The sequence below is a fragment of the Lepidochelys kempii genome, chromosome 25 (assembly GCF_965140285.1).
Source record: "Lepidochelys kempii isolate rLepKem1 chromosome 25, rLepKem1.hap1, whole genome shotgun sequence".
Taxonomy (NCBI): domain Eukaryota; kingdom Metazoa; phylum Chordata; order Testudines; family Cheloniidae; genus Lepidochelys; species Lepidochelys kempii.
Genome location: NC_136404.1, coordinates 13,193,165 through 13,332,445, shown reverse-complemented (window position 1 = coordinate 13,332,445; position 139,281 = coordinate 13,193,165). Strand labels below are relative to the sequence as shown.

The window sequence follows — 139,281 nt, the reverse complement described above, 5'->3', positions numbered from 1 at the left end:
TGGCTGGGAACAAGCAGGCATGGGTGCTAACACAGCCGCAGGCAAAGGCTTGGAACAGCTGCTCAACTGCTGCTGGGCTTCAGAGCCGGCTTGCTGGGCCGTCCAACTGCTCAAGTGGCGTGGGCAGCCGACTGCAGGCCGGCAGTGCTCGGTAGCTTGCCAGAGACTGGCTCTGCGACAGGCCCTGCTTCCTGGCAGCGACCCCGTGGCAGCTGTGTTAGAGACCCTCACTTTTCTTTAATCCTTTGGGTCTTTTCACAGAACTCAGGCGATCCCGGTTCAATTCCCAGCTCTGACGCTGACTCTGTGTGAGGACGGACAAGCTGCTGCAGCTCTCTGGCCTCCATTCCCCACCTGTAAAATGGGGGGAGTGCTATCCCCACAGCCTCACCTACTTATACTGCAGGCTCTTTGGGGCAGGGGGCTTGGCTCTCGCACTGTGTCTTTGCGGTGCCTGGGCCCCAGTCTCGGCTGAGGCTTCTAGCTCCTCGTGTCATACACGTAACACGGTGCCCCTTGCACAGAGTGTTCCCAGCTGGTTTCCTGTCCAGCCCCGCACTCCCTCTGCGATTAGCTGGGTCGATTTCTAGTTTCCCTTTGCGACTGTGTCACTCTGGTAATTACAGCCAGCCTGATTCCGCAGAGTTATTCTTGCTTGGGAATACCAGTGGGCTGGGCCCTGCTTTTAATGTCCTTTTGGGAGCTGAAATCCGGGACTAACTCTTCTGGCTGATCAGCTAGCTGCTAATTCCCTTTCAGAGTCCCTCACCCCTGCGATCAGCTGGGAGGCGGATGCCTGGCCCGGCTCCTCAGCTGGTGTCAATCGGCCTAGATCCCTGAAAATCAATGAAGCGACGCTGATTGCCGCCAGCTGAGGATCTGGCCCATTCTGTTCCCTTGCGGAGGGGAGATGTGGGGGGTTGTTTTTTGTTGCTCTCGGTAACTTGCAGAGGGCGAAATGCCGGGGAGTCGCGATTGAAGGTGGATCGGTGGGATTTAAGACAAGCGAACCACTCGTGCCCCAAGGCCTGGTGAGAGGGTCCGTGGACAGGCCAGAGCGGGAGAAAAGGGAGGGCGGCTCAGTGGCCCACGCCGGGCAATCTGGAGCCGCATAGGAAGACCAACGGTGAGCAGGTGCCCGAGCCAGCCCTGGTGTGCCTGCAAAGGGCTGAGATGGGCAGGAGGGGGCAGCACCAGAGCAGATTTCACCCAGCCTAGGATGGAGAGGAGGAGGAGGAGCGACCAGCATGTTGATCATCCCTGCAGCCCCTTCCGCTTCCTGTGGCTGGCTGGGAGCCCTGGGGCTCTCTGTGTCTGCACCTGATCTGGGGCGGGGCAGGGCTGCCCCTGCGGCTCAGACTCCGCCTGGCATCAGTCGCTCCCCCCAAAGGGCTCTGCTTTCTTTTGGCAGCTGGGGGAGCCCAACTGGCATGGGGCTGGGATTGAACTGAGCTCCCCATTGGCCTCCTTGAACTGAGCTTCTTCCAGGGTGGGACAGGCACTGAACAGGCATTCGCCAAGGGGACTGGCTGGCTGCTCTCTGAGGAGCTTTGCCAGCTCCCACCTAATGGATTCTACTTGGCGTCCCTGTGCCTGGCTGGTTAGGACCTCGTGTGCCGTGAACTTCCTCCCAGCAGTGCCCTGTCTTAGAACCCCATTGGCGGGCACTTCCTCCCCCATGTGCTGTGAGCTTCCTCCCAGTAGTGCCCCCCTGTCCCAGCCCCTGTGTGCTGTGAGCTTCCTCCTGACTGTGCCCTGCCTGGCGCCGGCTCTGCCTCTAATGCTCGTTTCCTCCAATCGCAATCTGCTTGTCAGAGCCAGAGCAAATTCAAACCCTGGCAGTTCCCTCCCACCACTCACCTTGGACATGCCAGTCAGTGCCGCCAGCGGTGGGAGCTTGCTGCCCGCCGTGCCTTGCTGCCCGCGTGCGCTCGAGAGATGCCCCTCGGGACACGGCAGCATCTCATCCCTTCTTGTCATTTTTTTTTTTTTTTGGCCTGGCCATGAGGTAGAAAATAAATAAATAACTAGCCCCGTGAATCCATTTGGAATTGCTGCCCCACGCTGCCGTCTCCTCTGGGGACAAAGTGTTACACAGATGCTTCCTTGCTCAACAGGAAGTTCTCCTTAGCTGCACGGGCTCCCACGTCCCCCCGATTAAAGCAAGATGCTCTCTGAAAGATGCCGTCAGCCGCGCAGGCCTCCTGGAGCTCAGGCCTGGCAGCCGCAATACTGGAAAATCAAGGAGGCTTGTTAGAAAAAGCAGGTAGGAAATAAGGAGGAACCCCCCCGTCCTGGGGGTCTTTTCGTTATTATTATGCAGTATTATTACAGCAGAGTCAAGAAGGCCCAGCTGAGCTCCAATCCCTATTGTGCCAGGTGCTGCCCAGACACAAGGGAAGGACAGTCCCTGCCCCCCAAAGTGGCCAATCTAACTAGAGAAGGCAGCCAAAGGGTGGGAGAAAGGAAGGATTATTAACCCTATTTTACAGATGGGGAGTTGAGGCGCAGAGACACAAAGGGCCAGATTTTAACGCAATCTCTTGATATGGCAGGCAGGGCACTTTTGAAAATGTGGCCTTTTCTGACTTGCCCATGGTCAGCCTGTGATAAAGCCAGTTTAGATCTAGACCTCTTAAGCCGAGCCCAGTGCTCTAACTGCCAGATCTCCCCTCCCGGCCGCATCATGAACTTCGCACCAGACGGGCCCTGGGCAGAGAAGCAGTTTGAAACAGATTGCATGTGACAGACAACAGGAAGGGCCACCAGACCATTCGGCCTCTCCAGTGCGGAAAGCGTGGGAAACAGTCCTTTGGGCATCAGCAGGTGTGTGGCTGGGGCTGTGTTTCGACAGAAGGGAGCTGGAGACGGAAACAAGAAAAGACCCACTTCAAAGCCTCATGTACGAAAAGCTGCCCCTGGGGTTCACCCTCACCTGCTAGCATCTATTTCCCTAGCCTAGATTTGCCCCGTGAATGGTCTGACATTTATTAAACCGGGGTCTGCAGCCCAAACGTCGACTGACAGCTATGGATGTAAACAGGATGCTACGAGAGAACATTCCAGTAGGTGGCGCTCCAGAACATACAGCATGATGCCTGGGCTTGGTAGGGCCAATAAAACTTGTAGTGGCCTGCAAATGGCTTCCGCTTGTAATGGCAGCAACCTGCTTTGAGCACATCGCAGGCCGGCCTCCGGGGCAAGCCACAGCAAGGCCATGCAACAGCGGCGGGGAGGACGTGGAGGAGAAACACGGTACCCCATTGAAATGGCCAGGGTGGGCTTTAGGGGGGATTTATTGACCTCACTGCTGTTCACATCTCTGCTCTTGCCAGGGCCGCCCAGGCTCTAATGATCAGAAGCGGTCAGGCGCTCAGAGACACCTGGGATCTAAGCAACCTTAGCATCCCTCCGTGTTGGAGCCCTGGCTCCGAGGAAAGAGTGTCCCCCAGCTGAGGTACCCACCGCAGTCCCTCTTACCATGCTGGGGCACACTGGGCTCAGGACTGATTCAAAGGGGGAGGATCGCCCCGTAGTGGTCACCCCCAGCTTCTTGTCGCACAGCCATCCCTAACTCACTGGGATATTAGGGTGGGTCCTGACACAGAGGAGAGAGTGCCCCCTGTTTACCAACTCCTGCATCTGAATCGAAGGCCTCCCATCCAGACTTAGCAAGCCAGCAATGACCAGGTCACAGCTGCAGGCATGGCTTGGGGATGTTTTTATTTAACCTGGTACACATTCTGCTTGCGATGCAGTGAGCCCCAGCTGTTCCCTGCTTGCTGCCCGGGCTCTCTTCCTCCCCTCTGGCTCTGGGTTTACTGATTCAAGCGTCAACCCTCCAGCAGTGCCATAAGGTTTCTTCGGGCCACCCTCTCTTGAGCCAGGATGACATCAGGCAGCCAGGTGGAAGCAGAAAGCGGTTCCACCATGATGAATAACACTGTCGGCGCTGAAGTCTGTGTGCTCTTTTCCAGAAGGATGCAATTGGCGGGGGGGAGGGGGGTGTCAGAGGTCTGAGCTGGGATTAGACAGACATATTATGGGCACTTCTTTTCGTCATTGCTTTAACCCTTTGGATATTACTATGGCAAGATGAGTGACTTTCCAGAGGTAGCACTCTCGCCTGGGAGTCCGAACACCTGTGTGGCCTTGGGCAAGTCACTTTGCCGCTCTGTGCCTCTGTTTCCCCACCCTTTGTCTCTCTTGTAGATGGGAAACTGTTGGCGGGCTGGGTCTTGCTATGTGTGCACAGCACCTAGCACAAGAAGGCCTTAATCTCAGTAAGGGCCTCTAGGAGCTGTCATGATAATGTGTCACATCGAGATTTCCCTGTAACTGAGCCACTTCTCCAGCGCTGACTCTGTTCAACACCAACAGAGTAAACATCCAAACACTACAGTTTGCCATTCAAGCATTGTAGGGTTTACAAAAGGCTATTATTGCAGATGCTGTAATTTCTTGGTGTGTGTGTGGCGGGGGAAGAATTGATTAAGGAAAAGAGGGGTAAAATTTAGGTCTAGAGTTTTTGATTCGCAGATTCCATGTCCACACACTCGCACTCTCTCTCTCACACACATATATATCATGAATTTGATGGCATGAATAAAGCCTAACCCAGCCTCAAACCATCCTGGTCCAGGTTTTGTAAACCCAATCATATAACTCACAAGGTTTTGCCAAAACCGCAAACCCAGGTTCCCTGGTCCATTTCTGAATATTTATTTGCATCTCAGAATATGCAGCAAAAGGCATCAGAAAGGGAGTGCAGTCTAGTAGCCAGTGCAGGACCTTGGAGTCAGGACGCCTGGGTTCTCTTAGTTCTGGGAGGAAAGGGTTGCCTAGCGGTTAGTGCAAAGACCTGCTTGTCAGAGCTGCTCACATCTTTTCCGCCACTCTGTCAATGAATGATTCGCTGTGACCTTGGGCAAGTAATTTCATCTCTCTGTGCCTTGAGATTTATGGCCCAACTCCAGAAATTATCAGCACCATCTACAAAAATAGAAACATCTCCATTATTACATTTTAAAATATCATAAGGGCAGCTGAGTCGCACAATGGGAGGTGCTGGCTCAGCTATACACACCCACCTTCCCACATATTAGCAAAAATATAGACACCTACGGTGGATGGGGAGAGAGTGAATCTTTCCCTTGAGTAGGGGGAGCTGCATGCGGTCTGTGCATGGATTGTCAAGGTACTAGAGCTGGGCTCGCTGTGGTGGATTAAGTAATCCCCTTAGCACACTGGGAGAGCGGTGTTGTGAGGAGTCATGCTTGGCTGGCATAAAGAAGTACGGCCATTGCCCTGGCTGAGGTTAGAGCCCCGGCTGTGGGGAGCCTTTCTGAACTTCTGTTTGAAATCCTCTGATGTGTGGGAAGATTTGGTTGGTTCATTTTGAGTTTCCAGCTCCTAAGGTAGTTCTCCCTGAGAATAACTCTCCTGGCCTGGCCCAGCTAGCCAGAGCGCCTTGAACGGGCCTTGCCGAGTGACGGTAATAAACAAAATAAAATCAAACTGCCGCTTTTGGTTTCCCTTTTGCATTTTATTCAGCATGATAAGCCATTAGTCAATTTCCCCTTTGTGTCTAGTCAATGTCACTTTCTTGGTCCCCTGCTCTCACACAAGGCTGCCATCTCTGGGCTGCAAATGCTGTAGGGGAGTGTTTATTCAAATGTTCTGTTGCTCTTACGGTTTGTAATTTTTTTAAACTCCCATTTAGGCCTGAATTTGATCTGCTGGCGTTGCCGTGAAACCCTCTCTGCTTTCACAAAAGAACAGGAGGACTTGTGGCACCTTGGAGACTAACCAATTTATTTGAGCATGAGCTTTCATGAGCTACAGCTCACTTCATCGGATGCATTATCAAGGGTAGGCCACCTATGGCCCGCGTGCCAAAAGCGGCCCGCGAACTGATTGTCAGCAGCACTCACACTGCCCGGGTCCTGGCCACAGGTCCGGGGAGGGGGGGCTCTGCATTTTCATTTAATTTTCAATGAAGCTCTTAAACGTTTTAAAAACCTTATTTACTTTACATCCAACACTTGTTGGGTTATATATTAAAGACTTCTAGAAAAAGACCTTCTAAAAACGTTAAAATGTATCACTGGAACGCAAAACCCTAGATTAGAGTGAATACATGAAGACTCGGCACACTGCTTCTGAAAGGTTGCCGACCCCTGGTCATTCATCTGACGTAATGCTTACATTATGCTCGTGCCTGGAAACCAGCTGGGTTGGGACCCTGTTAAGCTAGGTGCAGTACAAACATGGTAAATGACCAGCTCCAAACCTACAGAAAGGATTCATGCACTTAGAGAACGTGCGTTCTCCCACAGACGCCATTGGAACGACCCAAGCACTCAAAGCTGACTGTTTGTGTCAGTGTTCGAAGGACTGGAGCCATATTTAGTCATTTTTACAAACACAGTTCAAATGAGATTTTCAAAGGGGCCTGAAGGGGTTAATTCTTTCAGAAACTGGCTCCTTACTCCCTTGGGCTGTTTTTCTAAGGCCTGGTCTACACGAGGAAATTAGGTCAGTCTAACTACGTTGCTCAGGGGTGTGAAAAATCCATGCCCCCTGCGTGACGCTGTCTTCTTAGCATCTGCGCAATGTGCCTCAAGTGGCATGTGACCAGGATTCATCACTGCTGATTGGATTGGTCCATTGATTGGATCATTAGCTTCTCCAGCCTGGCCCGGGTGCTGACAGGGAGCGTGATGCGGACACTGATCCACGCCCCGCAGCGACGCAGTTAAACTGACCTCCCCGCCGCCCGCTGCAGACAGCGCTAGGTGGATGGGAGACTTCTCCTGTTGACCTAGCTACCGCTTCTCGGGGAGGTGGATTATCTATGCCAACGGGAGGACCTGCCTCTTAGGCAGCATCTTCACTGGAGTGCCGCAGTTGCGGCATTTTAAGTGTAGACAAGCCCTAAGTCTGAGCCTTTAATGGATCAGCCACACTATGGTTCCTCCATTAGAGACCGTAGCTAAAAAAGCAGTTTAATTGTCTATCTAGCTCTTCCTTCCTGGGTCTTGTCTATGCTGCGCCAGAGACTTTCAACAGTGGCTATTGATTTTGGAGGTCTGGTCTGAAACCCCTTAAAGGGGCCTGATGTTCAAAATGTTGATCTGTGTACGTTACTATAGGGGAGGCAGAATGCAAAGGTTTCGTTGAGTTGTTACTTGACTTGCGGTGGCTGGAAACGCAATTTGGACTTCACACACAGATCTGGGACCGTGTGCAAAGTTATAAAGAAAGGGCTAAGCCCAGAGACTCGGAGGATTCTCTCATCCTTCGGTTGTGGCTATTAGCGTAATAGGAGTACAGGGCCATGGCCGCTCAGAAGATACAGAACTGGCATAGCTACCGTTGTTGAAATGTCTTATTCCTCACTCTGTGACCCTGGATTGACCTGCAGCCATTGTAAAATGTTGAACCAACTAGCTAACATACAAAAGAAGACAAAATCAGTGGATCTTGTCAATCACAGCTGGGGAAATGTCTGGATGGAAAAGCTCATTCAGGTAGGGGGTGAGTCACAGGAGAAGGGGGTTGGGGAGAGAGAACCGTTTGGCCTAGTTTAGGAAAAGAGTAAAAGGAAATGGGGCAGGGGTGGAAGAGTAGTGGGAAGAAATGTACAAAGAAGAGCAGTAGCGTAGATTGGGCCCTGCCACTCGCTGCACTAGTGATCGAAACAGTGGTTGGAGAAGGGGACTACCAGCCACAAGACCTGCATTCTATTCCCAGCTGTGCCACAAACCCCGCTTGCCCTTCCCTGTGCCTCAGTTTCCCCAGGCATAGCGAGAGGCACCTACCTCACAGGAATGGGTGTGAGCACTTAGAGTGGGGCAAAAGGGTATAATGAAACCAGTCTGTGCGACACCCCCCCCCCCCCGCCCTGCCCCACTGCCACAGGACGGGTGAGGGGATCGTGGCCTCCAGGTTGAAAATCCATTCTCTAGTGCCACTCTGACCCTATTTCCCTTCCCCAGAGATCCTGCAGCAAGACAAGCTGATACAGCTCCAGGGTCCTTTTACACAAAGGTCTTTCTTCAGCCTCTCCCGCTCCTGCGAACATTTGGGCGAGGGAAGAGAGGGAGCATGGCAGGCCGTGCCCACGTTGCAGGGGGAGCGGCGCCTTCCGAACTGGCGTCTGGCACAGGGATCCTGCGGGGGAACCCGGCTGTCCAAGCAGCGACTGAAAGGGGACCGTGGAAGACAGAGGGAAGGGTGCCCCGAGGTAGGGCGACCAGACAGCAAATGTGAAAAATCGGGACAGGGGGTGGGGGGAAATAGGAGCCTATATAAGAAAAAGACCCCAAAATCGAGCCTGTCCCTATAAAATCAAGACATCTGGTTACCCTACTCCAAGGGGAGGGGGCTAGAGAGAAGCAGCCGGGTGCAACTGCCCAGACTCCCTGCTCCTGCCTCTGGGTGTTTGTCTGCAAGGAAGAAGGGGACCAGACGTGCACTGAAAGCCAAGAGCAGGGAGATGTAGCTGGAGCCTCTGGATTAGGGAGGAAGAATGAAAGAGAGCAACCCTCCCCCCATCAGGATTGCTGCCTTGCTGGAAGAGACTCGGTTCTTTGCAACGCGTTGACACACAAAACCTGCTCCTTGGAGATCCCTACCCACTGGTCCCAGATACTCAAAACCCTTCCCTGCTGGTCGAACCAGATTGCGCTTTGTTAGGTCCAGGCCTGATCACTGCTCAGACCTGGCCCCAGCCCAGTGGAATACTAACTGGGAGCCTGGCCTTTTCTCATCAGGCCTGGGGGTGTGGGAGGGGGCACTGGGGTGGGGTGGGGGACGAGATGGCCTAGCTGGAAGCAGACCCACTAATTCAACAGTAAACTCAGGCTCTCCTTCCACCTCCCCTGCCTATTACGTGATTCTTTCCACTGCATGATGTTGTGTCCAGGAGGAACTGAAGATTCATACAGGTTGGGGGGGGGCGGGAATTGTCAGCTCCATCCACCCCCCTTCCCTAAATTTAAACAGGAAAAGCTTTTAAAACACACCTGCCTGTATGCCTGCAATACACTTCTCTTCCCTTTGCCACGGTGTGGGGAGCGGGCGCTGCACAAAGTGAGGAAGGGATTCGAGCAGGGGACTCGATGCAGGATGCCTGGGTTCTACTTCTGCCTTGAGGGGCAACTGATTTCACCTCCCTGAGCTTGCGTCTCCAGCTGTAAAATGAGGCTTGCATAATTCCCTGAAGTGGCCTGGAGGTTTGTTAGCAAAGAGCTTTGAGATCCTTGCATTGCTCATACCTAGCATGTCTCAAACCAGGGCCTTCTTTAAAAGAACAAAAGGATTGTAATCAAGATGAAAACACCAGACATCATCGCTCCTTACACAGAGAACCGGGGAGGCTGGCTCCGTTAGTCTTAAACTTCAGGCATGAAATATGTCCGTGGATCAAAGCTCGGCTGTCCCAGTTCAACCTTCTGTGGAAGTCAAATTTAATTTCATGCCGTTTCTCCTGTGTGTGTGTGTGTGTTTCGATTCCATCGGCTCTGTATGGCCTGTTCATAAGAAGCTAGGCTTACTCTGATGCCCTTGACCAAAATTTCACACTCTTCACCCCTCCCCCTGCCATTATTTGGTTGCTGTGTGCCGGTGGTTTGTCACCGTCAAGCATAGAGGTGCCCGCTGAGTGAGGCAGGCAGGGATCCTTTGGGGTATAAATGTTGTTCATCAGCTTCCATATGAGGAGAGATTAATAAGACGGGGACTTCTCAGCTTGGAAAAGAGACGACTAAGGGGGAATATGATGGAGGTCTATAAAATCATGAGTGGGGTGGAGAAAGTGAACAAGGAAGTGTTATTTACCCCTTCACATAACACAAGAACCTGGGGTCATCCAAAGACATTAATAGGCAGCAGGTTTAAAACAACCAAAAGGAAGTATTTCTTCACACAATGCACAGCCAACCTGTGGAACTCCTTGCCAGGGGATGTTGTGATGGCCAAAAGTAGAACTGGATTCAAAAAAGGACTGGATAAGTTCACGGACGATAGGTCCGTCAATGGCTATTAGCCAAGCTGGTCAGGGGCACAGCCATGTGCTCTGAGTATCCGTAAACTTCTGATTGCCAGGAGTTGGGACTAGAAGATGACAGGAGATGGATCACTCAATAATTGCGCTGTTCTGTTCATTCCCTCTGAAGCGTCTGGCACCAGCCACTATCAGAGAACAGGATACTGGGCTAGACAGACCATTGGTCTGACCCAGTATGGCTGTTCTTATGTTTTTCATGTTCATTTAAAAGCTGAAGGAAAGAAAATGACTTAATGGAGAATTGATGTCTAAGGCCCCGATCCTACAACTGGATCCTTTTGGGTGGACCCCTTTAGGCCAGCAGATGGACTAGTGTTGCAGGACCTGTACCTAAAAATGCAACCATCTTTTCAAGGATCTGTGGGATCCCTGTCTTATTTTAATCCTCTCCCTAAAATTTGGTACTATCAATTCCTCCCCCCTACTCTGTACATACTCACAACACACCAGGGAGTGTTACCAGCCCTTACAATCTTATTGCAAGAGTCTTAAGCGATGGTCTAAACCCTGGAGTCCCGTGGAGTGAATTTCAGCTGTCTAGGCCAGGTGCTGGAATGAGGGTTTCTGGGAGTCCTGCCGGACCCCCTGGCTTAAAGTAGTGATAACAACCCGAATAGATGGTTTCAGTCTTTAGCACCTGGCCCTACTATAGAAATTGTTCCAGCACCACTAGATTCTAGTTCTTGTGGTTACGGAGAAAAGCCTGAACGCGTGACCTATGGGCTCAGAAACGAGAAGGCAAAAGAAAAAAAATAAAAATGATTTCTCCCGCTCTCGACTTTTAAGCCAGTCTCGTGATTTTTGGAGGGCCTGATTGAGAGCTTGGGGTTGGTAATACTGTATCGCCTCCCACACAGCGAAGCAGCCTGAGCTGCAGTACACTCGCCTTCACCCTTCGACTCAGCGCGCCTCCCCCGTGCTCATCGCTCACTCAGAGATAAGACCCATGGGCACACAATACATCTGTGTTGTGACATTTACCAACCGTGCGGCCAAAATGCAGCCACCACCCCATGCAGCTCCAAAAATCCCCTCCACGTGGATCCTCATGGTCATTCTCTCATCTTTGTCTGTCTTGTGCGTTCATACAGCCCAAACGCTTGCACCCGGCGCCAATTACTAGCATATGCACAACGCACTTACACAACCCCTTCACACAACCCAAATGAGTCACTTGACATGTTAGCTTATACACAGCACATGCCAGATCCCGTCTGTACACAACTCCCTTCCACAGCATGCTGCCATTCATCCAACCAATAACTTTTGCACACGCTATCTTGCCCACGTGCTCTTGTGCACACAATCTCGCCTGCATGCCCTTGCACATGGAACCTCACTTGCACGCTCTTGCACACGCACACCTCCCCCGTGGGCTCTTGTGCACACACTCTCGCCTGCATGCCCTTGCACAGGGAACCCCACCTGCACGCTCTTGCACACGCAAGCTCACCTGTGCGCTCTTGCGCTTTACGCTTTCAGTGTCTCTTGCACACTCAGTCTCTCATCTTTCCACACGCACTCTCATTCTCGTGCATGTTACGTTTTCTCGCGCGCACACGCACACACACACACTCTCTCTCTCTCACTTTCTCTTTCTCTCCCTATCTGGGCGCTCCTGCCCCTTTAAGGGTTAACCTTCCTCTCCGCGACATCGCGTTCCACAGATTGACACATCCTCCCGGCGGCAGGTCCCGGCCGCCCAATCGGCGGCAGCCAAGCCGTGCCCCACGTGGGGGCGGGCCGCTCCCGCCGCGCTCCCATTGGCCAGCCGGCTCGGCGATTGCCCGCACGAGCCAGGCCCCACGTGGAGCTGGCGCTAGTTCATTGATCGCGCTCTCCCCCCCCCCCCCCAGCCAAGCTGCTGCTGCTGCTGCTGCCGCTGTGGCGGGGCGGGCGGGCGGGCGGGGGCCGAGGCCGGCCGGGAGCGAGCGCGCGGGCAGCCCCCGACTCCGGCCGCCCCCTCCGCGCTGGGCGCAGCCGCCCAGGGCCAGCGGCGCGGTGAGTCCCCCCGGGGGCGGGGGCCGGGCGGCGGGGGCCGCTTCCTGCCCGCCGGGCTCTACCTGTGGCGGAGGGGCAGGGCCCATTGTTTGCATGGGGGGCGGGGGGCACTTGCTGGGGGCACGTGGGGCACATTCTCTAGGGGGGCAGGAGAAAGGGTGGGGGGGGCTGATTAGCAGGAGGAAGAGTTGGGGGCAGGGAGGGGGGGCCCTCTTTGGAGTTGCAAGGGAGGGGCTGCTTGCTGGATCGCCGGGGGGGGTGCAGGTGGGAGGGGGTGCTTTCTGGGGTGCAAGGAATAGCAGGATGTTTGGTGGGGCGCTTCTTCTGGGGTGGCCGTAAGTGGGAATATTGTCTAGGGGAGCCGTGGAGGGGGCACTAGGGGGAGGATGCCAGGGGCATCACTGGATGGGGCGGGCGGGGGGGGGGTTGCTGGGTTTTTCCTTTAGGAGCAAGGGAGCCTGCAAGGATGGGGGCGGGGCGGGGGGGGGCTGTATTTACTTGCCTGCTCGTGGCTGTGCATGGACATATATGCTCGTGGTGGTGTTGGGTGGGTCTGGGCTAGGGAGAGGCAATGCTGGGGAGTGCCCTGCTGTCTGTGTCGAGGGCCTTACCCACATAAAGAGGGCTGAGTTCCTCCCCCAGGGAGGGCTGGCAGAGGTGCTTGCAGGCTAGGTGCATAGCTGGGACATAGGCACTTATGGGATGCGTAGGGAACTACATGAGTCAAGCCTGGTGGGCCTTGCTGTTTTAGTGATGGGGGCCAGCCAGGTGCTTGTAATGAACGGGCTGCAGGGTGGGATCTTAATGACCGAGCTGGGCGAGGAGCGGTCTGGGTCGGTGGTGTTGGAATTTAGAGCAGAGTGAGCTGGATCCTGACAGTTTGTGGCTAAATGAGCGCAGGCTTGTTGAGTATGTGGGGTCTTGATTCAAACTATGGGTGAGATTATTGTGGGGTGGGGAAGGGACCTCTGGGTATGTACAATGGCTGAGGGCACTGCTGTACTGGGATGATGGAGAAGGGGTGTACGGCAGAGACCTTGCTATTGAAATGTAAGAAGCATTTCTTGTTTGGATCTCACCTTCTCGTCCCATGGGATGGTGGAAGATGAGAAGCAAGGGCTCTCTGGTTGGTTGTAGTAGGACGGGTGGTAGTTGGGATTTGGCGGGACAGGAGTGATGGGGATTCTCCTCCTTTGAGTTTCCTTGGCTGGAACGTGGCTGTCCCTGTCTCTTTCAGAGTCTGGAGCTGGCTGGCCTTGGGCCTGGGCCCTGAAAGAGGATCCCGTGACGGGAGTGGTGGCGTGAGATACGGCTGGGATTGCACTCCTGCTTTGCTCCAAAGATGTTCCCCCAAAACCGCCCCCCGGTGAGTGCCCCGGTTACACTCCGTTCCCACGGCCCTGTCTGGAGCAGCGTTGGGGCGTTCCTTATTTGCGCTAAATTGACCCCTTTCCCCACCGCATCCCTGCAGGCCGGTCTGTCTGGATTGCCCCGCCTAGGAGACGGAGGAAGCAGTTGTTGCAAGTATCTGTGCTTCTGCCTTTGCGTGAGAGTCCCACTTGAAGTGTGAATTTAAACCAGTGCCAAAGGCAGTGTGGACACCCTTATTCCGGTTTCTCTTAGGAAGAGGGTCCAAGATAAACTGAATGACCAGTGTTTACGCAGGGGGTTGCGCTGATTTAGCTAAATCAGCTTAAAACAGGTGCAAGTTGTGTGTACGCGCAAGGAATTAGAAGGAGTTTGGTTTAATACCCCTCCGACGGTCTGTCCTGCATTCACCTTAGTGCTGATGTTCTCCAGCTTAGCTGTTAAAACCTGGCTGTCAAGATGGGACCAAAGGTGGCAAAGGATCGCCCTTCGAGGAGCTGATTTCCTTTGTGTCCATTCTCCCTCAGCTGTTGCCTTCCCGTGGGTGCCTGCTCTCTGTCTCTCCCTTGTGACAGAGCCAGGTGTGGGGATGGTGGCCCCAGGAACTGGGACTGGGGATTCTGCAGTTGTGGTCCCCCTCCCAAAAGCCTGGTTCTTGCAGGCTCCGTGAATAGCATGGCCATGTTGTGGTGACTGCCCTCTTCCTTCCACGCCCTCTGCCGTAGGTTCATCTCCAGGCGCCCGCCGTGGCTTCGACAGCTGCCAGCACAGTTTCCACAACCCCTCAGTCCCTGAAACTGACCTACCCAGAGACCCTGGACCGGATCAAGGAGGAATTCCAATTCTTGCAAAACCAATACCACAGGTAACGCACTGCCAAGCCCCACCGCGACAGCGAGAAGCGGTGCCCCTTTAACTGGGCTGGCAACAAACCGCTCCTCTATCTCCACGCTGGGCATTAGGTCTCGGTGGGCGGGAAGTGGCATGCCACGCCGGCCCGGGTACTGAGCCATACGTGCCGCGAGAGTGTAAGAAGCCCCCTCAGTTCCTTGAAACGCTCTTCTTGGGCAGCGCTGCCCAGCCTGCCAAAGCCCGTCTAGGGTTCCCGTGCTTAGTCCCACGGGCTTTCCCCTGCGTGTCTGGTACTCCAGGTCTGGATTCCTGCCTGCTGCATTGCTGGTCTGAGCAATCCCTAAATGCACCCCTTGCCCCTGCTTTGTAGCTTGCTACATTTGGAAAACAGATGGAGCAACATTCAAACTTCCTGCAACCCGTTTCCTTGGAGCACGGAAGCCCATGACCTGCTCCTTCCTGTGTGCCTGACTGAATTCCCACCCCCTTTTCCCGTTCCCTACCTCTTGGCAGATGGGACTGAATGGATTCTGCCCAGTGGCTCTTTTCTCTGGGCTAGGGGTGGGCAGACCAAAGTTTTGCCTGAGTCTGTTCTGCTCAAGCGTCGTGCTTCTGTGCCACCAGCTAACCCTTGTTCTCGTGGTGGATGGGGGTCTCTCTCTTTATTTTTACAGCTTGAAGTTAGAATGTGAAAAACTGGCAACAGAGAAAACAGAAATCCAGCGACATTATGTCATGGTGAGCTGGGTGGCGCTCCCCTTTCCCAGAGTTCGGAGCGAGCGAAAGACCGACCGGGTTGGGTTTCCTTGGCTCCCAGTTTGCATTTGGGCTGCTACACCTGTCCCGGAGATCTGGCTGTGTGAGCTCACTCATGAGATGAGTGCGGCTGAGCTCTGCCTTGGTGGCTTTCAGCAGCGTGTTATTGCTGCCAGAGAGGGTGGGAGGGAGCGCTGGTCTTGTGATTTGACTGGGCCCCAAGCTGTGCGGGGAGGGGAGGGAATTGAGAGGCAAGTATAGCCCCATCTTTGCTCTTACTGCTGGAGTTGGGAGGGGAAGGGGTTGGAATCTGCTCGTTGGTTTCCCTTTTCCATCTCTCTCCTTTCTGCTGGAAGAGAAATGGAGCCAGACTGTGAGCTGCAGAGATCCCCTAGAATGTGGGGCCTGTGTCTGAAGAAGACAGTCTGGTTGCTGTATTGTTTCTCTGTTCCCGGGGGTGGGGTGCTGGGGTGCTGGGGAGAGCTCGCCCTGCTCTTGGCAGTGAGATTTGGGGCAGTATCTTCTGATCCCAGCAGGGCCCGATAATGCAGGAATTCGGGGTCAGGCCGACCTTGCACGCCTGTGCTGGAGAGGACTTAGCAGTGGGTGGTTTGCCCATTAGCCTTGCATCTCCCTTAGTGACGCCGTGTTCTTTCCCTTGCAGTACTATGAAATGTCCTACGGCCTGAACATCGAAATGCACAAACAGGTGAGTCTCTGACATGCCTGGTCTTCCCGCCAGCTGTCTGTGGGAACCCACGGTGGGCTCACCCTTGCTTCCCACTTTGTAGCCAATCCCCATCCCAGATAAACCCAACCCTCTCGCTTTTCTCCTTATGCAAAACGCAGCTTGGGCCATGGGTTTCCAAGATGGGGGCTGGGAAGGATGTCGAAAAGTCACACCCACCCTGCCTTTCCTATGTTGCGTGGGGTGGGGCCCAGCCCCCCACTATGGAAAAGGACAGGAGCCACTGTTGCAGAGTTAGAGTAGAGGATTCCATTTCCAGCTCTGCTACTGACTTGCTTAGTGCCCTTGGGACGGTCCCTCAGTGTTGCCTCCCCTCTGCGATATGAGGATAGTTGTGGCTGACAGAGGCGGTCTTCGTGCGCCCCTGTGAGCCTTTGCACAGTGCTGGGGAAGCTCGGCGAGAATGCAGGGAAGATGGGCTTCAGGCCTGTGCACTCAAGCGCTTGCGGGAGGTGGGTTTTGACATTCACCGCCGTCCCGCTTGTCCAGTCAGGGGACCTGGTGCCATGGGACCCCTGAGCTAAGCCAGGCAGCCCTTGGGCACTCAGCCAATGAATGGAAGATGGGTGAGAACTGGGCTCTGCGAGCCTTGGTGGAAGCTGTCAGATAATTAGTTACCAGCCTCTTGGTGAGCTTCATTCAGCGGCTACGCCGGGGCTGCCTGTGGGCCTGGCAAGTGTCCTGAGGCCCTGTGATGCCCAGGAAGAGCGAAGTGTTGGCTCTTCTCCCATTGCTGCCAGATCTGCCCTGCTACCCACAGTGGCCACACCGTGTCTGTATCAGGGAGTCCATGCGGGAGCAGAGGTGGGTGTGGGGAGGGGACTCTGAGGGCTCGGAAGCCGTTGGACTTTCCTTGCCTCCCCCTGCTGCACTGCACACTGGGTTACCAGCTGCTCTGAGACAGAAGGTTTCTTCTCATCTATTTTTAAAGAGGCTGCATAGGAGTCTGGCAGCGTGTGCCTTCGCCGGGCACATCCCTTCCCTTCAGCCCTGTGGACTCGCCCCCCGGCCCGGCCAGCTGTTGCACTGGTGTCTCTCTTGGGAGCATTTTGTTGACCGAGCTGCAGCCCAGACTGGGCTGTCCCCCCTCACCTCAGGAGCATTGGGGGTGCGTTGGGGGCATTCTACGCTCCAGGTTGCACAGATGGCTTTGCGGAGCTGGCCTGCTTCTCTGCTGCCTTCCCAGCAGAAGGAAAAGGCCACCTTGTAATGCCAGGGGCTAAGGGAAGCACGAACCACCCGCCCCCATGTAGGAGATAGAGAGCCGAAGGGAAACAGACCCAGCTCTGCTCCCCCCTCCCCTTCTCCCCCATTTCATCTGGCTGCTCGCTCGCTGTGCAGACAGCAGTATTTACTGCCGATTCCAGGTGCCGCTGGCCGCCTGCCAGCGTGCTGTCTGCACTTTTAACGAGGGCCCGTAAGTCTGCGCTCTGACAGCCAATGGCCCTCGTGTGAGAAATGGGAGCTGCCCGCGTAGAAGGCCGCAGGTTATCGGTGCTGCGGGGAGATGGAACCTCTCCTTTGCTCGGCTTGCTCGTCATCCCAGGTGGAGCCTTCCTTTCGTCTGGGTCTTGTCCCGTTCTCACCCCCCCACACCCCCCCGCAGCAGGCAACCTAATGCCCCGGGCCGGCTGCCTGCTCCCACCCCCCCTCGCCCGCTGCCTCTGCCAACCCGCACAAGCCCTGTTTTATTTTGCTTTATCGCACGCCGCTAGCTGCTGGCATAAAGAGCGCGTCGTTAACTTAATGCTCAATAAGGAGTCTCGTTAATAAAAAGGACGAGCGGCTGAACGGTCCAGCCAAGGAAGAGTCCACCCAATGCACGTCTTGCCGAGCCGGGTCTCCCGCCCTGCTCTCAGTAAGCTCCGAGAAGGATCCCAAAACCCCATTGTCTCAATGGGGAGCTATTATGGAATGGGCCGTGCTGCCTCCTAGCCAGATGGAGTCTTCAGGGGCTGGGGACCGAAGTCCTCTGAGCTGCAAGGGCCTGGTGCCGCACCGTCCTCAGCCCCTCCGCTGAGACCGCCAAGAAGCTGGGGGTAGCTGTGTTGGCTCCAGCCATCTGTTCGGAACGAGGCGAAGGCGATATGCTGCTTCTGGGGTCACCATCGCACGCTGGGCTTCTCTGCCACGGCTGCCCTCCGGCTGACTTCGAACCGGTGACCCGGTCAAAAGGTTCTGTATCCCACCAGCTCTCAACTGACCCTTCCAGTCCCTTTCAACCCTGGCCAATCATCAGTACTGGGCCGACGCACTAGTTAAGCTCTATACTTCTCCCCGGGCTGCCTGGTTTCTCCCTCGTGTCGCGTGACTCTGGAGCGCGCCGCTTTCTTGTGTCGGAGCTTTGAAGAGGCCGGTGGGTGAGCGGGCCAAGCTCTGTTGGAATGGCTTTCTTCTCTCTGGCCAGCTCCCGGGCTGGGAAGGAAGCCCTGGTCCCTAAGCGTTCAACAGGGGATTCATTGCACTGCGGCTGGAGGGTCTGGATTTTCTTTTAACGGCTGCTCCGTGTTGCACTATAAACCCTGCCGTGGTCCAGGTGGGAGAAGCTGCAGGCAGATCCCGGCGAGATGATATTTTTGGCGTGTTGTTTGTACCAGGGAAAAACCCTCAGATCTGCCTGGACTTGGACTTTTCCACCCAAAATAGTGAGCGAAGGGGAAGCGGGGGTGGGGGTGGAGAGAGAGAGAGAGAAAGCCCTGAAAACAGCATGATCATTTTTCATGCTGAGAGCGTTAAAGTGCCAGTAAATTGCACATTAACGAGCGTGAGCGAATCGGAGGCAGTGCTCCCCGAGGAGCTGGCTGCCCATCAGTGCATTAGGAAGGAGAATCCATCACTGCTGGCCCCAGGAGATGGCTAAATCCTTCCCAGAAACTACCTGCTGCCAATATTTTTTTTTTTTTCCTGGGGACTGGTGTGTGTTGGTGCAGAGGGGAATGGCTGTTTCCTTTTTGGTGCTGGGGCGGGGGAGAATGCAGAGAGCACATGGCTCTTGGCTTTGTTTTTCATGAGTGAGAAAGATCTAGGACAGGATCATTAGATTTGCAGGCTCCAGCTGAGATCAGGGCTTCACTGTGTTAGGTGCTAGACAGACGCACAATGTCCCTCCCCAGAAGAGCTTGCAATCTGGAGGCTCCAGAGAGGGGAGGTGACTTTCCCAGGTTGCCTGCCTGGCTCCCAGTTGTCCTGACTCCCAATCCGGTGCCCTGTCTGCTAGGCTGCACGGCCTCTGAATGATCTCCTCGGCATGTGGCTCTAATGAGGGTCACCCCATTAGATAGCGATAAAAGGGGAGGTACCGAGCATCTCTTCGGGCCCATAAGACTCCCTCCGGGGTGCATCCCATGTGCGATGGCTGCAGGATGTGGGGACCCTTTTCTGGCCACCCGTGGGTGGGTCTCATGCTCTCTTCTCTGTCTGACTGCTCGAATCCTGCCCGGGGCTGTGGTAGGTCATCCACCAGGGCCCTGCAAGTCTCTTGATTTGGGAGTCAAGCCCAGAGGCTGCTTGCCTTCCATCCTGCCCTGCCTGTGGTGGCTTCTTAGAAGCTGTTGCCTCCGCTCCAGCGTTGGGAAGAGCAGAGCTGCTTCAGGCCCGAAGCTGGTGAGAGTTGGGGCCCCAGGTCCCCCTCCCTTCCCCCGCAGCTGGGTCATGCTAGAGAGAGGCCTTGGGGCAGTGTGAATGAACTAGCCCTAGGACGGGAAGGGGGTTCCTCAGTTGGAATTCCCTCCCCCCAGCTGATTCATGGGGTGGGGGCTGTGAGGGTCACCCCAGCCTGGCTTTCCCCCATATGTTTGAGGGGATCCCTGTCCCTTTAATTCACGACTTTCTGCAGCTGCTTGAAGCTGGAACCAGTGGAGGGCAGGGGGGTGGGGGGGAGTCTTTGTCTGGCCTTGCCCAGCTTGGTAGCTCGGGGCACTGATTGAAGTGCTGTGCTGTCCTCTCTCCACCTCCTTTCCTTTTCCTGCGTTCAGGCCTTCTGATTGCTTGTGGCACTCAAGTGTTGCAGAAAAACAGCAGCTGTAAGGAGAGCACCTCTCCAGGGCTTCCTGGCAAACCACCGAGCGCATCAATTAGCACTCGGCAGGGCTGGAGAACTATTTCTGGTGGGAAGAGGAGACATTTGGGGGTGGGCATCTTGACAGGACATGGGGGGGTGTGTGTTGGGGGGGGGGGGGCTGGGGGGACAGGATGCTATCACCGAAACTTGGTGTTGCATGGCTCATTAGGTGTCAGCCATGGGGAGATGGTTGCACTGAGAGTCTGGGGGAAGCTTTCTCAGGGGTGGGGCATAGCAGGCATGTCAGCACTTGGTCTGGATGCTAGGATCTGGCTTCTGAGATGCTGTGGGCTTCTCACCCCCGTGCACCGAGAGCTGCCAGGGCCGGAGGAGTGTTGAGTTGGCAGGGACTGGCTTGCCGGTGCTTGGATCAGCCTTGGGGTGCAGGGGGCTCTGTTCCTCACCTGTCTAGGGGAGATTGTTACTTGGTTTCCCAGGGAAGCTGAGTGGTGTCCCCTGCAGTAAGTACCCCCCCCCCCCCGTCCCCTCCAGGTGCTCTCTGGATCACACAGCGGTTCCACTGCCTTCTCCCCTTCATTGTAGCCGGGCGGCGGGACTCCGGTTGGGTCTGGAGGGCCTGGGTTGGAAGGAGCCCACAGGATGGAGAGTGGTTGTCAAGGGAGGGGGCAGAGCTGGGTATTAAGCAGATAAGTGTGTCTATTGGGCTGGGGGGAGATAGAGCAATGAATGAAAAGCTCGCTTGAAGATGGGCTTTGACGTATCAGTGGCTTCTGGGAAGTGGCGGTATCTGCTACCAGGGGACAGGGGGTGCATGGGAACAGGGGAACATTAGTCCTCTTTCCGCTGTGGGTGGAAACTAGTGTGTATTTGGCTTGCAGCAGCGCCCAGGAGTCCTGGTTCTGGAGCAGTGCCCCTGTGCGCCAGGCATTGCATAAACAACAAAACAACTGGCCCTGCTCCAGAGAGCTGACAACCTGCCTCCCCCAAGACTCCCCTTTTCCCAGGGAGCTCTTCGAGGAGGAAACAAGCCCCGGCAGCCTGCACGCTTGTCCGGCGCATGGCTCTCCGCTCGCTCCACTGAGCGGGAGAATCCACACATGGCACTGGTTTCTGCTGCACCGTAATGCTAAAGGGGGAGTGTGGGGCATCACGCGTGCACATTGAAGCAGAAGAAGCCATGGAGGGCAAAGCAGCCTGGTGCACTGGTTAGAATAGGGACTTGGGGGGGCTAGGACTCCGGGGTTCTATTCGCAGCTCTGCCCTGCTCTGCACTCTCTGCTTTGCCCTCAGTAAACGTAGGTAGGTATCCCCCCTCTCTCCAGCGAGGAGAGAGACGAGCTAGCTTCTGGGAGCCGTGGATGGGTGGGTGTGTGTGTGTGTGTGAGGGGGAGAGAGAGAGATCTCATAGATGGGTTCTCCCAGCACCAGTGTATAATTTGGTTTGAAATGCAGCAAAATCTGGGCTGGGACATGGTAACCGCTTAGCCCCAGCCGTGCTGCATTGGCAACAAGGGGATCTACACGTGCCACACTCGAAGCTTTCAATGGTGCACAACAGGGCTTAAGTGTGGTGGATGTACTGGGATTCTAGAGGCAGAAGGTAACCCGTGTGTTTGAATAGGGTCAGGACATGGGGGGCTTGTGCTGCTCCTCACGGGCTGTCTGACGGGCACAGTGTCTCCTAGCTCCAGATCGCTCTTGGCTTGGAGGCTAGGCCAACGGGCAGCCCTTGGCAGGAAAGGGAGGGGGTGTTTCTCGGAGCCCTGCCCAGGGGCCTGGGCCTGCGGTGGGACAGACGTGCCACAAGAGCAGCTCAAAGGCGCCGCTGACGTTCCTGTATTTTCTCCTTCCAGACGGAGATCGCCAAGCGGCTCAACGTGATCTGCGCCCAGCTCGTCCCATTCCTGTCCCAGGAGGTGAGGTGAACCTGTTGCATCTGCGGGCAGGGGGGGTGCGTGGGCTCGTACAGGCTGGCTGGGCGTTCATGGCTCCAGCCAGGGCTTGGAACGTCCCAGGCTGCCACAGGCTGTATTCGCAACCTCTTGGCAAGCAGGCACCTCCGCCTGTGGGTGGGGAAGGATCAGGTCATGCCATTTCCTTTGCCTGCCTTTTTAAAGGTGACCGGAGGGTTGGGTGTGTGTTTTGTTTTTAATTATTTTGTCTCCTCCCAGCATCAGCAGCAAGTGGTCCAGGCAGTGGAGCGAGCCAAGCAGGTGACTATGGCAGAGTTGAACACGGCAATTGGGGTATGTGGATCCCCCCCCCCGCCCCCCCCGCTGCTGACCACAGTGTGTACTGCCCCTCCCGGGGTTTAACTTGGTCTCCTGCACCTGGGGCTGAGGGAAAAAGAAAAGGAGTACTTGTGGCACCTTAGAGACTAACCAATTTATTTGAGCACAAATAAATTGGTTAGTCTCTAAGGTGCCACAAGTACTCCTTTTCTTTTTGCGAATACAGACTAACACGGCTGTTCCTCTGAAACCTGGGGCTGAGGGAGGGGCTCTTGGCCTGTCCGAGGCGGGCTCCACGTGCCCCTCTAGTGGGCTCTCTTGGCACCAGGTTATGCCTCTCCCACAGCTCGGTGCATCCGAAAGGGGATTGTCCTACTTTAGCCGGGGCGGCTGCTGTCTGGGACCTTGGCTGCTGCGTTTCTTAGGGCTTCTATCCCGTAATGAGATCAGTGGGAGGCTGGGGGAGGGGAGCACTCCACCAGCTCTGGCATCTAACAGCAAGGTGGGAAGCAGCTTCCCCACCTTTCCCTCCCCCCACCCATTGCAGGGGGTAGAATCCTAAGCAGCTTTATTGACGTTCCTGGCCCTTTAAAATTGGCCCCGCAACCTGAGGAGTGGAGTCTCCAAGTTCTAGGGAACCTTGTGCAGGGCAGATGGGGTTTTGTTTTTTAAAGGGCCGGTGCTGTAGGTACCCCTTAGGTCCTCCACACCTGTGTTCTGCCAGCGAGATGCACCATCCACGGGGGATGGGGCGTGGTCGGCTCCGTTCACTGGAGGGCAGTGACCTTTCTCTTCCTCTTCCTGAGATGCCAGCGAAAACGCGTGCCTCCAAAGATTCCCTGGAAATGCCCTCTGAGCATGAACCCCCCCGCACTCTCCAGTGCAGATGGGCTAGTCTGTTAACCCAACCCCATTCAGTCCCCACTGAGCGTGGCCCCTAGAATGGTCTTTAAGGTTGGGCTGCCCCTTTCTTGGCCTTGGGGGACTGTGTGGGTTTCAAAGGCCAGAGAAGAGCTATTGGTCAGGGACGTGGGGAGACGAGCGCCCTTGAAAGTTGGCGAATGTGCATTAGGGGAGCTGGGATGGCTGTCTCTGTGTCAGGCCAGTTGCCAGCCAGGTGGATGGATGGGGGCGCGCAGCCAGCCCTCTTGGGGACTTTGTACTGAGTGGTGGGAGGATAAGGGAAGCGTAATCCCACCCTGGGGCTGAGAGCGGAGGGGAAGCATGTGAGATGCTGGCAGAAATAAAACGGGGAAGGAAGCGGAGGCCCAATAAAGGAGCGGTGACAACTTGCTCCATAGCCGCACTTAATGAGCAGATTATGAGAGCCTTTAAACGGAGGGATGTGAAAATGATAATGGAACAGGGTAATTGGATTTGGCACGGCGTGCCAAGGATTGGGGACATGAGACGCCGAGCAGAGCGCCTGGAAGAAACCAAGACGAGGCAGTGTTATGGATCCTTGCGGCGGGGAGGATTGGCAGCTCGGCTCGTCCAAGCTGTGATGGGGAAAGCTGAACGCAGCTGAGAGTTGGAGGCTTAGAGACCTGGATGTGACAGAAGCAGAACAAATGGTGCAGGAGAGAAGAGGCTCCCCCAAATGTGGGTTGAAGAGCATTAGCGCTTGCCTACCTTGGTGAGGCAGAGGAGCACTGCTTAGGAGGCATAAATTAAAAATGATGGAGCTGGATCATGGCAGGGCTGGACAATTGATGTGTGACGCTATCCTGCTGCTGTTGCTCAACAGATGTGGGTGCTGAGGGTTCTGGGGGCTGGTATGTCGGGGGTTATGTACCCACAGGCATCACCCCTTTTAGCAAGGCTTGGCCGAATTCACTATTTTTATATGTAATTTTGATGAATAATATCGATTCTTTTAAAGCATTTTCCCCGTATGTTTCCATTTTCACCATTGTGGGAAATTATGGGTGGATCAGCCAATTATTTATTGGCAGTCGATGCTGAGAATCAAGAAGTTAAAACTTTATAACCATTAAAACACAAACTGCCAACATCACCTCAAGTGTCAATATACACAAATTAAAAACTCTTAAATCAAACACTTTACAAGGAGTATTTTTCTTACTTGGCCTGTTTGTAAGTTTCGGTTAGTGTTGCTGGAAACAATGTGTGTGTATATGGTGAAAATGACATTTACCAACAAACATCGGATCCTTCTATGCCTATTTTTAGTTGAAAGGTCACAATCAAGCTCTGTTGTGACTCCAGATTCATCCTCTGTATTGATTGTAAAAAGAAAAAAATCAAATGCCCCCACAAGGTTCTTATTAAAAAATGAACGCCAGGCAAGGTGCTTCTCTGACCAGCTTTCTGTCGCATTGTAAACAGAGGCTTTTCCCTGCTGTAGTTTGCCACCTGAGTGTTTGAGCCCTAAAAATGCAAATGAAACAGGACTCTGAACAAGAGTGAAACAGGCTCTCTCTGGCCCCACGGAGAGAAATGTGGAAAGTAAAGTGTGCAGAATGCAAAGTGGATTGTAATTGACTTTTATTAAAGGGGTGTTAGGGACTCAGATGGAGAAAGGGATGGGCTTGGGGTTTATTTTTTTTTGGTTTGCAAGTGAAATTGACAAGTGGCCCTATTGGGAAGAGAGGTTGTTTTTTTTTTGCCACCATCTTCCCAGCGTTAGCCATCCAAAACTCACGAAGGAAGGGGGAAAGTGGTGGCCGGCCGAAGCAGAGGATTGTTGCGTGTGGTGAATTACGCTGCTAGCCCAGCCTGGCTCCTGGCTTGTGATATCTCAGGTGGCCAGGGGGAAGCCAAGACCGCTGCGGCGGAGGCAAGAGGGTTATTTTGGCCGCCGTTATCCTGTCTGGGATGGTACCTGGGAGCCCTCTTCAGGGAAGGCCCAGACTCGTGTCCTCCCGCCGCTGTAGTTCTGACCTCTCCCTTTATTTCTTAAAGCGGATGTAGCACCGGTGGCAGGGGCTGGACTGAGAGCTCTGGAGACTGACGTCCTGTGTCCATAGTGCAGGTACCACATGGGCTGCAGTGGCCAGGCCAGCTTCCTCTGGGCCCCGGCCAGCTTGCCGTCTGACTGCTGTCGGGCAGCGACCTCTGCTTCCTTCACGGCTGGAGTGAGGCTCTGTCCATCTCGCTGCCGGCAGCTTTTTGGCGATCCTGGCTTGCAAGGGTTCTCAGCCTTGAGTCAGCGAGGCTGGCCTGGCTCTTGAGGGCAGGGTGGGGAAAAGCAGATGCCCCCTCTCAGGCGCTGGCGTCTCATCTGCCCGGTCTTCCGCTCTCTCTCTCTCTCCGCAGCATCAGCTCCAGGCGCAGCACCTGTCCCACCACGCCCCTCCCATCCCGCTGACCTCTCACTCCTCCGGCATGCAGCCCGCCAGCATCGGTGGAGCCTCTGGGCTGCTGGCTCTGTCCGGGGCCCTGGGAGCTCAGGCCCAGCTCCTCCCGAAGGACGACAGGGGACTTCACGACAGTGAGCACAGAGGTAGGGCTGTGGGCCGGGGTGTAGGGCGTTAGGAGAGCAGGGAAACTTGACCCTGACTTCCCAGCTGTCAAGAGGGTGAACTCCAGAGAGAGTAGGGAACCTGGGGTATGGCTGGCAAGGGGAAGCAGAGCCCTGGGGTTACACCCCGTCCCGGCCAGCCTCGGACGGCGCGTGAAGGCCGTTCTCAGTCTCTCTGGGCGCCCTCCTCTCTTGCAGTGAGGTTAGCGATTGGACGGGGCGAAGTGCTGCAGGTGGTGATTCGGCCTCACTCATCCCAGCCGGGCACGGGGCGGGGTATCGGTGGATCGGGCCCTCTGGGTGGGGAGGGGGTTTGAGTTTCCCTCCAGACCTTGCCAGCAGGGGGTCGCTTACAGCCAGGGCCAATTTCAGGGAGCAGCCCAGCTCCTCCGCCCGGAGCCACATACTTGGTAGGGTGGGGGGAACTCCCCAGCCACTAGCGGGGGCTGGGGGGGTGCAATGCACTCTTGGAACGCTCGGGCTGGGCGCCGTGGTGCAGGATGGGACCCAGCCAGGGCGGCTGCCAGGGTTCCAAATCCTGGGAGCTGAACCCCCGCTCCAGGACCAGCCCCATCCTGTCCACAAGCTGCAGAGGTGGGTGGCCGCGCCCGGAGAGAGGAATAAGGGGGGGCGGGGGAGCATGTGCATGCGGGGGGGGGGGTCGCTCTGAGATGAAAGCAGCACCCTCTTCTCTCTTCCTTTCTTGCCCTGCTGCTGATCCGTGTTGCCATGGAGACAGAGCGAGACCTGGGTCCCGTAAGTACTCCTCCTCCTCCTCCTCCGCTTATTGTTTCCTTCCAGCTGCGAGAGGCTTTGGCCAGGGAGATTGGGTTGGGGGCAGGGCGGGGGGTGGTCTTTAAAAGCTTCCTTTTAGCTGTGTGGGGGGGAAGGTTCCCTCCCCTCGTCGGTGTGGGGGAGGAGGCGGTGGGTCTGGCGGAAGAGGGGTTGCAACCTTCAGCAGCATCCTAGCTGCTGCAGCTGGTAAGGAGCTGGCAGGCGGCCAAGGTCATGGTGGATTGAATCTCTTTCCTGGCGCGCGCTGCCCCATTTCTGTGTTGCACGGGGAGGGAGGCAGTGCATGGCACCTCCCTACGGGGGGAAGAGGGGGCTTCGCATGAACCCGGCCTCCAGCTCGCCATGGGGGCTGGAAGCTGCGCACCCCTTGGAATGCAGTTCTGGCGGGAGGGCTCCGCACCCCTTATGACTAGGGCTAGAGGTGGGCAAAGTCTTCCCACTCGGGCTGACGCGGCTGCAGCTTATGACCCTGGAAGCCCTCCCTCCGTGTCCACCCTGGCCCTCAATCCAGACTTTCCCCGTTGGGGGGGGTTGGATTCATCTCCCTCTTCCTTCGCCCGCCACCCCTGCTTCACCCCGACACACGCACTTCTGCAGCTCTCTCACTGTGCAAATAGTTGGGCCCTGTCTCAGACCCACAGGTGCAGTTCCCATTGGTCTGGCACCGCCCTTCCGGTGCCACGACTGTGTTGGATCCGCAGCAGCCCCTGGTGTGTGGGTGCTTGGCTGGTGATGCTTATACCTGGTTTAGGGATGGGGAAACTGAGGCAGAGAGGTGTCACACAAGGGTGGTAGCCAGGACTCCTAGCTCCTGCTAACATCGGAGTGGAGGAGCGGTCTCCTTTCTCTGCCAGCGGCATCTCTAGGTGTCCCCCTGGCTGCCACAGACCAGACAGGGACTTGCCAGTGCCTTACTAACCCCCTTGGGATCCCTTGCAGCCCAGATTTCCACTCCTGTATCTGCACCCGCTAGGCGCCTTGTAGGCCCAGGATGGAGCTGGGGTGGCAGGAGGAGCTGGCTGGCCAAGTGCAGGAGTCCGAGCGAGCCAAAGCCTGGGTCACTGTGACCTGGGGGTGAGGGCAGAGCTGTGATTCTAGCTGATGAACTCGAGCCATTCCTGCAGTGCAGCCTGTCCCCACCTGTCGGGGGGAGGGGGGGTTCCCGGAGACCTGCCAGTAGGGGAAAGAAGAAGGCAGTTGGTTCAGTAGGCTTGGGAGTGCCCACGTCTGGGGGTGGGAGGTATCTCCCAGATTGCAACTCTTGATGTGCACGCGGCCCCATGGCCAGCCTACTCTGCTGCCCTGCACAAACCTCTGGGCTAGTGGGAACCAGGCTGTGGGGGGGTGGGCAGGGCTGTGACCGCAAGCTGCCAGCAGAGCCCTGGGTGCCATGGAGCTCAGCTCACTCCTCTTTCCCCTGCCCCCACCCCCGCTTTCTGCCGGGACCTAAGCTGGTTCTGGAGGAGCCACGTCCCAGCCAGGGAAGGCCCGTCGACCGCCCGTCTGGCTGCGTGGCAACTGGGTCCAGAGGCAGGCGCACGCCCTGGAGCCAGGAGCTCACCTCCTGGCTGGATCCCACTTCCGGCTTTACGCTCTGCCCCCATCAGCCGGTCGCGTTGCTGCCCTGCGGGCTTGTCAGAGGGGTGAATGGAGCCTCCGTTCGTCCCGCACTGCTCGAGAGATGCAGCCAGGGGAGGGTTAAGTGGCTTAGGTGTCCCGTGGGCAGAGCAGAATCCAGCTGTCCTAAGGCAGTGGCCTTGTGGGAACATCGTGGGGTGGAGGGTGGGGGGCTCTGCCGTTATCCGTGTCCATCCTGCTCTGGTGGGGAGGGCAGAGGCCTCTTTGGGGCCAGCAATCCCTCTTTAAAAGAGGTGGGGGGGGTTAAGCCCGGGCCTGCTGTCTCAGCTTCGTAAGGCATCTGCTTCTCCTCTCGTTCCCTAGAGCTCCCTGGTGCTGCCCACCGGGGAGCGGGTGCGAGCCATCTCAGAGTACCTGAGCAACAGCAAGAAGAGGAAGGCCGAGGAGAAGGACTTTGTCACGGACTACGTGAGTGGTTCTTTGTAGCTGCTGGTGGTGGGGGCATGTCCCCGGGACAGGAGAGGGGGAGGCCTCTCCCCTCTACTAGCTCCTTGTCTAGGCTGGGTTGGCATGTGCCCAGCCGTAAGCAGTCCTCCATGGGAAGCTGCCTAAGTGGTGCCGTGACCCGTTGGGATAAAACCTGGTTGCCGTCTCCAGCTGGGCAGAGCTCTGTGCTTGGGGCCGCGCCGGCTGCTGGGTGTGAACGCTCCTCTCTCTGCGTTTCAGGGCAGCGATGCGGACAAGAGCGAGGACAACCTGGTGGTGGATGAGGTCAGTGCTGGGGAGCGTGCCCTGGCTCGGCTGGTTGGCGGTTAGATGGGCTGCAGTGCAGTCTGGTGGGCTTTAGACGCACCGTGAACCTCCTTTCCTTGTGGGAGGGCCTGGCCCTGTTACCAAAGACAAAACTGGCCCTCAGAGGTTAGGGTTGCACTACTAGGGTTTAGCAGAGGTTGGAGGTGGAACCCAGGAGTCCTGCTCGAATCACTAGACCCGGAGTGGTGGGAAGAGCACGCAGGAATCTGGACTAGTTCTCCCCTCTGCGCTAACCTGCGAGGCTCCACTCCTTCCCAGAGCTGGGAGCAGAACCCAGGAGATGAGAGGCCCAGTCTACCCACCCCTGCTCTAACCGCTAGCTCACCCTGCCTCTGGCTGTCGTATGGAGTTCCCTGCTGGTGTTGCGGGAGATGCCTGGCTCCTGTACCTGTCAGCAGCCGGAGCCCCCCGACCTGAGGCCGGTCGATCTCTCTCTCTCTCTTTCTCTTCTCCCCCCGCACCCCACAGGACCCCTCCTCACCGCACAGCGTCCACTCGTACTCCTCCCGCGAGAATGGGGTGGACAAAGTCCCGTTGCAGCGGAAGGAGGCCGTGCCACTCAGTCCCACCTCCATGGCCTCGTCCAGCAGCACCTCCCCATCCCGGAGCAAGGACCAGCCTACGGTATGTGGAGGTGATGGGGTTGGTTTGTTTCCTGCTATCCAGGGAGCAGTAGGGCGCGGGGAGGAAGCACAGTCCCCTTGTCACGCTGGTCCGGCTTTGCCCAGACTTCAGGGCTATGAAACTGGCTGCTTGTTCTCTCTGGGTGCGGCGGGAGAGGGCAGGGCCTTATGGTCAGGAAGCGACCATGTAAAACCAGCCCCACGTGGCCTCTGCACTGGTGGCCAAGCCCAGCGTTTGCTCCTGCTGGCCCGGAGGAGTTGCCTGCATCCTGCATCCTCGGCAGAACAAGCCGGGTCGCTCTGCCTAGTGCTAGTGGAGTGGTTCGTGCCCTTCCTGGTGTGAGTGGAGCTGTTCTGCCCCTGGGGGCAGCCCGCCAGAGCTGGGGGGCTCTGCTGGAGAGGAGTCCGCCCCACCAGCCACAGAGGCCATTGCAAGGGCAGATCCAGGCTGCCTGCTCCAGGGGGGGAGAGTAGGACCGTGTTTCCTGGGCTTCTCCTGCAGCCGGCCTCTGCCCTGGGTGGGGTGAGTTTGATGGCCTGTCGCAGGGTCCTTCTCCACTCTGCGCCAGGCTCCTGTGCTGACCCCTGTGCATCGGGGGCATGGACGTAGCTGGCCTGCTGCACAGCACGGGCTTGGCTTGCTGGGGTGCTGTGTGCCAGGGCAGTGTGGCTGTATCCTTGCCACTACACTGAGTTAAACCAACGCCAGGCTTCAGTCTAGACAAGCACCAGGGCAGTCACCCTCCAGAGTCCTCCGTTTCCCCCTTCTCGTGCCCACGGGAGCACCCCGATTTCACAGCGATGTTTGTCTGGGGCCTGGCCTCGGCCCCAGCACGACTCCTCCTGGGGGGGAAACCGGGCTGGGCTGTCTGCTCCCAACCGGTCAGTAAATCAGAGGCTTGGGTGGCTGCCCGTTCGGGGCTAGAGGGGCTGCAGCGCGGTGGCTGGGAGGGGGTTGCCAGAGCAGAGTGCAAGCTCTGGGGTGGGGTTTGGTGCCCCGAAAAGCCCTGGCTGGAGGCGGCGCCCGGGGGTGGGCAGGGCATTTCCAGGCCGCTGCTGCGGCGAGGTTTGAGTCGGACTCTCCGCTTTGCAGGCGGAGAAAGCCGCAGCTCCCGGTTTGAAGTCCAGCACCCCGACTTCCCCAGGGGACGCCACGGTGCCAGGGTCCAGCAGCACCGCCCAGCAGTTCCGCCCGGGGGCAGCGAAGCCCTCGGCGGATTTGTCAGGTAGTGGGAGGCTGGGGAGACCCCTGAGGTGGTGCTTGCTGGGGGGCAGCGAGACGCAGTCGCTCCGCACTTGGATGCAGAACAGCCTGTTGTGGTGACCCCGGAGACTGGGCTTTGGCTGCCCGGGCCGCTGGCTCTGGCGCTGCCCTGTGCGGGGGACTGGACCCCAGTCGGGTGCTTCCCATGTTTCAAGAGGTGGCACCATGGGCCATACCTGGCTAACCTGGAGCCTGGCCAGGCTGCTGGGACAGGGCACCCCAGCCAGGCTGGAGTGGTGTGATGGGGAAAGGATGCCCCAGCAGCCGCCTCCTCCACCTCTGTGATATCAAGTCCGGTGGCTCTAAGAGGCCTCGTCCTGGGAGAATGAGAACTTGGCTCCAGGTACCCAGCCATCAGCTCCCAAAGCCAGGGGGCAGCCCTAGAGCCGGGGCTGGAGCCTCGCTGAGCGCCAGGGCTGAATGGGGCGGGGGGCAGCCGAAGGCAGAGCCAGCTGCCCGACGGTCAGCAAGGCAGCTCCCCGTCCGTGCTCCTCGAGCACGTTGGCCAGCGGATGCTGCTCCCAGGGACAGCAGTGAGGTTGGACCTGTTCACACCATATCTTGGGTTGGCCCTAAGCTCTTCCCTCCCGCCCCCGGTCCTGGCCACTGCTGCTCCTCTATCTCTGTGACTTTCTCCTTTCCCAGCTCTGGGCCTGAGGAACCCGCTGGCCATGCAGAGCTCCTACCCGGCCACCTTCGGCATGGCGCACCCCGCCGTCAACGGCGACATGGCCGGGGCTGGCGCCTACGCGGGGCTGCACCTGGTGTCCTCTCAGCTCAACGGGGCAGCAGCGGCCGTGGGAGCCACCGGCTACGGCCGCTCGCCTCTGGTGAGTGCACCGGTGGGGTGGCGGGGAGGCGGCCGGCCGGCCTCCTCCTGCAGGTGACTGAAGGGAATTCTCTTCTCTGCTTGGCTAGATTGGCTACGACCCCCACTGCCACATGCGTGTCCCGGGGCTGGCGGCCGGCATGCAGGCGGGGACCTCGGGCAAACCGTAAGTGCTGCGCACACCAGGGCAGGGGAGACCCCTCTGGCAGGGGGCTGCGAGCTGAGCTGATGGGGTGGGGGGGCTGTGCCGGGGCGGTGGGGATTCCCCTTGTGTGCCCCCTTTCCATGTTGGGCGTAGCCCTGGCCAGGTGTGAGTCTGGGGCATTGGATGGCAAAGCAGATCCAGCTGCTGCTGCTGAGCTGCCTCCTTCCCTTTAAATCACCCCTGGCTTCGAGGAGGTGTTGGGTTTGATGCTGGGCTTTGATTAATGTGATGTGCCTTCCGGGAGTGGAGGGAGAACCGGACCCAGTTTGCTCAGGGGACTGGGTCTTGCTGATGCCTCCCTCCCCCTCCAGCGCCTACTCCTTCCACGTGAGCGCCGATGGGCAGATGCAGCCGGTCCCCTTCCCTCCCGACGCCCTTATCGGCACCGGCATCCCCCGGCACGCCCGCCAGCTCCACACCCTGACCCACGGCGAGGTGGTCTGTGCCGTCACCATCAGCAACTCCACCCGGCACGTCTACACGGGGGGCAAGGGCTGCGTGAAGGTGTGGGACGTGGGGCAGCCTGGGACCAAGACGCCCGTGGCGCAGCTGGACTGCCTGGTAAGGGGAAGGGTTGGAGGGCAGGACAAGAGAAGCAGAAATGGATTAGGGCTGGTCAGCTTAGAAAGGGGGTATGAGAGAGGTCTATAAAATCATGACTGGTATAGAGAAGGTGATTTGGAGAAGTGTTGTTCACCTCTTCACATAACGCACACAACCCAGGAGTCACCTGATGGAATTAGTAGGCAGCAGGTTTAATACAAGCGGAAGTATTTCTTCACACAACACACAATCAACCTGTGGAACTCACTGCCAGGGGATGTTGTTCTGGCCAAATATCTAGTTCTTTTTCGAACCCAGTTAAGTTCGTGGAGGTTAGGTCCATCAATGGCTGTTAGCTAAGGGATACAATGCCGTGCTTGGGTCAACCCTAAACCTCTGACGGCCAGGAGGGGAAGACTGGGGTGGATCACTCCAGCTGCCCTGTTCTGGACATACTCCTCTGACGCTCTGGTATTGGCTGCTGTCGGATACTGGGCTAAATGGACCATTGGTCTGACCCAGTATGGCAGCTCCTATGTTCTTTATGTCCTCGGAATTCCGGTGCAGCCTCGAGGGGGACAGACCCTGCTGGGCTGGATGCAGCCTCCGGTGTTTGTGGGTGCAGATGAGAGCACATGGATGTGTCCGGTTTAGGGAAGCATTTAGATGGGCATCTTGCATTTAAGCAGCTCTCCAAGAGGAGTAAGAGAGGTGCTCCCAGAGACTACCAGAGACCTGCAGGCGCAATGAGCGTCGGTGCAAAGTTCCCACCCAGAGAAACAAATGGGAGGTTGTCTGCAAATTAGCCTGAATATACCCCATCACTCCTGGCTGCCGCCTTTGAGGTGGGGCATGGCCACTGGGCTAATGTGACCGTTTAAGACAAGAAGTTAGTTCAGTAGAAACTCCACAAAGAGGATTTGGGCCTCTTGGTACTTCGATACGATGCTGGGTGCAAAGGATTTTGTGAGCATTGGTGGCCAGTAGCAGCCTGGGTTTCTCTGTCTAGGTGTGTCTCTGGCCCCCGTCATCAGAATATCTCAGTATCTCCCAGTCGGTGCATTTTATCCTCTGGCGGTAGCGTGTAGGCCTTTGTGTGTCACAGGGAGTCGTTAAAAAAAAGTAATGGACATAAATTTAAACCCTGCTCCGTGCCTCACCCCACCTCCAAATTTCACCTCCCTTTAAACCGTGCGCAAATTACTTGATGTTTGTGGCTTAGTTTACCCATCTGTAAATTTGGAGCTAATATAACTGAGCTACTTCCTTAGAGAGCCGGGCCTCGAATCAAGCAGTGTGGATTGGGACTCAGGGAGGGGGCTGGGTTCTGTTCCTTGCTTTGCCACTAGCCTGCTGGGTCACCACAGGCAAGTCAATCTGCCTTCGTATGTCTCGGTTTCCCCATCTAGAAAACAGGGGTGATGATACTGACCTCCTGTGTCAAGTGGTTTAAGATCTGTGGATGAAAGGGCTGGGTGGTGGTATAAAGCACTCTCAGATCCTTAGAGAAAAGGCCCTGTGCATATACAAAGGGCAAAAATCCTTCAGTAGCATGCACCCCAATTGAGGAACACACGCGTGCACACGAGCCCAGTGTTGTGTGAACGCACCCCCATGCACAGGGCTCGCATGGTTTTCAAAGCTCTGTCCACATTCGTCGTGATCTGGTGAGAATGAAAATGTAGCCGCGCTATTCCCTGGCTGATATGTTAGGAGGACACGGGGAGCGGATTACTATTGCGGACAGGAAATGAGTCTGTTGGTTTTGACAGTGATGTGCGTAACCAGTTTCACTGTTTTCCCCTGGATCTAGTCCTTGACGCCCTGGTCCTGCAAATACTTACACATGTGCTTAAAGCTAAGCACTTGCATAAGTGTTTGCAGGATTGGCCGTAGTCCGTTTCTGCTTTTGCTTATGGGGTCTGTGGTCCCTCGTTTAATGAGAGAGAGACATCCTGGAAAATGGGATTCTGGGGCCACTGAGGCAGGGACAGGACCTGGAACTCTTTTTTTAACATTGCCTGACCTAGATTTCAAGTATGTCCCTTTCTGACAACAAAATACAGAGCTATCTTCCTGCTGGCCTTAAAGCAGCAGTCTGGTAACAAATCTTCTTCCTGGAGTTGTGCTGACCTTGAAGATACTGATGCATAAACAAGGAAGCAGATGAGTCATGATCATTTCAAGCTGCACTGGAAATTTAGGAGAGGGGAAATCTGTATTTTAGTAATTGGAGGTGGTGCATAAATTATTTGGAGAAGGTTCTCTGTTAGGAAGAAGGCTAGATGAGATGAACATAGTGGCCCATTCTGGCCTTAAATCCGTGACCACATTTGTGAGGCAGGGAAGTGCTGCTGTCACCATTTGACAGATAAGGAAACTGAGGCACAGCTAGGCTAAGTGACTTGACCAAGGTCATATGTGGAGTCTGTGGCAGAGCTGGGAATAGACTCCAGGTCTCCTCCAGTGTCCTGATCACTAGCCCTTCCCACCTGGGAGAAGGGCCTGTGTCCCTCCTGACTAATCTGCTCCTGGCCATGAGCCCCATCCCGTAGGCTCTTGCATGGTTGCTCCTCTTGTTCACGTGCCAGAACCAGCCGTGTCTGTTGAGCAGCTGCTGCGGAGAGCCGATGCTGTGGGCATGAAGCACTAACAATCGCGTGCTAGTAAAATGAAGGCCCCCTCTTGGGCCCCCCAGGCATGTGTGTTCAGTGCCGGAAGCCAAGCTCCGGAGGGTGTGGGCTGCAGGTCTCTTCCCATCGCCCAGACAGGCGCACTGCAGATGGTCCTATCCGCTGGGGTTTCTCCCATGGGAGTCCCCTCCGGAGCTGGGAGGCCTCGACTGGCCCCTAGCTAGGACTCGAGCGGATGTCTGAGCCGTGACAGTAACTGACCCCTCTGCTCCACCTCCTCTCCCTTCCCCAGAACCGCGACAACTACATCCGCTCCTGCAAGCTCCTCCCGGACGGGCGCAGCCTCATCGTGGGGGGCGAGGCCAGCACCTTGTCCATCTGGGACCTGGCCGCGCCCACCCCCCGCATCAAGGCAGAGCTGACCTCCTCGGCGCCCGCCTGCTACGCCCTGGCCATCAGCCCCGACGCCAAGGTCTGCTTCTCCTGCTGCAGCGATGGCAACATCGTGGTGTGGGACCTGCAGAACCAGACTCTGGTCAGGTGAGGCCCGCTCCACGCCCCCATAGCTCGCAGGGCCTTCCCTGTGTGGCCCCCCCGGGTCAAGTGCATGCGGCTGAGATCAGCCGGGTGACCTCTGCCTCTCGTTGCCGGTTGGTGACGGTCACACCTCGGGGTGCATGGACTGCTGGGGTGGGACCTGCCGAACCAGACTCTGGTCAGGTGAGGCCCGGGGTCTGCCTGCCGCCGGCTAGGCATCCCTTCCCAGGGCGCGGGGCGGTGCGGCTGGCTGACGCTGGAGCGGGGAGGAGCTGCCTGGCCGCAGGACCCGATCCTGCAGCAGGCTCCGGGGCCTGACGGCCGCGCTCTCCCCTCCAGACAGTTCCAGGGCCACACGGACGGCGCCAGCTGCATCGATATCTCCAACGACGGCACCAAGCTGTGGACGGGGGGGCTGGATAACACGGTGCGGTGCTGGGACCTGCGGGAGGGGCGCCAGCTTCAGCAGCACGACTTCAGCTCCCAGGTAGGGGGCGCCGCAGAGCCCGAGCGGGTGGGGGTGGTCGCCGCGCGGAGCTCTCCCCTCTCCCGCAGAGCCAGCCGGGCAGGGACCCGTTTCCTGGGGCCTGACTCTGCCTTCTCCCCCAGATCTTCTCGCTGGGCTACTGTCCCTCGGGGGAGTGGCTGGCCGTCGGCATGGAGAGCAGCAACGTGGAGATCCTGCACGTGGCCAAGCCGGACAAGTACCAGCTCCACCTCCACGAGAGCTGCGTCCTCTCCCTCAAGTTCGCCTCCTGCGGTAGGGAGGCGCCGTCATTTCTAACCTGCTGGCTGGGCCGAGCGGAGCCGTGAACCCCTTCATACCAGGATCTCATGCGAAGGCCTGTGTCCTGCCTCTATCCCGCCTACAGTAGGAGGGAGCTGTCCTGCCCCAGCCCCATAAGCCCTCTGCTCAGAGTCCCATGTCTGTGCTCCTAGGGGAAGGTGGACAATCCCTTCTGCACCGTGCGCCTAGGCAGCTCTGCAGTGGGAGTAGGAGGAAGCAGAGGGGCCTTCCTTCCTGACCCTTTGCAGCGAGCCTGGTACTCCCTGAAGCATGAGAGTGCCTCGCCTGCCGCCTCGCCTCCACTGGCATCAATCCACCAATGGCTCTGCCTGAGTCAGAGCCATCCCTTTTCCTCCGCTTCATTTGGCTTTGGGGTGTAATTTTGGTGCATGCCTCTGGTTTCGTGCAGGGGGTTGGGAGACATTCCCCCACCTGCTTCTTTTTGGTGGGGCTATCCTGTGACTCATCTGGGGGTGGGGCCACACGCTTGGCTTGAGCTAGGCTTGCCCCCCTCTCCCTCCGTCCTGGTCACGCTCCGACACTCTGCCGCAGGTAAATGGTTCGTGAGCACAGGGAAGGACAATCTGCTGAATGCCTGGAGGACGCCCTATGGAGCCAGCATCTTCCAGGTGAGCAAAGAGGGTTGCTTGTCCCGGCAAGGGGTTAAACCAGGGGCAGTGGCGGGAGAGGCCGTCTCAGCAGGAGCCTGGTTTTTAGCCCAGTAGTAAATTTGTCTTAATCCGTTATCCTCAAGCAATCGGCTCTCTAAACTAGCGCAGCCTAGTGTCTCCCTGGAGGCCTTGCTAAGTAGTTCAAGGCCAGCTGGTATAAATCACTGCACCACTCCATGGCCTTATGTATGAGCTGGTTTGCGATGTCTCCTCTCCCCGCTCTTCCTTGCAGTCGAAGGAATCCTCCTCGGTCCTGAGCTGCGACATCTCCACCGACGACCAGTTTATCGTGACCGGCTCGGGAGACAAGAAGGCCACGGTTTACGAGGTTATTTACTGAAAGGCGGCTGGACATGGGGGAGCTGGCTGCGCATCCGTCCCAGCCCGCCCCCTCTGCCCTGTGCACAAACATCCACAGCAGTGACTTTCCAAAGAACCCCTGGAAGGGAGGGGGACGGGAATCAAAGCTGGAGAGAAGAGCAAAGTGGGGAACCCTTGAAGTTCCAGCCGGCACCCCCGTCCAGTGAAGAAATCACTCTCGGCCCGAAGGGACAGCGTCTGCCCAGATCTAACTTCCTGGGCGCACTCATTCTTTTGGGTTTTTAATCTGAACACTGGGGGATTGTTTTTGTTTAGTTTTTTTTTTAAAAACTGTTGTATACTGTTTTTTGTTTTGTTTTTTGTTTTCTTTTTAAAGCTCCGGGCTGAGCTGGGAAGGAGGTGGCCACTCCACCCCTGCCTGTCTGGCTTCTAGGTTGTATTTAATAAAAAATCACTCGAAGAATCCCCTGCGAGAGCGGTGAGCCCCGGCGTCCCTAGAGAACAGCAGCCTACGGTGCAGGGGGGCTCCGAAACAATCTTGAGGGCTGGCAAACTAGAACAGCTCCTGTGTCACCCCCTGCAGGTCCTGGTGTCTTTGGGATGGGGGGGGTATTGGGGTAGCTCCCCCCACCCGGCTTGAAGCAGGGATAATAGCAGTGCCCAGCAAGAGGTTGAGGGTTAAGCGATTTCGGGGTCATTTTTTCCTGCATGGGCTTCATTCTCCATCACTCTGTAGCTTGGGCGGAGACTTACTCGGTCATGGGGTGGCTGTGAAAGGCTTGGATTTGCTAGAATTCTCCCCCTTCCCCCCTTTTGCCCTGGTGCAATGAAGTAAGGGGGCTGGGAGGTTTAGTCTTCCACCTGGAGTTGAGAGCTCCCAGGGGTGGTCCCAGCAGGTTGCAGCTTCAGGGGCTGGCTCTAGGTCTCTCAGTGGCCCTGGGCAGAAGCAAATCCCCTGGTTTGAGGGCATAGGGAACACAGTGCCTTCCAGCTGGAAGGCGTCTCTGCCCTGCTTCAGGTTTTCCAGTCTCTTCTGAAGAAAGATGTGCGAGCACCAGGGGCTTGTGCCAATGTCCCCGGGGCCTCTCCTGGGGGTGGCTGCTACAGGAGTTACTGCTTTGGCCTAGCTGGTGCAGGGCAGGAGCGGGCAGCTGTGGGCCTGCTTCTAGGGCCAGTGTTTCAGCCTGGCTGGGGTCCCGAGCTCCCGATGCTCTGAGCGGTGGTGCGAATAGCAAAATCTAGGGATCGGAGCAGCTCTCTTGTAATTCCCTTGCTCCTCTTTTCAGCTCCCTGCAAGAAGAAGCGAGGGGCACAGCCTGCTTCCCGCACCTGCCTGTGCCTCACGGGGGGAAGGGGAGGTATAGCTACAGAACTGGGCCCTATCCTGTGAACCCCACATGCTCCCTCTGCCAAGGTGGATCTGCCGCTCCTCCCCCACGCTCAGCGGGAACACTGCAGGTCTCTTTGCAGTGATGCATCAATCTACCCTTCCAGCTGGCATCTGATGCTGCCTCCAGGCCGGGGTCTCTGCCAAGTGCATGCAGCCTGCATGTGTATCTCAGGGAGAGAAATGATGTACCCTCCTTAGGCCCAACCCTTCAGCTGCCTCAGCAAAAGCATCTCCCTCCCCCCTCTGTCACTTCCTCTGGGTGTATGTGTGTGCAGGGGGGGGGAGGGGTCTCTCTGCTTCAGGAAGTGGTGGGGGTTTCTAATTGCTGCCCTACTTACACTGCCTGCCTTCCCCCTCCTGCAGGTGTGCATCTGTGCAAACTGCTGGCTGCCTGGACTGACGGCTGGCTCTCTCCCCTGCTGGGGCTGGAAACACTAGCTCATCCTGGCCAGAAAACAGCTCTTCTGTTTTGCTGGGTTGTGGGGGATAAGTAGTGGAGGTTTTGAAGATTTTTGTTCTGTTTTGGGGGAGGGGGGACCCCGACCTCTGGAACTTTTGTGCAGAACAGCCACTAGCCTGGGGGTCGGGGCAACCGCCTGGGAGCTCCAGTATCTCGTCCCTGCGCTGAAGGATGCAGAGTGGGGTTTTGAAACCGCATCTTTACTCCCACGGCTCGGGTCAGGGCTGGAGCCATGGCTCTGCCTAGAAATTCCAGCCTGAACCTGCACCACCTTCCTCATGAAATTCTCAGCCAGGGTCTATGGTTCCAGGAAACAGAGTAAAACAAAATGGCCCTCTTTTTGTTTTGGACAGGGCAGGGATTTGTCAGACTTTCAACGGGCTCCAGGGCTGGCTTCCCGCCCCCGGCCTGCGCGCTCCCCTTTGTTATAGACGGGAAAGCTTGGATGGCTGTTGTAGGATCAGCGGTGGACTGCAATTACAAGAGCTGGGCGTTGAGGCTCATCCTTCCCTCTGAAGTCCCTACTCCTGCCCCGTCTCTAAGGGAGGGACCTTCTGCAGCTGTGGGGAGAGCGGGGCCCAAGGGCGAGTTGCGTCTCCCTCCTGGAGAGTGTTTGAAGAGAAGGAAGGCAGCGTGGGTGAGCGGTTAGAGTACTGCCCCGGCCCTGAGCACTGCTGGGTTTTAGCCCCTTTCCTGCTGACTTCCCCACCTGTAAAATGGGGCTGGGGGGGACCTTTGTAAAATGTCATGAGAGCTCCTCATGCAGAGAGCTTGGTATTAATACCAGAGCGCTGTCTACAGTGCGTGGGCATCGGTCTTGCCCACACCCTGCTGTGTGTTTTCCTACATGCTTTGCTTCCTCTGCCAGGACAGCACCAGCCTCTCCTTGCCCTCAGGCCAGGGCTGGGAGATGGAAGGGGAGGGTTACAGGGGTGCTTGGGCTTCCTTGGGTGTCTTGGAGGTGAGGCCCGGCGCTGCAGCAGACTCCAGCAGCGTGTTCCCCCCCCCGGAAGGGGAGAGACAGAGTAGAAGTTGGTCAGATCTACAGAAGCAGCAGGTGGGGGCGGTGAATTCAGTATCCGCATTATACCACCACGCACGCTGAGATAACGCAAGCCCCACTACAATGATCTACAGCCCAGGTGCCGGCCTCTGCAGCTGTCCAGCCCTTCACCCTCTCGGCCGGTGCAAGGGACAGTTGCCCCATCTCAGGGGTGACAGTAAAAGCCCAGGTTCTAGCTGAGCGCGGGACCGAGACTCTCCTTTACCGAACTATGCCGCTCCCCCCAGGCCCAGGCCCGTCCTGGCCGAGGTGCGTCCCAGCGCAGGAAGGGGGCTGCTCTTTCAGGATGAGCTTCGATGCTAAGCAAGGGCGTGCTGAGTTGGCAAGGGCTGGCCAGGCAGTTGGAAGGCGAGGTGGGTGGCAGCTCAGCCCCAGACTGGATCCGCCCTCTATTCAGCTGTCTCGAAACCTGCTTTTCCTCTTCAGTGGGCAGGGGCTGCTGCTGGGATCAAGCTGCCAGTGACTCTGGCTGGCTGGCCTCGGGCTCGGCTGCTCCAGCCTTTATTCTGCTTGGCAAGGGGCCGTGGTGATGGGGGTTGTGTCCTGGCAAGGAAGCTGGTGAAAAGGGGCAGGGGTGGGAAGGCACGGAGGGGGGAGTCTGAACGTGGGTAGGTTTGCCTCATGGCCTGACTGTTCCTGGTATTCGAGCTCCGACGTCAGCTGGGGCTGCAGCAGCCTTCCCTGGACCTGTTCCCGTGTCAGCTGGGGCTCAAAAGCCTGGGCACAGTCAGGTGCTGAGCTGCCCCTTGGCACTAAAAGGTGCTGTTCTGGCAACGTTGAAGCAATACTTGGCCGTGGCCGGGCCTGAGCTGGGCTGACCCAATGCTGAATTCCCTCCTCTCCCTGATTTGCAGTGAGCTCGGCTGGAAAAGATTCTGCATCAGGCCGAGCAAGGCCTTGAACCGGCCTCTCCCGCAGCTGGGGCTGGTGTTTGTTCCCCTGCAGCAGGAAAACAAATGCTGAAGCCCTACCCGGACGGGGCAGCCTCTAAGCCGCGCTACTGCTCCTAAGCCCTGGCAGGGCTGGTTCTCCCGCGTACGGCCGTCTCAGGACCTCGGCCACAGGGCATCACTGCGCCCAGCTGCCATGCATGCTGCAGCTAACGCCCCTGCCGTGGCTCCAGCTGGCGCAGCCGAGGCTCCGGGCAGCCCTTGAGCCCCTGCTTATTTCGCCAGCCTGTCGCTGGGACCTGTGCAGCCCCCTGCTGCTCCTTAGCATCACTCCCTGGAAGGACAGACCCCCTCACTCCCTGAGCCATCTCCCTGCCCCCCAGACATGGGGACTACGCCTGCTTTAATTAGGCAGCTGTAACATTTTCCACCTATTAGCCTAATTAGCATCTCCCGCCTCTCAGATCGGGCTCGACTGGCTAATCACACAAACCCAAACACCCTTGCCCCGCCCCCTGCCCCTTCTCAATACATTCCCCCCCCCCCACTCACACTCTCCCACCCTCACTCTCTTTCACTGGTCTGGGGCAGGGGGTTTGGGATGCAGGAGGGCGTGCGGGGAGGGGGGGATGGCTCAGGGCTGGGGCAGGGGGGGCTGCAGGCTCTGGGAGGGAGTTTGGATGCAGGGGGTTGGGGGGGTGCAGGCTCTGGGAGGGCATATGGGTGCAGGAGGGGGCTCAGGGTTGGGGTTGTGGAGGGGGTTGCAGGCTTTGGGAGGCACTTATTTCCGATGGCTCCCAGAAGCAGCGCCATGCCCCTGCGGCTTCTAGGCGCAGGCAGGGGCAGCCAGGTGGCTTTGCGCACTGCCCTTGCCTGCAGGCACCATCCCTGCAGCTCCCATTGGGCACAGTTCCCGGCCAATGGGCGCTTCAGAGTCAGTGTGCCGAGACACCCCCTGGCTGCCCCTGCCTGCGCCTAGGAGCTGCAGGGACATGCCACTGCTTCTGGGAGCTGCGCAGAGCCAGGGCAGGTAGGGAGCCTGCCTTAGCCCCGCTGCACTGCCCCTGCCGACCAGACTTTTGGCCTGTTAAAATCTACTGGAGTCCTTTCAGTAGCAAGCGGGAGATTGAGGCCGATTGCAGGAAACTCCTGGCAACCCTAGGCACTGCGCATTCTCGGAGGGGGAGGCCCTGCATTGAAGAGCTCACAGTAAACCTCCAAAAGCCTGGGAGCCAGGCAGGATTATCCCCATTTTACAGGTGAGGGTCTGAGGCCTCACGAGAGGAAGTGACTTGCCCAAGGTCACCCAGAGAGGCAGTAGCAGAGCTGGGATACTCACCCAGCTTGCCCAAGGTCCAGCCCAGCACCTTAGCCCCAACCCTCACCCAGGAGAGGACCCAGCTGTCACCAGCATCTCTAGGGAGGACCCCAGCTCCTTTTTCACCAAGTCACCAAAGCAGCAGGGGTGTTTCATGGGGGCCCTGGCTGTAATCCGGGGCCTGTGCTTGTCCCCAGCCACACGGAAAATCCACACGTTTCATTACGCAGGGATTGAAACTACGGCCTGTTAAATACATTTATTTACTGAGGAGAAATTACAGCTGTTTTCTCAACAGAAAATTGGCGTCATTGAATCAGTAGCAATAATGTGGGAGAAGTGCCAGGCCCCAGCCCCTTTGCTCACTGAGTGATAACAGCATCACTTGCACCAGTAATAACTCCCCTCCGGCCCTTGGGATCCGGCCATTGCTCGTCCTCTAGCTGGGAAGCCCATCGGGCCCTGCCTCTCCAGCCAAACCCCCGCGCCGGTCAGATCCCAGCGACTCCTAACTCCCCCACATCTGCCCGGGGAGGAAGCGTGGAAGATGCCGAAAGGAAGCGAGGCGTCTCGTGTCTCCATCCGCCTGCACCTGTTTGCGAGTGGAGGGAGCGTCGCACTCAGACAAGGCCCACCTCCGAGCCGGGAACGACCGCGCGAGGCTCCGCAGCTGAAGCTGTGGGGAGGGGGGGGCCCGCTCCCAGCGCACGTGGCGTTCTGAGGCCCCGGCGGTCGGTTGGAAAGGCTGCCCTGGGTAACGCTGGTTTTGGTCCCGGTACAGCTCGGTCCCGGCAGCTCCAAGGCAGTGTTGCCGGCCTTTGCCGGCAGAGGGGGGAGGAGCGCCCCCCCCGCCACGCATGCTTCAGTACACCACTTCGTAGACGGTGGCTTTCTTGTCGCCGGAGCCTGTGACGATGAACTTGTCGTTGATCGAGATGTCACAGCTTAGCACTGATGAGGACTCTTTGGACTGAGAGAGAGAGAGAAAAGAGGGGAGGTTAGGAGAGGGCACCTGCCCCCTGGGCGGCCCCGATAGTGGGATAACGAGGTGGGGGCTGAGAGCAGGGCCAGGGAGACCAGTGGCAAAGACTGGCCGAGACCTTGTTCTCAGGTGAGTTAAAATCGGAGCCCAACTTTCTTTCTCTCAGCACTCCCTGATCTCTGCTAGGGCAGGGACGGCTGGTGCTAAAGGCCATTAAAACCAAGAGAAAGCCTCCCACTGATTGAACTGATGCTCTGGGTCAATCAGGAATTAATTCAGGACACTCCTGTTCTGCCTTGTGCAGGAGGTCAGACTCTGGTCCACTCTGGGTGAACCTGGCTTTGGGGCAGCCACTGATGGGCTGGGCAGTTGCTCCCACTCTCGGCATTGCCGGGGGTGAGGGATTTAAGCAGAACGTGCCTCCCGGCAGGGCACCCTACCACACCTGGAAGATGCTGGCTCCGTAGGGCGTCCTCCAGGCGTTCAGCAGGTTGTCCTTCCCTGTGCTCACGAACCATTTACCTGCAGCGGGAGAGTCCAATGGGTCAGCGGGGGCTGTCGTGTGCATGGACGAGAGATTCAGCAGAAGGGGAGACGCTGCCCATAGGCGCGGGGGGATCCCAACAGCATCCCACAAGCAACCACCTGCCCTGGGAGCAGAGGACGATGCACTGGGGACATCCAAAGCAAAGCCCAGGCTGGATCAACTTTCAGCCTGCCTGTAAACATGGAGTCCCACCCACGCAGCCTTCCAAGCTCTTCCCAGCTCCGTTCCATATTCCGGGGCTGGCCACGTAAACCCCATTGCGGAGCTCTGCCATCACGCTCAGATGAAATTTGTGTGACATTAGCAACTCCAGGCCACGACCAAGGTTGGGTCCCCATTGTGCCAGGGCCACACAGACACGAAGGGAAACGGCCCCTCATCTTCACAGACTGCGGGCGGGAGGGGAAACTGAGGCACAGAGCGAGGCCCAAGGTCACCCAGCAGGACAGCGGCAGAGCCAGGAACAGATGCCTATTCCTGAGTCCCAGTCACTGCCCAGCCATGCAACCCCTCGCCCAGCCTGAGCCCGCATCTGCATTTGCACACACTCCTACCGCAGGAGGCGAACTTGAGGGAGAGGACGCAGCTCTCGTGGAGGTGGAGCTGGTACTTCTCCGGCTTGGCCACGTGCAGGATCTCCACGTTGCTGCTCTCCATGCCGACGGCCAGCCACTCCCCCGAGGGACAGTAGCCCAGCGAGAAGATCTGGGGGAGAAGGCAGAGTCAGGCCCCGGGAAACGGGTCCCTGCCTGGCTGGCTCTGCGGGAGAGGGGAGAGCTCCGCGCGGCGACCGCCCCCACCCGCTCGGGCTCTGCGGCGCCCCCTACCTGGGAGCTGAAGTCGTGCTGCTGAAGCTGGCGCCCCTCCCGCAGGTCCCAGCACCGCACCGTGTTATCCAGCCCCCCCGTCCACAGCTTGGTGCCATAGTTGGAGATATCGATGCAGCTGGCGCCGTCCGTGTGGCCCTGGAACTGTCTGGAGGGGAGAGCGCGGCTGTCAGGCCCCGGAGCCTGCTGCAGGATCGGGTCCTGCGGCCAGGCAGCTCCTCCCCGCTCCAGCGCCAGCCAGCCGCACCGCCCCGCACCCTGGGAAGGGATGCCTAGCCGGCGGCAGGCAGACCCCGGGCCTCACCTGACCAGAGTCTGGTTCAGCAGGTCCCACCCCAGCAGTCCATGCGCCCCGAGGTGTGACTGTCGCCAACCGGCAACGAGAGGTAGAGGTCACCCGGCTGATCCCAGCCGCATGTACTTGACCCGGGGGGGCCACACAGGGAAGGCCCTGCGAGCTACGGGGGCATGGAGCGGGCCTCACCTGACCATCGTCTGGTTCTGCAGGTCCCACACCACGATGTTGCCGTCGCTGCAGCAGGAGAAGCAGACCTTGGCGTCGGGGCTGATGGCCAGGGCGTAGCAGGCGGGCGCCGAGGAGGTCAGCTCTGCCTTGATGCGGGGGGTGGGCGCGGCCAGGTCCCAGATGGACAAGGTGCTGGCCTCGCCCCCCACAATGAGGCTGCGCCCGTCCGGGAGGAGCTTGCAGGAGCGGATGTAGTTGTCGCGGTTCTGGGGAAGGGAGAGGGAGGAGCAGCCTTAAAGCCAGTCACTGTGGAGTGCGGGGGTCCCTGATTCAATGCCCCTTAAGGGTCAGTGGATTGTCTCCCCTGATTTCAGCCTGCAGCCTCTCAGAGCCACCTATCCTGCAGGGAGGGGGCACCTGTGCCAGGGACTCAGTGGAGGTCAATGGAGTTCACCCTGCAGGGCTCAGCAGCCAGGCTCTAAAGCCCTCCAGGCCTTGAAGCAATTTCCACCTTTCTCCAAAGCAGCCTGGTTCCCCACCTCTGCTTCCCCCGCAACCTGACCTAGTGTCCTGCCCATTGCCAAGGGCCCCACGGTGCCAGGTGCTACACCCCCCCCCCGAAAGGCTGGGCTTTGGCCCCAGGGGTTCACAAGTAGGAACACAGGGCAATTAAATGACTCGCCCGAGGTCACACAGCGAATCAGTGGCAGAGCCAGGAATTAAACCCGGATCTCCCGAAGCCCCAGCCAACACGTTACGCACAAGCCCATCCACTGTCCCGTGTGCCTGAGGGTGTGAGTGCCCAGTGACAGAGACTGGCCTGTTTTACCCGCCATCCCATGGGCGGTCGGGGTTTCTGCGGCATGGGGGAGACAGAGAGCACCCCACAAGCTCTTAAAAGCAGTGCAAAGCGCAGGGAGCTCTCAGCACGTACCACAGCCACCCAAACCTATCCAGCCCCCTTCAAGCACGCCCAGCACCGCAGCATCCAGCCTGGCTGAAGTGACCCCAAGCTGCGGCTGCTTCAGTCCCAGACCCGCCGCACTTGGGACAGTTCGTCGGGAGCTCTGTGTGTGTGTGGGGGGGAGCAGGCATGAGGGACAAAAATCGGAGCCCTGTTGGTCAAAGATGGGAGGGGAGCGAGTGCCCCCCGCCCTGCCTGTTTTGCAGTGATGAGCCATCCTGCCACGCTCGTCGGCTCCGCAGCACCTTCCAGTAAGGGCAGGAGCGCCGGGATCTCTGGCATGCTAATGAACAGGGCCCCCGGGGGGGAAGCTCAATTATTAATCGCTTTTCCTTTTGACGAGGGTTTTCTAGCAACGGAGCAATTCCAGTCCCCGCCGATGCTCCAGACGCGCCGGGGAAGCTGGCCTGGAACGGCCCCAGCCGACGCACGCAGCTCCGTTCCGCTTTTAAAATGACCCTGGCAGAGGTCGTTTCCCACCACTGCCTGGGCACAGTTCCTTTGCCGGCTCGATGGGGGAAACTGAGGCAGGGCATCTCACACACACACACACGCACATGCACACAGAGCATTGGCCTAACCAGTGCAGAGCCCAGCCCACGGTGGGCACACAGCCGCAACGACAGGACCTGGAACTTGGGTATCCTGAGTCCAAACTCTATGGTCCAGTCTACCAGCCAAGGGGGGCCACGCCAACAAACCAAGTGACAATCTCCAGTGCGTCTCGCCTGCGATACAGAAACTGGCATCTTCAGCTGCTGCAGCACACAGGGCCAGATCCTCAGCTGAAGTCACCCCAGCAATGGCGATTTTCCCCAGCCAGGGATCTGGCTCTCAAGGGTAGCAAGGAATTGTGCTGGATCCAACAGAAGCCACCTTCCCCCTGCTCGTTTGTCCCCAGGCCCCTTCCCCTTACCAGGCAGTCCAGCTGCGCCACGGGCGTCTTGGTCCCAGGCTGCCCCACGTCCCACACCTTCACGCAGCCCTTGCCCCCCGTGTAGACGTGCTGGGTGGAGTTGCTGATGGTGACGGCGCAGACCACCTCGCCGTGGGTCAGGGTGTGGAGCTGGCGGGCGTGCCGGGGGATGCCGGTGCCGATAAGGGCGTCGGGAGGGAAGGGGACCGGCTGCATCTGCCCATCGGCGCTCACGTGGAAGGAGTAGGCGCTGGAGGAGGGGGAGAGGCAGGTAAGTGCTGGCAGGCCTTAAAGGGATGCAGCCCTCCTGGGCGTTACGCTCTGTGTCTGGGCATCTGTCACCCACTTTTGTCCGTAGCCTCTGGCTGGAGATTTCCCCTGCCAGGGAGGGTGGGGGTCACACACTAGACAAGGAGGGACCTCTCCAGGTAGGTAGGTACCCAGCCCCATTACTGTAGTAGCTGAGCCCCTCCCAGCCTTACTGTATTGGTCCTCACAGCCCCCTCCCTGCCCCAAGAGGCAGGGCTGTAAACTCCAGCGTCCAGATGGGGAAACTGAGTCACAACAATGAAGCGACTCTGTCAGGGACAGAGCAGAGAATTGAACCCAGGGCGCCGGAGTCTTACAGCAGAGCCCTAACCACTGGACCATCCTTCCTCCAGGCTGCAGCATGGCCTTGGCCTGTTTATTACCGCCTCCATGTGGGAGCTCCTGTGCGGAATGCTGCCGTGGGCCAGTGGGAGCCTGGCTTGGTGATGACCTGCATTCCACCACCTTCCCCTGGGGCGTTTCCACGATTTCCTCCCCCCGCCCCCAGCCCCTCTGCACAGATTTGGCTGCACTTACGGTTTCCCCCCGGGGATGGCCGGCAGAGAGGAGGAGATGGTGGAAGCCCTCAGGTGAGGGTGAGACTCAAAAGCCACCTGCAAAAGCAAAAGGGAGCCTGGTCCACCAAGCGGCGTGGTGGGGAAGGGCCACAGTGGCTGGGCCTACAGACGAGCAGGGTCCGGCCGCCCTGCGCTAAGACTGGCTTGGAACAACCTCTCTGGCTATCTCTGCAGCCTGTTTCCTCCAAGAATATATGGGAGGGGGCAGCGGCTGACCAGCCAACGGCCAATTCCTGCTCCTGGCAGCAAAACTCTGATGGGACCAGGGCTTGGCTGCAAAGGGCACCGCCCCGGCCATGTTCCAAGGGGGGAAGAGCTTTAAAGAGACAAAGGGCCATTACAAACTCACCCCCCCCCCCAGCTGCCACTGGGAGCCGGGCACCTAACTGGCTGTATTCAACTGGCCCGTGCCCTGCACTGAGCTGCCCCCTGTTGAGTTCACCACTGCTACTCTCCATCCCACGCATGCACGGTATTCTGTGGTGAAGGTGGAGAAGGGCCTTTGCAGGAGGTGGCTGGAGCTGAGCTGGCCTCTGCCCCGGCCAGTCTGCGACTCACCAGAGGGGACCGTCCGTACATCACCGTGCCGCTGACTTGCGGAGAGAGGTGGATGCTCACGTAGGTGCTGGGGGCAGAGAGCTCGCCGTTGATGGTGGCGTGGGGCACCATCCCAAATGAAGACGCGTAGGTGCTGGGCACGCTCAGGGGGCTGCGCAGAGCTGGGGGTTCAAGAGAAGAGATGCAGCCACTGAGCAGCACCCCTGGGTGCTTGTTACCTGCATTATGGCAGCGTAACGCCTCAGGGTGGGTCCTGGTCAGCGGGGATTGAACCTGGGACCAATGGATCTAAATGCCTGACCACCCAGAGCCAGGAGCCAGGAACTTGTGAGTAGTTAATATTTGTACCACAGTAGCACCACGAAGCCCCAGCTGAGATCAGGGTCCTGTTATGTTAAGTGTTATACAGAGATATAGTGAGAAGCAGCTGCTGCCTCAAATGTCTTAGACAAGGCAGACAAAGGGGAAACTGAGGCACAAAGCGGCGACGGGACTTGCCCAAGGGATCAGTGGCAGAGCCAGGAAAAGAACTCAGGTCTCCTGAGCCCCAAGCCAGCAGCCCTAGACATGCTGAGACTCTGAAATTCCTTTAAACTGGGCTCATACTGAATTAAGCTAAATCAACGCAAGAGAGTTCTAAGCTGATCCGGGTGCATTTATCTCAGAAGTTCTCCTCGTTTATCAAGATCGATTTCCATCCCCTGGTCAGAATAATTTTCTAGCACAGACAAGGGCTTCATTTCTCAAAGTCTTGCTCTATTTCCACTTTGAAAACTGCCAGTCTCGATCCACGCTTTTCCCCACTACCCAGCTGTCAGCCTGGACACATTTTTATTAGCAGAAATCTCCACGACGCTCTACGGCTCCTCTCACAGGAGGGTTGCAAAAGCACTCTCCAAACACCAGTGCACAGCAACCCCTGTGAAGTCGGTAATGCTCCCGGTTTACAGATGGGGATACTGAGGCACCAAGCGGCAAAACAACTTGCCCAGCATCACCCAGATAGGCAGTGGCAGAGCTGATCCAAGGCACCCTACGGCCCTGTACCTTTAACATTAAACCACACCCCTGAGGACTTTCAAGTGAGCCCCACTTAAACAGCTGGATCTTCGGGGCAGGGACTTTGTCTCTTGCTGTCTGTAGGGCACCCAGCTCAATGGGGCCCTGATCTCAGTCGGGGCCTCTAGGCGCAACTGTGAAACAAACAACAGTGCAGGGCCCAATCCTGCACTTACTCAAGGGAGTAATACAGCAATGGTGCGGCTTCTTCTGGCTACTGTGCACAGTACCAGAGGGGGCCCAGAGCCACAAATGACGGAGGACCGGGAAAAACTCTCCTAGGAAGAGAGATTGAACGGACTGGGAGCATCACCTGCGAGAGGAGACGAACAGAGGGCACAGGATAGAGTCTCGAAAACACTGAATGGTCCAGAGAATGGAGATCAGGAGCTTCCGTCCCGTCTCCTAGCACAAGACCAAGAGTGTCCAGTGTAAGAGTTCGCTTGTTTTCCATCTGCTTCTGTCTCTCTTTCCTGGTTCCTAAAATAACAATGTTGCCGCAGCGGCTCGGGCTCGCCACCTAGTACGTACTGATCAACTCTGATGGGGTTTCACTCGGGCAGCTAGCCCAAGCTGTTGCGGCTACATTGTCATTTTAGGCCCTCACTTAAGCAGAGCTAATACATGTGTCGAACCCAAGCTGGGAGTGACACCTTTCAGCTGCAGTGTAGACGTAGCCTCAGGGTACACACACACACGGCACCCAGAGACAAATCCAGCATTGGGCCCTGGTCTCTGGGAGTGGCCAGTATCTGATGTGTCAGAAGGAGATGAAAACTCTCCAAAGGCACCTGGACTACAGAACAGTATGCACCGTGGTGGGGAGGAAAATACACGAGGATCAAATAATTGTATCAAAATAACCCACCGCCCCCAATACCAGGGACCCTTTGTAACTAGGCACCGTGTAGACACATCGAAAGAGACGAAAAGCCAACGGTCTCTTTTTCACAGATGGGGTATTGAGGTGCAGAGAGAGTAAAGCCTAGATCCTCAAAAGGTATTGAGACACCTGAATCAATGGGAGTTAGGTGCCTTTGATAATCTGGGCCTAAATGACTTGCTCAGGGCCACCCAGGGAGTCTGTGGCAGAGCCGGGAACTGAATCCAGATCTCCCGAGTCCCTGTCCAGTGGCGTACCCACAAGACCATCCTTCCTCTGCCAGTTCCTTCCTGAGCCTGCCAGCTAATGTCTTGAAGCATGCGCATTGATCCCCCGTGTTTTCACATGTATAACCAGAAATATTATTAGTCAGAAACAATGCAGAACCCTTTCCAAAATCCAGACACAGTATTTGTCACTCTGAATTCCTGCAGCAGTGAGTTCCACAGGTTGACAAAAACCATACTATGGACCCACACCTGAGAAGTAAGGAGAGCCTTGCATTGCACAGCAGGCTCTCTTGATGCATTGAACCTGTTGGTGTAATTGACCGACAGGCCATATTAGCGCGGCAGAAGCACTTCCATAAAATTGGCTGTGATATGGGTGGAAATCCACCACTGACCCAGAGCCCTGTACATTGGTAACTGCACCAGCTGACATGCACAGAGCCCCCCTGCACACACACACGTGCTGTGTTACAGGGCCAGGCAGTTTCTCAGAAGGACGCGGATGCCTTAGAGAGACTCACTGATGGTGTCCGTGGCAGGTGGCTTGGAGGAGAGTTGCCGGAGATGGGAGGCCGAGCTTGGCCCAGGGCCAGGCGTTAGGGAGTCCCGTGGAGGAGAGGAGCTGGAGGACTTGGAGGTGGGAGTGTTGGCTGAGGCATCATTCTGCAATGGAAAGGAGATGTTACCCTGCCCTGCTTTACAGCCTTCCAGCCAAGGCCCCCCAGAGTGCTACCTGCACATTCACGAAACCTCACACACCTCGAGGGGGAAACTGAGGCACAGGGCAGTGCCTTAATTTACCCAAGCTCACGGAGAGATTCCATGGCTGGGTTTGGTACAGAGCCTAGGAGTCCTGGCTCTTGCTACTTCAACCACTGGGACTGGACCCCACTCCTTTCCAGAGCTGGGACGACAGCACAGGAGTCTTGACTCCCAGCCCCCTACTCTGACCCCCTAGAGAACACCCCCTTCCAGTTAATACTTGTACAGAGAGTCTGCAGCCCCCGCCCCAGGATTGTGTGCACCAGCCCCTTTGCAGGATCAGGCCCATCGACCAGCCGCCCCACTGTTTCACTGAAGTGGTGTCCAATAACCCCTGGTGCATTTTTGCTCGCCTGGGGGTTTTGTGCAGAACGGTAGAAATCCAAGCAGAGCCCGCAAATCTCATATCACTTAGGGCATTTCGTCTGCTCTAACCAGACTGTCCCGGGGAGAAATACCAGCAAGTGCCAGCAGCCCTAATGAGGGCTCCCAAACCCCTGCTGCCGACAGATTGCTCCTGCTGAATCTTATAAGTGCCTCTCGCTCCCTCACTTGATGGCTGGGCTGGGAATGACAGCACAATCAATACCCTCCCTCCCCATGCTTCCCTCCCGCTGACGTTTCAATCTGAGAATCAGGTTGATGCTGGGCAAATCGATAGATTGCCCAGCGCGAGGAGGCGCCCAGGGGAATTTTGCAGGCAGCCGGATGGAAAATACCTGCAGAGCCAGGCTCCCGTTACCAGCGTATTAACCTCCCTTCCGAAGGCACTCGCCCCTTGCCAGGCAGCACGGGAGACCCGCTAGCGATGGAAGTGCTTCGGTACTAATTAATTAATCAGCACGCCAAGGATCTCCAAGCATCTGATGCATGCTCGTTAATTAGGGCCTCCTCGTGCTCCCACGGCACGGTAGACACGCTGTGCAGATGGGATGAGGCGAGGCCTGGGGCGGGGAACTGATTGGTCCAAGGATGTGCAGCGAGTCAGTACAGAGCTGGGAATAGTACCCAGGCATCCTGGCTCCCGGAGCCCACCCTGCTGCAACCACTTGGCAAGGCTGCCTGCGGATAGCACAGCGAAGTCTGCACGCTGCCTGCACCCCAAACCGTCCTGTCTCGCTCGACTGCTGTTAACCCTTAGAGCGCCGGAGAACCTCCAGGGGACACATAGACCCCGGATCTGACTCCAGTGTCTTGTGGCCTGGAGGGTTAACCCTTTGGGGACCAGGTTTTTTCCTAGGCATCCAGCTGTCCCTCAGTGCTGGAGAAGGAGGGAGGGATCCCGGCAGAAGAGGATTGTTAGGAGGAGTAACCCCTGGTCTGTTGTGCCCTCCCCCCTCCCCAGCTCCCACTGCCACCTCTCCACCTGGCACAATCCCTCTTACCCCATTGCCAATCTATGACCCCCCCAGGGCTTGGAACCAGGAATGGGGGACGTGGGTTGCATCAGAATAGGGGGCACCATGCAACGGGCTGATGCTGGGGGGAGGGGGGGGCTGTGCAATGCAATTCTTCACCTCTGGAGGGGGCAGGGTTCTTTCCTCATGTCCGGCAGGGATGGGGGAGCCAGGGGAAGATGTGGGGTGGGCAGGAAGCAATAGGATGGCGGGGAGAGAGAGTGGCAAGACACTCTCTCATTAAGTGCTTGAGGGGTTAAGGACCAGACGGGAAGCCCGAGTAATTGCGTGTGATGGGGGAAAGGCACATGGGAGGGGATTGCAGGGGGCAGCATCCACTATAAATCCAGAGCTCCAGCAGGGGCAGTCCCCGGTGCAGCCTCCAGGCTGGATTGCCTGTGACATGCCCTCTAAGCAGGGACAGAGAATCCATGCCACTCGCAGATCCACCGGCGAGGAGCTTCGGACTCCCCCTCCCCACCCCATGTGCTGCAGCAGGGAGAGACGCTCTGGGATACAGAGTCAGGTGTCGATCCCCCCATCCCATGGCCTCTCTCCAGCTCGCAAGCCCATCTCCTTACCAGGCTCTGGTCCTTCAGTTTGAGGGGCGTTGTGCTCCGGCTGGAGGCCAGGGAGGCTGGGCTTTCGGGCATGTCCCTACGGGCGGGCGGGAGCTTAGTGCTGGGTGCGTGGGCAGGGCTGCTGGGCTCAGAGGGTGGGTCCTGCAGCGCGGAAGAGAAAAGCAGACGGCGCCTTCAGAGAGGAGGGAACCGGGGCCCACTGTGTGCCCACAGCACAGGGCCATCACGGCCAGCAGCAGAGCGGGCTCTCCCCGTGCCAGACCCTGGTGCCTTGGAGGCCATCCGCTGAGCCGAATGGAGACGCTCCAGGGTCACACAGCTGGTGGAGTGGGGTCCAGACCTGCTTTTGCAGATGTAGCCTAGGAGGACGGGGAAATTGGCTCTGCTTTTGAATGCCCTGGGAATTTTGCAAGCCATATTAATTCTCTCTCTCTCTTTTAATGCTTTGGGTGGTTTCCAATTGGCTGCATGGAGCAGATGGGTAGCAACTGGGAAGAACTGGGGGACGCCCGCTGATCTGCTACAATATAATCAACCGGACAGACAAAACGACTGTTTGCAAGTCAGTCGAGTCTCCGCTCAGGGACAGGTGCCTCCAGCTTGCCGACCCATGGACCTGGCTGACCAGGGCGGTTTTTTCTTTTAAAATAACAGCTCTGGGGTTCTTTCTATTTGCCTTTCCGAGGTCACATTTCCCAGCTTCTCTCCACTGTCAGGAAGGCTAGAAACTGACTTCCTGTTTTTTTTTAAAAAAGAAAACTTGAGTTTCTGATACAGACACGTGACTTCCAGAACTGGGGCTTCCCAAAAACCACCACATATCACAAGGCTTGTGATAAACCGCCAGAGGTGGCAACTCTGTCTAACAGAGCAGCCTTCAGTTACCATCTTAGGCCTGGTTTATACACAGATTTCAGACCAGTGTCATTATTTCAGTTCGGGGAGAGACGTTTCCAGATCCGGTTTTATCTTACAGCTGCTAGAAGTGCCTTACCACAGCAGAATTCATTCCCCTTTCTGCGCAGCAATTACCTTCGCACTGAGAGAACTGCATCTACCCTAGGTTGCTGCTGAAACAGTACAGCTAAAGTACTACGAATTGTGTGTCTAGACAAGGCCTTAAGAGATCGAATTAAAACCTTCTCACTCACCTCATCCACTACTAAGTTATAATCACTCTTGTCCCCGTCGCTGTCCTGCTGAGGGGAGAAACAGAGCAAGGAACCATTAAAACAGCAAAATGCCGACACAGGACAGATTTCGAGGCAGTGCTGCCTAGTGGCTCAAGCACTGGATTGTGACTTGGAAGACCTGAGGTCTATCCTTAGCTCTGCCATTGGCCTGCTGGATGGGCAAGTTACGTCGCCTCTTTGTGCCTCAATTTTCCCATCTGGGAAATGGGCAGACTGATGCTGATGTCCTTTGTAAAGTGTTTTAAGATAACAGCTTGAAAACGCTAGATAAATCCTAAGGATTATTATTATCTATCCACTCTCTTGGCTTGTCTCCCTGACCCAAAGCCCAAGGAAGTGAGTGGTGACTTCAATGGGCTTTGGATCAGACACCACACAAGCAAAGGCTGTGTCAGATGAGCGGAGACCCAGAAACACCTCGGATTTAAGGTCTCCCTGTGGAATTCTTTTTTAAGGTATTTTCCCAAATATTTTCTGCAGCACTTTAAAGCTAGTAAGCAACGTTGAAAGGTCCCTTTTAGTTAAAAAGCTCTTCAGAGTTGTCATTTCCTATCTCCATAGGATCTGGACTGAATTTTCTTTTTTGAAGTGATCATCATCAGCCCCCAGATTTCTCCCCCAAAGCTCCTGCAGAATCTGGAAGAAAAATCCCATAGCATCTGGGCAACATTAAAAACAACAACAGGCTGGGCAGGTGTATAATTGTTAGTGGTATTGGAACAGAGCCAAACGCGCTCAACTGAGATCAGGTCTCCATTGCGCTAGGTGCTGTACGTACAACTAACGAGAGACAGCAAGACTGCAGTCTGACTAGACAAGAGAGGAAAAGATCAGAAGGGGAAACTGAGGCACAGGGAGGTGCTGTGACCTATTCAAGGTCAGTGGCAGAGCTGGGAAAAGAATGCGGGTCTCCTGAGCTCCAATCCAGTGAACATGCCACCTGCCTATGTGACCCCTAATGAGAGAGGCTGGAGCAGACCCCCTCTGGGGTTCTGTTCTGGACATCGCCCAAGGCCCCCTGCCTTGCCTCCAAAGGCTCCATAAGGGACTAGAGCTCCCCCAGGGTGCAGGTCACCCCAGCAGAGAATGTGGCTCATTGACTTTAATGGCATTGAAGCCAATTTACACCCTGTAAGCAAGATCAGAATCAGGCCCGCTCCGTTCCTGCCCCAGATGCTTCTGGAATGACTCCCAGTGAGGCACCCAGCTGCTCGTCTCCAAGGTCACCCAGCAGAGGCAGGAACAAAACTGAGATCCCCTGAGTCCCAGCCCAGTGCATTATACACTGAACCATGCGACCTTTCTACATGAGCCCCTAATGGGAGAGTCTGGTGATGACTGCCAGGCTGAAAAGCCCCCCCGGGGTTCTCTGATAGCCCTTTAGGGGTTCAGGGAGGCCTCAAGCTTCACACATGGGCAGCCCCCCCAGCCTGGTGCGGTGGAACATTGGTCCGCTGGAGTTTGCGACTGAATCATAGAACTGCAGGGCTGCAAGGGACCTCGAGTCATCATCAGGTCCAGCCCCCTGCACTGAAGCATGACCAAGTAAACCTAAGACCCTCCCAGACAGGAGTTTGTCTAACGTGTTCTTCTGAAACGCCCCAGAGGAGCGGGATCTGCCTTTTACATCACTGCATGGTAAACCCAGACCTTCAAACACCCGAGTGCCCTCTGCCACCTCCATAAGCGCCCTCCCTCCCCAGCAATACGCGACCCATCCTCCCAGGGGCAGGGATCCAGTGTCGCCCGCCAGACTCCATGGCTGCACTCACATAATGTCCTGGCAGGTCCTTCTCCTCCCGTTTCCGCTTGAGCCCTGCGCCGCCCGGCCGCTCCTCACCCTGCAGGCTCTCCGGAGGGGAGGCAGAAATGCTCTGCCCAGGGGAAGCGAGAGGAGACCAGAGTTAATGCACAGCAAGAGCGGAGAGTCCCAGAAGTTGCCAAGCCATTTCCCACAGCTTCCTCCCCAGAGGCCAAGGGGACCGGGGCTTAGCATGTACACGCCAGCTTTGCGGCTGGCCTTCAGCATGTGTGGCCTCGCTCTTTTCGGGGCGGGGAATTAACATCATGGGCCTCTGGCATCTGAGCCCCTTCAAAGGCCAGGGTGGAGACTTTGGGTCTCGTAAATGCTGCAGCTCACCCGATCTCCCTCGCTAGTCGGGGGGTCGGGGGAGTGAGAGTCGCTTGGCACTAGACCCCCATCGTATCCGCTCTCTTGGCAGCAGGTTGTAAAGGGGAGGTCAACTCAGGCCCTCAGCTCCCCCCACCCTCCAGTTGCCTTTTTAACACTCTGGGACCCTGCCCCTACCTGGACACACCCACAAGTTCTCAGATTGGCACTGTGCAAAATCACACCCCAAACGTTAAAAGGCAGAGGCAGGTTTTATCCTAGTGGTTAGAGCAGCCAGTGAGTATTAGGAATAGAATCCCAGAGTCCTGCCTCTGGGGAGGGAGTGGGGTCTAGCGGGTTAGAGCAGGGGCTTTGCTGCACCTCAGTTTCCCCATCTACACAATCAGGATAATGATCCTTACTTGCCTCCCAAGGAGCGGGGGGAAAGACCATGAGGCTTAATTCACTGAATGTTTATAAAGCACTTAAAGATCTCCCTGAAAAGGCACCAAACAGCTGCTGAGTTTTGTCAGTTTCACATTCTGCCCTTAGCTCCCATGGCCAAGAATCATCCAGCGCTGGCCGGGAGCCCATGCGACCGTCCAGATTGAGATCTGCCTGCTCCCCACACGCCTTCCTTTTAAAAAAACAAACATCTCTCCTCTCCCGGGCTCAGCCACCTTTGGGCACGAACATTGTTCAACTGCCAGCATGTCACTTCTTCAGTAAATCATTCCACAGCTGGGCTGGCAGGATTTTTGTGCTTGCGTTGAAGAAGAGGGAGAAATAAAAAAAATCCACCCAGCCCAACAAGGCCACATGCCTTTCCACAGTCAGGCACCGCCAGTGCATCTGGACTGGGCGGGGGAGAGGCGGGGGTCAGTTCAAGGAGAGATACCAGCCGCTGGGAGCTGGCACATGCAAACAGATCTTTGCGCGGCAGGTGGGCCTCGTAAATGACCTATTTAAATAAACATTTTCCAGAAAGAAAGTGGGGGGGGTAGCTGGGAGCAGAAGCCCCCCCTGACACTCACACTGGAGGAAGCGCTGTGGTCTCTTTGCAGACCAGCCCTAACAGAGATATTTGTATACTGGCTAAATTAAAACAACAGTGGAATAACAGCAGCCTCCCTTAGTCCCTGGACTTGAAAGAAGTTCTGCCCCTTTGGGAGATAATGAGGCATGACAGGAATGGAAAATCCCCATCAGCAGTCTACTGTTTACTCTGCACTTCCCCGCCTTAACCTCTTCCCCGCTGGAACAAGGGATGCAGGGTATGAAGATCAGCTAGTACCTCCCTTCCCCCCACCCCACTGGCACTGGCCTGGTGTAGATCTGATTGTAACAAAACCTACGTGGGTGTCTTAAATCCCTTTATCCCCCGCTACCAGGCTTTTCGGTTTCCAACGATCAACTCTCTCCTTCCCCCCACCCCCACACACCTGCTCTGGCCAGATGCTGAGCTGGTGTAGTATCTGGAGTGACACAGGATGGACACTGGTGTTACAGGGACCCCAATCTACCCGATCAGGCTGAGAGGACACTGGTCTGCATGGGTTTCAAAGTGGGCACTGATGTCAGGGTGCTTGGGCTTTGGGGTGCTCCCCCAGACACATCCTGGGGCCTGATGTGCCCGGCTGCTGGGCACTCGCAGTTCCCAATGAGTTGTGCCCAGGATCTATGAAAATAAGGCCCTGAGGTGGCTCAGGTTGGGCACCTAGATCTGAAAACCAAATCAGGGGCCAGGCTGGAAAGTTTTGACCTAAGATTGGTCATTCCCTCCCCTCCCCCTCCTCTCCATGAATTGGCATTTGTTCGGAGCAAAGATCACCCCCTAGCAAACTCAGAGTGGACCAGAGGAAGCGACCTGTTCGCCCCACTGACAGTTAATGCACCGGACTCCCTGCTGCAGGAGAACGCAAACAGTTTCCAAGGATTAGACACTTGTCTGGCCTCTCCGGTGACAATGTGCCAAGATGAAAATTACCATCAATCCTCAGGCTTCAGGGCACAAGCTGATCCATAGCTATGGTCAGGCAGAATTTCCCCCAGTCCACCCCACTTATGTACTACAGTAATGCCTGGGAACCCCAGTCATGGCCCAGGACCCCACGGTGCAAGGTGCTGTATGAACACAGATCGTATGTGCCCCCAAAAAGCTCTAAGGATCTGGAATCGACCCCTTTTGGATCAATCCACCTGCTGTGGCACGGTAACCACTGTTCTTTCTTCCCGTGCCTCACGCTGGCTGCTGAGCACATCACCGGTCCAGCCCACGCCATTTCTCATCCTCGGAGGAATTACAAGACCGTCCTTCATGGTGGATCGATGCAAATAACTCGCCAGCTTGAGGGGCACAGTGAGATCTTTAACCCTTCCTTGCCCGGCCTCCACCATCCGCTACAGGCCACAAAGGCTGAACCACAAAGCAATTTAGCACACAGGCACCACCAGACCCTGTCGGTGCTAGCTGCCTCTGCCCGGAAGCATTCCCTAGCCTCCTATTGCACCAGGACAAATGCCTGAGTAGCAGGAATCTGGAATACCTTTGAATAGGGACTATTTGGCCCTACTGTGGAGATCAGAACACCCCTCCTCTTCCCCCTCCTCCCACCAGGCTACTGTCAAGTCACCTGGATTTCACAGGTGGACATGGCTCAGGTGAGAGACCAGTTCTCTGGGCTTTCACTCAGAGCACACACACATGGAAAGAGCGCTCTAAAGGCAGGAGGAGTGGTTCATGCCTAGAACTGGGGGCTCACGACACGTGGGTCGTATTCCTGGCTAGATCTTGGGCAATTCATTTCCCTGCCCCGTGCCTCAGTTTCCCTCTCCGTGACCCTTGGCTGGCTACAGCTAGGGACGCGCGAAGTGGGGGTTTGATGCCAGGCATGGATGCAAGGGAGCTGCTTTCACTGGAGTCCTCGAGGGCCACGCACAAACCCATGCGTGGCTGGGCCCAGGCTGTGGTGTGGAGAAATGCAACAACCAGGCCACCCCTACCCTGGCGCATCCCCTGGACCCCGGGCTCAGCCTGTTGAGGAGGTGACAGCGGTGTATCAGCAGGCAAGGCTGGAGTAAGGCAGCCCAGGGAGCGGGAGGCACGGCACTCGCAGTTGATCGCTGCCAGAGCGGGGCAGAACAGCTCTCTCTAGGGCCCCATTGTCTTGAGTGGGGGCAGGTCTTCCTGTGAGTGTTTAGAGCGCGCTCACCCCGGGGTCAGGGCAGGGGCTCAGGAGTCAGCGTGGGCGGGGCGGGGGGCTGGGAGGGTGTACCCTCTAGAGTCTCCTCCCAGGGGTTTGGCAGGGGGTAGGATTACCTGGGGGAGCGGGGGGCCCCGAGGGGATACTCCTGCTTGTTCAGCAGGAAACGCTCCCTCCTCAGACAGCACGTAAGAGGATATTTTGGGAGCAGCGCTCGACCTTCAGACACTTGCCTCAGCGAGCGGGCAAATGGGCCAAGTCAGGCTGAGAGCCTCCATCATTAAACTGCCCCCCCCAAACCCCCAACAGGAGCACCCCTGTCAAAGCAAGGGGGTTATTTTATCCACCAGCAAGGAACCCCTTTATCTTGCACACTCCCAGCTCAGACTGGATCACTGATTCCCTCCCCCGCCCCCAACTCTGCTCAGAGCTCCTAGCAGATTTCACCTGGATCCGTTACCCTTCGCTTCCCATTCTGAGCTGCTGTGTGGCACTGTTAAATGGCCACCATGCTCCACCCCAGAGGTGGCTGCATTTTAGGGGTGGGTGACTGGGTTTCCTGTGTGCTTTCTGTAGCGCTTTTAAGTAGGGTGAAGAGGACAGTAGGAGATACACTTTCTGATGTCAGGATCGATAGGATATGCCTGTTTCCTCTGGGGCTGGCTCGAGCGGACTGCACGGCCCTGAAGGAGGGGAGGCCCACCAATTCCCAGAAACCCCCTCAGTGGACACAAGGGTGCAATGGACGCACCCCGTTTTACACGCTGCAACCTGCAGGCAGCCGCCCATGTTTATTACGGCGTGTACTTTACAGTCACTGCAGTTCTGAATTATGAGAGGTATGTGTCTGCTCCCAGGTCAGGGGAAGTGCCGGACACTTTGTACGGACCCACAAACAAGGGTGAGGCCGGTTCTGCACCCCTAACAGGTTGGGGCTCCCTTTCATCAGGCCAGCTCTGAGCGAAGCTGGTTTGTAGAGGAGGGGAAGGGATCTGGTGGGAGACGCAATTCCTCCGTCCACAGCCCAGGGCAGCCCTCCGGCAAGCTTCTCCTGCCAGCGGGCACTCACGCTGGGGATAGGAACGGGAGGGGAATTCAGCCTCTATGGTCCACTCGGTCCCCAGCCAGGGGCCGAGTTTGCTAAGTGCTCAGCATCGACACAGCCAGCCCCGCTCTTCCAAAGAGCACCCAGCATGAGGAGCCTTTGCAAGCCCAGCCCTTCGCCCCAAGAAGGCAAGTCATTCCTGGGACAAGTCACCCTAGGCACTTCCCTAGACCTTTCCTTCTGAAGATCACAGAGAATTGAGCTGCTAGACCTGCCCTGTGAGGATCACTGTCCCCGTTTGACAGCTGGGGGAAACTGAGGCACTGAGCAGGGAAGTGACTCAGCCGAGGCTGCACATCAGGTCAGTGGCACAAACTAGTCATCTTAGCTCCTTGGGCCACGTCTTCATTACAAGGCCATCATCCTTCTCTACCAGCATGGGCCCATGGCTCACTCCTCACTCTGCAAGGCCACCAGACAGGCTGGATCCGAGTGCGAGTCATAGAGACAAAAGCCTCCCATGCTGTGCACCCCTCCCCGAGACAGCCAGTCCCTCCTCACCCTCGAGAGGGAAAAGCAAAGCTCTTTGGGGAATGCGTCAATGATCTTTGCTTCCTTGGTGCAAATTCCAGTTCTGGGCCAGATCCTTAGCAGGTGCAAACAGCGGTAGCTACATTTACGTCAATGGGTCTGGATCTCCGGACAGTGTAAACCGACATAGCTCCATTGAAGGCAGTGGGGCCCAATCCCCAGCTACTGTCAATCAGCCTATCTCCACTGAAGTCCATGGGGTCCGCCCTCCAGGGCGGGGGAGAATCCCACTGGAGTCAGATCCCCAGCTGGTGTAGGTAGCAGTAGCTCCCCTGAAGTCAACGGAGTGATGCCAATTGACACCAGCTCCAAACGGGGCTCTCTGTCTTTGATACAACTCCACCCACAGCCCCTGGAAATAATCTGTCGACAGAAGCAAATTAAACGTGGATCCTGAGCGCTGCAGAAACAGCCCCCCTTTCTCTCCTGCTGGTTCCCTTCCAGCGGTGAATCGTTAGACTCCTGCCCTTTGTTTTCAGTGCCAGGGCTTCAGCAATGCTATCTCGGGGCTGTTTGCTTTGAAAAGGTCAGGCAACAAAACATTCCTGGGAATCCCAGTGCAACCACAAGAGAAGGGAGCCGGGCGCAGCGCTTGGAGAAAAGAGGCCACTCGCAGCTCTTCCGGGAGGCATCAAAAGATGGAGTCTGGCTGAGCCTGTCCCACCAACAGAGTGACCCCTCGGCCCTTCATTCTCCCTGCTGCTCTGGGGCCCCAAAGGGTGGCCCCCCAGGAATCCACCTGCCACGCAGGGGGCATAGCCAGTGTAAGGGCCCTGCACCAAACCTGCTCCCGCCTATGGCCTGGCCAGAGTACCTTGCATTGCGGCTAGCTTCTGCTTTCCAGTGCCCCACTGGGCACCCAAAGCCAGCGGCCTCTTTGCCCAGAGTCAGGTTGGGAGATGGGATTCAAACTCAGCTTCCAGCCCTGTGCACAGCCGAGCTGGCCTCCCGATCATTGCGGGCCGGGAAGGGATAAGATGTGCCCACCACCCGCCAAAGCAGCAAGACTGTGTCATTTCAGTACGTGCCCTCGCTCATTGTTTCAGGTCCAACACCTTCCTCTGTGCTAATTTCCACCCTCTTCCAGACAGGTGATCTCCAGGCCCCCGTTGCATAGCTTACCCGGCTTGGCGTGCGCTCTGGGCTCCGTCCAGCAGGAAGACACAGGTGCGTAGAGAGCCCCAGATTGGGAAAACACAAAGGGAGAACAAAGAGATTCGTTTAGTTCTGATGTCATGTGGCCAAGCCCAAACCAGAGAGGTCTGATCTGGGTTGTACGTCCCCAGCCTAATCAGGGCTATCAGCCAGGAAAGGCTGGACAGAGCCATTCCTGGCAAGCCGGCTATGGGGACACAATCACTTCCTTGCACTAGTGAAGGGATGGTCCAGATCATTTGGGACTAGAACTAGATCTTTCCACCCACTGGGCTTCATTCCAGCATCAAGGGTTACCCTGGAGGGAGGACTAGGGCCGGTCACCCCACATAATCACAGGTGAGAGCGTCTGAGACGCACCCATTGAGTCTGACGTGCAGCCCCGAAGCAGGAATTCAGAGAACCCCAAAGCCCGTGATGCCACAGCTTGTACCATAAAGAGCAACAGTCCGTGTAAAACAATAGTAAATTTTCTCTGGTGGAGGACAACGGGAACCCCTGATTCTTGGCCCGGGCTGCAGAGCTGACGTTGCTTGTACTCGTGACCGATATGGGAACTGTACAAAATCTCCATGTAGCCTGGATTTGCTCCTTTCTATCAGGGTGCTTCTTTGGCTCCCTCTCCCCGAGCCCAGTGGCTCTCCACCTTTAACCATCTGGGAGGACGCAGGCCGGGGGCGCCGCCGCAGAGGAGACGCAAGGGGCTGGGCTCGGCTGGGGCCCGGGACTTGCCGGCCAAGAGCAGCAGCAACAGTGAATGTCACCTGCCACACCAGCCTCAGTGCCCTGCCCCATACTGTCAGCCACCCCAAGCTCACTGTGACACCAGCACCCCTTGGCAAAGGGCCCCCTGATCTTCACAAACAGCTGTCACCGCAGGCCTGACAAACTCACTTCACCCCACATGCGTCTTACAGGGCACTTACCCACAAAGAGGAACGTGGAAGGGATCTACACAAGGCTGGTAACTTGTTAAGAGTGAGAATCTTTGAGAGATGTGTGCATGGGTAATGTTGAAGGAATAATGTATTTACCTTAAAAGTCTGCTTTACAGACTTGGAGTAGAAATTAGTCACCAGGGGATAATGGCCTTTTGGGGCAAGGGGGATTTGTCACCCGGCCTAACCTGGCTGGTGATGCAATGCAGGGCTCAATTGTTTAGCTTTGCACAATAGTAAGACTTTGAATGGGACACCACCAGAGAAAATGGCAAACAATTGAAACGCCTTAAAGGTAAAAAAGAAACATTACAACAGCCGTTACCTGTTCTGACAGGCTGTTTATAATGCTACGTTTACTAGTTTTCGGAGGTTGTAAGTGGGGGGGGGAGAGGAAGGGGGTGGAGGCGCAAAGTGGAAGTTTTGCCTCGGGCACAAAATATCCTTGCAGCGGCCCTGCCCCTTTCCGGAGTCTGCTTTGTCTCGCGGCCTGTCCCCCCAAGTTCCACCTCACTTCAAACAAGATCAGCCATGAAAGTACAAAAGTGTTACAGTACATGAGTACTGAACAGTGGCTGACTTTCTCCTTTCGACCATATGAGTATAAAATAAATCAACTGGAATATAAATATTGTATGTACATTTCCGCGCATAGTACATCGAGCAGCATAACCAAGCCATTGTCCGTATGCAATTTTAGTTTGTCCTGACTCGCTATCGCTTTTTACATAGCCTGTTGTAAAACTAAGTGACTGCCCCTGGGAAGACCTCTGCGTCCCCCCAGGGGTACGCGAACCCCCGGTTGAGAACCACTGCTCTAGACCATCCTTCCTCCCCTATCAGTGCGACCGTTAGCGTCAGACCACGTAAGCTACAAGGGGAGGGTCTGAACTTCTCCAAAGTTTGAAGATCCTCAGATTGGGGGCAGAAGGAAATGGAGATTGGGTGCAGTAGGTAGACACACTACACCTTGGCCAAAGGGAGACAGGCTAACTGATGCTGGACACAATTCTAGAAAAAAGCCAGGTGCATCCCCATACCCACAAGCCCTGTGTGTGCTTCCCCTCTTCAAAGGCTTTGCCCCGGCCTCTTTTGCATGCTATGCATGCAACACAAACACCATCTCCTCAGATGAGCCGAGATCACCGGGGGTCTGACTGCAAATTTCAGCATGAGGTTGTCTGTACAGCGCTCCCTGCTCCCGGAAGATCCTGGCTGGTAATGATCGCATCAGCATTTGGAGAAGATAAATGGGTTCTCCCAACAGAGTCCCAATCTTCTCTGGCAGGTGGACAGATGCTCAGGGATGAAGCAGACAGAAATCAAGAGACGGGGGAATGTGAACATATTTAACCGCTCCAGGGCTCACTGGTCAGCACAAAGGGGTGGGGGTGGGGGGTTACAATCTCATAATGCAGGATGGATTTAATAATACCAGTCTTGAATAATTCACCCCAGAGATACTAGGATTACCCCTTAGATATATGTAGCATCGCACGGGTTGTTAAGGGCGAAAGGGACCATCTAATCCATCACAACACAGCCCATAGGAGGACACCTACTGTCTCCTGTGTCTAGCCCAGCAGTGCACAGGACAGACTTCCTCTTAAAGCATCCAATGGCCTACCTATCTGGTTCTCAAAGGATTAAGCAAGAAAGAGTAAAAGCCAGCTTTTCTCCTCTTCCAACTGTTGTCTTTTCTTTGGGGGGTGGGGGGACTCTTAAAGAGACACTGTCAAAATTTAAAGCATGCAGTTACATGTGCGGAGGGGCCAGGGGTGTACACACACACACACCCCTCGATTGCTGGTGCCTCTCATGCCACTTAAAATGATCTAGTTTTGCTTTTAATAATGCTTTCACCATTTTTGTTCTTATTTATATAACCGTTGCACCTGAGAGTTCTCCATCAGGGAACCGTCTGAAGCAATGTAACGCTTATTGAAAAGACAAAAAAGAGTTTGCAATCTAGGTTTTGTTTGCAATTTAGCAGGGATCTTAGACTGGTCAGTTTCACTTCTGGTGTCTCATAAACCAGGCTAGTGCGCTTGTGTTTGGGTTGCTAACATTACATTGGGACCCCTGTGTGTAAAGAAACAAAACAAATGATTGAGTTGGTCCTTTTTTGTTTCCTTTAAATAAATCACAACAACTTTCCTAGTACCCTGGGTGCTCAGAACACACTCCTCTTAACCACAACCTATGTTTAACATACACTGCCCTGGAGAAAACCTGGATTTGTGCTGGAAATGGCCCACCTTGATTATCATACACATTGTAAGGAGAGTGATCACTTTACATAAGCTATTACCAGCAGGAGAGTAGGGTGGGGGGAGAGAAAACCTTTTGCAGTGATAATCACCCATTTTTTCATGGTTTGTGTGTATAAAAACGTCTTCTGTGTTTTCCACAGGATGCATCCGATGAAGTGAGCTGTAGCTCACGAAAGCTCATGCTCAAATAAATTGGTTAGTCTCTAAGGTGCCACAAGTCCTCCTTTTCTTTTTGCAAATACAGACTAACAGGGCTGTTACTCTGAAAACTGCCCCTACTGGAAGGCAGCATGGCCTAGTGGATAGAGCACCGGTGTGCCACCCAGGAGCCCTGGGTTTTATTTCTGGCTCTTCTGACTCTGGGCAAAGCACTTCACTACCCAATGCCTCAGTTTCCCCATATGTAAAATGGGGAGAGTGAGACCCCTGTTGCAAAGTGCTTTGAGATCTATGGATAAGACGCACTACAGAGCTAGAGACCGTGATGGTCCACAGTAGCTGAAGGAGCGTTCCGGGGAGGCGTGCGGAGCGAAGCGTCGAAGAAACAGCAGCAGCTCCAGCGGAGCCCGTCACACGCGCCTTTGTGTGTGCATTCACACGTGCACACTCATGTGTGCACACAAATACACACATGTACGGTGGCGCACACACCCCCCCGCACGCATGGGGCACACAGATAAAGACACACACGTCCTGCGCACGCACACGCAGGGTTGCACACGGAGACAACCAGGCACGCGTCCCTGCACACGTGTGGGCCTTCAGGCTTCCACGCTGCGCTGTGGCGGCTCCCGCCGTCAAAAATAGCCCCAACCTCGCGAGGTTCCAGAGACTGAATTAGCTTTATCTGTCACTCGCTGCGCCCGGCGCTTTCCCAGCCGGAGCCAGCAGCTGCCGCACACCAGTGAGCCCTGGGTAAAGGGCAAAGTGGGGCGATGTCTGCTCTCACCGCTGTGGTTTGCCGGGGCAGGGAGGGGGGCTGTTGGCTGGCACCAAATGGCAGCGCTCCTTAAGGACCAATCACTTCCTCTCCACTCCTAGCCAGCCTGGCTCTGCCCCCCAGGAGGAACGGGCGTCTCCTTAGCTAACCAGTATTCCCGAGCGATAGAAATGGCAGCTGCAGGATCCATAGAATATGAGCGGAGAAGCACAAGGAAACTCTCCAGCAGCTGGGCACTGTTCGTTCTGATGGGAGCTAAACTCCCAGGCACCAAGGACGCTGCCTCAGCACACGGGAAACACCCACTCTTTCAGGCTTCAAAGGGTTAATTGCCCCTTGTCCCGACCCACCCCCCCACCATACAAGTCCCTTACCTCTGTTATTCTCGGCATCCTGAGCCCCCCTGTCCTCCTTTGCGGCAAGCTGAGACTGGGCCACCAGTGCCCCCGACAGGGCCAGGAGTCCCGAGGCGCTGGCCAGGCTGGAAGGCTGCATGCCCGAGGGGTGCGGGGTGAGCGGGATGGGAGGCGCATGGTGGGAGAGGTGCTGGAGCTGCTGCTGCTGAAGGAGAAAGAGCCGGGGCTGCGGGGTATTGCTAGGAGACCCCCTTCCCCCCCTGTTTCAGCCCTGCCCCCTTCCTCCACCCAACCTCTCCAGCCCTGCTACCTGCCCCGAAGCAGTTCCAAGACCCTTTGCCCAGCTGCAGCCATGAGCCCAGGGCTGAGCACAAACAGGGACACTCGCTCAGAGGTGGCGGGGGGGTGATCAGGCTCTCTGCTGCAGGATGACCCCCAAGGCTCCCTGCGCGATTTCAACAGCTCTCCTTGAGACCTGCCCAGGGCCCGGAGCAGCTCCTAGGTCAATGGGACTTTGGCCATGGTTGTCAAAAGGCTCCTGGTCTCCACCCAGGCCTGTTCAATGCTGCCTTGAGGCCGAGATGTCCCCCCCACCCTCTCCCTGGCTTTCCTGCCTTTTGCTGCCAGTGCAACACGGTGAGGGGGTGGGGGGGAACACTGTCTGGCTTGCTCATCACATGGCTGCAAAGGAGGAAGACACAAGGTGAGGTCACAGGGGGGCATCCATCCAGCTGGCTGGGGGCAGCCCGGAGCTGTGGTCTGGGATTACCCTGCCAGGGGCATCCCAGCTCCCTGAGCAGAACTCCCTTCCCCTCCCCCATCGCGGGGCTACTCACCCCGATGATGCTGTTCAGTTCCCCCATGGTCACCTGCTTGGCCCGCTCCACGGCTTGCAGCACCTGCTGCTGGTGCTGGGAAAGGAAGGCACGGCGGGTCAGGAGCCTGGCTGGGCAGGGTATCACGCCCCATGGAAAAGACAACGGGGGACGAGGCGGGCTGGGTGCCGCGCAGTGCTGCCCACCTCCCAGGGGCAACACCCCAAGAGGCGCTCACCCTCCTGGGATCTCGCTCTTACACAGCACAACTATTCATCCCAGTGCAAGCTCGGGTCCCTCCTCCCCTCGCGCCTCCTAGTGCAACCTAGTGTCTTCCTCCTCCACGGCTCCACCACTCGACCCACCCCCCAAGCAGCCCGGGGCTCCCTCTTACCTCCTGCGTCAGGAACGGTATGATCTGGGCACAGATGGCACTCAGCCTCTTCACGATCTCAGCCTGAAAGGGGGAAAGGCAGCTCAGTCATGCCAGACGCCGGTACTGCTTAGAAGAATGGGGGCTCTTTAAATCAAGCCCCCTCCGCCCAAGCTCCATAGGAAGGCACAGGGCTAGGAGCTGCATTGATAGCGTGGGCTAAACTCCCAAACTCCCGTCCCAGCCTGCAGCGGGGCTCGGTGGAAAGACCAGGATGGATTCTTTAGGGATCACTACTCCAGAGTCCTGGTGGGGTCCTTGCAGGGCATGTCCCCGGGGTATTACGTGCACTGCCCCACCTCACTGGATTTCACGGGCTCCCCCAGTCCTGCCGGGCACAGACCCCGCCTGCAGCCTGTGCCTTTGGTCCATCGGTACAAGGGCTGGGTGCTTGGCCAGCCCCTGTTTTCTGGGGTTTGCGAAAGGAGTCGGTATTCATTCAGAACTCTTCCTAGGGGGGGTCTCTCGTCTGCCCCCTAGCATCACCGCCCAGACACACGGAGTTCATGACACCCCTCTGAGGAGGAGACCATTACGCTCCCCGGTGCACAGATGGGAAAACAGACAGAGAGAGACTAAGTATCTTACAAGACAGGATTTAACCCTGATCTCCTGAGCCCCGGGCCAGCACCTTAGCCACAAGGCTCTTCCCGCTCACCTAACACCTGTCTTTTCTTTCATGGCCGAGTCAACAGAAAAACTCTTCATAGCCAAAGGACAGGCTGTGACAGCGCCGGGCACAGAGGAGCCCCGAAACTTAGCTGGCCCATGGCTGGAGCAGAGGGACCGCCCTAGAGAGGACTGGCTCCTCTGAAGGATGTTTCTCTCCCTTCCCTGCCAAGTGGAACCTGATACCAACAGCATTCAAGCTGGAGTCAAACTTTCCAACCCACAGTGAGTTCGAGTGGGTTCAAAATAAGGCAAAAGCAGTTCATCCACCCGACACTAATTCCCTCCCTGAGCCCTTTCTGGCAGGCTGCTTGGGGGATCTGGGGCTCTTCCTTACAGGGCTGTAGCTATGGATATAAAAATCGGCCCCACTCCCTGCATGGGGCTTGATCCGTCATCCCCACCCGTGGGGTCTTTCTAAACTGCCTGAGCTGGTGGGCTGCCTCGACATAATTTGTGCCCTGATATTTATTTAGATGCATGATCACATTTAGCCCCTCAGCTGGCTTTTCCATGTACTGATCTCAGAGCACTTTACAAAGAGAGGACACCACAGTCATCTCAATTTTACAGAGGGGGAAACTGAGGCACCGTGAGGGGCAGTTACTTGCCCACAGTCTCAAAGGGAGTCAGTAGCAGGGAAAGGGGTAGAACCCAGGTCTCCCGTCTCCCAGCCTTGTGTCCTACCCACTTGGATACGCTGCCTCCTGCAAGAGAACAGTTTCCCAAGGGAAGCAGTAAAAGCTTCAGAGCTTGATAACATTTAAACCACATGCCTCACACAGCAAATCCACCTTGGCACTCGCCTGGGGACGCAGATGAGCTGGTCTGCTATATTTTTCCATCTCAGATTTCTAGGACTCCCCGAGAGAGGTGCAGAGAGATTGAGAGCGCTAATAAAAAGCCCAGCAAAGAACAAAGGAAATCTGCCAGGCCCCCTAAGTAACACAGCCCTGGCAATTCCCAGTCACAGCCCGGGGGGGCACACAGCACAGGTAACACCGCCCAGCCTTCCCTCCTGACACCCACCCGTGACAGAGCGTCTGAGAGGCAGCAACCAGAAACCAACGGGATTAAATTCAGTCCAATAGAAATTAAAGCAGCTCTAACCCTCACCTGCAGCTCTAGTCCTGACTCCCGCTCCCTACCCTAACCACTCGAGCGTACTTCCACCTGAGCTAAAGACTAGAACCAGGAGTCCGCAGACCCAGTCTTCTGCTCTTAACACTAGACCACACACACATTCAGAGCTGGGAGTAGAACCCAGGAGTCCGGAGACCCACTCCCACATGCATTCCCAGAATTGGGATTAGAACCCAGGAGTCCTTGTTCCCAGGCTCCTTTGTTCTAACCACTTGGCAACACTCCTTTCCACAACACTGTATCTTCATTGCCTTGTTCAACAAACAAATATGGTATGTTCTCGTTCAGCTCCCGGGGCTCCTGCTGAATTTCGGGATCCCATCGGAGTTTGGAGTAAATTAGGAAGCTGAGAATGAAAGTGACTCTCACGCACCACCCTGCTAACAAAAGGAGCAAACTTGGAGGGCTGAGCCAGCTGGAGAAATATGGCAGTCGACTTGCCACTTTGTCAGGCACCGTTCCAAACTAATTTCCCTGGCAGAGAGCCCTGCGATGACTAGATTGATAAATCTGAAGAGGAAAGCAAATTACAGCTGGAACAAAAGGAGACTGGGATGGTGAAAAACACTCCAGCGTCTTTGGGAAGGAAAGAAAAAAAAAGAAAAAAGATCCATTTGATTTTCTGTTCCTGTGGGCCTTCTCTCCAGCTCCGCCAGCTCCCTGCTGTTCACCCGCAGCTTTCTCTGTAACAGAGGTGCCAGATAAACCATCCGCCTAAGAGCGCAGCGGGTGCTAATGGGGGGACCACCGGCCAGATTTTTAAAGGTCTTTTGGTGCCTACAAATGAAAACAGGCACCTAGTGGGATTTTCAGAAACGCCTTGAAATCAATGGCGCTGCGTCTTTAGATGCCGAAGCACCTTAACAAATCTGACCCTGAGCCCCCCCCTCAGACTGGCTGAGACCCAAAGGCAGCAAGCACCGACCTACCAGCCAATCTCTAGATTCTTTACCTAACCACAGATAACCACCAGCGTACAGCCTATGCTTAAGCCTGGTTCCACACCTGCCCCTCACACCTTTCTCCTTCTCAGCCTCCCTCTTCCCCTTGTCCTTCCATTTTAGCTGATCCCCTCCTAACTAAACCCACCCAAACATGATTAAACGAAAGAAAAATCATGGCTCTACCATGCTATTTGCAGCCATCACATCGATCATTCTGCTTAGGTCTTCGATCCCTTCCCCTGGGTCTGTCTTATCTCTTTAGATTGCAAGCACTTCAGGGTAAGGACAGTATCTTACACTGGGTTTGTACAGCACCTGGCCCAACACGGCTCCGTCCTCCATTGGTCCCGAGGTGCTACTGTACTAAACATAAATCATAACACCACCCAGAGGTTTTGCCATGTGCATTTTTCAATTGTTATCCATTTAAATTTTCACAGAAGTAGGGGTTTTAAGCATCCCCCCCCCCAGTTTTTATCAATTTAAATTTTCACAGTTGCAGGCAATTTGGGAGGGGGAGGGAGCATCAGACAATAATTATTTAATGACAGTAGATGTTGAGATCCAGAAAGTTAAAGCTTTAGAACAGTTAAAACACAAACTGTCAACATCACATGTCAAAATCCACATAGGAAATAGCCTTAAATCAAAAGTTTTCTCCGGCAGAATTGTTCTTGCTTTGCCCATCTATAAATTTAGATGATCACTGATGGAAAAATTTCCCCTGGTTTGTGTGTGCGCGGTGAAATTGACGTTTACCGACATTTACCAATACAAATGGAACTCTTCCAAGTTTACATACAGGCCACCAGTGAGTGAGTCCATGCTCTGGCATGAGCTTACACGCTGAATCAGGTATGTGGCTGGCTGGCTAACAGGGCCTTGGGAATGCCTTGCACTGGTCTCGTCACCTGGCTGCCTATTGAATTCAAGTCCCTGAGCAGACCGGAGGTCCAGCCCCCAAGTGAACCTCAATTTCCAATCACCAGGCTGCATTCCCATGGGATTAAGCAAATTCTCCCAGCCCTGGGTTTAAGCCGGAAGCTCCGCGTTCAGATCCAGCCCCAGACGAAGACACAGAATGGTCTGCATCGGAGATAACCAGGGTTGGGGTGGGAAACAGTTTCCAGAGACGCTGAGCACCCACAGTGGGGGGTTCCTCCTATATCCTTCCCCCGATTCCCCGCAGCTAATCAAGAGCCCACCTTACTCACCTGCTTGTGCATTTCAATGTTCAGCCCATAGGACATTTCATAGTACTGAAAGCAAATCAGAACACAGCTGGTTAGAAGAGGACTCCCCATTCACCACCAGATAACGAAGCAGTTACCAGCAGGTCTTGGTAGCTACTCCACATGGCTCCCCCCTGCCAAACTGGCCCTGGTGTAACTCCATCAGTAGTCAATTACAGAGATGGGTTTTGCTTTTCCCAGGGTCAGGCCCAGATTTATGAACTGAGGGACAGATCAGGGAGCTCTAGTTCTATCCGGCTTTAGCGCATGGTGATAGGTGCTGGCCTCTTTCAGCTCTGGGAAGGTGGGAAGAGCCCACAGAAGGCCTGGCCCCTCGGATGAGGGCGGGGCCACAGGACCAAGATTCAGCTAAGCAAGGAGGACGAAAACAAGGACAGGGAGATGATTCACCAGCCCTGGAAATTGATGGCCTGTGTGTAGTCACCTGGACAGTAGCAGGGCAAGCTTCCTCAGCATTGTCCCTGGAGGGTAGTTCAGTCTCCAGAGCCCAATCTAATCCAGGCCAACTCTGATGGGCCTGCCACAGCTGATCACCACTGAGCGCTGGACTCTGAGTCTCTAGCCCACCCAAAGATTAAGGGGCTGACTTCTCTGGCTCCAGCTCTAACCATTGGATAATACGTCCCCTGGCAATGGGCTCCAATGGCAACAATGGGCTTTTGTGATGGTGGGAGGGGCACTTGTCCACCAGGGACTGGACTGAGACCCACCAAACTCGTATCACCAGAAACAGACGAATGGAAATGATTTTTCAGTCACAACTTAGCACAAGTTCAGGATGGTGACCTGGAGAAGGTATATTAGGGTTTAAAGAAGGTCGCTCAGGATCTTTGATTTGCCCTGTTGTCATAATACCAGGATGAAGGAGCAGTCAATGAAACAGAAAGGTGGAAAATTCAAAACTGATCACAGGAAATGATTTTTTTCCTCCAGACAAAGCTCCGTTTAGCCTGCGAAACTCCTTGCCACAAGAAGTCACTGAGGCTGAGAACTTGGCAGGATTTGGACAGGGATCAGACATTTGTATGAACAAGGACAGCCAGAGCGACAACAGTAAAGATTAAAGAATCAATGAGTGTTCTGGAAGAGAAATAAACCCTCATGCTTCAGGGCATGCACAACCCCTAGCTATTGGGGTTAGGAAGAAGTTTTCCCTGGAGGCAGCTTGTCCCATAACTGCCTACTGAGGGGTTTCTTGCACCTTCCTCTGAAGCAGCCGATAATGTCAGAGACAAGATATTGGGCTAAAATCAGACCCTGGGTTTAATTCACCATGGCAATTCCTGTGTCCCTATCCCGTTTCCAACCTCAGCCCTAACCCCACCAGGCTGATTTGCTTGGAGATGAATCCAGCCGGAAGCCTATAATTTGCTGGAATTATGGGCAGTGGTAAGTAGCAATTCTGATTAACCCCACAATGGCCATTTCAAGAGGCCCTGGTCAGAGTCCATCCTCTCTGGAAGGGGTTTTATGAAACGGCCCTCGGGTTCGGTTTAGGCTGGGTTTTTGCTTCCAGCCACCCCCTCTCCACCTGGAAGGGCTGGACATTAATAGTTAAGAAGCCAAATGCAAAAATGGCATCGTTCCCAACATCTAACAGCATCATGGCAGTGGCAGCAGACGGCGCGGCAGGAACCAACCGTTGCTAGGAATAGATGTTAACTCCTTCCGAACCAGTGCCCTTCTCCCCGCCCCGGGAAAGCACCCATAGGCAGTTCAGAGCAACATCATCCAGCTAGGAGTGGCAGTCCTTGGAGGCCAGCTCTCAGGCTGAATGGCTTGTTGACCTGCCCCAGTAGGATGATTACTGGGCCCCTGGTGTGTGTGTGTGTGTGTATGGGGGTGGGGGGTCAAGAGGCCCCTGCTGGTTCACAGGGGCAGGTGGAGGGTCTCTTACCATGACATAATGTCTCTGCATCTCAGTCTTCTCGCTCGCCAGCTTCTCACATTCCAGCTTCAGGCTGCAAGGGGAAAGCGTTTTCATTTGCAACCCTGCTCGGATCCACCTCCACCCCCAGGGGAGCTGGCTGCAGGAGCCACCCTGCACACGTCCCACCCATCCCCGCTACAGGGGAAGGGACCACCCCTGCAGCAGGAGTCGGGTGCCAACGCTCCATGCCACGCATGGCCCTAGCAGGGTTCCACCAGGTAGTCAGTGTCTTGGAGCCTGGCTTGGAAAGGTATAAATCTGGCCCCCCACCTGCCCAGCCCCACTCCCCTGAGCTCCTCTCCCATCGCTGTCCCCCTGTGCTACGCACCTGTAACACCGAGTCCAGCGAGGCCTTGCTCTGGATTGAGAAAATAAACCTGCCTCCTCCCACTTTGCCTGTGACCCTGAGCACAGCTCAGCTGTCTCCTGACATCCCTCCGGCTCCTTGTATCCCCTGAACGGCCTGTGTCCCACCCACCCCGCAGCTCCCTCTCCCTGATCTGTGACGTGAAGACCCCTCGGAACTCCCCCTCTGATTTATGTGTGCCCAGCCCAGCCTCGAACTCCTGCTCCCGGTACCTGGGATCCTAGGCACCACTCTCTCAACCCCATCCCTCTTTTCCCTGTGATCCTAGACGCTTGTCTATCTGCGTCACTCACCCGACCCCAGGACTGTCCCTTCCCCCTGACCCCCTCCCCCACACCTGCCTGCCCCTCCCCAAACGCCCTGCCCCTCACCTGTGATACTGAGCCTGCAGGAACTGGAATTCTTCCTTAATCCGGTCACAGATTTCCAAAATCGAGAACTTGAAGGGCTGCCCAGACTGAAGTGGAGTCTAGAGTGGATCAGTAACAACAACGCTGTGGCCAGCCCAGCCCACCCCATCGCCAACGCACTACCCTGACCCACCTTCCAACCCCAGTCCTCTCCTCTCCCTTAGCTCATGGCCCAGGGACCGCCCCCCGCCCCCCATTCCAAAATTCAACCCGTCTCCTCACTCCCAGCCCGTCCGGCACACCCGGAGCCCAGGATGGTACTTACAGGGTGCCGTCCTTGTGGGTACATCCTGGGGGACTTGCCCAAACTTGATGCCCAACGGAGGAGGGAGAACACCCTCTTTAACCTCCCCACCCTGGCTTCTTCTTTAACTTCTCCAACAGCCGCTGGTAACCAGGAGAACAAGAGGGCGAAGGAATCCTGTCTCCGGGAGGGACGGACGGACGGATATTGGAATCTTCCTCCGATGGGCTTTTTTTTTTTTTTTTAAATACAATTATTTATTGTTGTGGGTATGGCTCAGCCGGGGCGAAGAACATTTCCATCGGGCGAAAGGGGAGAGAGAATTCCTCCCCAGCGGGTCGTGCTTGGCCGGGTCGCCTCGGTCCCCCCATCGGACACGGGGCCTGGGGGGAAATATAATCTGTCTTAAAGCACCAAAAAAAAAAAAAAAAAAAAGGCAGGAACAGAAGGTCAGTAGAAAATCTGGCCGGATTTCAATAGCGGTCCCTGGCTAGAATGAAAACTGCCTCCTGGCAAAGCAAAGGGAGAGCAGGGGACTCTGTCGAACTGGATCCTTAAGGTGGTCCTTTCTCCATAGGAGATAGCACCGGGGGCTTTGCCCGCTGGCTCTGGGAGCCATGCCAGAGACGCTTCCCACCCACAAGAGGTGTCAGAGGGTGGCAAGGCCTGGGAGAGAGATTCCCCCCACCACACGCCCACCGTGGTGGGAAGGCAAACTGAACGGAGGGAAGCAGCTGCTCCCACTTCCCTAGCGGCTCCCCCACATCCTGCTGGGCTGGGGGAGGACGGGTTGCTAGCCGACTGGCCCGCTCAGTCTCCTGCTCGCTTGGCCTTTGAGGACAGGGCCCCGGATTCAGGTGGGGGTGGCCTCCTCGTTGGCCTTTCGTGTCACTGGCTCTGCTATATCCCTGCGTGGGCCCCCTTTAGGTGTGGGGCTGGGCTGCCTCAACCAGAATGATGGGACCCCCACCCCCAAATCTCCCCCCACTCCTGTGCAGCCCCCCACTCACTGACTGTCCCTCCCTCACGCCCCAGACACACCCACCTCTCCTAGCCCACCCCCCTTGTCCCTCCTCTTTGCCCCAACAGTCTCTTCCCCCTCCTCTGCCCCCATACCTCTCCTCCATACAGGGCCCCCACCCCACTGGCCTCTGGGATCTTCCACTCCCACAGAGATCCATGCTGCCCCACTGCCAGTGTCTCAGACAGGCGGGCCCAGATCTGAAGGGGCCTGGGTATAAGCCCCCGCCCCGACCTAAACGAAGCCAACCTTAATAAGCTTTGCCCTCTGGAAGCCTGCGCTGCCTCCATCAGCCTGGTTTCATTCTTCCTGGCCCTTTGGTCAGCAGAGCTGCCTGCCGGCGTTATGCAGCAGCATCTCGCTAGTCCATGGCTTGACACTGGGCGCTGGAAATAGCACGTGCTGTTTGCACAGCCATAAAGGCATCATAAATATATAATCGTAAAATATACTCAGGGTTTTAGAGCCTCCGTCTGACCCAGTGATCCAAGCCAGGCTGCAGCCGGGGGGGGCGTTCCCTGGGCCGGGTTTCCTTGGAGAGAAAGGGAAAAAATTCGGAGCTGGTTTTCGTGGTAGGACGGCACAGGCTGTTAGCCGCCCCACAGCTGTGCCATCTGCACCGCTCCTTCCAGCGCCTCCTGCTGGGAGCAGACTGGCCTGGCTCCCTGGAGGGTTTGGTGGCACGGTTCTTACTGAGGGAAGCTACACCTGACCCAAGGGGGACTTGGAAGCTCCCCACACCCACCTCTCCTGCACCCTTCCCTACCGGGCCTCCTGCTGGCAGGGACTGAGCCTGGGCCAGCTGTGAACGGCCATTCAGCCAGCATCCCCTCCAGCGCCTCCTGCTGGCACAGCGGTGAGAAGCAATTTCTCCACACATCTGTGGGTGTACGTGTGTGACCCCAACAGGAGAGAGTCCCCCTAAATGACAACGGCGGATTATGAGGCAGGGAGGCAGCGTGGCGTTCCAGGAGCCCGAAAAGCCAGGCCATGGATGCCTCCTCCTTCCCGAAGCAGAATCCTCCAAAAGGGCCCCCCCCTCCCCGCAGGATCATTATTAATTATTATTATTACACCCAAGCCTTCATGCTGGTGAGAAAACCAGCCCCTGGGTCCACCTTAACCAGCTTTGCAGCCTCGGCTACTGGGGGCCTGCTTCCATTGGCTGCGAGCGCCAGCCAATCGGCCCCGCCCGTTCCCACATGGGTCTCTGATGTCAAAGGCTTCGGAGGCTAATCAGGAGCGAGGGATGCGGGAGGATAAACAGGAGGGAGCTGGGGGGTGGGGGAGGGAACCGCCCCGGGGCAGGCTGGGATTTGTAGTCCTCTCTGCCCCACCCCCTCCGGCGCCTGCCTTGCCAAGGCGCAGCTGCAGCTGGGGCAGCTCCCAGAGTTAGTTTTTGTTGGAGGTCGCAGGTTGCACGGCCTGGGGGCTGGCGTGCTCCAGTCAAGCCAATGGGGCCATGGGTGAAGGAGCAAATTCCACACTTGCCCTAGGCTTGCATTTCAGGGCGGGGGGCAGGACAACCCCCGCATTGTCCTCCAAACTAGGCCCATAGGGCCTGTGTCCTTTTGGCGACAGACTGAGAGCTGCTGGGTCACACCTCAGTTTCCCCAGTTGTAAAAGGGGGAGAAGGAGCCTGAGCCCCTTTGGAAAGCGATGGGAGATCTGCAGCTGATAAGAGCTAGGGGTTATGATTTATTGCCAGGGTCCTTCTCCTCCCTACCTGGCCCCCGCCTGGCAATTCTTTGGGGCCAGGGGCTGTCTTTGCTCTCTGCCCGAGCCAGCTGCTCTGCCCCCGCCCCCTCTTGGCAAACACATTAACCCCCTGATCTTCCAACCCCAGGCTTGCTCCAGCAACCCCAAAGCCCCAGGCTGCTGCAAACTACATTGCCCACAAGCTCCTGCGACTCTACCCTCTGCCTGTCAGTCAAAGTAACGTGGGCCCTGCTCCCTCCTCAGCATCCCCACCCGAAGTGGCTGGATGGTATAATTACAGCACATTGATCTAACTGAGCAAGGCTTTCCTGCTGGCCATGAATCAGGCTTTCCAGAGAGGAGCACATCCCTTTAACATTAAGCACAGCACCTTCCATCACCACAGGGCCTCTGCAGACACACACACATATATCCCAGCTCCCTCTCCACTAGGCTTAGCCTGCAGCAGCCTGAGAAGGAAACAGAGCTAGGCTCTCCCACCTGTGAAAGTGAAAACAAGCAGAATAAAAACCCAGCGGACCTTTGTCTCTTCCCCTCAAACTTCCCCAAAGACAGAGCCCCCTTTCTGGGGAGTGATCTGAGCATCCAGGCCCTTGGAACCCTAAAAATTCCAACCCGCAGCTGGGTCAACACAGCCCCGAGTTCCGCTCTGCAGCCCACTTTACAAGCTGAGGTCTTGTCCCATCTGCAGGGATGTTTAAGATCCTCACGTTGTTGGGATCATCCGAACAGCCCCCCAGCCCAAAAAGCAAATGTCCTTTCCTCCCAGTAAAAACAATAAAGAGTCCGGTGGCACCTTAAACACTAACAGATTTATTTGGGCATAAGCTTTCGTGGGTAAAAAACCCACTTCTTCAGATGCATCTGAAGGCAGAGGCATCTGAAGAAGTGGGTTTTTTACCCACAAAACTTATGCCCAAATAAATCTGTTAGTCTTCAAGGTGCCACCGGACTCCTCGTTGTTTTTGTAGATACAGACTAACATGGCGACCCCCTCTGATACTTTCCTCCCAGTATTGTGTGGCGTGCTGTGGGCCAGCGGCCACGCACCACCCCAGAAGTGGCTGCTTTTGTGTGGCTGTCTGTAGTGGTGGACCATGGTTGTCCAGGCTGCTGGATGGTTTGCTTACATATAATAAGTTGTTGGTTCTCAGACCAATTTCTAGTGGGGAAAAGCCCACCACCACTGTCAGCCCTTGTTAGCCCCCTTGTTGTCAGCCTCATCAGAGAGACCAAAGATGGAAGGACACGCAGCTGGGGTTCCCATGCTGGCAGTTATGACCAGGTGCCAGGGGGTGATCACTACCTTGCCCTTCCCATATTGCTAAAACCTGGATTAGATAATGTAGCTAGCTTTTATACCATGCTTTTCATCGGGAAGTCTCAACATGCTTTACAAAAGGGGGTGAGCATCATTATCCCCATTTTGCAAATGGGGAAACTGAGGCAGAGAGCAGGAAAGTGACTTGCCCAAGGTCACCCAGCAGGTCAGTGGCAGAGTTGGGCATAGAACCCAGGTCACCTGAGTCCCAGTCAAGAGAGAAAGGGGATCCCAGCACGGAAAAGACTGAGAACCACCGAGTCACAGGGACTGATTCATCTCACCCATCAAGCCAGAAAGAACCAGTGGATAGATCATAAGTTCAGGAACCAGGACTCCTGTGTCCTATTCTGGGCTGTGCCACCAATTTGCTATATCCCCTTTGGTGAGTCCCCGTGTCTCAGTTTCCCCAGCTGTGAAAAAAGGATAATGCTATAGCCCCCCTGAGAGATTGACAGATGGAAGATGCTATGTGTGGTTATTCACTGGATTTCAGCAGGCCTTTTTTTTTCCCCCGAGGAGAGAGACTTGGGGGGGAGGGACCTAGACAAAACCAGAAAAACAAACCCCGGAGTGCTAGGATTTTTGCCAAAAAGATTCCAAGGGATGATTTCACCCATTCTGCATGTTTCGCTGTAAACATAAAAGCTGCAATTAGGAAAGTGGCTACTGTAAGCCAGCGAGTGCATGGGCCGTAGCATCAATACCACCCCACCAACCGCTCCTGACCACCATAAATTCCCAGGATTTCAGGGTATTAACCAAACTTGGCTTGGCATCAGGCTAATATGCAACAAAACTTTTATTGCCTCTGCTAACCGACCGCTGATTTCTTGGGGATTGCCGTCCAATTAAACCTCTGTTCAGGGCTCAGGAGCAGGGATGATCCTGAAATGCATGGGGCTGCCCCTCCCTCCCCTCCCCAGTCTCAGCTCCTGGAATAACAAAACTTCGCTGTTCCTTAAAACCCTTCGGCACAGGAGCACTCAAATCAGCTAAGCGTTGCAGCACCCCTGGGAGGCAGGGAAGGATTACTCTCGCTGTGTCACATGAGGGGAAACCGAGGCAAAGAGATTTTCCTAAGAGGCACAGCAGTGAGCGAGGGGCAGAGCGCAGAACAGAACCCAAGAATCCCCATGCTCTAACCACTAGACTAGAACCCAGGCATCTTGGCTCCCAGCCCGTGCCTCTGCCCACTAGACAATTCCTCTCCTAATGAGAGTGCCTTAACATTAGAGCTGGAAGAGACCTGTTGTGGCACCCAATCCATCGCTCTGGCCAGGGCACAACCGCGCCCTACTGTAGGTGCATGGCTGTACCGTGAAGGGAAGTTGTTAGCCACAGACAGCAGAGGTCCCAGAAAAGATAAGTGGCCAGCCTCAGCTATGAGGGCATGTAGTTCCCAGGCCTGGAGAGGGCAGATATTCCCAGCCGAAGGCACCGGCTGAGTGGCTATGCACCCAGGAGGGACAAGCTGGCTGCCACAGGTGCCCCCGTTCAAAACCAAGGTGGGAGGTGACAGCTCCTGGTTCTGGAAAAGGGCTGATTCTTTCCCAGGCACACAGGAGCTGAGGTTCCCGGTGTGGAGAGGGGCTTTGCTGCCAGCCACAAAGGAAGAGAGAGATCCTGGCTGTAGATAATGGCTGAGTTCCCAGCTGCAGAAAGCCTGAGTTGTTTCTCTCTCACCAATGCCTGTATCTCACTCACCAGCCCCATGTGCCCCCACAGGGCACCCCCGTGCCTGGAAGGGTTCATCCATCCCTGCCTGCGCTGCCTCCCGCGCTGGCCTACACTTCTGGAGAGTTCCCACTTTTGGCGGGAGGAGACGGGGAAGAGCCAACCCTTAAATATTGCAGGAGCCAGCTGTCCCTGGCCCTCCGCACACAGGTTAAATATTTAATGTGCCACATTTCTTCCTAATCTTTTATTAATTATGTTATTTACTTGCCGCAGGATGGAGGCTACTGGAGGAGGCAGAGATGACAAACATACAGACTAAGACTCCTCCAAACCCCCAGCCCTAAAATCACCTGCGGTTGTTACCGCTGGAGCAGCTGCAACAGAGCATTAGTGTAGACGGATGCCTGCCCCTGCTCAGAGCAGGGCTAGACGGTGGTGAGGTCACCCCGTGAGGCCACGTCTGTGCCGGGAGCTCCCACCGGTGGGACAAGCCTGGCATGTGTGTACACAGAACAAGAGCAGAGGGAGGGGGGCTTGGTGGTGAGGGTACGGGGCTGGGATTCAGAAGATCTGGGTTGGATTGCCAGCTCTGCCCTGGAGGCCGTAGGTGACCGTGGACAAGTCACTGAATAGCGCTCGGTGCGCTGGGTTTATTAAAAGCTGCCCCATTATTCTGGTGCCTAAATAGGTGCCGAGATCTTTTCAAAATCCGACCCTGTAATCTTGCCGTGCCTCAGTTTCCCCATATGCAAAATAGGGAGAATAATCCTTTCTTTCTCCCACCCTGGGTCAGTCTTGTTGATTTAGATGGGCAGCGCTTTAGGGCAGGGACTGTGTCGGACTATGTGTCCATGCAGCCTAGCACATGGGCCCTGCTCTTTCTACTACAACAACATGGGGCAGATCCTAGCAGAGGAGAGGCCAAGCCCTTTCACACTTGCTTGATGAAGAGCCTGTCTCCCTCTCTCGTGGAGCTCCTCTCCCTGCATGCCCAGCTGGCCCATTTCTGTAGGGTTAATCGGCTGCCTGAAAAATCGCTAGGTAATTGCATCCTGTCCAGACTACAGGGGCTGCCTGGTGGCACGAGAACGCATCCGTGGCATAAGTGGTTGATCGAACCTACGATGGAGGCTATCGGACCAGCGAAGGCACATTGGAGCTCTTCAGCTCACACACAGTGTTGAATTGAATCTCTCTTACTAAAAAGCAGCTGGTATTTTCCCCCACTTCACCTCCAGGTACATCCCTCCAGTGCAAAACAGCGGCTTTCCCTGCAGCAGTTAAATGCTTAAATGAGGCTCCAACCTGCCTCCCTGCCCAGCAAACTCCTTCCTCTTGCTGCTTTTCCTTTTCTTCATTAAAAAATCCCCCTTGGACATTTCTCAGGAGCGAAGGCAGCACGGACCTCAAGCAATAAGCTACAATTAACTGCCCTGGGCATAAGAGGGGAGAACGCTGTTGCTCCTCTCAAGCAGAGCTCCCTGGTAGAGCTGGCAGAAACGTTTGTGTTGAGTAATTTCAACAGAAAATGGCGTTTTGTTGGAAAAAAATATTCCAGAGGAAAATTTCAGGTTTTGACCAAAAACTATATATATATATAAAAAAACACAAACCGATTGTTTTCAACTTTTTTCATTTTTTATAAACTGAATTTTTTTTAACCCAAAAATCTGAAATGGGGGAAGGGTTGTTTTCATATTTGGAAAGGTGAAAATGTTTCAATTTTGGATTTTTGTGGTAAAACCAGGGGTTTGGTGGGACATTTTGACAAAAACGAAAAAACAATTTTTTTTTCCTGGTCTTCTAAAACCAAACTAACCAACCCAAAGCATTTTTTAACCTGGATCTAGCCACTATTCTGTCTCCAACCTTGACCGGTACAAGATGCTTCAGAAGAAGTTACAAGTAACTCTGAAATAGGCAGTTATGGTATAACCAGGGTGAGGAGGAAAAGTCTTCAGAACCCTGACTCAGTGATTGGTTCATCCCTTGTAGCAGGTTAGTTCAGAGCCCGGAGAGTAATTTGGGCCCGTGTGCACGAGAACTAGACCATAACAACCACCCAGTGCTTAACATCGGTAGATATGGGAGCGCTTTGCACAGGACGTCATTATCATTATCTCTGTTTTACAGATGGGGAAACTGAGGCATGGGACGGGGAAGTGACTTGCCCAAGGTCACCCAGCAGGTCAGTGGCAGAGCCAGGAATAGCAGCCAGGTGTCCTGAGTCCCAGTCCAGTTGTCTGTCCATTAGCAGTGTGGCCTTCCACATGTAGCTATGTCTGTTTGTCGGTCAGCAATGAGACCGACCAATGTCAGTGTAACGGGGGTGTTTGAAATCAAAGCCAGGATTCAGCAGTGTGTGTTGAAGACAGCCCTTCTCTTTATAGCAGGCTAAACCCAACAAGCCGGATCCACCACCCTGCCTGTCCCAGGGCACTCCTGAGCTGGGGTTTGCACTTTCAGTCCGACCCAAACAAAACTGGGTTAGTTTAAGAAATGTGGCCCCCACCAAACAGCCACCATTAACGTTGCCAGGCGGGGAACGGTTGCTGCAGCACCTCCCAAATGTACCTGCGCATCATCTCAGCTGAAGAGTCAGCCAGGTGAGCCCCTATCTGCGGGCAAGCCAGGTTCAACCCTTTCTGCTCCCCAGCTCTGGTGACCCTGGAGGGCGGGATCCCCGGCCCAGCCTGCCTGTTTCAACACGATTCGTTTGCTGCTTTTGAAATCTGACTGGACCCTAGCTGGCTCTCAAACAGGTGGGTCAGGAGATGAGATTCTGGGGAACGCTTGGTCTTGGCTCCCCTGCACCCCCCACAGTAGGAGGAAGGGTGGTCTGAGGGTTAAGGTCCTGGGCTAGGGCTCAGGAGATCTGGCCTCAATTCCCGGCTCTGCCGCTGACTCTCTGCATAACCTTGGGCAAGTCTTTTCCCCACTCTGTGCCTCAGTTTCCCCATTTGTAAAAAATCCTCCTACTCTTTCTCTGTTTAGGGTATAAACTCTTTGGGGAAGGGATTGTCTCTATGCATATGGACAGCGCCTAGCACAACGGGGCCCCAGTCTGCTAGCGTCTCCAGCTGTGACGGGCAATTTAAATTAGAGCACCCTCTTGGGGCTTCCTCTCTCTAGACCCCCCCATCCCCAAACCCAGCCTTCCTTTTTGCAGCTCATTTTGAAAACAAGAGGAGACCACCTTTGCTGGGAGCCAAAAGTCAAGCCAAGCCCCCCCTGCAAGAGCACGGATGCTGCTCAAGCTGCTGAGAGCCTCCGCCAGAGAGCCAGGGCCTGTGCCAAGCTGGGCGGGCGCTGGCAGGATTCCCTCTGTGCCTTGCCAGCGGCTCAGTGACAGCGTTGGACAGCAGGAGCTTTTGCTGTCAGCTACCACGAACCCCATTTGCTCATGCCAGCTGGAGAGACCCGACGGGCTGCCCCTCCCCACCCGGCCATGGAGGCAGCGCGGTGGTGCCGGATGCCCTCTCCATTCCAATCCAGTAAGGGCTGCCCCTTGTTAAGATTGAGTGGATAAGGTATGGAGCTGGGAAGCAGGAGACCTGTGCTTTGCACCCACCTCCGCCACTGACCTGCTAGAAGACCCTGGGCAAGTCACTTCCCCTCACTGGACTGCTGTCTCCTCTCCCAACCCTCTGCCCATCCCATCTGTTTAGGCTGTAGGCTCTTTGGGGGAGGGGCTGTCTCGTATGTCTGTGCAGCACCTGGCACACCAGGGGCTTGATCTCAACTGGTGTCTCTAGGGGCAGCTGATAGAAATGACCCACGCACACACCCGGGCTCTCCCCTGTAGTCCCAGTTCCCAGCTCCTCTCACACCGGCTCCGATTTAAGATGAGAACAAAGGGTGCAATAGAACCCCCTGCCATACACACACTCACCCTCCCCCGTTTCTGTCTTCTCACCCTCCCTGAATCCATCATCCTTCTTCCTTACCTTTCTCCATCTCAGACCTCCTGCGCCACACAGCCCCAGCGGCTGGCCCCGACCCCTTGTGCCGACCTGCAAAGCTGCTCTTCGCACAGAGTTCTCTCTCCCCTGCTTCAACCCGGCTGGTAGCCAAGGGCTGGAAGCTGGGCAAATCCCGACATGAAATGAGGGTATGCTTCTTGCAGACCGGACCTACCTTCTCTTCTTCGGCCTTGCCCACCTGGGAAAATTTCTGCTGCTGGGACTGTCCCTATGCTGGTGGGAACGGCCTCACGTCCACACACAAGGGGTCTCCCATTGACGGGTCTTTGGGCATCTGTCAGTGGAAGTTACTCTGGTTGCCATCCAAAATATGGCTGGGAGTTCAACCTCGGCTGCACAAACCGATTTTCATTGTAACTCAAGTGGAGCAAACACCCATTATTATTCTGCATAAGCATGTGGAGGCCTCGACCAAGATCAGGGCCCCATTGTGTTAGGTGCTGTACAAATATTCAGGGAGACCCAATCCTTGTCCCAAAGAGCTCCCAATCTATAAAGACAGACCTATGGTGGGAGGGGAAACTGAGGCCAGAGAGGGGATGTGACCCAGCTGGTCAGTGCCGAGTTGGGAACAGAACCCAGGGCTGTGTACTGGCTGCCCCTCAACCTTTCCAAGAGACTCTAAACACAATCATTTACAAAAAGCCACACGTGATAAATAACTCAAGATCTTAAGGGCCTTGATTTTGAGCTTGCAAATTAATTGTGAGTGCAATTTTGCAGGTGCATTCAATAGCAAATTGGGCGGCTTGAGGTCGTGAAGTGGCAGCAGATATACCTGCAGTTATTCGCCCTAGTGAAAAATTCACTTAGAAAAATAACTTATAGGGAAACGATTGGTGGAAAAATCCTCCCTCAAAGTACCAGGCAAAACTGCTGATGATTTTGGAGCTGGGAGGCAATCCTGGGGCTGAAGGGGTTATGGTTAAAATACCAGTAAACACCCCCCACATTAGGAAATGAAAAATTCTGCTCAGTCTGTGAAATCAGATTTACAACGATCATCTCCAGAGTCTCCGTTGCTTTGCAGTTTGGGGGTCAGCAAGAGATTCTTGAGCACAGAAGATTTGGTGGGGACAGAAGATTAGATGTATGGTACCCACCATGCACTCACTTCGATTACAGGCCACAGGCTCCACTCTATTCAACTCCAGATCGGCTCCCTGCGTAACTTTCTCGCGCGTCCGGCGGTCTCAGATCAGGCACCGGCAGGGTAAGCGATTGTTGGCTGCGGCTCAGTGCCCTGTTTGCTTAGAAGCATGTGGGAGTGGAGACACGGTGCTTCCTGGCAGCCAGGCTGAACCGAGATTGCGCTCGCATGGGGGCTGGTCGCTGGCTCACTTGCAGCAGTTCGGTAGCAGAGGGGCCAGCAGCTATTGAAAGGCAGTGGCTAGTGCAGTGAATTGGGACCCAGGAGACCTGGGTTCTATTCCCGGCTCTGCCACTGACCTACTGGGTGTTCTTATGCAAGTCACTTGCCCTCTCTGTGCCTCAGTTTCCCCTCCCACCCATGCCTATTTAGACTGTAAAGTCTATGAGGCAGGCTCTGTCTATCTGCAATGCCCAAGACAATAGGGCGTTGATCTCAGCTGGGGCCTCCATACATAATTTTTCAGGATCTAAATACATTTTTATGACTTTGGACACAAGCTCTTCTCTCCAGCACCTGGGGGGGTCTCACCCCAAATCAACAGATCCTGCAGGCGACTTGGGTGCAAAGCACCCCCTCGATGCTGATCCTAGAGCCCAGTGTGCTCCTTCGGGGTTTTTTCCCCTGCATGACCTCTCCAGGGCCTGCTGCAGAGCCACTGGTGCCCAGGGGAAGCTGAGGAAATGAGAGCAGGCGGGGGGGGGGGGGGGGGGGCTGCAGGCGTGGGGCTGGAGGCGCCCTCCTGTGGCTGCAGCATCCTCCTCGACTGCTGCAAACCCCTCTCTCCCTGCCCACCATGGAGACACCGTTTGGCCATTGGATCTCTGGAACTGCTAGACTCAAACCTCCCAGGGCACTTGGAGCATTGTGCTCCATGCAAGTAGGAGCTGCAGGACACCTGTAGAGACTCCCCATACCCTGCCCCCCTACTGGCCCTGTTGCATTCAGGTCCTTCCTTGGCCATTGGGATATAAAGGCAGGGTTTGCCCTGCCCCTCCGGTGACAGGCCTGTTCTCAGTGTAGCCGGTTTCACAGATGCTTTGCTGTTGAAACTAACCCCACACCTCATCCTACAGGCGGGTCTGGCCTGTCCGTAAGCACAGCACCAAGGTCTCGGGAACCCCGGCCTTTGCCTGGGGCAAATGTCTCACCTGGATGGCTGATGGGATGCAGCTGCCTGCTGCAGATGGTCTCTCTGACCGTACCTACGCACTTTCCATAGGGCTGGCAAAGGCCAACAGAGCCTTTCGCCTCCAAGTCGCTGGCTCGAATTCCACCCAAGCTGGCAGCGGCTGAAGTTTGCTACCATCTGACTTGGTTCTAGGGCTGTGTGAGATGAGTTTGGAGGGTCTCAGCCCACCAGCTGGCTATCCACATGGCACAGCTCTCCTGGCACTCATTTACCTCTTTGTGGGCAGCCTCAGCAGAGAGGCCAAGGACACAATGCCCCATGGAGACAGGATTCCCTTCTTGCTCCTTGCAGGGTGGAGACACACCATAAGAACATAAGAGTGGCCATAGTGGGTCAGACCAAAGGTCCATCTAGCCCAGTATCCTGTCTTCAGACAGTGGCCAATGCCAGTTGCCCCAGAGAGAATGAACAGAACAGGAAATCATCAAGTGATCCATTTCCTGTCGCCCATTCCCAGCTCCTGGCAAACAGAGGCTAGGGACACCATCCCTGCCCATCCTGGCTAACAGCCATTGATGGACCTATCCTCCGTGAACTTACCTAGTTCTTTTTGAACCCTATTATAGTCTTGGCCTTCACAACATCCTCTGGCAAGGAGTTCCACAGATCGACTCTGCACTGTGCGAAGAAATACTTCCTTTTGTTTGTTTTAAACCTGCTGCCTATTCATTTCATTGGGTGACCCCTAGTCTTGTGTTATACCAGTAGACAGGCGCTCCCGCTGCCCCCAATCTGCTAACAATCTGTCTCCAGGGCTGTTGAAACATGCACTCCCCTCTAACCCAGGAAGGGCCCCCCACAGCCCTCTCCCCACGGCAATCAGCCAACACTGACTGTGCGAGTCCTTAGAGACCTCCAACAAGATCTGACGGACGCAGCCCCGCTCTGAGCGTACACAAGACACAGGACCGGCTCCAGGCCCCAGCAAGGCAACCACATGCTTCGTGAGGCACAGTTCCAGGGGCGGCTTTCCGGCCCCCCCCCCCTTTTCTTTTTTGCTTGGGCAGTTGCTCTCTCGGAGCGCGAGGCGGCCAACTTTTTGCCTGGGGCGGCAAAAAACCTAGAGCCGGCCCTGACAAGACACACCGCAGGACAGGAAGGAAAACTGAGGCACGGGGCGGTGACGTGACTTGCCCAAGCTCTCCCAGCAGGGTCTCCTGAGTGCTAGTCCAGTGCTCCATCCATTGGACTTCGCTGCCTCCCATTAAAGTGATCAGCGGCAGGCCTGGGAAAAGAAGCTCGATCTCGGAACCTCTTCCTGATCTCTAACGCCACATGCTCCCGCCTCCCCCCTCCCCCCGTGCTCAGATTTGTGGCTGTGGCCATGCCGAGGGCCCTGGGCTGCTCTAGCAGACCAGCCGCTGCTGTTAATAGGCCCCGGGAGGCTGTTTACCTCCAGGAAGCTAAATTCTCAGCTCCTGCCATGCTGGGCAAGGAGCTCGCTGCCTCGTTACAGAGGAGACAGGCGGGGCCCAGCCACCAAGCTGTTACACTTCCAGGACACCTTGTCACCACATCACCGCAGGGGTCGGGGTCAGGGGCAGGAGGCAAAAAGCCAGGAGTCCTTAAAGGAACACAGCAGCTGCCAGAGCCTCTCCGCCGGCATTCCCTTCGATCTGCTCCTGGATGCACTTACCGGCTCCTGAGTGGTTTTTAATTATTGATGCCTCTTTTAGCTTTTATCTCGTGTTCGCCGCAGCCGCGAGGGGCTGGCGGCTCCTGCATTAGTGATGAATTGGGAAGAAGGAACCGTTCCCCCCAGCCAGCTCCCGCCGTTACAAAGCACTCCCGGTTTGTGGCTTATGGCACCGTTTCAAGGCAGCGGAAAGCAAAGCTGTGGCCCCCCCCTAGCCCAGGCACCCAGGGGAGCTGCTGCAGCAGAGGTGACAGGGATCTCGCTGGCTCAGTCATTAGAAAGGGAGGCCGCAGTAGGGAAGATGGTGACGAAACCCACCAGACCCAACCCTTGCCACCTCGTAGCACTTATATGCTGGGCTTAATTTGTAATGAAAGAGATGCCAGGGCTCAAACAATTTTTTACTTTCATAACTGACGTGGCAAGCCCAGAGGTGCCAGGGCTCTGAACTGCCGAGCCCAGAGGGGCCGAGGCTCTGAACTGCTCAGCCCTAGCACAAAATAAGCACAGCTTCTATGTCACTTTCCACCCATAAACCTCAAAGCGCTTTACAAAGGAAGCCAGTATCATCATCCCCATTTTACAGATAGGGAAACTGAGGCACAGAGAGGGGAACATGGCTTGCACTAGGCCACCTATCATGCCCTGGCAGAACCAGGAATAGAAGCCCCGTCTCCTGAATCCCAGGCCAGTGCTCTATCCACTAGGCAAGGCTGCCTCCTAAAACAAATACCAGCTGCTTCTGTCTTGCACATGTTAATCCCCTAATGAGGCAGGGAGGTGCTTTTATCCCTGCCACAGAGCTGGGGAAACTGAGGCAGCCGAGTTTAACTGATTCACCCAAGGCTGCAAGCAGGAGTCGAGTCAGTGTTAGAGCCAGGATAACAGGCAGCGCTGTCCAGTGGGTAGGGCACTAGGCTGAGCAAAGACTTGGGTTCTACGCCCATCTCCCTCTTGCAGGTACTGCTGTACCAAGAGGCAGTGTGTCCCATGGGAAGGCACTGGGCTGGGAACCAGGACACCAGCTTCTTTTCCTGGCTCCGTCACTGACCTAGCAGGTGACCTCGGGCAAGACACCTCTCCACTCTGGTGTTCCTGTTTCTCCTCCCATCCTGGGTCTGTTGTGTCTATTTAGCTTGTGAGATCTTTGGGACAGGGATTGTCTCTTGCAATGTACACACAGTGCCTAGCACAATGGGGCCCTGCTCTCAGCTATGGCCCTTGGGACTATGACCATACAAATATTAACTACTGTGGAGGTCCTGGCCCCAAGCCCTGTGCTGGGGAGCAATTAAGCATGTTCCACCAGTAGGATGAGCCCTACACAAACAACACAGGACTGTGGGTTATTCCAAGACCCTGAACTCCATCCCAGCGGTGAACATCACCAGCACCAGCTCCGCTAAAATTCTTACCTCTTACTGTATGATCTTTGTCGGAAAGCCAGGGGCAGCAGAGCCAGCTCTGAGAAGAGGCCCCTGGAGAAGCAGGGCCTGCATTTGTTATGGGTATGATAGGAGTGTGTAGAGGCCCCAGCTGAGAGCAGGGCCCCACTGTGCTAGGCACATGGCAAAACACAGTCCTTGCCCTGAAGAGTTTCCCATCTACATAGACAAGACAGATAAAGGATGGGAGGGGAATTAGAAACCCAGAGGGGAAGTGACTTGCCCAAGATCACCCAGCAGGTCAGTGGAAGAGAACCCAAGTGTTCTGACTCCCAGCCCCGTGCCCTGAATGCTGGACACATTGCCTCCCACGACAGCAGCATCTGCAGGAAGCAGCGGGTGGGAAGGAGTTAAATTATTTTTTTTTCTTCTCTTCACTGAAGAGAAATTTACCTTCAAGCTACAGCTCTGGAGTTTCAGATCTTCACTGTAGCATTTCAAAGGAAAATTTGCCTCTGTATTTTTCACCTAAGCTTGGGTAAGTTTCTGCTTTGCAATTTTGAGTGCCCACCCAATAAAACTGGCTTTGTCTATGTTCACAGCACTGGCTCCTAGACTAGACTGGAGCCAAGACTCCTGGGTTCTATTCTCAGCACTGCCTCCCTTCCCCTAACTAGGATCAGAAACACCGGCTAGAGCAACAAGGCACTGGCTACATTCTGTACTCACCTGGCTTCATTTCCCTTCTCAAACACAGCTGGTGCTAAAGCCAGCAGGCTCTAAGCAGCAGTTTTAAAATACTTGGATTCCCCGAAACGACAAGTTCCAATCCTGACTGGGTCAGCTCAGACTTTTGTCCTCCTATGATGGATAAACTGAGCACTGGTTAGTGTTGCCTAGATGTCAGAGTTCCCCAGGGAGCTCTTCATAAGAGCAAGGATCAACCTAGGTGTCTCCCGCCAACATTTCCCCTCCTCCCACATTCTACCCCAGAGATGGCTGCATTTCACTGCTGCTATGGAGTATGGTTGTGAGGCCCTTTGGGTTTAAAGGCACTACAGACATGCCAAATAAATCCCAGGTGAGACACACCCAGCCAAAGGCAAGGTGCTGGGAGCCAGACAGCCCAGCGAGGCAAACACCACGGGGGGGTCCCCTTTAAGAACTGCGTTTCTGTAGGATTTAAGGATCCTGGTGCCAGGGGCTGTTTATCAACCTGTCTGCCTGGGTTCCTCTTTCGACATTAACAAGCGTCTAGTGCTTTAACCTCCTGCTCAGAAAGCAGAGCTGCCTTGAATCCAAGAGCTAGTCTTAAATCACACTAACAGGGCTCTGGAAAAATCCAGCCATTTGCCTCTTGCACTAGGGCTGGAGAGGAGCTTGTACTGAGGAGAGAAGAGGCCGAGAGGGACAAGCTCATTTGGAACCAGAGTGACACATCTCCTTGGTTTCAGCTAGCAAAAGGGGAGATTTTAGGGTGAATTTTTTTTTTTTTTTTTTTGAGAAATGCATTAGAAAACCCAGCCACCTTCAGAAGCCACCAAGACGAATGTCCTTTGAGTGATCAAAAAATGACCAGAGAGAGAGAGAGAGAGAAACACCAGAGAGACCCACGGCACTTTGCTAGTACACCAGCCGGGGAAGTCATATGTCCTGGTGGGAAAGCCCGAGGCATGAAATCAATAAGCTCCTATAGAAATCATGCTCAGAAAAGAAGAAAAATGCAAGACGAGCTCAGCATCTGCCCAAAGATCCAGGCGATTTGAGAGAGAGATGGCTCTCTGTTTACATTTTAAGGTGGGTTAGGGCCCGGGGCTCCTGGAGACCGACGCTCTATATACAGCATATCACCACATGCCTTCCCCCATGGCTGTCAGGATCCCGCAGCTCACAGTAAGCACTGTCTTGTTGTTCATTCAACCCTTGAGTGACCTGCTGAGGCTGCAAATTCATTCCCATGCCAGTGAGTCTTGTTGTAGAGCCACCTGTCCACCCCCCACTCTAAGGACCCGGGTCGCAAACACGCCAAGCTGACTTCACCATCAGCCGTTGGAAGGTGACGACATCCGGTCACGCCTGCCCGCAGGCTAGATTTGAATCCGCGACCTAGCGGTGAAAGACTCTGCCTGGCGCGAGCCAGCCCCAAAGCCAGCTAGGTCCCCACAGCTATTTCTAGAGGAACTGCTTTAGCAAGTGTGGCTGTAACTGAAGCCGCCGAGTTGGCCTCTCGCATTATAAACCTCGATTCCTGGATGTAGCAAAGACCACGGAGCAGCTGTCGGACTAGATACAGCTGGAGCCGCAGCTTAACAGAACCTGACCCAGGTTTGCCTCCATGGCCCACAGAGCCCCTGGCTTTTTGACTCAGGCTGCTGACCACAGGACTAAGCAGGCACACTCTGCATGGGGATTTTTTTGGGACATGCTTTGACTGTCCCCTGGGAGCCAGACTGAGACCCCTCAAAACTCATCAGTCCCAAAGCTGTGCCCAGCTGGTGGCTCCTATCTAACGCACATGGGCAGCAAACAGGCCCCCAGCGGGTCACTGAAGGCCTCCTTGCACCAGGGCTGATCCAGCCAGTGCTGCAGCAGCTGGCAGTTCCAGCTTGAAAATGCTTTGTTGTATTGGTGAAATTGTTGATTTTTGCTGGATTTGCTGGATTAGAGATTAGATTCCCCAGAGAGCAGGAATCCTTTCTGTTTCTGCAGTTCAGTTTCAGGGCTATACCCACTAGTGTCTGGGAATGGTACCTACCTCCCTTTTTATTCCCCGGTATTAATGCTATAACAGATACCTGGCTACTGAGGACGGATGTCCCTGTGCCATACACCACAGCCAGATGGAACAGAACTCAGATGCCCCAGTCATTTGAGCTAAAGGAGAATCTCCATTAGCAGTATAGGGCCTAGGACACACAGTGGAGCAGTTCCGATTCTCTGATTGTACACACTCACCATTCATTACAACACCTATATAGCACGCCTCATCTCCCAAAAAGTTTACAAAAACCTAATTAATTAATCCTCCAGCCAGAGAAGCAAGTATTATTCCCTTTTTATATATGCTGACCAGGTAAGTGGCCCAACCAAGGCCACAAAGAGAGACTGTGTCAGAGCTGGGATTAAAACCCAGGAGTTCCTGGGGACCCTGAGCTGTTCTGTGATCCCCCTTCTGCTCTTTCTAGTGACATAAAACAAAACAAAAAAGCTCCAAAGAACTAAAAATAAAAGGAGCCCACAAAAAATAGCAGCATGCAGTTGACTGACCCTGGACCAAGTGAGTATTATACAGGGCCATACGCTGCCCCCATGGTGCAGGGAGCTCTGCCCACAGAGGGAGTATAAGGCCCTGCAAGGCAGTCGTTAAAGGGACATCGAGGACCTGACATCTAAACCCCATTTCTGAAACTGACAAGAGCAGCCTCAGGTTCGACAGCCACCAGTTACAGCAATTTGACAAACCCACTTCCCTAGATTTTAAAACCTTTTTTCTCTCCCCTGTTGGCATGTGAAAGCACCCAACACCCACGCATGACGGTCACACACCCCATGGGAAATGATGAAATGCTCTAGATGCAAACTGCTGTTGAATGCACAAGGTACCTGTAAATGAAAAAACGAAGCTCCCCTCCCTCCCAAATCGCTGACAAAGAAGCTTGAGGTTACTGAAAAAACTGTTTCTGGCAGTAGTGGGATTTTTAAGCGCTCAACATCCTTTAGAGCAGCAGTCACACAAACTGGTCTCTTATAAACCTACCTTGTGTTTTCAGGCCAACCCTAACAAAATCCAAGGGGAGGGCAGGGACCCAGGCTTATTATGCAGCCTCTTGTACAACAATCCAAGTGAATTATGGTCTCCGCCCCTCCGTCACTTGCACACACCATTCTCTGAAGCAGCCCAAGGCAGGATAATGCACTCGATGAACCTCTGGCAAGGCAAATCCTATCTTCTTAAAAGGGGACGATCTTCTTTAAATGCGATCAGTTTGCAGGCCCGGTGGCTCGCGCTCCCCGACTCAGCCAGCCCCCAGCTTTACCTGGCCCTGAGCTTGCACTGCTGCAAGGCCTGGCAGCTTTCACCTCTTGACTTGAACGGGAGCAGGACTGTGCCGCCGGACAGCAGCACTCTCCCCACTCCAGCTGGTCTAAGAGATCCCAAGAGCAGAATGAGGTTATCGAAGCCAGAGGACAGCTACGCTTAAGAGCTAGCAGCCAAGTCCATCAGTGTGATCCCAGCCCCAGGGCAGCAAGGGGCCTGGATTGTCCAGAGGTGACGAGCAACAGGAGAGCAGCTGATGCTCAGCACCTCTTGGGGGTCGGGGGGAGAGATCACGCCTGCAGCATTTCACAGAAGGAACTAGTCGTGCGTAATCTGTAGAGGTCATATTACAAACAGTGGCAGACCAGCACAGATCATTTACACCAGCCACGTCTAGTGGCCCTGCGCTGTAACATCCAGCTGCCAAGAAAACCCACCACAGAACTTGCTCTTGGCCAACCCTGGCATCAGCTGCGTTTCCCCAGAAAGTCACCTGCTCCTCCCCCTTTAACTTCTCTTCGGCTTGCGCCTGCAGGAAGCCACCGGCCTATTCCTATGTCAGGGTCGTTTTGTTCCACCCAAAGCATCAACAGCAGCAGCAGCCTCTCCCAAAGTGGAGCAGCAGCTCGGGGCGCAGGGTTAACGCTGACAACGTGGTGCAATTGCAGAGCTCTGCACGGTGCCAGCGAAAGGCCCGTGGGCTGACGGCTGTATGAAGCCAGATGGCAGCTACTGCACCCTGGTGAGTGGGAGCGCAGAGCAGGGAAGGGAGGTTTTTCCTGAAGCAGGGAGAGCAGAGAACACCCAGCGCAGCTCCGGGCTGAACCAAGCTTGCCAGCACATGAAAGGTACTGGGGCCTGGACAGCAAATCCTTGTCCGGCCTTTTAGTCTAGGCACCACCATCAACCCTTCACTCGGTTTCATGTGCACAGGCAGGGAAGATTGTCACAGGAGTTAAACCCCCCAAAATCAGTGGGATTCAGGCTCCCTACCCCCTCTGAAAACCGCAACGGCACAGAGACTCAGAGAGAGACAAGGAAATCTCACTGCCACTGGAAGGCCAACTTCAGCTGTAGCCCTGATTTTGGGAGGGGGGGAGGGGTCAGGCAGAGCACACGTGGCCAGGTGCAGAATTGAGGCAGGGCTTCCCCAACCTCAGAGACTCCCAGCAGAAGCCCCTGTTGAGGACATGGTAATGGAGCAGGTGGGCTCTGGGGAAACCCTTCCTCATGCTCAAAGCGCACCTGACTCCTACGGCCTCTGGAGCATGCACTCATGTACACCGAGCGCTCACCGCCTGATGCAGTGTGCGTAGGATCAGGGCCTTGGGCGTGTTCTTCGCCCACTGCTCAGAGCACCCGGCAAAGGCAGCACCGTCCAGTGAATACAGCACTGAGCAGGAGTCCGGGTTTTATTGCCAGCTCTGCTGCTGACCTGCGGGGTGAGTCACCTCCTCTCTCTGTGCCTTGTTTCCCCCTCCCATCCTCCCTCTCTGGTCTATGTAAGTCTAAGCTCTCTGGGACAGGCCCTGCCTCTCACTAGGTGCTGGGTGCTGTACAGACCCAGCAGGGCAGTGATCTCAGTTGACTCAGCCATAATAGGAAGACCCACCCCCATTTTACAGATGGGGATACTGAGGCACGGAGCAGGGCCGTTCAAGGCCACACAACCAGTCAGGCAAAGAACCCAGGTCCTGTGCTTCTGCCCCAGGGGGTAGAACAGAACCCACCCTCTCCCCTTCTCTTTACCAAAGGCCCAGAGAGCAGCAGCTGACTCGCGGGGTTAACCAACCTTCTTATTTCTTTATTTGAAAGGCACAGCTAGTAACATCCTCAATACAGCATCTTCAGTTCCTCTTAGTATAGGTCGAGTGATTAAACACAAAAAGCAAAACAAGATTTCTCTCTAAAGGACTATATACAAACACGAGATTCTTTTTTTTTTTTTTAAACTCCATTTTGTGTTTTTTTTTTTTTAAAAGAAAGACACGCTAGCGCACTGAAATAGAAACAGAGAAAGCTGCAGTATCCTTTTTCAAACAGTGGGGGGGCAGGGAAGTGTGGGGTGGGGGGAGGTTCTAATCTGGTCTGATTTCTCCCCTCCCTTCCTCCCACCATCACAGACAGCCAGGTCCAAGGCTGAGGAGGGCCAGCGGGCGGGGGGGCTCCAGCCACAAGTGGAGAAGCAGCGCGAAGAGAAACACCTGGCGCCTGGGGGCGCTGGACTAGTACTGTGCTCCCAGGACGGGTTAAACAGGGATACATGCAGGGCAGCAAGGTGCAAAGCGGGCATTAGTGTAGGTGGGGTGCCGAGAGAGAACCGGTCCAGAACCAGCGAGACGCAATCGAAACCTACAGAGGTGGGGGCGTGGAGGGGCAGGGAGGACTGGGATGGAGAACGGGTCTGTATCTTTAAATACGCACCGGGGAGGGGCGGCGGGGGGAGAAAAGAGGCAGAACGGTACCACTGGGCTTGCATGCAGTACCCAGAGTCCAGACACAGCTGGGCCCATCTGCCCAGCCCGGGGTCAGATCAACCTACTGCGGGCCAAGAGCTGGGGACAGCAGTGCTCGGCCCGAGCCCAGGCCAGCGAGGGATCTGGGGGGCTGGCGGAGAGTGGAATTTAACAGCCCCGCGTTCGTAGCCGTGGTGTTTGTTGCTGCCTCATTTCTACTCCGTTCTCAAGGGAGATGGAGGCTCGGATTCCCACTCCCCCCCCATCCCGGGCATGGGGGGGGGGGCACCGCATGGGTTGTGTGCCTGGTGGGCTGCCACCGTACAGACTACTGCAGTTCTGCGGAGTGTTGACCAGAGCGATACTGCATCTTTTACTGAACCCCTCCCCCCCAACCCCTCACTTTAATCCGACTTCTCCCCGTCGTCATCTTGGTGGGTGTCCCCGTCGTGACCGTTCTTGTCCTCCTTGGAGAGGTGAGCTTGGGAGCCCAGGGCGGAGAGCGAGAGGAGCCCAGTGCCGGCACTGACAGCCGGGAGGGAAGGGGGCTGGAGGCCCACGGGCAGCGGAGTCAGGGGGAGAGCCAGAGCCTGGAGCTGCGAGAGCTGGTGAGCCTGAAGCTGCTGCTGTAGAGAATGATGGACAGACAGACAACGGGAGAGGGTCATGTGTCGTTTGGGAAGCGGGCAGCCCCACTCCCGCTAAGGGCCCCTCTCCGCTGGGGAAGCTGCTGCCTCTGGGTACCCCAGCTGCAAAAGGCTTCATCTCAAAATGCCATCTTGGCCAACAGCTGGGACTGAACCAGCGACCTCCAGCACTAAAAGCGTAGGCCGCTCAAGCTTGAGCTGAAGAGTCTGGGCTCTGTAGGGCCCTGTAACAGACTCGCCCCCCAATGTGGATCAGGCACAGAGGAGGACCTGTAACCTTCCCCTCCCCCATGAGTTACACTCATGACTGAGCTGTGTCCAGACCAGGCTACAGCTTTAGGCTCAGCCATGTTCCGGGCCCTGGGGGTGCTTGGAGCCAAACCTGCTGCGCGAGCCCTGCCTTATGCTTTGACCCTGTGCGGGAGCAAGGTCACTGGGCTGCGACCAGGCTCTAGCCCTGTTCCTGCGCTGCACGGATGGAGCCGAGCCAGACGGACCCCCGCAGCCCTGTCTAGACGCTCACATCACCGGTACTCGAACGCAGCTCGGCTGCTGATGGCTGAGTGAGCGCAGAACACAGCCTAGCCCGAGGCAGCCCAGTTGGGCTCTTATCACATGCTCTTGCTGGGCCAGGCCAGCCTGATGCAACTTCTACAACCCAGCCTGGCCAGGGCAGAGCTGCAACCAGCTGGCTTAAGCGAGGTCAAATGCTCTGCAGAGGGCACGTGTGCATGGATCAGTGTACGATATGGTGAGTGGTGCTTGGGGGGCATCAGAGGCAGCTGCTGGCAACAACGATGTGCCAACAGCCTGCGTCGGTTTGGGTGGGGTGGGGGGCAAAGGCCAAGGGGACAGGGCTCAGAGCCCCACCAGTTCCCCTGCAGAAGAGCTACAACCCTCTCCACTGTGGCCCCACCCTGTGGCATGCCAGGGCCTGTCTGATTTAAAGAATTCAGGCTGGCGTCACTTGGTTCCTGCCCCGGGTTTAGCCAAAGGGATCTGAGGCTGGCGTTCATGCTCTCCCCCCTCCCCACAGCCGCTCCTAACCGCGCATCACGTACACGGATGATGGAATTCAGCTCTGGTGCGGTCACTTGCTTGGCTCGTTCAATGGCTCCCAGGACCTGCTGTTGGTGCTGGGGGGGGGTAGAGAAGGGAGGGGGGGAAACAAGACAGCTTTTGAGTCATTTAAAATCACTGTGCGTTACTCAACACGGCTGGGTCTAGCCCAGGCCAGTGACCCCTCGGTTCTCCCAGCAGGTTGCACTGCCAGGCAGGTTAAACGCATCCCGACCTGGGTTAATTCCGGTCCTAGGAGAGGCTCAGGTGAGGAGGGAGATTGTAAAAGGGCCTGATCCTGCAATGCTCCCTGCGTATGAATGGCAGGAGAGATGTTCCCCCGAGCATGCGCTGCAGGATCCGGCCCCATGTACATATGCCGCTGATGGGTAGCAAGCCAAGAGATTTTGCTTGCAGGAGCTGAGCACCTTCTGCTTGTTCCCGACCTGAAGCCCCTGCCCCTCTCTGGATTTACTTGTAGCTGCACATGTGAATTCTGAACCCGGGAAAGGTGCCCCCTCACCAGCCCTGGCAATGTCCGGCCTTCACCTGCAGAACAGACATCACCGGCAGGGCAAGATTTCCCCCCTTCTGCCCCACCTGGATGACTCACACCCTGACTGTGAGAGTCTGTTCAGTCCTCTTCCTACATGCCACGGCTGCCCGCTCTTGTGTGCCACCCCTCCCCGCCTGCTGCACCAGACGAATTGCCCAGGGGAGATACACAGCAGGGGAGTGGGCAAACCAGAGAGCCCCCAGTGGGACAAGGGGGGACTAACTGGCACCTTCAATGGCTGGGGCGCAGATAGAGCAGGCTAGCCTCCAGCCCTAGATGTAACAGTCCCTCCAGATCAAGGGGGAGAGAGACTGGCAAAGCTGGGAGCAGTAGAGGGGAAAAGGGAGGCCACATGGCAGAACAGCCACATGGCCTACTGTCCAGCCCCCTACAGACTCCGGAGAAAGAGAGGCCGGTTAAATGGCATAAGCCCAACACAAAGAGTTAAAAATCAAAGGATCACCCGACATCAAGGATCAGCCCCACGCTACGGAAAGGGAATCAAAGGGCAAAATGCTGCCACAGCACATGGGGCACAAGCTTGCACTGGGTCAGGAAGCTGCAAGTTTCCTGCTTCTTGGTGAGCAAGTTCCAGGTTCTCCATTCCAGTACAGATGCCGTCCCTGGAGGAAATGGAGGAGCGGAAGGAACGGGAAGCTTCCCCAAGCCTGAGCGCTTTAGCATTGGCTTCCCCTACAGAGCTACAAACCCAGTCATTATTATGGCTATTATTCACCCTACAGGGACACCTACACGTCCCAGCTCAAACCGGGGCCTTAGGGTGATAGATGTGAGAGAATCTCTGTTCCTAGGAGCTCACGAGCTAAACAGGCCGGTGTTATCCCCTCTTCACCAACGGGGAACCGAGGCACAGGGAGGTAAAGCTCAAGAAGTCTGTAGCAGACCCGAGAACAGAACCATGAGTTCCTGGATCCCAGTCCAGGGCCTTCACCGCAGGGCATTCCTCTCCATAACACAGCCACCAGCCCAGACTTTTCCAACAGAGTTATGCCTAGGCCAGGGGACTCCTGGGTTATGTTTCACAGCCAATGCAGGGCACCCCCTCAAAGGCCTGTATATTGTTTCAATCCTGTTTATGGCCTTGGGGGACATCTTCTGATGAGCACAGTTAGGGGCATGGGGCTCTCCACTCCCTCACCTTCCCACCACACATGGTGCCAGAGGATGCCTTGGACTAGTCATAAAAATGGCCACATTGGGTCAGATCAATGGTCCATCTAGCCCAGTAGCCTCTCTTCCAACAGTGGCCAGTGCCAGGTGCCTCAGAGGGAACTAACAGGACAGAGCAATTATCGAGTGAGCCATCCAGTCATCCAGTCCCAGCTTCTGGCAGTTGGAGGTTTAAGGACACCCAGATCATGGAGTTGTGTCCATGACCATCTCGGGATTGAGGGACCCATCCTCCATGAACTCATCTAGTTCCTTTTTGAACCAAGTTATTCTTTTGGCCTTCACAACATCCCCTGGTAATGAGTTCCACAGGTTAACTATGTGTTGTGTGAAGAAATACTTCCTTATCTTAACTTTACATCTGCTGCCTAGTTAATTTCATTGGTTGCCCCTGGTTCTTGTGTTATGTGAAGGGGTAAACAACACTTCCCCATTCACGATTTTATAGACCTCTATTACATCCCTTCTCAGTTGTCTCCACTGCCCCAACCTCAAACTCCCGTACCAGCACATGGCTCGGTAGGGTAGATCGATTTAAACCAAAACAATTTAAAAATCACCAATTTTAATCATGATTTAGATCAGCAAGCAGTACCCTTGATTATAATAATCCATTTTAATCTTGTTTTGCATCTGTATTTTCTTGTTATTTTCCTAAAGAAAGGTGGATTCTCATCGGTTGGTAACAAATTGATTTGCAACTAAATATACCCTTTAGCCTAAATTAGGTGCTTCTTTTTGCCAACCAGGAAGATATACTGTATCTCTTCACATTTATTTAAGCAATTCTGTTAGAAGATGGTGAATGACTCATTTCTTATTTACTAGATGATTAATTTTTTAATTGTGGTGTGTCAAGCTCTTCCACTTGGGTGGAAATACAAAATTAAAAAAGCTCAACAACATTTTAAAAATTGTTAGTTAAATAAAACTACATTAAATGGGCAGGATATGAGAGGAAAAAATTAAGTTTAATCAAAACACGTTTTGCATTTAAAACTAACTGATTTATTAAACAAATGAAGTATTACCTGTAGTTAGTGAACTGAATTGATTGTTTCTGGTCACAGTGTCCTTCAAGATATTAGAACTAGCAGATCTCATCCTTTCATACCTCCTTTTTATACATAGATTAGAAAATGACGAAGGGGAAATATGATAGAGGTCTATAAAATTATGCATGGTGCGGAGAAAGTAACGTGTTATTTATCCTTTCACACAACAAGAGCCAGGGGCAACCAATGAAACTAATAGGCAGCAGACTTAAAATTAAGATAAGGAAGTATTTCCTTACACAACGCACAGTCAACCTGTGGAACTCATTGCCAGGGGATGTTGTGAAGGCCAACATTCCTGCTTTTTCCAACTCCCAATTGCTTTCTCAATTTTGAATGAGCTTGTCACCAAACTGAATAAGTTGAATAAACTAAAATGAAGAATACGTTCCCCCTGCACCTGCAAAAGAGGCTACGGCGGTCAAAAGCTGAGTTAGCACTTCAACAAATGCTGGTTAAAGGTACTTCGCTGGTGCCTGCTACCAGTTCAGTGGTTTGACTTTAAGACTTCAGGTGCAAATATGTACTGCTTAATACAATTTAAATTATTTTAACAGACTATAGTAAATTTAGGCCTTAACACTTGTCACAATGTCAAATTTAAATTTTAAATATTTAAATAAAAAAAATCCAGTTTCTTTGATTAAAGAAATGGATTTTTATTCACCCTGGATCCCCAGTACAGCTGGACTCTGCCACCTGGGGGCCCATGCATCCCCCCCATCCCATTTCCAATGCAAGAAAGGCCTCTGCACCACCAAAGAAGTGTCAGGATTTGCTCCAACTGGACTCTGGTCCCTGTGCAGCACCAGGTCGAGTTTTACCCTTTAGTTGGACCATGCAGCGAACTCCAGGCTGCTTGGAGGCCTCACAGCCCCCATGAAAAGCAGCAAGGAAGAAACACTGGTTAGTTTAAGCACCCACGTATTTGCTCCAGAGATCAAATGCTCCCTGCCCTGGAACATGACCTGGGCACAAATTCTGATGGCAGGCAGCTTCGAGAGCCACTGGGAAGGCCAGCACCAATGCTAGAAAAATTCAGAACAGGAACAGCAGCAGCTGTGTTCAGAAAAGGCACTATGGTAATTGGTCCATGGGGTAGCAATCGGAAAAAGTCTCTGAATATTATCTCCAGCAAGTAGATTCTTCTCAAGTTTGGCATAGGGGCAGGGTGAGAGCCATGCAGTAAGACAGAGAGTGTTTAGCTGTGGCTAAGCTGTTAAAGAGCTCTGACCTGCAAGTTCCTTAAATTCTCCCCCAATGGAGAACAAAGTAGCCCCCCACCCCTATGGCTAATTCCGACCACAATTCCATTGCACGTCACATCATTTAAGGAGACTTGTACTGCAAATGTAAACACGCCAAGATGACCAAGTCAAAATCAAATTGAGGTGTCAGGTTCTCCCCTAATGCCCTCCTCCCTCTCCAATTAATCAGTCTTTTTTTTTTTTTTAAAAGAGAGAGAGAGGCAGCAAGTACATTAATTATTGAAGCAAAGAAATTAAAATATTAAGGAACAGCCACATGGAGGTGTTTTGTTTTGTTTTTTTTAAATACACACTCCGTCCTTCTAATAAGCTGCCCGCATGCCCCAACCATAGTTCACAGAAACAGCCGATGACTCTAATCTTGGGAAATTCATGGAGCGAGAACAGAGGCCATCTTCGTCTGCGGATGCTCCACAAAGGACAGGATATTTTAGCCATAACATGTAGAAAGGGGGAGAACACTCAAGGGCTACTTTAAATGTTTCAGGCCAGAGTTTCAGAACGGTCAGCTCTAGGGCTGTTGAGGAATTGCAGTTAACTCATGCGATTAACTCAAAAAAATGAATCGCGATTAATCACAGGTTTAATTGCACTGGTAAACAATAGAAAACCAATTGAAATTTATTAAATATTGTGGACGTTTTCCTACATTTTCATATACATTGTATTTTGCGTTGTAATAAAAATAATATACATTTTGATTTCAATTACTATTTTTGTTTATCATTTTTACAGTGCAAATATTTGTATTTTTCAGTTCACCTCATACAAGTACTGTAGTGCAATCTCTGTCATGAAAGTGCAACTTGCAAATATAGATTTTTTGTGTTACTTAACTGCACTCAAACAAAACATAAAACTTCAGAGCCTACAAGTCCACTCAGTCCTACTTCTTGTTCAGCCAATCGCTCAGACAAACAAGTTTGTTTACATTTACGGGAGATAATGCTGCCCGTTTCTCATTTACGTCACCAGAAAGTGAGAATAGGCATTCGCATGGCACTTTTGTAGCCGGTATTGCAAGGTATTTACTTGCCAGATGTGCTAAACATTCGTATGCCCCTTCCATGCTTCAGCCACCATTCCAGAGGACATGCTTCTATGCTGATGACACTTGTTAAAAAAAAATAATGCGGTAATTAAATTTGTGACTGAACTCCTTGGGGGAGAATTGTGTGTCCCCTGCTCTGTTTTACCCGCATTCTGCCATATACTTCATGTTACAGCAGTCTCGGATGATGACCCAGCCCATGTTCGTTTTAAGAACACTTCCACTGCAGATTTGACAAAACGCAAAGAAGGTACCAATGTGAGATTTCTAAAGATCGCTACCACACTCGACCCAAGGTTTAAGAATCTGAAGAAGTGCCTTCCAGAATCTGAGAGGGACGGGGTGTGGCGCATGCTTTCAGAAATCTTAAAAGATCAACACTCCAATGTGGAAACTACAGAACCCGAGCCACCGAAAAAGAAAATCCACCTTCTGCTGGTGGCATCTGACTCAGATAATGAAAATGAACATGTGTCAGTCCGCTATGCTTTGGACTGTTATCGAGCAGAATCCGGCATCAGCATGAACGCATGTCCCCTGGATGGTTGCTGAAGCATGAAGGGACATATGATTCTTTAGCGCATCTGGCACGTAAATATCTTGCGACGCCGGCTACAACAGTGTCACGAGAACACCCATTCTCACTTTCAAGTGACATTGTAAACAAAAAGCAGGTAGCGTTATCTCCTGAAAATGTAAACAAACTTGTCTGGCTGAGCGATTGGCTGAACAAGAAGTTGGACTGAGTGAACTTGCAGGCTCTAAAATCTTACATTGTTTATTTTGAATGCAGTTTTTTGTGTACATAGTTGTTCATTTGTAAGTTCAACTTTCATGAGAAAGATAGCACTACAGTACCCGTATTAGAGGAATTGAAAAATACTATTTCTTTTGTTTTTTACAGTGCAAATACTTGCAAACAAAAATCAATATAAAGTGAGCACTGTACACTTTGTATTCTGTATTGTCACTGAAATCAGTACATTTGAAAATGTAGAAAACATCCAAAAATATTTAAATAAATGGTATTCTATTATTGTTTAATTGCACGGTTAATTTTTCTAATTGCTTGACAGCCCTAGTGAGCTCCAATGGAGGCATTAAAGCAAGTGATCACATCTTCCAGATTTGGTGCATCGGGTGCAGAGCTCTTTGGAAACAACCTGGGCCTGATCAGGAGGGCTGAGCGCTTGAAATTATCTGACCACACCTGCCCAAATCGGTGGGGTGGCCCCACAATGCCCACTGAACTCAAGAGGGACCTGAAGGCACTTGGCAACTGGCAGGATCAGGCTCTTCTAAGCAGTGTTTTTAAAGTCCCCACTGCCCGCGATTCACAGTGTAAAAAGGTTACCTCTTGAGACAGGTAGGGCAAGACTTGAGCGCAAATCCCATTTAACCGCTTGACAATTTCAGCCTGGAATTAAAAACAAAAAAGGTCAGAAGAAATTGGTACACTCCCTGCAGATTATCTGCCCTGATCAAGGTCTGTTCACCTGAGCAGCCCCCCAACCCCCAACCTCCCTGCCTCCTAGCAGGAGCCACCCAGACTCATTTAGAAAAAAAAATAAATCCACTCCAGACCCTTGCAAAACGAAATCCTGCTGATCCCACCAACTGAGTTTTCAATATTCTCCCTTCCCTCTCAGGGACTCAAATATGCATTTAATAAAGAAAGCAGGGGCCTATAGGAAGGAAATTTATTAGAAACCAGACTGGGAAGTGCTGAATTATGTACAATGCTCAGATTCAGACAGACATTTGTTTCACTGTTGCTCTCACTTCCAAGAGGGAGAGGCGGTGGTGAAATCAGTTGTAGGTCTCCTTGGAATCATCTCACCCCCTCCCACAAATTATTCTTTTTTTTAAATTCTATAAATCTTGAGAGTTTGCACCAGGAACGTTCTCCCAGCAGCTGAGCTAGCAAGTGGGAGACTTGGTTAATAACAACCAATAGGCCCAGGGAGAGACAAAGGCCGATACTTAATAAGGGCAAAAAGAAAAAAACCACAGCAGAGATCAGATAAAACAACAGTGTCAGTTGGTTCCCATGGGGTTTACTAAAGAGACTCTAAACGTTTTTTTAACACTTCTCCTGGGGAATGAGCAAAGCTGTTCATAAAAAAATATATATATATAAAAATAAAGGACGGATTCCAACTGAAGGGAGAGGAATACAGGGCCAGGTTGATGTTGCAGACAGGCACCTAATGGGCTTTACAGAAGCCATGAAGCAGGTTGGGGACCTAACATGAAAAGCTAGAGAGGATTCAGAGAAGAGCCAGGAGAGAGATTAAAGGATTGGGAAACATGCCTGGTAGCGTCAGACTCAAGGAACTTATCAAAGAGAAGGTTAAGGGGTGACTTGATCACAGCTGAAGCACTTGCACGGGAAAGAGATGTTTGATAAAAACCGAGGGCTCTTCACACTAGCAGAGGTCTGACAAGGTCCAGTGGCTGGAAGTTGACGCTAGACAAATTCAGACTAGAAACAAGGTGCAGACAGAACCCAGTTTTTGGTTTTATTTAAATAGCCGTGGAACGAGGAAATCCATATGTATAGGGACTGGTGATTTTTTTGAGTGCCCAACGTGAGACAACAGAAGGGGCCGGGTATTTCCTTAGGAGTGGGGGCTCATTGCTTTTTGAAAATCAGGCCTCCAGAAAGCACTGAAAACAGCTGGGGTCTACAAACTGTGCTTCATGTCCCCTACTCGGGCCTGCCAAATTCTGCAGCATCTTCCATCCAGAGCAGGGGTTGCCCTTTAACTAGAAACATTTAATTTTGGATTGGTGCTGGGGCCTGGGTCAGCAGCAGGGGTTTGAAGTTACCCAGAGGCCCACAGAAGAGACCGAATTTTACCAGCCCCCACGCCAAAGAGAGATTTAAAAGGTGCATAAAATCTGCAGCCTCCCAGATTCTCCCCATCAAAGAGACTCCCCGTCTGCCAGCAGCTTGCCCGTCCCTGGGGCTGTTATACAACAGTGGACCACAAGCATTTTCTACGGCCTGGGAACACTTAAAAAAACAAAACCAAAAACCAAAAAAAAAAAACCCATACAGCACAAGTCCTCGTGAATCACAGGCTAATTGTTTTCAAAGACTCTTTAAAAGATTCTTCCTGCTTCCCCTGCCTTTTCAGTGGAACACGTGACAGGGAGGAAGCAGCAGCTGCTAAGGAGATCAGCAAGTCCAAACAAGATTTCCGGGGGTTATGAACTAGGCCCGGCTCTGTGTCGTACTGAGCATTCCAACAGCTCTCCGGAGGGGAGGCTGCTCAGTCTGGCATCACACCCTTCAGGGGCCCTACCTCTGATCTGTGCCTGTCTATGGACCACTGTGCCTCCCCAATCCCCTGGAGATGCCCACCTCATTCCGGTCCTGCACCTTCTCCACCGGAGCCGAACATCTGACAGGACATGCAGAGCATGGAGTGTCCCATCCCCCCCCCCCACCCCCAGTCTCCCCTCTCCAACTGGACTCTAGCCCCAAATCCATGGCCATCTGCCATGGAAATATAATGACCAGCAAGCATCGAGGCAAGCGTGCGTCTGTGCAGGGGAGCCCAAGGAAATGAATCCATCATGAAAGCAGCTCAAATCTTACAGCCTAGAGAAGCTTCATGGCTTTTTGATGACTCCCAAAATGAAATTAAGCCAGCAGAGGCGGGGTGGGGCAGGTCAGAGAGGTTCAGTGAAGAAAGTAACTAACTTCTTAGAAAGCCCAACCTCCTCCCACCCCACCCCACCCCGGCAGCTGCAGAAAGCGCCCAGAGAGAGAAGCTTGTCTCACCTGTTTGTGCATTTCGATATTGAGCCCGTAGGACATCTCGTAATACTGCAGGGGGGAGAGGAAAGAGAAACAGCAACAACTCAAGACTCCACGTGCAACGAGCGTCACAAACAATCAAACCGTTTATAACGAAGTTGCAAAGGAGCCGGATTGGAGTCACTGAACGGGTGGGGGGAGGGGGGATAGCTCAGTGGCGTGAGCATTGGCCTGCTAAACCCAGGGTTGTGAGTTCAATCCTTGAGGGGTCCATTTGGGATCTGGGGCAAATATTGGGGATTGGTCCTGCTTTGAGCAGGGGGTTGGACTAGATGACCTCCTGAGGTCCCTTCCAACTCTGATATTCTATGAACATAGTGTCAGAGGAAGGTGAAAGAAACCCTGCAGTAAGTAGTTCCAGGAGTACGGGTCAGGAGGGGAATTAATCTCCCCATTAGAGGCTGATTTATGCCCTGGAGCATGAGGGTTTCACATCCTTTTCTGCACACTTGGGGTGAAATCCTGGTTCCACTGGTATCAAAGGAAAAAGCTTCTGTCTACTTCAACGAGGCCAGTGCTGCATCTCTGGGGTGTTCTCGTGTTCACTGCATAGCGCCGTTTGGATCCGCTTATTGCTTCATTCCGATTAATGTCAATGCTCCCGTGCGAGGATTTTCTTCTCTTCGTTTTTAAAGCCGACCAGGGAACAGGGGCCCTCGCTAATTGCGATTCAAAGTTTCATGACCACAGCAGCCAACAAATTCAGAAATAAAACCCTTCTGTTCGCTCCCCGCTAGCGGGCTACTGGCTACGATGGACAGAGGGCAACAGCTGTCTGCAGGGGGCACGTGGGATTAAACTGAATGATTTACTTAGGTGGGCAGCTTTTGGGAGGCAGGGACTGGTTTTCTGTTCTGTGCCTGTACAGCACCGGGCACAATGGGGTTCCGGTCCCAGATTGGGGCTCCCAGGCACTACCTAATAAATGGCAGGAATTCTCTCGCTCCCAGCCCCACCAATTGGCAGAAGGTGAGAATTGCTGGTACTCACTAGCTCATGAAAAGAATTTCATCCTTCCACATTGTCCCAAGCCCCTATCCTCCGCCACCTCTGGTTCAAAGCACGTATCAATGAGAGCTGGGGCTGCCAAAACTTCCCCATCCCTGTCCAAAAAACAGCTCTAGCACCCCTATCAGCCAACTTCCCCTGTTCGTGTAGCAACCAAGGCCTGGGATTGAGGCAGGGGGATGTATACAGAGTAGGACTGCCCTTTTTATTTCTGCTTTTAAATCCGTAACTCCTCCCAGAAGAAATTCTGCATTCATTCCTGCCTCTTGTCTCTACATTCCAGGGCAAGTGCAGCAGCTGTCTGCCTGGCTCTGGTTCATCTTTATGGACAGCGCTAAGAACTTCCATCAAGTCCTTGAGCCGAGCATGTCAGCCCAAGCCTCATCATCAGCTGCAGACTCTGTCCTTCCAGCCCCTCCCCACCTGTGGCCGGGAGTTAAAGGTGCGTGTTTAACTATACACGACGGCAACCCCCTGTCCAAAGATGGCACTACCGAGGGCTGAGTTTTGACCATGTCTGGGAGAAGAACAGCAGAACAGTGTTTCCCTAACGAATGCCAACGTCAAAGCGTGCATCAAGCAGCCAGTTCCCTGCCTGAGTCTCTGCTGTCCTTGCACCTTCACTCCAGCACCCACCGCTCTGACGTGGCAGCGTTTCACACCCACTCTGTGTTGGCGTAGATGACTGTACGAGGTAACGAAGGATCAAGCCTGGGGTCTAAGTTACGCCCAGCAGCTGTGCTACAAGTCAGCGTTGTCTGGCGTTTGCATCACAAAACCCACTTTTACGGCAGTTTCAAACGTTGCTAGTTTCCAATACACCGAGCTGAGGAGAACACTGTCTCGCCCTTGCCTTCCAGCCCTTCACCACCACTCGCAAGTCAAAGCCTCACTACTTCCTATCAGGTTGGGATGGGAAGTGACATCCCATTTTACTGACGCACTGAGAGGTCAGTAGCAGAGCCAGGAATCAAACCCTTGGATCTTGATGCCCAGGTCTGAGCGGGAACTGCTTGGCCGTGCTTCCTCCCATCAGCCTGTCAGCTGGGGGTTTCCCCAGCCCTCCTTTGATTTCACTCCACTTCCATCTTCCCTAGCACGTAACACCTCTGCTTCTCCAGTGGCTGGCTGGCCCCAAGTTCTCCTGCCTGTTGCTTACAGAACACGGATATCCCTTTCCCAGGACTGGCAACTCCCTGCCATGTCTCATGATGCCCCTGCCAACACTGCCCTGAGAACCTTCAGGTCTCCCCCAAAATACCTCTGGGTCAGTTTTTAATGACCCTTCTCGCTGTGGTATCTGAGTGCCTGGAGACCATGTTCGGCTCCCTGCTGGAAAATGGCATGTGACATGCGCGTTTCCCTTACTCTGTTGTCTTGTCTATTTTGTTCGTTAAGCTCTCTAGGACACGGACTATCTGTACAGCGCCCGGCACAACGGCAGCCTACTCTCTGCTGGCCCCATAACAATCTGACTTATTTCCTTACAAATCCAGCTTTCTAACTTCTCCTCTCTTTGGGGCCCATCAAATCTGTATTTGTAGTTTAGCGGTTCTCAACCATTCTTCTAACACATCTGCCCTAAATTTCCCCTCCCACCTCGCCGGGGACCCCACCCTCACGTGGCAACACAACAGAGGCAGGAAGATGGTGACATCTGCTGGTCACCCACCAAGTGGATAAGCCGCGTTCCAGTTACTTTGATGGGGGGAGGGGAGGGGAGTCGTGTATTGGGCAGATCTGAGAGTTAGAGTTCTGTTTAACCGTGTCCCACTGGGTACGCCCCTCGCCTCTGCCCCACGCCCTCCGCTACTGGAGAGGAGCCTTACCATGACATAGTGACGTTGCATCTCTGATTTCTCGCTGGCCAGCTTGTCACATTCCAACTTCAAGCTGAAAGAGCGAAAACAGACAGCGGCTCAGAGAGCATGGCTAGAGATCACAATGGCTTTGGGGGAGCTACAAGTCTCAGCTCGTGAACAGTTGTTTCCTGTATGTTTGTACAGCACCTAGTGCAATGGGCCCCCCGGAACACGACAGCAATCGAGAGGTTATAAAGAAGACTAAGCTCTTTGGGATACAGACTGTCTTTGTGTTGTGTCTACAAATAATTAAAGAGATCCTCTAACAGCATTAGACTGCCCAGTGACGAGAAGGGCTTACACTCCTTGGATCCACTCCTGCAGCCCTTACTTAGGTGAGTTAAGTCACAGGTGTCAGGAAGGATTGAAGCATGGATCTGTTTCCAGAAATTATCACATGGGCTATCGGGACAGGATTACACACACTCTCCCAAAAGATTCTGGGTGCATTATGGGAAAGTAACAATTACCTGACTAGTTTCCTGACAATGCAGACACTCAAAAAACAAAGCCAAACCAGCATCTTCTATTATTTAATGTATTTAAATTTAATAAAGCAGGTGATTTCCACGGCTAGAATTTCAGCATGTGCCATGGTTTTGTATTTCAAACGAGGAACAACTTTACCTTTACCTGCCCAGAACCTATTTCTTCCCAGCAGATTAGGTCTCGCAAATGTCTCCCACTGAAAGACCTACAGTCTACTGCAGCTGTATTTCTGGCACTTGCATACACCATATATGGCTCTTCTGAAGGCAGAGGTGTTCTGGGAAATCAGTCGTTTCTGAATAGCGACTTCTGCCCACCACAGACTTCTGTTGTAATACTTTTGGCATGACGGAAGAACCCAATGCACAGCTACAGACTAGGGACCGAATGGCTAGGCAGCTGTTCTGCGGAAAAGGACCTAGGGGTGACAGTGGATGAGAAGCTGGATAGGAGTCAGCAGTGTGCCCTTGTTGCCAAGAAGGCCAATCGCATTTTGGGATGTATAAGTAGGGGCATAGCGAGCAGATCGAGGGACGTGATCGTCCCCCTCTATTTGACATTGGTGAGGCCTCATCTGGAGTACTGTGTCCAGTTTTGGGCCCCACACTACAAGAAGGATGTGGAGAAATTGGAAAGAGTCCAGCGAAGGGCAACAAAAATGATTAGGGGTCTGGAACACATGACTTATGAGGAGAGGCTGAGGGAACTGGGATTGTTTAGTCTGCAGAAGAGAAGAATGAGGAGGGGGATTTGATAGCTGCTTTCAACTACCTGAGAGGTGGTTCCAGAGAGGATGGTTCTAGACTATTCTCAGTGGTAGAAGAGGACAGGACAAGGAGTAATGGTCTCAAGTTGCAGTGGGGGAGGTTTAGGTTGGATATTAGGAAAAACTTTTTCACTAGGAGGGTGGTGAAACACTGGAATGCGTTACCTAGGGAGGTGGTGGAATCTCCTTCCTTAGAAGTTTTTAAGGTCAGGCTTGACAAAGCCCTGGCTGGGATGATTTAATTGGGGATGGGTGCTGCTTTTGAGCAAGGGGTTGGACTAGATGACCTCCTGAGGTCCCTTCCAACCCTGATATTCTATGATTCTATGAACTTGCACTCCTACTGTTCAGCAGAAGCCTGACTGGGATGCAAGGCACATGGGAAAATCATAGCCGTGCTAGATGTACAAGCTAACAGCCATGAAAAGTCATATCCATAAGGGCACAAAATGGACAGATCCTAATGGCAGATTCGATAATTAAAGAGGATACCATCAGGTTGATTTAGCCCCCACATTTTAGGTGTTGTTACAATAAAAGCCAAATCTTAAGATCCTTAGAAACATTTCTTTGAAAAATTTGAAATTCTTTAATTTAAACATTCCTCTGCAGCGGTGGCAACCGAAACATTGCCGCCACGGGCTAGTGCATGGGAGTTAGAAGGCAAAACTGATTAGAAACTCCCAACCAGAGTGCAACTGGCTAGTCCATCGTCCTCGTCATAGATGAGCAAAGGACAAACCAACAGCACTGCTGCTCAAGGGAAAATTTTAAAGCATTCAGCTTTCATTATCTACAGGGTTATAACACTGCATGATTATTCTTTTTCCACAACCTGCTGCCATTTTAGCCATGGCCAATCCTTCCTCTAATGCGCTCAATTACATTTCAAGTCTGGCCACTGGGAAGGAAGTCCTCCTCCAAAGCACATTGCTCGGGTCTCTTTCTCCTCCCTCTGGGATCACCTGTTAGGATCAGTTCTATTTCCCTGGCAACTGCAGTGCTATACTAGGGGGAAGGCTGAGAGAAACTGCTCTGGTTCTTCCAACCGTCTATCATCACGTAGCGATCGAGCAAATCAGCCTCTGGACAATCCTTCCCGGCCTGGAGAGCCCTTTTTTAATTTTTAAAGCGTCACACCAGAAGAGAACGAGTGACAGGCCCTGGGGACCCACCTGCGAAAGCATCATTTATCACCGCCATCTCTGGCTAGATACCAAGAGCGTCACGTATTAGGAGAGCAGCCGCTACGGCTCACCGGGAGGAGGGGTGTCACCAAGACAACACCGCACTTTGGCCTGGGCACTGGAAAACATCCCCGCTGGCTCCCAGCAGTCCTTAGGCACCGAGAGCCGGACCAGGCGCAGAAGGGCTGGAGGACACTGTCGCCCGCCAGGCTGTGGCTAGCCGCAGGGTACTCAGGCTCACCTGTGATACTGAGCCTGCAGGAGCTGGAATTCGTCCTTAATCCGGTCACAGGAATCGGAGGTTGTGAACTTCAGCTGCTGTGGCAGGTGAGACGAGCCCTTTAACGACACAGAACAGAGCGCCTGGCAATGTGGCAGGAGGGAAAGCAATGCCCCGACCAGCCCTTGCCCCTCCAGCACAGCTGCCCTCACGCCCCACGGATGAGGGTCAGCACTGGGCAGTCACCCCCTGCTTCCAGGCCCCTAGCAATGACTGCAAGAACAGCACTGGAGCACTTTTGCTCCAAGGAGCTGGAATTAATTCATAGGCTGGACGAAGCCCTGGCTGGGATGATTTAGTTGGGGATTGGTCCTGCTTTGAGCAGGGGGTTGGAGTAGATGACCTCCTGAGGTCCCTTCCAACCCCGATATTCTATGAGTCTATGAATTAAGCAGCACTCCACCCCTGGGAGACACCTATTACCCCCATCTCTCAGATAGGGAATGCAGGCCCAGAAAGATGACATGACTTGCCCAAGGTCACGTAGCCCTGGCACTGCCCTGCTGTCTACAGCACTTAGCAGAGGGCCAGATATCTCACCGACTCCCAATCTTTAATGCGTTTATCCCCACGGCACCCCTGTGAGGGAGAGCAGGGCTCATCATCTCCATTTTACAGATGGGAAACTGAGGCACAAACAGGCTAGCATCCTAACCGCTAAGCCCCGCTTTCACCTCGCTGATCACCATTCCCAGGGCCTTTGCCACAACGCCTCCTTTAATAACAGGAACCAGGGCACCTCTTCAACCAGGAAGCACCCCACTCGAGAAATCCGACACAGAATTTTACAAGGAGAATTGACAAGGGTGGAGGTGGGTTTATGACACCCTCCTCCCCCACCCCCGATCTTCCAGCCTAGTTTGTTTTAAGGCAACACTCCTACATGGCTCTAAATAGACGTGGGTATTAAAAAGTGGAGGAAGAACAAACATTTATTCTTTTCTGTCAGGATAATCATGGGCTCAAGCCCCCACTGCAGTAAGGGGGGAGGAGAAGAGAAATATTCCAGTGAGCACATTTCCCCCTCCCAAAAAAAAAAACAACAAAAAAACAGAGGGAGCAAAGCAACCAGCTTTATGGAAAGGAAAAAAGCTACTCAGGTAAATGTGCTGATTGACACACACACCCCAACACACCACACTCCCCCCAATACCCTCTGCACCCCTCCCACCACCATGTCCCAGCCACCATCCCCCCAAACACATCTAGTACCCCCAGCTCCTGCATCCCACCAGCCTGCCCCATCTAGCACTGAACCCCCAACTTGTCTCAATCAGCACCCCAAAATCTAGCACCCCTTCCACCAGCCTGCCCCAGCCAGCACCCAACCCCTACACTGCTGCACCCAGCACCCCCATATTCCAAGTAGAACCCCCAAGCATGCAACCCCACAGCAGACCACAACCCGTACCCCCAGCATTCGACCCCCCAACTTGTCCCACCCGGCACCTCCATATCCCTCCCAGCTTGCCCCACCACCCCACCCAATTACCCCACTGCACCCCAAAATATGCCAAACCACCCCCTCCTCACAGCAACACCCCCTTTCCCTGCTGCCAGGGGCTAGGCCCTTCAAGCACGAGGAGGCAGTGGCAGCTTCTCCCAACTGCACTTCCTGGGTCAAGGGGACCACCAGCCACCCACTTCCCCGCCGTGCCCTGCTGACCCCCCCATGCCACCCCCACCCTCTCACTTCCTAAGCCCCCTCCCTACACCCCACCTCCGCCAGGGCCTCTCAGCCACGAGCCACCCGGCCCAGCCCCTAAGCACATATCCCCAGCACCAGCTTCGCCTCCAGGCCCTCCCACTCCTACGCATCCCCTTACCCTCCGGGGCCCCCTGCATTTACCCCAGAGCCCCCCGCCCCACACACATACTCCTGTGCTCGGAGTCTCCCAGGCACCCCCCCTCCCACACCAGTGCACCCAGCTCCTCCACGCATTCCCCCCATGCACACTCCAGTGTGCCCAACCCCCCCCCCACGCATTCCCCTGCCCCCATGTGCACTCGGCTGCGCCCAGCCCCCCCCCCCCCGCGCACTCCGGTGCGCCCAGCCCCCCACCCCACGCATTCCCCGCCCCTCCCGCGCACTCCGGTGCGCCCAGCCCCCCACCCCACGCATTCCCCGCCCCCCCCGCGCACTCCGGGGCGCCCAGCCCACGCATTCCCCGCCCCCCCCCGCGCACTCCGGGGCGCCCAGCCCACGCATTCCCCGCCCCCCCCGCGCACTCCGGGGCGCCCAGCCCCCCACCCCACGCATTCCCCGCCCCCCCCGCGCACTCCGGGGCGCCCAGCCCCCCACCCCACGCACTCCCCGCCCCCCCCCCGCGCACTCCGGGGCGCCCACCCCACATTCCACTGCAGTGAACTCCCCCCCTACCCCACGCATTCCCCCCGCCCCCCCACGCACACTCGGGTGCCATCGGCCCCCCCCCACTCCCGCGCGCCCCCCCCTCACCGAGTGCCGGCTTTGCGGAAACATCATGTCAGGCTCGGCTCCGGCTGCTGCTGCTGCCTGGGCCGGGACCAGCCGCCGCCGCCGCCGCCTCCCGGGCACTGGGCCGCCCGCCGCCGCCTCCCGCGCTGCGCCTTTGTCCCCCCTCTGCGCAGCGCCCCAGCCCTGGCCGCCTCCCCCCCGCTGCGCTGCGCGGCGCGGCCCCGGCCCGGGGCTGCAGCTTCCCTCGGCGGCGGCGGCGGCGATTGTTTAATGGCGGCGGCGGGCTCCTGTCCTGCGGCTGATCAGCACCACCTGCTGCTGCTCCCTCGCCTGCTGCATCGCCCGCCCTGCCCGGAGCCCGGCGCTGGGGGGGGGTGCGCGCCGCGCCGCGCCGCGCCGCGCAGGCAGCCTCCCCTGGAGCCCACTCGCTGCCGCAGCTCGCCGGGCTGCGCTCCCTCGGCCCGGCCTCGCACCGCCCCCGCGCCCGCCCCCGCCGCGGCCTGAGCCGGGGCCCGGGCCATCCGCCAGCGCCGGGGCTGGTGGTGACCGCCTCCCCGGGGCCCCCGGTGCAAGCCACTCCCGCCCCTCTCCCCAGGCTGGGGAGCGGCGCCTCCACCCTGGGTCACTTGGCCTTCGCCTCCCTTCCCTGGGCTGCCCTTCAGCGCAGCTCCCTGCCCTCCTGCGTCTTCCTCCCCCCCAGGAGGGATGGGAAGGCCGCCCTTTGGGTGGTCGTGGCAGCCTCTCCTGTGCCCAGCATAATCCACTCCCGCCCCTCTCCCCAGGCTGGGGAGCGGCGCCTCCACCCTGGGTCACTTGGCCTTCGCCTCCCTTGCCCGGGCTGCCCTTCAGTGAAGCTCCCCGCTCAGGTTGACCTCGAATGCATCTTCCTCCCCCAGGACTCTGTTTAATGCAGGCTGTAAGATCCTTGGGGCAGGGATCCTCTTTTTGTTCCCTGTTTGGCCACACAGCCCAGCACAATGGGGTTTGGGCCTCTAGGCCCTACTGGAATACAAATCAATCACCATCATCATCCTCTCCGTCACTAGACTGTGTTTTCTTCCCAGGCCGGGTCTCTCCTCCTGTGCTGTGCTGAATGCAACTCCCCTTCAAAATGTCTCCTTCCCTGCCCTGCAAGCTGGGAGCTGGAGAAGTTACCTGAGAGTCCCCAAAGGCACTGACCGTTTCCGTGCAGTTCATCGAATTGGGTTTCTTCAGACTGAACCCAGCCAATTAAACCTAGCCATGCAGCAGGCCTTAGACATGACCATCTCACCCCCTTGGCTATTACAATCTCTGTTATGGAGTCAGTTATCCTTTCCTGGGTGTCTGGCTGGTGAGTCTTGCCCACATGCTCAAGGTTTAGCTGATCACCATATTTGGGGTCGGGAAGGAATTTTCCTCCAGGGCAGATTGGAAGAGGCCTTGGGGGTTTTTCGCCTTCCTCTGAAGCATGGGGCAGGGGTCACTTGCTGGAGGATTCTCTGCGCCTTGAAGTCTTTAAACTTGAGGACTCCAGTAGCTCAGACATAGGTTAGGGGTTTATTACAGGCGTGGGTGGGTGAGATTCTGTGGCCTGCGTTGTGCAGGAGGTCAGACTAGACTATCATGATGGTCCCTTCTGACCGTAAAGTCTATGAGTCAGGAAGTGCCCCGGGATCTTTCATTTCCACCTATATGCAGGCAGCAGGGGCCACCATTTAATGTCATGCCCGCGACCGGATGGCACTTCTAGCAGTGCGGTACTCGCTGAAATGCAGCGTCAGCGTTGGGTATGCGGCCACACTGCGGCGGGACTTGGCCTATGGACGGAAGAACCGTAACAGCTGAGCTATGGTAACGTGTCTGCAGGGGCCTTGGTTTATGTCCTGGCCATGAGTAACTCCAGAGCTAAAATCTGACATGGAGTCTAAAGCTAGGAATTTTCAGACCTGGAATTCCCAATGGGCTGTAACAGTAGCCATGGGAGCGAGTGGATGCTACGCCTGCCAGGTGAGGGGGATATAACCTTTTGTAACCCTGCCCCACAACTCCTGTGTGTCACATCTTTATTACATAAAAAGAACAGGAGGACTTGTGGCACCTTAGAGACTAACAAATGTATTAGAGCATCAGCTTTCGTGAGCTACAGCTCACTTCATTGGGTTTACCTCACGAAAACATATGCTCTAATACATTTGTTAGTCTCTAAGGTGCCACAAGTCCTCCTGTTCTTTTTGCGGATACAGACTAACACGGCTGCTCCTCTGAAACCTGTCTTTATTACATGGTGACTAAGGGAATCTTTGCCTCAAATGAAGCTACCCACATCCTGCAGATTAGAAGGGAACCAGGAAGAGATCTGGAGCAGGGATACCATTTGCAGCACTTCCAAATTGTCCTGGAAGCAAGTGGCATGGCGGAGAAATCTGAGAGGGTGGAGTTCCCCACGCTTGTACCTGGGCCAGGCCCCGAATATTGGCGAGCTATGGTACGAGCACGTGGTAGCACAAAGGGAACGGCAAATGGCAACACGCAGCCATTCGAATATTCTTGGAACACTGGGATCCATGCAAGAAGGTCAGTTGGGAAAAGTACATTTTCCTCTGGTGCCAGATGAGACCGTGGATCATTATGTTACAGGCCTGTGTATTAAAGCTAAGCCATGTGAATTGGAACAGTTCATAGATATACTGTCTACTAATTAGAGACTAAATGACATAACTGCGAGATACATAGGTCAAAGCAAGGTTGTTATGAGAATTGGATTTGACTTTGCAAAGGGCTGGATATTTTCAAGGCTGGTGAAAACTCTTTTCTCACCGTGTTAAAAAGCAGTGAAAGAACTGAAGTGCAGCGAATCAAAAATGCGTACAGACAGAATACAAAGGTAAGTAAACAGCAGAGATTTATTGTTTGCAGTGAATGTGGAAGCGATCACAAGATGACAGGAAGGTGTGCAGCCCGAGGGATGCAGTCTCAGAGACACAAGAAAGGCAACCGTTTTGCACAGGGTGTTGCTTTCAGCACAACCTGAAAAGACATATAAAAACAAAATACATTCGTGGCCAGACAGCGCTGACGATGAGCTTTGATGGATCCCTTACCGAGCAAGCTGATACAACAGGTTGGTTCGTGATGCTGGAAATAAATGAACAAAAAGTAAATGAATTCCAGAGTAGATGCGGGAGTTGAGTGCCACTTAATCGCACTTGGCAGAACAAAAACATTAGTGACCACCTAATGTTAAAATAAAACAAACACATAATGAGCCCCCAGGTCTAAGCTATCCCGATATATCAGCATAAGGACAGATTCCATTCTGTACAGTTTGAAACATTGAACTGAGAAGGACTCAATGTGTTTGCACTGAAGAGCAGTTTGCAAATGCATATATTTAAATGGGTGCCTAACCCAAACAAGATGCAAGAGAGATTCTGGGAGTGTCTGGCAAGGTATTTGAGAGGCTTCGATGCTTCAATGCATCATATTGACTTACTGCCCCAAATACCTGTTCTATGTAAAGAGACAATGTGGGGGAGGTAATATCTTTTAGTGGACCAGTTTCTGTAGATGAGAGAGAGAGCCAAGCTTCTGAGCTTACACAGAGCTCTTCTTCAGGACATGTTCTGTATAAAGTCCAGTTAGCACTGCCACTGAGCAATAAAGTAAAAACTGAACTTGGCCAGGCAATAAAATTAGATGCAACTGAGTGAACACACATTCCAGCTGCTTAGGTTACGCGTATGGTCACCACAGTCAAACCAAGCAGGTTAAGGATTTGCATAAATTTGAATAAGGCCATCAAACATGAGAGCTACCCCATGAGAACAGCTGCAGAAGTCCTGTGTAACCACTCAGTTATTTTTCTTTTAAGTGAGCTGTTGCACATCACATCGAGTAATAATAACCCTAGCTTTTATATAGCACTTTCCACAAGTAGTGCTTGTCAAAGTGCTTGACAAAGGAGGTTATATCACTAGCCCTTGTTTTACAGATGGGGAAACTGAGGCATGGCAAGGTGAGGTGACTTGCCCTGGGTCACCCAACAGCAGAACCAGAAATAGAAGCCCCGTCTTCTGAGTTCCAGGCCAGTGCTCTAGTTTCCAGGTCATAGAGTTTGCACATTGTGGGGTTCCAGATACACAGATACCAAACTAGCTTACAGTTCGCTAGTGGCTCATTTTGGCAATTCTCTTTGATATATCAGTTTAAGGACCACAGGTCAAGCCGTCATCATGTAGAGTCCAATGGGTCAGCAGTAAAGTCAATGTAATCAGCAAAGAACACAATTGTAAGAAGTCCTTGCAATTTCAAAGAATCCATACATCCCACTGTTAGAATAATGCAATACACCACACAATGCTTTGGGTCTATAATCAAAGCTGGATGTCTCCTAAAAGATACGCTCAACTTCAACCACAAGCTGCTGGGCTAGATGCAGGAATTGCTGGGTGAGGCTTGTGTGATTCTCATTTACATTAATGCCCTTTTACATGTAAAATGAGTGAAAATGTAATTTGCTGCTCTGGCAGTATGACAAGGGGCCTTAGTGTGAATGAGAACCAGATCCTATGAATCGAAGATCGTGAATAGAAATGGCCAAGTTTCACACAGCTCAAGTGTCAACTTGGAATATATTCTTGTGTGTGTGTGTATATATATATATGTACATACTGCCCTCAGAGACAAAGTTACATTTGCCATCTGTCACTGCTCCTATACTGCAAGCAACTAAATGGAGATTCTCCTTTAACTCTAGCCAGCCTGGGCTTTTAGGGCAGGAGGATTTGAATCCTCTCCCTATCATTGATCTGTCTTTGTGAGTGCCCCTGATATGCTCTGTAGTGACAACCATGACACCCACATTGCTGTGGATTTATTATTAAATAGATGGGTGGGTTGGGGCCAGAGTGAACACTCTCCTACTTTGACAGGTTTCAGAGTAGCAACCGTGTTAGTCTGTATCCGTAAAAGGAAAAGGAGTACTTGTGGCACCTTAAAGACTAACAAATTTATTAGAGCATAAGCTTTCGTGAGCTACAGCTTATGCTCTAATAAATTTGTTAGTCTCTAAGGTGCCACAAGTACTCCTGTTCTTTCTCCTGCTTTGGCTTCCTCAGCCAAACTTTGCAGCTGGCCACAGTCTGGCTGGACCAAAACCTCCAGATACAAAACAATAGGGAAATTCTGATCTATATGTAAATTTTGTTTCCAATGCTGCAAACAGTTACAGGTGTGCTTAACTCTGTGCATGTCAGTGGTCCCACTGAATTCAGTGCATGAAATCCTGGTCCCTTTGAAGTCAATGAGAGTTTTGCCATTTACCTTATTGGAACCAAGATTACACCCAATGGGAACTACGAATGTGTATAAAGTTAAGCATGTGCAGAAGTGTCTGCAGGATTGGGTCCTTTGCATCCTTCCTTGATACAGGAATGCACATGAATAATAATAATAATATATAAGATACAAAGTGTGTATGGGGGGGGGGAGAAATTTCTGTCAATTTCATGCACTGTTTTATGCATGTGTCTTGCAAATCAATGCATTTTCCGATTAAAAATAGAATGCTAGACGTCATGGCTCCAGCAACATGGACCAGGCTGTTGTGGTATTTATTTTTAAAGAGAACAATGTAAATGCCTGAGTTATTGTGACAGCTACTGTGTGTTGTGCTGTAGCTTCTATTCCCTTAGGCCTATCCATATTAATGAACAGTATGACAGCTTCATGTCAAGGATTATTAATAGTACTGTGAGTCTTTGCATCTCTGTAGCACCTTTCATCCAAGGATTACAAAGTTCTTTCCAAACCCGCAAAGCCTCCCAATCCCCCCCCCAGTGTGTGGTATCATTATCCCCATTTCACAGATGGAGAAACTGAGGCACACAGAGTTTGGGCTCATAAGAATGGCCATACTGGGTCAGACCAAAGGTCCATCCAGCCCAGTATCCTGTCTGCCAACAGTGGCCAGTGCCAGGTGCCCCAGAGGGAATGAACCTAACAGGTAATGATCAAGTGAACTCTCTCCTGCCAGCCATCTCCACCCTCTGGCAAACAGAGGCTAGGGACACCATTCCTTACCCATCCTGGCTAATAGCCATTAATGGACTTAACCTCCATGAAACTGTCCAGTTCTCTTTTAAACCCTGTTATAGTCCTAGCCTTCACAACCAACTCAGGCTCGACACAGGAGTAACTGGATGAAATTCTAAGGCCAGACCATTAGATCAGGTCAGACTAGATGATCTAATGGTCCCATCTGGCCTTAAAATCCATATGTTGCCTAAAATGAATCAGGAGCAGAGCTAGGCCTTGAATGCAGGAGAGCTACCTTTCCGTCCTTACCACTTAACCAACAGACCACAGAGAGCTGGTGTGCAGTTACGTACAGGTAGCAAGGGACAGTTTAGCGGGGGCTTCTAGCACTGTATTGGATTGAGGAGGTGAACCTCTTTGGGGCACAGTCTGTCACCTAGTGCAATGGGGGAACCAACCTGCTTGGCCGCTAGGTACTACAATATCAATGTTAAATCATAATTAAGGCTGCAAGTCCCATGACTTTCCAGGACCGCCGTGACTTCTGCAGCCGCTGGTGACACTGGCCCGGGGGCTGCCCAAGTAGCTCAGGCAGCCCCCAGGCCAGCCACACCAGCCGCTGCTGGGGCAGTCTCGGGCCACCGTGTCCCCCGCCACCCACCCACACACACACTCCCCAGCAACAGCAGCCGTCTTGGGCTGCGCACCGGCCTCTCCCTGCCCAGTACCAGCGGCAGTCCTGGGCCGCCCCCTGCCCCAGAGCACCATCGGTGCCCCCGGGCCCCCCCTGCAGAGCACTGAAGATTTAGTCAGGGGTATATAGTGCATGGACAAGTCACGAGCCGTGAATTTTTGTTTACTGCCCGTGACCTGTCCATGACTGTTACTAAAAATACCCGTGACTAAATCTGAGCCTTAATTATTCATACTTACTAATAAGTCAGGCCGTGAATTTTTTAAATAAAGTGGACCTGATTTTTTATTTAATTTTTTCCTGTGGATTTAGGGTGGTGAAAAGCACCAGACTGACAGCTCTTGACCTCAATGTCCTCTTTGCTTTGCTTTTTGTTTTTGTTGTTTTTTTAATTATTATAATCTGTAGCACAGGTAGAGCATGACCAGCCGCACAAGCCCTAACAGTGATCCTCTTCCAGGGGCAGCAAAGCCTCTATGTGGATTTAATTCAGTGTAAGCCACTCCTTTTTTCACTTTCAGAAGGGCTCTGTCAGAGGGCACGACCCTCCCCATCACCTCCCCTTTCCGTCAGCCCTGCTTCAGTTTCCTTCTCTGAGGTGGGTCCCCTCCCTTCCCCACACAGGTCGGTGAGGTGACTCAGCCCAAGTCATTAAACACAGTTAACCCCTTCTTCCAGAGTAATGAGTCTAAACGGACTCTTCTTCCACCCCTCTTGGGCTACTCTTTCGCCCACTGTAAGGGCTCAGCTCTCAGCACTGTATGAGGCACCTTTAAGTCTTGCCCTGCTTTATTCCAGAGCATCGACTCCCACACTGGTTTTCCTGGTGTCCCCCTTGTAGTCTACCACTCCCTGGAGGTCCTGCTTCCTGCAGGAGCAACTTCAGAGCCTTCTATAGCAGCTCAGCTGAGCCCAGCCCGCTCCCTGTAGCTACAGATTATAATCAAGTTGGGCCATTTCCAGCACAAATCCAGGTTTTCTCAAATCCAGCACAAACCTGGATTTGTGCTGGAAATGGCCCAACTTGATTATCATACACATTGTAAGGAGAGTGATCACTTTAGATAAACTATTACCAGCAGGAGAGTGGGGTGGGGGGAGAGAAAACCTTTTGTAGTGGTAAACACCCATTTTTTCATGGTTTGTGTGTATAAAAAGATCTTCTGTACTCTCCACAGTATGCATCCGATGAAGTGAGCTGTAGCTCACGAAAGCTTATGCTCAAATAAATTGGTTAGTCTCTAAGGTGCCACAAGTACTCCTTTTCTTTTTGAGAATATCCCCATTGTAGATGGGGGAACTGAGGCAAAGAGAGGCTAAGTGACTTGCTCAAGGCCACACGGGTACAGCTTGGAACAGGCTCTGCCCACATTTTTTCATACCTGTGAAAGACTTTTTCATACCATCATCACTGGTGGGGATCACACATTGGTCAATACTCCAGATATGTTACTATTTGCATCAACGCCATCTACTGTTATGCACAGAGAAAAGCCATCCGACTGCACCAAGCTGGGGCCCCATTTTGTTCCTCCTTCCATAGGGGAGCTCCTTCCATCCCTGCCTACTGGCATCATTATTTTGGGGGTGGGAGAGGTACTAGGTGTGTGTGCAGGGAGGCTGCTGTCTAGATTTTTCTTTCCACGTGGGACATTGTGTGTGTGTGGAGAGGTGTCTTTGAAATGAAACCTTAACAACTATGGTTGTTTTATGCAGAAGCTCCTCCATCACTTTCTAAAAGAGCTGTGTGTAGCCCTCTGTATCCCTGGTTATGTTTTTTATTGGTTGAACTCTCTACCCCAAGGGTGGCTGCATTTCAGTGAACCTATGTGAGGATTAGCTGTGAAATGCTTTGGTATCCTCTGAGATGAATATCTATCTAATCGAGCTATCTAGCACCCTTTATTCTTTTGATTTTCTTTATTTCATCCCTTTTCCCGTGTATTCTTGTTCACTTGTAAGTGGCTTTTTTGTGTCTGTTTTAATTGTTTAACTGTTAATGGTGTCTTGCCTGCACAAGATAGGGTGCTTAGGCAGGACAGTAATTGTTGCTAAGTAAAAACCTAAAACAAGCAGATAAATGTGGTTAACATCTGGGCTGATATCCTGGCCTCATTGAAATCAATGGGAGTTTTGCCATCAGCTTCAACGTGACCAAGATTTCACTTTTGGTTTACATACTGTGTTAAAAATAACAGTAAAAAGATTAAATCACAAAAAAAGATAATGCTAAGGAACTATTCCAACCCCCCCTGAAGTCACTGCAAAGATTCCCATTGACTTCACCACAACTATGCCACTTTGTACCAGCTGAGGTGGATCTGACCTAGAACATGCAGAGAGTAAAGGTGAAAACTGCCCTCTGTGACTACCAAGCCTGACTCTTCAATAGCTTATGAGATGCAGCCCCTACAGGCAAGCATGGGTTAAGGAGAGAGTTGTAACCTTGACTGGATTTCCTTGCTGTTGCTGGTTTAAATTGGCTCTTTAACCTTGACTGATCAAAGTAATGTTGTGTCTTTGACTCCAGTATAACCTGAGCCCACTGGTTTCATTCCCTCACTCTATGTTTCAAGCTATTTATTTGCAGCAGCTTTCTGTGGCTCGGTTCAAATGGGAAATGAAACATTATTTGGCTGTTTTTTATGTTTGTTACAAAATATTATCTGTAGGGGTGGGGGCTTTTCTTGCTTTCGCCAGTAAATGCAATACTTTATGGTGTAATCTTGGCAAGGCTAAATTCAGGAGGACACAACTGCCTTGAGCTGGATGACCCTTTAATTAGCTGGGTTACAAGCAGGCCAAGGTGCATGTATTTAAGGAAGGGTGAATTATAATATTGGCTTTAAAGGCTGGGGGGGCAGTTCTGGAAAGGGAAGTTCTCTGTTTACCAGTGCCATGGGCAACGCCAGCCTGCATTTCTTGCACATCTGCCAGCTAACAAGCCTTGATCCTCACATGCAGTGGACCATTTGCAGGAAAGCAGATCTCCGTGGCTTATTCAGGTTCTCATTCAGGAACAGGCAGGGGGCTTTAAGCACATGCTTAAGGGCTTTCCTGCCATAATCCTTGGCCTCTCCTCTGGGAGAACCAACAAGGGATTTATTAATTGATTGTTATTATATTTTACGATAGTGCTGAGAAGCCCCAATAGAGGAATAGAGTCCCATTGTGCTAGGCACTATACATACACAATTACTGCCCATGCCAATCACAATTAGCGCCACACATGGTGGTTTTGGGATCTGGAATCCTATCCATTAGGAACTAGACTGGGAATGACCAAACTTGCTGATTGGAAGACCAGAAAGGAGTATTATGATCATCTACTTCGGCCTCCTACCTAGCACAGGCCAGCGAGCGTCACACAAGTGGGGTCAGAACTACAGCAGATCTTTTAGGGAGTGTTTACACTGCAATTGCAAGGTGCTACTGAAGAATGTGTCGACAGACTCGAGCTAGCTTTAGTCTAGATTAAAGCTAGTTTGGGTGCATTTACACGAGCGGCCGTCACAACATGCGAGCGCAGTGTAGACGTACCCTTTGGAATGTTCATTTTGCACGAGCCACCAAAGTGTGTTGTCCAAGTGGCCCTGCGTTGTATTTATCCCAGTGACCTCCCAGTGCCGTGTCCCGTTCCCAGTCCAGCCCCAGATGAAGAGACATGGCAGTGAGGCCAGCGCATCTCCCTCTTTGCTCCTAAAAGGAACATTCTAACAAAGCTGCCAAAAATAAATCTGTCTAATGAAGAGCCTTTGTAAATTATTCAGATATTATATCCCACTCGGGTGCTGGCTCGCGGAGACAGGCTATAATGAGCCGTTCTTCTCGGAAGCGCCGGTTGCAAAGTGAATGTCACACGGTCTCTGCAAGATCTTTGTTAGCTTGGAAATCCTCAGGAACGTGAGCGCCCCTCTTCGTTACCTTGAACTGAAATGAAAAGGCAGGGAAGGGGGTTAGGTAGAGAAATGCTGGCTCTCTGCACACACACTGCCTTCCGACATGCCTCACCCCTGAGCGGGAGAGAGCTCTGCTAGGGGTGACCAGGGTCAGTGCTTAATTTGTAATGAAAGAGGTGCCAGGGCTCAAGCAATTTTTTACTTTCATAACTGACGTGGCAAGCCCAGAGGTGCCGGGGCTCTGAACTGCCAAACCCAGAGGTGCCGGGGCTCTGATCTGCCAGGCCCAGAGGTGCCAGGGCTCTGAACTGCCAGGCCCAGAGGTGCCGGGGCTCTGAACTGCCAAACCCAGAGGTGCCGGGGCTCTGATCTGCCAGGCTCAGAGGTGCCAGGGCTCTGAACTGCCAGGCCCAGAGGTGCCGGGGCTCTGAACTGCCAGGCCCAGAGGTGCCAGGGCTCTGAACGGCCAGGCCCAGAGGTGCCGGAGCTCTGAACTGCCAAACCCAGAGGTGCTGGGGCTCTGAACTGCCAAACCCAGAGGTGCTGGGGCTCTGAACTGCCAGGTGCAGAGGTGCCAGGGCTCTGAACTGCCAGGCCCAGAGGTGCCAGGGCTCTGAACTGCCAAACCCAGAGGTGCCGGGGCTCTGAACTGCCAGGCCCAGAGGTGCCGGGGCTCTGAACTGCCAAACCCAGAGGTGCCGGGGCTCTGATCTGCCAGGCTCAGAGGTGCCAGGGCTCTGAACTGCCAGGCCCAGAGGTGCCGGGGCTCTGAACTGCCAGGCCCAGAGGTGCCAGGGCTCTGAACGGCCAGGCCCAGAGGTGCCGGAGCTCTGAACTGCCAAACCCAGAGGTGCCGGGGCTCTGAACTGCCAAACCCAGAGGTGCTGGGGCTCTGAACTGCCAGGTGCAGAGGTGCCAGGGCTCTGAACTGCCAGGCCCAGAGGTGCCAGGGCTCTGAACTGCCAAACCCAGAGGTGCTGGGGCTCTGAACTGCCAGGTGCAGAGGTGCCAGGGCTCTGAACTGCCAGGCCCAGAGGTGCCGGGGCTCTGAACTGCCAAACCCAGAGGTGCCGGGGCTCTGATCTGCCAGGCTCAGAGGTGCCAGGGCTCTGAACTGCCAGGCCCAGAGGTGCCGGGGCTCTGAACTGCCAGGCCCAGAGGTGCCGGGGCTCTGAACTGCCAGGCCCAGAGGTGCCGGGGCTCTGAACTGCCAAGCCTAGAGGTGCCAGGGCTCAGCCTTGGCAAGCCGTGGCACACATTAAGCACTGACCAAGGTCAGTCTCTGTAGCCCATTCAGTCCTGGGCCTCTCTGCTGGCGGTTTGTGTGGTGTGGGCTCTTGCCCATTGGGAACCATGCTGAAGCCCTTCAAATTAATTTTGAGTTGGCCAGCAATCAACCATCAGCTGCCAGTCCCTGCCCTGGATTCAAAGCACTGATCTGGCTTTGAAAGGGTCCCTAGTCCATTGCTGCCCCCAACCAACTCTGCCTTCTCTTTACTGACATAACTCACTAGCTGGTTGTAAATCCCCATTGTGGGCCCAGCAGCCCTCCCTGTACCACACCGACTCCAGTGGATATTTCACAGGCCGGCACCCGTCTCCTCTCCCACCCACTCAGCTTTCCCAATGCATCTTCAACCAGCTGCGAGAGCCTGGAGGGAAGCTTACAACTCCCCCAAAGCTCTGCAGCTGGACTCAAGTCTAGGCACCAAGCTCCACAGAGCTGCTGCTGCTGGGGGCTTCCAGACACCAGCTGCTTTAGCTGGTACACCCTGACCTTGGTCGTTCTCACACAGCAGAAAACGGCTCGTGCAAAGTTTCCTGTGGGCTTTAATGGGGCACCGCATGGTTCAAAGTGCTTTGAAGCTGCAGGGGTTAAATTTCGGTGGCTTGCTTCCATCTCCCAGGAACATTTCTTTCTTTCTTTCTTTCTTTCTTTCTTTCTTTCTTTCTTTCTTTCTTTCTTTCTTTCTTTCTTTCTTTCTTTCTTTCTTTCCCTGCTGATCTAATCTTTGGCTCCTGGAGGTCAGTGATTTTCTATCACTGGCAGCGGACTTCGCCCCAGGGGGGTCGGGGCAACTCTTGGCGCAAAGGGATCAATTTAGCAGGATGGGGCTGGGATGAGTTTGATTCGTTTATACTCACAGCCCGGATGGGGGTGACACATTTACAGCCTGGATTCAGAGGGCGGCATTCGCCCCGTCCCATCCTCCCCGGATTCTGGAAAGCAGGGTGGTCCCTCAACCTCCCCCCATCCCTTCTCCAGCGCTAGGGTTCAGCAAACAGACTCATTCATAATTCCCCTCCTTCTGGGCCTCAGAACACGTGCTCAGTCTCAGGGCAGGCTCCCGGCTACCTGAGGTTCAGTCCATTCTGCAGGTGCAGCATGGCTGGACTTAGCGGAGCTCGCTTTAATTGAGCCACGTCGGGTACCGAAGCAGGGAGGCCGCAGCTCTGCGAACTGTACAAGCCCGGCTGGGATGTGGCTGCAGCATCACTGCTCTGGTACATCTCCAGGAGCTGCAATCACACCGCACGCCGACAGTATATTTGACGTACCTTCAGAATGCCCCTCCCTGTCCAACCTTGCCAGAGTCGCATGCCCTCTACCTGGCTGCCCCCACCCACCCAGGAGGGTATTTTGGAACCGACACAAGTTTGCCATCGGCCACCCACAATCACCCCTGACGGAAGTTTCTATCTCAGAGGCTTCCTAATTCACAACAGCGGCATCCCCCAGCGGGTCTGGGCAGGAGGGCTGTGACTCAGAACTGCTCGATTCTAACCCCAGCTCTGACTCCCTGGCCTGGAGCTGGGCGCTTGCCCTCTCAGTTTCCACATCCCGTAAGTTACCATAACGCAGCACCGCTCATCCCCGACTGGGCTTCACTCATTACATACACGCAAGCACCGCCATAACGCAGCTGCTTCTGGGGAGGTGCTCGACAGGCAGCACACGACGCAAAGGGGGCCACGGGGGAGGGGGGCAAGATTTGGGGCTAAGTCACCAGGGCAGATCTGCTCTAAAAGTGCCAATGGACGTCCACGCTGTGCGTAGGGTTTGAAGGTCTTGTTGGAAAAAGCAGCGCGGAGCGAACTGCATGGAGCTGGCTTTATTTCCCTGGGCCAGGGCAGAATCAGCACCAGCGGGATTTGAGCCCGTGGCTGGAGGGGTTCTAGAGCCGATGCACAGATGGATGAGCCAGCCAGCCCGGCTGCGCTGAGCTTACAGGCAACCTCAGCGGGGAATGAATGCAATATGGAGGCAGCCCCCTCACAGCATCACCAGAGCCGCATTTTCACCTGCCTGGGGCTGCCTGACTGTGCCCTGGTGGGGGGGTAGCTGAGGCAACTCTCAAAACGCAGGAGCTGGTTTGCGTTTCCTCCTCGGGTTACGCGTTTGGCAGGGCTCTGCTCGGTGATTTCTAGTGACCCCCAGAGGAGCCAGAGACAAATCCAACCCACACAGCTCTTGTGGTGTCGCCGAAAGCCCCAGCGCCTGGAATCGCACGACTAGGTGAGAATCTCTGCTTTTTTTTTTTCAAAAAAAGAAACATTCCTAGCCCTGGCGATAGGGGAGAAAAGCTTGGAAATGTGCCCCGAGTGCCCTGTAAGGACAACGACCAAGAACCCCATATTGATTCTATTTTTAAAAAATCTCATGCTTTGTAAGCAAATCGTATGATTTTGGGGGGCCTGAGTTACGCCTGGTCATGGCCACACTGCACACCAGTCCTCCCGTTAACCCCCTCATGCCTGTGCAAGCTGTTGGCATGACTGGTTCCCAATCCCATCCCTGTGCTCCTCTTTTGGGCGGGAGAGGTCTCAGCCCCCACCCCCCAGCGCCAATGACCCTACATTGTTGCTGGGGTAACTCTCCCAGGTCAGCACCGTTGCCCTACTGAACATAAGGTGTCCCCTCTGGCCCTGCTGCCCTGCAGGAAGTGAGGGGATGCTCAAAAACTACCCTCCCCATTTCTACCAAATATACCAGGCCTTGGACAAACATGCAGGATCAGCACAGCTGTAGCTAAATCCTACCACCATGATCCCCTCATTCTAGCACTCCACCCTCGGTTCGCCTTGCACTGCAGCAAACTCCTGGCTCAGGCAAGGGCCTGGTTTGTTCCTGCCTCTGCCACAGACTCCCTGGGTGACCCTGGCCAAGTCACTTCTCGTCTCTGTGCTTCCGTTTCCCACCTGTACAATGGGGATAAATAACACTTTTGATCTGTTCAGACTGTTAGCACTTCAGGGCAGGGGCTGTCTCTCGTTGTTTAGATGTACAGCACCTAGCATGGCGGGGCCCCAACTCCACTCAGGGTCTCCAGGTGCTGTCATATAACTATTAACAACAAGATGACGCTATTTACTTCTACTGTAGAAGAGGCCAGGTCACAGGAGTTCTAGGCCTAATGGTGCCACTGATTCATTGGGAGCCTTTGGTCAAGTCACTTAGGCCCAGATCCTCAAAGGCACCGAGACGCCTGGATCCGTCTGAAATCAACACCTTCCAGGCTCTGGGCTTTAACCTCTTTGTGCCTCACTCCAGCCTCCATATAACAGGTCCCGGGGCTGTTGTGAGGTCCAATCTGCTCACGTGTGCAAGGCAGTGTGAGAGCCTTGGGCAGATGGGGCTAGGGAAGGGATGGGTGTCTTCGCTGTCTATTGCGCTGTGGTGTCGTCCCATTAGGATTCCATCTCAGCTGGCCCCTTCCAGTGAAATCACCTGCTCCCTCCCTTACAGAGAGGCCAAGAAAGCTGGCTCGCTTTGAATGAGAGGCAACTCTGCCACCTTCGCTGGGATGACTGGCTTTTTATATTAAGCCTTCTCCAGATGGGATAACGGAATCCGCAGTAAGGGTAGCAGCGGCTTGTCAGGCCGAGTACTGATCTATAAGCAGCCTGTCCATTGTCTCTCTCTCACTCGCACACACAGGCTGATTTCTTCCCCTCCCCCCAGCCACAATCTTTCCCCAGCATTGCCCCTCCACAAATGAGCGCCCAGCAGGATGCAAATCTACTCAAAGAGAGAAGTAGAGATGGGCTTCCCACGAAGTTCCCTCTGCAGGCATGACGTTCGCTGTTGTTTCCTGACCCAACCTGCTTCCCAATGTTGCTGTGCGCGGTTGTGCAGCCACTGCGTTTCACCCCAGAAGTGGCTGCGTGTTAGGGACGAGGGCAGGGCTTCATGTGTTTGCAAAGTTGGTAAAATACTTTGGGGTGAAAGGTGCTTTAGAAATGTAAGTTTATTTGTATTGATTGTTGAATGGACTGTTACAAACTGCAAAGGCTGACAGCCTTTTGTATGGCACCTTTACCAATAGGGGACAGCCTGTTTTAAATCTATCTCTGTCTGTCTAGCTAGCCACCAGTCTCTCCAATCACTTTTACTGAACCCATCCCCCTGGTATCTGGGCACCATGTTCACAATACCAAAAGCATCAATACGCGAAAAGTTCACAAGAGCATCCTTCGCTGATTTGATGCCGTGGTTACAACAACAATGAAATAATAAAGTAGAGCCTACGATCTCCAAGGCTTTTGAGCACCTAACTCCCTTTGATTTCAATGAGAGTTAGGTGCCTAAATACCTTTGAGGAGGTGGGCCTACGTAGCTCACAACAGCACCAAGGCTCCCATTATACTAGTAGGAGTATGAATAAACAACACAAAACCGCTGCCTGCCCCAGAGCACTCACAATCTGGGATTTAGACACTAGGCAGCAGGTGAACGGACTAATGGAGCAGAGAGAGGACAAGGTACCAATATACAGACACGTGCGTAGACATAGATTGTCTCCACAGCCGCAGCTGCCTGCCAGCCCAGACAGTGCCAGCTGGAAGTGATTTGGATGCACTCCACTTAGGAAAGGCAACGTGGCCTAGTACATAGAGGACTGCCCCAGGAGATCTGCACTCTACCCTGCGTCCTGCTGCTGGCTGACAGTGTGACACTTTCCCCTCTTTGTAGTTCTGTATCCCTTTGTCTTGTCTCGTTAGATTGGAAGCTCCTTGGGGCAGGGACTCTCTCACTCTCTCTCTCTCAGTTTGCAGAGTTCTTAGAGCAATCTCAGCTGGAGCTGCCAGGCACTAGTGTAACCCAGATAATAATCACAGCATAGGGGCGTTTTTAAGGAGGTGTTCGGTATTTATGAGGCCCATTAACTCTCCCAAGTGCTTTGTAAACATTAGCTAATCAATCCTCACCCTCAGAACCTCCCTAGGAGGCAGGTAAGTGTTATCAGCCCCTTTACGGGATGAGAAACTGAGACACAAAGCAACTTGGTAACACAGTGAGTTGGCGGAAACGCCAGGAATGAAACCCAGGAGTCCTGATTCCCACACCTCTGTGCTGCCCACTAGACCCCAATCCTCTCCCAGAGCTGGGAATAAAACCTAAGTATGCTGTTGCCACTGCCCCTGCTCTAACCAATAGCCCACACTTCCCTCCCAGAATTGGCAATGGTACTCAGGAGTCCTGACTCCTCAGCCCTGCTCAAACCAGCATTTTAAATGAGAGCTGCACCCTGTTTGCTCAGCATGGCAATGAGGCTGCTCCCCCACCCGGTACAGAGTGCAGTTCACGTTCTGGTTCAAAGTGACACTTGTTTCCTTTCCTGCTCACCCCTGGCCGGGTCCACCTGGCTGAATGGGGCCATCTGGGATTGAAGCTGGACTGCAGACCAGCCCCAGGGTCTCGCAGGCCCTGCCCGTTGGTTCACTCAGATTCAGCAGGGGGCGAAGAGGGACAGCGCAGCCTGCAGGAGCCTGCTCCACATGAGCAGATGCATCTGTGCTCCTTGCCACACCAGCAGGCTAGTCCTGTTACTGCGTCCCGCCTTTCAGGAGCTGGGGCTGTAATGCTGTTCAGGGTGCAGGCCTTGCAGCCAAGAGGGTTTTCCAATCGAGGCAGGGCATTTGGCACTGGTATGCGCCCCCACAGGGGAGGTGTCAGCCGTGGCAGCCTTTCTCCATCGGGAGTACAGGAGTGCCCGGAAGGGCCAGCAGGGTCCCGCCAGGTTGGGCGCTGACCAGACACACAGGGCGAGAGGGTCCTTATCCCGGAGAGCTTACAAGAGGCAGGGAGGGGATCAGAGGCACCGAGAAAGAAAGACAAGAGCAGAACCCCGCCAGGCTCCTGCCATGCAGCCCAAGGCCCCAGGGGCGGTGGGTGAATGAGCTGCTGGGGGAGGCCAGCCCCCAGCCCCTCTCCCTCTCCCTGAGGCCCCGCTCGTCCCCTTCCACACACACACACACCCCCCTCACCGGAGCCCAGAGCACACACACCTCTCGGCCGTGGAAGAGCGCCGAGAAGGGGATTGGAAGCAGGCATGGGGGGGGGGGGCATGCCAGGCTGTTTGGGGAGGCACAGCCTTCCCTGGCCTATGCTACCCGCTGCCCGGGCAGGGCCCTATCTGCTAGGCCAGTAGCTCCCAAACCTTCTGCAAAGGGGACCCACCAACTGCAGTTGGTCTTTCTTGTACAGCCCACCCATGGTCCAAATTCGAGGTGTGTGTGGGGGGGAATTGTAGACCAGCATCCTCCTCCGCTGCCCCCTCCTCCCTGCTGTGCTGGGGGGGGCACAAAACATGTGGATCAGCACCCTCCGCCCTGGCACTGCAACCCTCATCCCGGCCTGGTGCCGAGGGGAGGACCCAGAGAGGGCAACCCCATCCTGCACTCAACCCACCAGGGCAACTCCTGTCTCATGGGGCTGGAGTCAGCAACCTGCTCTGGGCCTTGTGACCGAGCACATGGGTCCATAGCACCACTCAGGTTTGGCCCGGCCACCCCTGTGCACCAGGTCACAACGTGCAGAGCAGGGAGCCTGGCCCAGCCCCACCCGAGACAGGAGCTGCTGCTGTGGGGGCAAGCGTGGGGTAGGCTTACTCTCCAACCCTTCCCCCCAACTCTCCTGAGGCCAAGACCCATTCAGAACCTTACCTTGACCCATTTGGGAAACCCTCTGCTAGGCCACAAGACACGGTCGTTCATTGCTCCCCTCTGCCTACGCACATAGCGGGAAATCCTGCTCACACGGGATCCTTCTTGGCAGGCTCTGGTGTGCGCTGCGTGGATTGCGATGGGTTATTTCTGGAGCATATTTGTGGGCGTCTCTACATGTTGTATAATGCACATGTGTTTACGTTGTTACTTCTGTCTCTGTGCCTGGGTGTCCTGGCATGGGCGTGGTTACGCTGGGCGACCCGTCTGCGCACATATACAGTACGGGAGTATAGATGCATGCACACACTCTTGTACACACACACACGTGGTATGTAGCTATTGTGCATTTGTTCTCTGTCTGTGTGCACATGCATTTTTCCGCATGCACAGCAGACAGGTCGGGGTATGTTTCCAGTGTGTGTGTGTGTGGTGGGGTGTATATTAGATAGACATACACACCCAGGGCCAAATGCTCCACTGCCCTGCACCATGGGCATTTATGCCCAAGCCAACTGTGTAAAAGAGACGGCAAAATTAGAACGGCAACTCTTTGCCCCTGGCATAAAGACGGCACATAAGCTGGCGGGCGGGGAGAATCTGTGGATGTGCACACCGAAGTGCACCTGTCTGTTTGTGTATGTGCAAGAGTGTGCGTGCAAGTGCACAGTACACACTCGCAGGGCCCAGATTTTCCTTCTGCTCAAGCATCCAGCCAGCCCGCTTCTGCACATGCCTCCCAGCCACTGTATTCCTGGGATTCAGTGGGGATGTCTATGGTAATAATTAGAGCGGGGAGGTTCAGAACCTACAGCTGCTGGGACACAATGCAGCAGAATAGGCTGGTTTCATCCCTTGTTAAGGGGCCACAGGGAAGTGTCCTTGACAGCAAGGGATGGATCTGGAGAGCCTTTTAAGTGCTTCACGTTTGCTGGAGGAGGAGGGGAGAGGATTGTCACAAAAGGCGAATTCTCTGCAGCAGCAGCAGCCCAGGCGAGGGCTGAGGAGAAGAAGAGAGACAAGGGGCCCTGTGTTAGGCTGTCCTGGAGCATGAGCTGTGATGGGACCATCTCGCTGCAGCTTATGAGACAGAGGGGTTCCTCCTTTGGCACTGTAATTGGGTTACAGCCTCTGGGTTTGTTTTCAAATCAAGCCAGGAAAATATCATTCCAAAATGGAGGCTTTTTGAGAAATGACGCTGGAAAGCAGGAGTCCTAGGTGTCATTTGACTGCTGTGGAACATTTCTGTTAGTGATCGCACATGCATACACGCATGCACTCACAATGCCACACTTGGTGATTATGCACTTGTGTACACTCTGTGAGCAATCATATACACACAGCCACGCTCTGTTAGCAGTCACACACACATGCATGTATACCCACACTCTCTCTGCTAGCGATCTTCCATGCACAAACCCACCTAACGGCCAGGGGTTCGGAAGAAACTTTCCCTAGAAATAGCTTAGTCCAATATTGTCTATTATCTAGTTTCTTACGCCTTTCTCTAAAGCATCTGAACCTGGCTGCTGTCAGAGACTAAGATGAATTGTTGATCTGATGCAGTGTGTGGCAATTCCTGTGCTCCTTCTCTCTCTCTCACACACACACACAACCCACTAAGGCGCTAAGACGCCACCGAAGGGAACTGATTACAATAACAGAGAGCATTAAAAAATGCCTTGAGAAGCAATCCGGACACATTCCAGGCCAGAGAGTAAATGCAAAGCCATTCTCTCTCGCTCTCGCTCTATTTTTTGGCACTCGTCTAGCTCATGCACAAGCAACAGGATTAGGAGGCTGTATCCACACACAAGTTGAAACGTCACATGTTCCACCAGCATGCAGCTGGGCCATTTCAAACTGTAGTTTCTGCTGTGTCCATTGGGAGGCAGTGTCTTCTCAGATCAGAACGGAGCAAGCCAGAAAGCAGCTGCTGTTTGCACTACTGTACGTACAGTTCACAATATGTACCCTGGTTGGTTTGCTTTCCCCTTACCTACAGTTCACCTGCTGGATTTATGTACCATCTTAACCCTAACAATCCCAGCAGTTAGATACAAGGGGCCAGATTCTGAGCTGTTGTAAATCAGTGTAGCTTCATTGACTTCAAGCTGAGGATCTGCCCAGTATGGGGCAACGGAAGGATGTATGTCTAATGGTTAGTGCAGGGACGTAGCAATCAGGAGTGGCTGGGGGTGTGCAGCTGGCCTCTGTGGTTTTGCTTCACTGTTCTCCATGTGAGCATTTCTGTGGGGTCAATGGGGGAGAGAGGACTGTGCCCCTTGATGGCACTTTGTGACAATGCTGAGCAAAGTCACTAATTGTGCATGATATTGGTACAAAATTGGGCCCAGGTTTACACCAGACCAGGCCAGGATCACTCCAAAGGTTCAGAATTTTTTCCTGGGGCTTGAGTTCCTTACAAAATCCAGAGCAAAGTGTGATCTGGGAGAGAGTGCAAGACTATGGGGTTCTGTTGCCCGGCTTTACAGCTGACTCGCTGCATGCCCAGCAGGAAGTCACTTTGGCCCAAATTTTGAAGAGAGGCTAATAATTCGGAGCGACTCAGATATGGGGTGCCCAACCTGTGATACCTTGGGCCTACATTTTGGACAGGCTGAGCACCTGCATGGCCCTCTGTGCCCCGATTTCAGGTGGAGTGACCCTGCCAATCAATCAGCGTCTCAGACGGGGCATGCAAAGGCTAAGGCATCCCCAAATGGTAAGATTTTGAAAATTTGGGCCTGGGGAAGTGCTGAGTCTTGGCAATTCCCCCAGAAACCAACAGGAATTGCAGGAGCGCCACACATCTTTAAGGCAGGTGCTCGGTGCCTCAGTTTCCCCACTGGTAAAGTGGGATGGATAATCCTGTAACAAACCCATGGCTACTCAGGACTCCGCATGTGTCCATCCATCCATCTTAGGTATCTATATGCCCAATTACCATAGTAACTGAGCCCCTCAAACATTTAACCTACTGTCACTGTTCTGTATTCCATAGCCAGTCACAACCTTATGGAAACAGGATTTAGATCACCTTGCTCCAAAATCACCCCTCCCTACCTCTGGAGCTAAAAGAAGATCTCCACTAGCTATTAGCAGTACAGGCCTCATGGCACACAGCAGATCAGTTTTAATACCGTCCAGTGGAGGGCAGCGGTGCCACACGCACACTAGCCAGTTCATCACAGTGTTTTCCTATTGTACAGCCCTGTGGCAAAGCTTAATTAATGACTCATTAGTAAAATGTTCTCAGATCTGCAGGAGGAGGAGGAGGACGCTGCTAGAGGCAACTGGGCATTATTAGCATTTTGTTATAAACAAAACACCTTGCTGGTTGCAATAGAAACAAACAACCTGATCTCCCCCCCCCCCCCCGCCCGCCTTCTGTCCTCTCACAAAGGAAATTAGAAATTGCTCAGCATGCAGGGGATGTGCAGCCTTCACCTGGGAACACAAGGTATAAGATCAGCAGGAAAGAGCCTTCAGCAGAGAGCTGTTCACAGCTGGCACAGGCCCTCTCTGCAGATCAGCCCCTCCCCCCCCTTTCCTTTCCTGCTTTCCCTTTATCACTGACTTGGAATAATTGGGACCCATTAGTCTTTGTGTCAGCATTTCCCTTCCCACTCCGCTTTGCACTGTACAGTGTTTGCTCTGCAGACTGATTAGAGGGTAATTATCACCTTGTTACCGGCTAAGGTGCAAGGAACATTTCTCACTCCTAGCAGAAAGCCCAGAGAGATTTTACAGCCCCGACACCCTGATGAACCGGACAAAAAAGAGGCAGAGGTTTCCCTGCGGCTGCCCACGTGTGGCCCAGCCAGCGGGCCCCAAACAAAGCCCCTTCCCTAGACATCAGTAGCATCTTTGAGGGGCTTCCCAGGAAATAGAGAGAGGCTCAAGAGATAAGACTGGTGGGAAGGCTCAATCAGTTGGAACCTTTGACCGCAGATATGCTGCCTGCCATGATTAATTCCCAGAAGCAGCCACCTAAACTGCTCTGCACATTAAACAGAGACAATCCAGACAGGTCTGATCTTGGAATCAACTCAGCCGGGGGGGGGGGGGGGGGAGGCAGCGTGCTCTCATAATGAGTGAAGGAGGAGGCAGGACTCCTGGGTTCCATTCCCAGCTCTGCTGCTCATTTAGAATTTGTAGGGTGGCGCCTGAGAGCCCCAGGCAGGGATCAGTGCGTGGCCCTGTACAAACACTGAACAAAAATATGGGCCCTGCCCCAAACAGCTTACAGCCTCAGCGTAAGAGGAGAGACAGCAGGTGCATACAGACAGATGGAGGAGCACAAAGGAAATGAGAAGACATGCCAGTACCCTCCCCATTGTTACAGCTTTAGTAACCCCCATGGTAACGGAGAGCTTTAAGGAGGGATTTGCAAGAGGATAAGGGGTTAGTCTGGCATGTGTTTACAGGAGCTCCCCTGCTGATTGTAGTGTGGGAGAACACTGGAGGGCGATGTCACAATGTCACAAGGGCGGGGGGGAATGGAGGTTGACATCCCGGGCTGAGCAGAGGCAGGAGTCGGCCTTGCTGAATGAGCAATAACTGGTAGGGTGGGGATTGGCCAAAAAGAGCCTTGACAGTGAAGACACAAGCTTATTTCTGACACGATAGAGAATAGGGAGCCATCGGAGGGAGGAATGACCTTGGGCAAATCATTTCCCCTGTCTGTGCTTCCGTTGCTCCATCTGTAAAATGGGGGTTATGACTCACAGATTGTCAGCAGGACCATTATGAGCAGCCAGTCTGAATTCCTCTATTACACAGGCCAGAGGATTTCACCCAGTATCTCCTGCATGGAGCTTATGGGTGGAACTAGAGAACTAATGAGACCTACCATGCAGGATGGCTGTGAGGCTAATGTTTACAAAGTTTTCCGAGATCCATAGGTGAAAAGCAAAGCATTAAGTCCACAATCTTCTCACAGCACCTGCTTAGTTTAGCAGCACTATCCATTAAGGAGGAATGAACATTTCTTCCTGACCTCAGCTAATGCTCCTCTTAAGCCTTGAAGCATGAAGATGGATTTATTGTGCCTTGAGATTTTTATTTCCAATCCTAGTGTAAATTCCTTTATTTTGAAATCTGCATGCCATGTGAGTGCAGTCTAATTA

The 139,281-nt window shown here is 54.4% G+C and overlaps 3 protein-coding genes across 13 annotated transcripts; 1 reads left to right on the top strand and 2 right to left on the bottom strand.

Moving 5' to 3' along the window:
- The first annotated feature begins 11,967 nt into the window (after positions 1-11,967).
- LOC140903064 (transducin-like enhancer protein 1) lies at positions 11,968-37,595 on the top strand. Of its 3 annotated transcripts, none has more exons than XM_073323749.2 (21): positions 11,968-12,073; positions 13,311-13,439; positions 14,167-14,306; positions 14,968-15,031; positions 15,714-15,758; positions 21,672-21,734; positions 21,990-22,031; positions 25,329-25,515; positions 26,273-26,289; positions 28,270-28,374; positions 28,633-28,677; positions 29,188-29,343; positions 30,436-30,568; positions 31,252-31,436; positions 31,525-31,601; positions 31,952-32,201; positions 35,109-35,356; positions 35,693-35,840; positions 35,963-36,113; positions 36,693-36,769; positions 37,044-37,595. In XM_073323749.2, the coding sequence occupies exons 2-21, from the start codon at positions 13,416-13,418 to the stop codon at positions 37,149-37,151; spliced, it is 2,265 nt and encodes a 754-aa protein (XP_073179850.2). In that variant the 5' UTR covers positions 11,968-12,073; positions 13,311-13,415; the 3' UTR covers positions 37,152-37,595. The 3 variants fall into 3 exon arrangements, with proteins under 3 accessions (XP_073179850.2, XP_073179847.2, XP_073179849.2); XM_073323746.2 differs by having other exon boundaries at positions 21,990-22,064; XM_073323748.2 differs by lacking the exon at positions 11,968-12,073 and adding an exon at positions 13,104-13,123 and having other exon boundaries at positions 21,990-22,064.
- Positions 37,596-42,486: 4,891 nt separating this feature from the next.
- Positions 42,487-76,835, bottom strand: TLE2 (TLE family member 2, transcriptional corepressor). 8 transcript variants are annotated; one of them, XM_073323751.2, is made up of 21 exons: positions 76,595-76,835; positions 75,346-75,728; positions 75,042-75,139; positions 74,271-74,334; positions 72,335-72,379; positions 68,326-68,388; positions 67,953-68,027; positions 67,135-67,321; positions 62,577-62,593; positions 56,278-56,379; positions 54,464-54,511; positions 53,313-53,453; positions 51,094-51,235; positions 48,401-48,561; positions 47,802-47,878; positions 46,956-47,205; positions 45,094-45,341; positions 44,610-44,757; positions 44,337-44,487; positions 43,681-43,757; positions 42,487-43,223 (listed from the first exon to the last, which is right to left on the bottom strand). In XM_073323751.2, exons 2-21 carry the CDS (start codon positions 75,367-75,369, stop codon positions 43,116-43,118), a joined length of 2,226 nt encoding a protein of 741 aa, XP_073179852.1. In that variant the 5' UTR covers positions 75,370-75,728; positions 76,595-76,835; the 3' UTR covers positions 42,487-43,115. The 8 variants fall into 8 exon arrangements, with proteins under 8 accessions (XP_073179852.1, XP_073179851.1, XP_073179853.1 ...); XM_073323750.2 differs by having other exon boundaries at positions 75,346-75,707; XM_073323752.2 differs by having other exon boundaries at positions 54,464-54,508; positions 75,346-75,707; positions 76,595-76,834.
- Positions 76,836-96,233: 19,398 nt separating this feature from the next.
- On the bottom strand, positions 96,234-116,022 carry TLE5 (TLE family member 5, transcriptional modulator). 2 transcript variants are annotated; one of them, XM_073323710.2, is made up of 7 exons: positions 115,613-116,022; positions 113,116-113,213; positions 110,400-110,463; positions 107,527-107,571; positions 105,088-105,150; positions 98,615-98,689; positions 96,234-97,529 (listed from the first exon to the last, which is right to left on the bottom strand). In XM_073323710.2, exons 1-7 carry the CDS (start codon positions 115,637-115,639, stop codon positions 97,311-97,313), a joined length of 591 nt encoding a protein of 196 aa, XP_073179811.1. In that variant the 5' UTR covers positions 115,640-116,022; the 3' UTR covers positions 96,234-97,310. The 2 variants fall into 2 exon arrangements, with proteins under 2 accessions (XP_073179811.1, XP_073179810.1); XM_073323709.2 differs by having other exon boundaries at positions 96,234-97,532; positions 115,613-116,012.
- Positions 116,023-139,281: the final 23,259 nt, after the last annotated feature.

What these genes read in the sequence shown, in the direction of transcription:
- LOC140903064 (XM_073323746.2), top strand. Translation starts at nt 13,416, where the DNA reads ATGTTCCCCCAAAACCGCCCCCCG. An exon ending in TCCAGCGACATTATGTCATG is followed by an intron (nt 15,032 to 15,713) that starts GTGAGCTGGGTG and finishes TTTCCCTTGCAG; the next exon opens with TACTATGAAATGTCCTACGG. An exon ending in CAGAACCAGACTCTGGTCAG is followed by an intron (nt 35,357 to 35,692) that starts GTGAGGCCCGCT and finishes TCTCCCCTCCAG; the next exon opens with ACAGTTCCAGGGCCACACGG.
- TLE2 (XM_073323751.2), bottom strand. Translation starts at nt 75,369, where the DNA reads ATGTACCCACAAGGACGGCACCCT. An exon ending in AACTGAACAGCATCATCGGG is followed by an intron (nt 67,322 to 67,952) that starts GTGAGTAGCCCC and finishes TTTCTCCTTCAG; the next exon opens with CAGCAGCAGCTCCAGCACCT. An exon ending in GCCATCCCCGGGGGGAAACC is followed by an intron (nt 47,206 to 47,801) that starts GTAAGTGCAGCC and finishes CCCCTCCTCCAG; the next exon opens with CGCCTACTCCTTCCACGTGA.
- TLE5 (XM_073323709.2), bottom strand. Translation starts at nt 115,639, where the DNA reads ATGATGTTTCCGCAAAGCCGGCACTCG. An exon ending in CTGCAGGCTCAGTATCACAG is followed by an intron (nt 110,464 to 113,115) that starts GTGAGCCTGAGT and finishes TCGCTCTTTCAG; the next exon opens with CTTGAAGTTGGAATGTGACA. An exon ending in TGCCCTACCTGTCTCAAGAG is followed by an intron (nt 98,690 to 105,087) that starts GTAACCTTTTTA and finishes ACCCCCCCCCAG; the next exon opens with CACCAACAGCAGGTCCTGGG.